The 144,179-nt window shown below is 38.0% G+C and overlaps 4 protein-coding genes across 7 annotated transcripts in view; 3 read left to right on the forward strand and 1 right to left on the reverse strand.

Moving 5' to 3' along the window:
• Positions 1–2,284: 2,284 nt before the first annotated feature.
• PPHLN1 (periphilin 1) lies at positions 2,285–70,307 on the reverse strand. 4 transcript variants are annotated; one of them, XM_027682243.1, is made up of 12 exons: positions 70,172–70,307; positions 69,645–69,852; positions 65,627–65,674; positions 64,513–64,604; positions 62,311–62,490; positions 61,470–61,531; positions 45,947–46,197; positions 41,701–41,771; positions 35,732–35,851; positions 33,063–33,203; positions 4,332–4,446; positions 2,285–4,169 (listed from the first exon to the last, which is right to left on the reverse strand). In XM_027682243.1, coding segments are annotated over exons 3-12 (1,089 nt in total). In that variant the 5' UTR covers positions 65,628–65,674; positions 69,645–69,852; positions 70,172–70,307; the 3' UTR covers positions 2,285–4,113. The 4 variants fall into 4 exon arrangements, with proteins under 4 accessions (XP_027538044.1, XP_027538046.1, XP_027538045.1 ...); XM_027682245.1 differs by having other exon boundaries at positions 2,285–4,446; positions 62,320–62,490; XM_027682244.1 differs by having other exon boundaries at positions 2,285–4,446; positions 45,989–46,197.
• Positions 70,308–70,401: 94 nt separating this feature from the next.
• On the forward strand, positions 70,402–83,366 carry ZCRB1 (zinc finger CCHC-type and RNA binding motif containing 1). The gene is made up of 8 exons (XM_027682215.1): positions 70,402–70,643; positions 74,722–74,809; positions 74,967–74,995; positions 76,192–76,303; positions 76,386–76,493; positions 77,811–77,920; positions 78,024–78,099; positions 79,442–83,366. The coding sequence occupies exons 2-8, from the start codon at positions 74,726–74,728 to the stop codon at positions 79,571–79,573; spliced, it is 651 nt and encodes a 216-aa protein (XP_027538016.1). The 5' UTR covers positions 70,402–70,643; positions 74,722–74,725; the 3' UTR covers positions 79,574–83,366.
• Positions 83,367–111,366: 28,000 nt separating this feature from the next.
• Positions 111,367–136,249, forward strand: YAF2 (YY1 associated factor 2). Its single transcript, XM_027682141.1, has 4 exons — positions 111,367–111,599; positions 111,739–111,864; positions 134,126–134,275; positions 135,851–136,249. The coding sequence occupies exons 1-4, from the start codon at positions 111,574–111,576 to the stop codon at positions 136,086–136,088; spliced, it is 540 nt and encodes a 179-aa protein (XP_027537942.1). The 5' UTR covers positions 111,367–111,573; the 3' UTR covers positions 136,089–136,249.
• Positions 136,250–142,834: 6,585 nt separating this feature from the next.
• GXYLT1 (glucoside xylosyltransferase 1) overlaps positions 142,835–144,179 on the forward strand; it is a 46,678-nt gene continuing 45,333 nt past the window's right edge. The window contains exon 1 of the mRNA XM_027682140.1: positions 142,835–144,179. This exon is cut by the window's right edge and continues 1,671 nt beyond it. The gene's annotated coding sequence lies outside the window, so the exon portion shown is untranslated.

Raw genomic sequence — 144,179 nt, forward strand, 5'->3', positions numbered from 1 at the left:
TGTCTGCAACCAGCACAAGACTCAGATACAGTCACCAAAGCTTTAAAGTGTGGGTTGTGTTATTAGACCTATATTCCAAGTGCCTCTTAGGCATCCATGTCACACAGCTGCTCACTCACTATCCCCAGTGGGATGGGGGAGAGAAGAATAAAAGAAAACTCATGGGCTGAGTTAAAGACAGTTTAATAGGCAAAAAACAAACACAAAAAAAACCCCACCACCCTGAAGTGATACCAAAAAAAACCGTCGCTCACCACTAGCTACATAATACCCAGTCTGTCCCTGAACAGCAGCAGCCCTGGCAAACTCTTCACCCCCGCCCCCAGCTTCAGATGTTGAGCATGACGCCGTATGGTCTGGAATATCCTTGTGGTCACTTGAGGTCAGCTGTGTTCATTCCCACTTCTTGTGCACCCCCAGCCTCCTCACGGTGGGGTGGGGTGAGAGGCAGAAACGGCCTTAACTCTGTGTAAGCTCTGCTCAGCAGTAGCTAAAACATCCCTTTGTTATCAACAGCTTCTGTCAGAAACCCAAAGCACGGCACCACTACACCAGATAATACTTTCATATCCATAGTGGTTTCGTTGCTGATTTTCACCCTTACTGCTTATACTGTCATTCAAAGCTGCCAACTCACTCAAGTGAGGTTACAGAACCATTTAGAACCATTCCAGCCTTGGCAGATAGCACTGAATTTCCATACTCCTTTCCTTCAATTTCCACCTCCTTTTTTACTCTTTTATGGGATCTGCACATTATGAAGTGCTAGGAGTAACTTCCATTTTCAGTAGCTCTTACAGCGACAAAGAAATCAAATTCCTCCATCACAGCATGTTTCCTTTCACCAGTGCTCTTCCTACCACTTTCCAGGGGCCCCACTGAGGCTGTCCTCTAGACCAGAGACAATTTTTTTTATATTGATCTGAAATAAATCTGAACTACATGCTTGTTCTAAAGGAAGCAAGACTAAAAGGCATCTTTCTTCTTTAAGTTAAGGAACTGGCATAGTATATTTTATTCACATCAACAGGAAGCATACATCCCAAAAGGTTAAACGTGAACATTCAACACAATGTCAAGTATTAAATGGAAAATCATTAACCTATCACTTATGAATGCAAATGAAACCTTTCACAGAAATAGCACTTAAAAAAATTAAAGACTCCTTAGTTCATGAGTAAAATTTAATCAATTTTTTCAAAATAGTCAGATTAAGCAAAGGACAATATAACAAACTTTTGAAAGATCTTATTGACCTGTTAGCTAATATAAAATACTCAAGAATACTGGCTGACAGGTCAGGCTCAAAGAATTATAGTAAATGGGGTTACCTCTGGCTGGCAGCGGGTCACTGGTGGGGCTTCATAGGGCTTAACTTTAGTGCCAGTGCTCTTTAATGTTTTTATAAATGGTAAAGAGAGAAGTCAAATGTACATTAAGTAAGTTTGCTAACAATACTAAATTGAGAGGAGCTGTGGACTCCCTCAAGGGTAGAGAAGCCCTGCAGAGAGATCTGGATAAACTAGCGAACTGGGCAATCACCAGCTGCATGACATTTAACAAGAGCAAGTGCCAGATTCTCCACCTGGGACAAGGGTAGTTCTGATTTTACATACAAATTAGAGAATGAGAAGCTGGAGAGCAGCCCTGGAGAAAGGGCCGTGGAGGTCCTGGTCAATGGCAAGTTGAAGATGAGTCAGCAGTGCCCTGGCAGCCAGGAGGGCCAACTGTGTCCTGGGGGGCATCAGGCAAAGCATCACCAGCTGGTTGAGGGAGGGGATTGTCCTGCTCTGCTCTGCACTGGTGTGGCCTCACCTTGAATATTGTGTGCAGTTTTGGGCACCACAATATAAGAAAGAGATTAAGCTATTAGAGGAGGAGCCTGGAGAAGACTGAGGGGAGACCTTGTTACAGTCTACAACTTCAAGATGGGTAGTGGAGGGGGAAGTGCTGATCTCTTCTCTCTGGTGACCAATAACAGGACACAAGGAAACGGAATGAAGCTGCATCAGGGGAAGTTCAGATTGGACATGAGGAAAAGGTTCTTCACTGAGAGGGTGGTCAGTCACCGTCACAGGCTCCCCAGGGAAGTGGTCATGGCCCCAAGCTGCCAGAGTTCAAGGAGCATCTGGATGATGCTCCTAGTCATGTGGTTCAGTTTTAGGTAGTTCTGCGAGGAGCAGAGAGTTGTACTCAATGATCTTTACGGTCCCTTTCCAACTTGAGATATTCTATGACTGTAAGCTTAGGTCTTACTTAATAGAAAAGCACTTGAAAATTCAGATACTTTTATCATGGTAAATTTAATCAGGCTTCTAACAAAGGAAACTCCTAACAAACTGTACAGTAACAATGGAGATTTTTAATCAAAAATATATTACACACAATTTCACTATTTTTTCATTAGCATTTCTAACCCAAAGCAGAAACTCTGATGTAGCACCCCAAAGGTTCTCTGTCCTGTAGACAAGTCGTGAAGTACTGTAGTTATGCTTCTGCGTCAGAGAAAACTTTGCCTGTGGTTCACAACTGATCTTGGTAAAACAGATTGCCAGAAGGGGTGGGTCAGGTCTCGCTACTGTGTCACAACAGGTTGCCTCTCTTCCCCTCTCTCCCTCACCAAATTAGTGTCCTGTAGGGCCCATGAGCTGATTCCCACTCACTGTGCAACTCACACCGTCCCAGGTGCCAACAAGAGTACTTGCAGGTCATCTCCTCTGAGCAATGTGAACTCTTAGAAATCAACAAAAGCCAACTGCAAAACCGCACCCTACTGACATGAGAACTAACCAGGCATCTCAGGAATCTGATGCAATGAATACTTAATACACCATAGTGAGATTTGCGTGTGCAAGATGCTGTGATACATTCAGTACCCTGTACATGCAAAATCAATGCTATTTCATTTATGTTTCTGCACCCCATTCTGATGAAATCTGGAAATCGTGAGTTTGGTCATTAGTCCTTTTAGAGTTTCACATGTTCCTAAATGCAAATGTAGAGAAAACAATCATGCTTATACTTACCTCTTTGTGATTATGACTCAAATTATCCCTTTCCTAAAATGTTCATAAAAAACAGTATCTTAATAAATGCATTCAATAGTCAGGATTCCACAAACAAGTCCTGAATATTTTTCACTGGCAGTCTCTTGACTTTCCTCAATCACTGTTCCCAAAATACAAGTTGCTCTATCACATAAAAAGTGGTCCCAGAATCACCTAGGTTTGAAATGATAGTCAATTTGGGGCCTTAGGGATCAACTTTGTTTTACACCTAATCCAAAGCTACTTGGGGTTACTAAAGAGATGGTACTGCTCGCTTTCCCATCTTTGCCACCCCAATTCCTGCTCCTTCTTGAAGTCAGAAAAAAGGATTACACACAGCCTCATTATTGTTAAAACTGATGGGTGAAAAGTGGTGAGAAGGTCTAAGGGGGGAGAGGGACAGAGTAGGAAAAGGGAACTTTCCCTGCTCAGTGGCTGCCTGCAGTTACATTCTGTATGGTGTAGTCAAAAACACAGCAAATACAAACAGTAAAAAAATTAGAATCCATCCTACATAATACTGCTTACTAGTAATGAGTCCTGATATGGAAAACACCAAAATTTAAAAGGCATTTGCAGAACCCACAATTATAAAAAAATACAGCACTTCTTATATCAAGCAGTTAGAGTTGCTCTAGCAGTCAGAGACTAGAGATAACCCCTTGTGTAATTTTACGGAATTAATCTGAATTTTTAAATTAAACCAAAACAGATTATTTAAATCATAATTGTGACCAATTTTGCAAGTCTTCCTTTCCTATAGTATATATGAAAACCATATATGAAAGACATATTTCTGCATATGTTGAGGAATGAGAGCTGTGTCTTATTATTTTAATAAAAAATACAATGTTTGAAGTTACACTTATAAGCATCAAAACATAAGAGTGCATACATCAGACTGAACATTTTTTTACAAGCTAACAGTGTAAAGGTTTCAAAAATAGTTTGTTGCTTTACAACATTTTTCAAAAGAATGTTCTTTAAAAGGAATATATGTCAACAAGTACAGGTAGGAACAATACAATTGCGGAGACCACAGTGAACAAGGGAACTGCCACCTGAGCTACCTCGAAGGAGCACAGCCTTGGGTTCGTATCTCCAAAAAGATCTCCTCTTTCCCTGCAAAAAGCAGATTTATATACTATGGCATACACAATGAAGAGGATCTAAAAGCATATTTTTGACCTTAGTATGAGCCCTCTTTGAAGGATTCTGATAGATCTTGATTGGCAGCATCGTACTGAGCAATGAAATGTTTGAGTTCTTCAATGCATCGCTCACCTATTTCATGCAAATTCTGCCTCAGGGCAAACTGAATGGACTTCTCTAATGATGGATCTTTATCAATTAGCATCTTCACTACCATGCCAAAGGTTTCACAGTCTTGTCTGTAGACCTAGAAACAACACATTTTACATTAAATGTAAGAATTCACCTTAGCATACCAACAGCCCTCATTGACTTAGATCCAAACCAAACAAGGAATATTGGATTTAGAGTGAGTTTCAACTGTAAAGCTTATTGGCATTTGCCTCTCTTCTGACCTGTACTAATATAAATGTAACTAGCTCAGAACTATCTGGATACCAGAAATAACTGCCTTCGAAGGAGAGATTAAGTTCCTCTTGCAGAAATATTTAATAAATAATGGTAGAGCAAAGTGCAAATGCTAAACCAGATTTTCATTTCAATATATTTAAAATTAAACCGTGGCATGTCTAGCAATCTAATCTTTATACAAAGCATCAATAACTTAGTTTGTAATATTTCCTAATACTTTAAATACAAGGTGTGTTTAAATAATTTCACCAATTTTGTTTGCTTGTTGGATATCTGTTTATTGTAAAAGTCCTTGACAAATATGACTTTGGGTGCACTGGTGATTCAATGACTAGGGAATAGAGAAATCCCGACAGTGGTTTACCTGAACCCATCTGACCTCATCCTGCAGGGAATGAGGAGTTTTCAAGTCAGTTATGCACCACATTTGAGGTGAAGGAACTTCTCATTATCACTGCAACTGTTTTTCTAACAAGCATCTGGCTATGCTCGTAGGTGGTTTTCAAAGCAAGTCAGTGGTATTTCAAATTTGGTTTTTCCCAGATTCCAGCTAAGTTTATTAATCTAAACACCCAGAGAAAAAGGAATTTGTCGAAGTCTTCCAACTGCCAGGTGCAGTTCATTTTAAAACCTCTTTGGCCAATTCCCATTTAGAAAATACACTGGCTTTTTGAATGAAGATAGTAAGTTTTCTATCTCCATATATTTTTTTGAGGAAAATAAGCTAAAATGTTGATACTCTTCAAAGTAGGATTATCTCTTAGTATTCTAGACTTGTCTTAGAACTTGTTTTTCACAGAGATGTGCAACCCTTTCCTCCCACATTTATCTATATTGTGGACGCCAATGATACAACTGTATATAAGCAATTCCCCACTACTAAAAACAAAGAAAACACACCCATCTCACCCCCAACCAAAACCCACCACACTACTGTATTCATAAGAACCAGTTTGAGGTCACCTCAAGCATATTCATGTCAGAGGAGCAGTAAAAAAGCCCAACATTCTGCACACAAACTAAACTGTTATCAGAAAAACAATGATTAACACGATACCTTTAATAAAGACAGTTCTCAAATGTTTGAAACCATATTCTATAAAAACAGTCTAAAACTAGACCCAAACACTGTTGACAAATAAAAGAAAACCTTTCAGACAAAACTGATTTTCAATGGTGATTAACAAATTAAAAAGAAGAGTGCAGCCCAAACCAAACTGGAGCTGAACATCTTCAGTGTGGAAATGTTGTGCATATGGCATTTTTTCAGAGGAGGCTTTGTGTCCTTCTTTGTATGTTTAGTTCTTCAGTAGTAAAATACCAGCACAAAACCCAGACTCCCAGAGCTCATGTTCCACAGCAAATAAAACATGGTACTTGCTGAAAGAACTTCAGAGTAAATTGGGTAACTTTTTTCTCTGACTCTTTCCAAAGAAAAAGCTCAGAAAAAAATTGCTGTCTCTGATTAGTCATGTGACAGACAGATGGGATTTCGCTTTGGGTAACTCAGGCCTTTCAAGTACTTGCAGCATGCTTCCTAACACCTTCACAGGACGATTTCTGAAATGTTTTTTCTCCCCACAGACATTATGCTTTGGGGGACATAGTTTGATTTTTTTTTTCTCATTGCACATCTATTTGTCCTATTTTATCACCTTCAAAGTGGTCAGACCAAGGATGTGTGAATGATCTTCCACAAGTAAACAAACCTGGTAACTGAGTCTTCAGAGGACCCTGGCACTAATAGACAACACAGATGCATTGCCCCATCTTCTGCAAAGGAAGGCACCCAAAGCTACAACTGAAGGAAATGCTCTACTTTTAATTGGTCTTCAAATGAATGGCAAATAGTACTATCTGCTATTTCTCTCACACACCACAAAGAACTAACCCAGATGAAATTCTCTGACCTTTAGCATATAAATATTAGCTCGATCTAAGCATATTTTTCTTCCAAATTTTCACAAAAGAAGACTTGGAGAAGAATCAAGAGAGCCATTGTCACTGCATCTGGAGTCAGAAGTCACTTTGCTGTCACAACAATCTGGAAACTAAACACCTTCATACAGGAGATGAACATTTTCAATACTTTATGACAAAAGACTTAAAAAAAATAGAATTGACCTAAATTAGGGGAAGAGGGCGAAGGTGGAGCAGGAAGGCAGTTCTAACAACAGAAAACAAAGGAAACAGCTCAGCTCCTCTAACAATAATTGAGCAATTTTCCCTCAAGAAGCCTTCTGCCCCAGCTACTAATTCTGATCCTCCTGGTGCAATCTGCCTCCTTCCCAACTGTGCTGATAAACTTATTTGTATAGCTGCAACATAAATTGCATCACTGAGATTATCCCTTTTAAAATTACTTTCCCTCAATTAATGTGATTCAATGATTCAATTCTAAAATCAGATGCATCAGCACAACTGAAAGAACTGTGAACCATGGTCTTAAAGTGAAATAACTTCACAAGCCAGTTTATATCTGAAGTCAGTGCACAACTACCAACCTTCAGACAGAAGTTACTATGCTTTACAGAAGGAAATAGAGATTATCAATTACAAAAATATCAATACAGAAGATGTTAATTACAACTTTATGGTACAATCAACTATTTGAAAAATGTGTGAAAGCACTCAAAGCTCTTGAAAAAAGAGGACAGTGGCATGACATTAAAATCCATCTTTACACAGAATACAAGGAGGCTATTTCTGGAGAATAAGCTGAGAATGTGATGCTTGAGAAAGGAAGAAAACTGCAGAAGAGACTCCAAACAAGCAAAAAAAGCTCTCTGTTGGAGAAAAATACTGGAAGAACTTGTGATCCAACAAGGTACAAAAATAACCCTATCTCTAAAATTCCAGCTGATACTGATTTTGATCTCAGATCATGGAAAGCTCATCTGTAAACATCTGAAACTAAAAGCTGAAAATTATATCATGCGTGGGGAAAGAAGAAATAATGTTTTTAAAATGAAAACCAAGAAAGGGAATGATACCAATGACATGATTATTCTGTTAAACATATGTCAGATAATCCGGACAACAGCTAGAGCCATAGGGTGATCTTTTACTGAGCATACATTTATTCTCTGACCTAAGCTACAGCACCAGCATAATGGAAAGAGCAAGTACAACTTCAGTAAGCAGAGGAAAGAGAAGTATAAACAGGTGTTCTGTTCCACAATACATAAATATATTTATTTTATATACACATACATGGTCTTGATTTTCCTATGAACCAGAGGTATTTAAGCTGAATTGAAGTTCTTTTTGAAGAGTTTTCCAAAATCAACACATCTGACATCTGTGAAGTCAGAGGATCACAAATATGCATATTTTTATATTATTCTCATGGAATTTTAGCTCTTTTTATTGTTACATGATAACAGCTTAGAAGCTCTGGCTGAGATCAACCCTTTGCTGTGCTGGTCTCCATATAAGCACTAGATGCAAATCTAAAGGTGTGATGCACTTGCAACATGTTAGTCAACACTCCTCATTTATTTTAGAAAACTAATTCAAAATTTGCACTTAGAACTGTTTAAATATAGCTAAAAGACATTTATTTCCAGATACAGTTAGAGAAAAGGAAGTGTTAGTCCCCCAGGTGTGAGGTGATCAAGCCCTAGAATTCCCCAGGGAATTCTAATTGAAAACTCCCTGATCTACGTCTATGCTACGTTTTCACAGTTAACCTCAAAATGTCATCATCAGTGTCTTAAATTACAATGTCTGACGCTGACATGAAAGGAATGATGGACACCACGCACTTCTTTCAGCTCAGCTCTTCTCTGAACAGGAAGAAAGAGGGGCAGAAGCAAGCACATGGGGACTGCTCATGTCTTTGACTGCTATATCCCATCTTCAGTGATAATCTAAAAATGGTCTTGGCTTAAACCAAAGAAAAACATGTTGAATGGCTTTGCTGATGAGTGAAATTATACCTAGCTAGGGAATACCTTGATGACATCCCTACTACTCACTGACAAAGTCCACATAATTTCCTTTCTCTGCCTAGCACAGCCCCATGTTTTTGTCCAAAACTGTTCCAGAGCGGCACACACATTTTGTTAAACAGAGCTGTTGGACAACATAACAGTAATGAGAATGAAAACTAGAACTTAAGATGTCCTCCCCTGCAAACGATTACAGGCTGCAGAAGAGTCGTAAGAGTAATATTGACCTCAAGGTCTTGCATACCTGGCCAAAAACCAGCTTCATTTCAACAGCAAGAGTAGACATGATATTCAAAGAGGATGAGGACAACCCTTATTTCAACCCCTGCACCAAGTTTCCCCAGCTTAGTTCTACAGCCTGTGCAAAGAAAGGATTCTTAACCTCTCAAAGTGACTCGGAATAGCTAAAACCACAGCATCTGTTCTAAATAGATTTGAAGAATAGCGAAACAAGGCAGAAGTTCCCTGTTAAATGGAATGATCTCCAGGAAGACTGGTCCCACCAGGATACAAAAGTTAGCCTCTGTATCTCCCTTGTCCACAGCTCATAGAAAGTAGAACTGAGTAGCAAACGAGAGATGAGAATTTCTACCGTCTCAGAAAGGAGTCAACTGAATCTTCACTTCTCATTTGTGGGAGAACTGATCTAATGGATGTGCTTTATTTTATATACAGGCATTAAAACATTAACTTTCTTCTTCAGCTATGGCTTTGAATGAATAGGGCACTGTAGCACCTTTTTTGAATGCTCTTGGCTTTATGCACATGTAAAAGCCTCTTGAATAGGAATCATCAAGAGACTTGCATATGCAAGGCTTGAGCAGCTATATGCAGGAGATGGTCAAACTCACTTCAATGCCAAAGGGGGTACTTCTGCTCACAAACACAAGCAGGACCACCAGACATGACAAGGGCCACATCCATTAAGTGGGTGTGATGATTTAGCAAGTGAAATCTGTGCCCACAATTTAATCTGTAATTTTCAACCCCTTGCTCTTTTTCATCGCAACTTTTCCTGCATTTTTTTCAGTATTTTTATCATTCAATAAATTTACAGATTCATCCAACACTCTCTTGCTCCTTCTTCAAAGCAACACAACATGCGTCTAGGCCTTCTGAGCAGCTCTACACCATATGTATATCGCCTCAGTGCTTGTGAGTCAGTGCTCATCTTCAGAGATGCCTGTTCTTAGCTCCCCATCCAAAAGGCCAAAGACCCTCAAGGCTCAGTTCACAGAGGGGAGGGAGCTAAGGTTGTGGCTCAGAAACCACGTTAAACAGCCTGCAACCCTTAGATACTAACTCACCTTTGAGAAGACCCAACACGCCCAGCGATCACAATCTGGCATCAGTGATTCATGCAAGTACTCATTTAATATATTATCTTTCAGAAGACGGAAACTCTTCAGTTACCAAGGGCACATTTCCCACAAGTATCAAATACCCCATGCAAGGAGGAAAGAAGCAACATGCTTGCTGGTAATTGTCTGATTTCTCACAAAGGCATGGCATGAACTTGCAGAGCACAAGTACAGCACACGTTTGAAAGCCGTAGCACATCCCCTCCAGACACCTCAATAATGAAAGAGCAAACTGCCGGAAATTTTCCTTGCTTCAGTGATGCCCCAGGGCCCCCCTACACCAAGGAGAGGTAACAGCTTTTGTTCCCCCACCTAAATCATGATAGCTGGGTTGGTATAGCCCTCTGGTGGTATAAACCAGTTTCTCATTTCACCTCCTCAGCAGACCTAAAATAAGTTTGACAAAGCACTCTTCTGTTAACCCAGCCGCATCTATGCCAGGTTTTCCCACCATGTGTGAGACTATAAGACAAAATTTTTCTTCTACTCCTAACTAAAAGCAATACTGAAAATTTTTGTAATGTAGACTTAACTCTCAACTGATTGCATGTGCAGTCAAATTTGCATTTTAATTGTGCATGTAAGATCTAGCAAACTGGGAAAGTAGTATACACTAAATGACTTCTGAACCACTAGTATCAGTTTTTTCTTTGCCAAAGACATATTTTAAAAGAAATTATTACCCCACTCCAAATCTCTTCTTTTTAATTTATTTACATGCCATCTTGGATTTTTTTCAACTCTGCAAATTAGACTTCATTAACTTACTCGAAATTTAGTCTCCTCAAGTACAATAAGCTAATCCTCTACTGAAAGAGTACAGAGAAATTTTCATTGCTGCAGTGGCAGTGTAATTGTACTGTTATATTTATGAGTACAATATATAAATTTATAGCTCCACAGTGCAAAGAATGCTCAGAACTGTCATTAAACCACTTGCAGACAATTCTCATGATCAAGACATTTAGAATTCATTTTCAAACTATTTTTTATGGTTACAAAAAGCTAAATTAACATACAAAAAATTTAATGCTTGGTTACAATAGAGGTGTACAATTTTTAGCTATAAAATATCAACAAGTCTATTCTATTCCTTTTTTAAAAACACACTAACAATTTTTTCCTGAATCCATGTAATATTTTCTGCACCCATTAATCAGTGTGTTTATAGATCAACTAGATATTCATTGAAATGCAAATTGGGAGAAATAAGTTAATCTACTATGTAATAATGAACAATTGCATGTTAATCTGCTACTTACTGAAGTTATGCAAAATATTAAAGTTACTTGCACTTAAATGCAATTCTGCCTGCCCTTCCATTGAATGTTTAAAATGGCTGGTTTAATAGGTTTAATCAGCTTTCAGAATGTAAGTCCAACATTTTTGGCATCTAAATACCTGACTGAAAGGTCTGCTGGAAGCCCCCTATGTGGAATAGATGTCAACACAGCCCTCACTTAAGCAGCATGATTTCAGATCTGGACTCCGCTTTGCCCTCAAGGACCAGGACTAGCAATGTGTGGGGGCAACAGGGGAGCACAGCACAGCAGGGTCAGGTGCTGGGAGCCGCAGTGCCTGGGAGGAGGCCGTTGAGAGAGGCAGCTGAGGCTGGCCCTGGACTCCCCAGGAGGTGGGGCCACAGTGTTTCTGTTCAGCTGGTCTACAGCACCTTGCTTCTAGGTCACAGCATCTCCTGTCTACGATTTTCCTTATTCCTTTGCCTCAATTAATTTGATAGAGGAAATGCAGTGTAAAACAATGCCACTACAAGGCTTCTCCTTCATTTAAAAGTAGAATTCTAGAAAGGAAATGAAAAGAGCTCTGTAAAACTGATGGGCGGGTGTCTATGTCTACAGTAACAAATTCTCTGCTGACTTTACACATACATTTTAAGGCTGAAAACCCTGAAGAGTTGGCTTGGGTCCTGAGACACAATCCTGGTCTTTTCCATGCTCTGTAATGCACTGGGAAGAAAACATGCAGGCCAAATTACTTACCTGCATGAATCCATTACCTCCAGTTTAAGGTCAAGACATCATCTGGATACTCCTTTGCTTCATACCATGCCCCCAATGACACCTCTGCTATTCTGGTGAAGCCATGGGGTTTGAATGGGATGGAGCCCATTGCTGCTCAGGAGAAGCTCGTGACTGTCTCAGGCATGCCATGTCTGCAGTTGTGCTCCAACAAAGCCACACTGCCTTGTCTTCCACTCATCAGCCTCCTCTGCCCATGGCTTCTGCTCTTCTCTGCCCCTCGAGAGCGATCACACCTCTAATCATCCCTGCAGAGAAGCACCACCCGTCCTCAACTCCCTTCTTCTTTTCACCATCCAAACAAAAAATTACCTGGTTTTTTGCATTTGCTCAATGCTTATAAAGCAATCTAAAGGTGGAATGTACAGCTTTTGTATGACACTGTTGAGGAGACCCAAAGTAAAATAGTAAAAAATAGTAATAAAAATAAAAAGCAATAAAAAGGTAAGTCCTCAACAAGTGCAGTACATGTTTACAGCTCCAGTTAGACAAGGACAGATCTGTAGAGCAAGGCTGTATAGTTCAGAACAATCATAGCAAAAAACAACCAAGTTGGTACTACTTGGAAAGCTGTTCCTATGAACTATTGAACTGTCTCAGCAATCTTTAAAGTCAAAGGGAACAGGGAAAGCATCACATTCAAAGCAATTAGCACAATGCAAGATTAATATTAAACTGCTGTGACTTGTACTGCCTGGCAATTAAATTTGTACCTGGACAGCTCAGCAACAGAGTTTTCATTTATGAAAATTTACATTTTGCAACTAGTTCCCCATTGCTTTAAAATTAATACACATAAGTTTTCAATAAGAAGCAAAAAATTATTTTAAATATATTGCTAAGAAATCCATGGATTTGCTTTAATATTTTTTAATGCCATGGTGGAGGACTTGACACAAATGTTTAAACGAACAAGAACTGGTACACGAAAGAAATGTGCATGATGATACACTTCATTTAATGTTACATTTTGGCAAGAGCAAGTGTATTATTACTCCTTCAAGAAATGTCTTGCTCAGTCAAGCAGAAGTAGCTCCCATGTGGGAGAGCAAGGACTATTATGTTACATGGTTTTACTGGAGATAATTCTTTGCTAAACCAATCAGACCACATAATAACAGCATTCTAACACCAACTAAAGGCCCTTGGAGACCAGTTTGTGTGTGGCCTAGATTTCATAGGCTTCTTTACAACAGATGTATTGGATGAGGGTAGTGTTACTTCATATATTAACTTGTGTGTTCCTTAGGTAAATTCTGCCTCTTACATATTCTTGTTATAGAAAGTGCGTGCCTTCTGTAAGCAGATCATAAATCTGAATTCAAATAATCCATAGCAATTACAGTTCATCAGTTTCTAAGCCTCACTAGCAGTACTGATAATCTCTTGAAGATATATCAATGACATTTTTTCACCTCATATATAAGAATACCCAGCTATATGTTTAAGAATGCCCAGATACAAACAACTGAGCAGCCAAGTCCAAAAATCGTCTGAAAGAGCAACTATTTATGTATCTAATTATTTCTCTTTGTTGTATAATGATCTTCAAGTCTAGAAACTGTGTTTTCATAGGAACATGAATGAAAACAAATTCCTAAATACTCTCCTCTCTGACTGATGCTAAAAAACTCCCATTACTTGAAATGCACCAGTTCTGGATTAAACAGGAAATAATCAGCTTTATGCCAAAGGAAGGACCTCGCCCTGCAACTTTTTATTTATAAAATACTGAATTGATGGAAAGCTATTTCCTAAATCTGCTCCATGGTAAACTTATTGCTCCATCCAAAACAGGAAGGGTGAAGTTTATCTGCAGAAGACTCTACGTTAATTCTCTTGTTAAAAATGCTTTAATAGCTTTCAGTTATGTCCGCTGACCATAAAGGAACACAGTATTCATTTAAGCTTCATCAGAATGGGCTGCATATTAACAGCAACAATAAAATGACAAACCAATCTTTTTTGTCATAAAATCACACAAATATTTTGTATGAAATGTACAGTAGTTCAAAATCCACACCGATCAGCTGTGTTGCAGTCAAGATCAACAATGATGCACTTGATTTTATCCAAAAGTGACTTGTGGTGATTTAGTTTTCCCTCAACAAAAATTGTCACACTTTCAATTTCAACAAATATTCTCAGCTAGAAATATTCTCAGACTCAATATTGTGTTAAGAGGGCTCATTTTCATTAATGGGCAAGACAGAATTTTATCCTGAGGTGTGGATCACCTGTATTTTCTCCAACTGCAAAATGAAAATAAGCAGAAATAGAAAAAAAAACAACCAAAACCCCCTTTTTCCAATTAAGAGCAACTCCAAGTAGGTTAGTTGCACAATTAACTGGCAGCAGCATTGCTAATATAATTTCAAAGCTGGTGGATCCATGAGTTTAAGAACCAGTCCTTATATGAGAAGACTTCCTCGCCATCACTATAAAAAGAGCAACTTAATTTTTTTTCTTCTTTAATGGTTAAAAAAATGCTAAACCAGGTTTGAAATTACATGCCAAAGGGTAGGTTTTTTCATCACATATGCAGCATAAAGAAAACACTACACAAAATAAGTAAACTACTGTATGTAATGGACAGCTTTTCAGAAAGGAAAAGCAACAGCTGCAAGAAGAAAAACAATTACTTCGATTACCCACATTTTATTGCTTAGTTTGTGTTAAACCTCACTGCTTCTGAAAGTTTAGAATTACTTCACACATTATATTAGCCTCACAAATCAGTTTTATTAGTGCCTCAATAATGGATCAAACTTTTTTCATGTCCAAGTCATTGTCCTGTCTCTACCCTTGAAATAGGCTCTCTCGTCATTTACTTTAAGTACTCATTTCAAATCTAAAATCAAATAAAGGAAAACGACAATTAAGACCATGTTTTTGAAGGCTTCTGTAATCTTTCCTTAGCTTGTGGATGGATATCTTTTTCCACATGCAGCTGTGACAGCTGAAAAGATTCTTCCCCTTTCCCAGCTGTCAGTATCCCTGTGCCAGCAACCATCACCCCACTTGTTTGTGTGAACCAGTAGGGTACAGGACTAAAATGAATTTTTAGGCAAAACCAGCCTCATTAGGTCACATGATAGCACATTGGTTGGGCTGTGGAGAGGAATCACCTATCCTGGGTGAGAAGGTGACAAGCATCTGTGGATGACATCTAAAGAGGACATTTATCTATAGCTTTACAGTAGTGTTTACAGTCTTCTTGAGCTCATCTGGAACTACTCACAGAACTTCCACATAACCCAGAAAGACAAAGCATACAGGATCTGTGTTTAAATGTTTGCATATCTTAGTACAAAACATACACAGAAACAGAACATAAAGCTAGAACAATGGCTGGGGTTGGAGCAGGTCAGGAAAGCTTTATGATGAAGCGTAATTTCTTATTGCAAATATATGCATTCCTTCTGTGTTTTTAGTATTCAACACCCAAATCATCTCTCCTTCTGAATCTGCTCCCACAATTCTAGCTATTTCCACTTCAATTTGGAAGCAGAAATTCAATCCAAAAATTGGTAAAAACAGAAAGCATGTCTCTCCCCAAAGAGAAAGCCACAGTGAGTAGAGACTGTCTGTTATGGTTAGTAAAACATATGTCTTAGGGCAGCGATTACCAACTGTGGTTCCAAGGGAACGTAGTACGAGTTCTGCATTTACTGAGTGGATATACCACTGACTGTATCCCACAGTACTTAGAATTAATTATTTGATAAGTTTGGGTTACAGCTCATAAGTAATACTGAAGAATCACAGAGATTAGCTGGTTCAGAAGAGCTCGAGAATCACTGGTTTTTTTCATTGTGAATTATTTTTCCATGTGAAAAACAAGCCTATTTGTATTTAAAAACATCATCTCAGAACACTAGCTTTCTACATTCTCTTTACAAGCCTTTCTTATTGAGATAGTTAAGCAACACTGCAGCATTTCAGCACAAGAACTGTTACCTATCAAACTCATTAAAGGGATGTCTGCCCTGTTCAATCCAGTGTCACTGAACATTTTCCAGAAGTTGTCTGATGGGGTGAACTGACAGAGAACATATTGGGAACAAACTTGGCAAGATATGTGAACACACTCAGGACTTTTTGAAGTGTTTGCTTGTCTCCAGATTCTGGCATCCACTGAAAAGCTTTGATTCTTTTCAAGTCTGGCTTCAGTCAGTCCTTATAAGAAGTTTTATGACCATAAGAAAAAAACCAGGATCATCAAATACTGTTCTGTGTTGGGTTTTTTCCCTGAGACAGTTTTTGAGAGCTTTAGCTCTGTATTCTTCAGATAGCTTACAGCAGCTTTCTGTGATCTGTGACACCTATAAATTGCGGTAACAGCATGATGTAACAAATCCACTAAATCAAAGAACAACAGAGATATTTCTAGTACTCAAACAACAAAACTCAGAATCACAGAATCATTAAGGTTGATCTCTAATACCTCTGAGTCCAACTGTAAACATAACACTGCCAAGTCCACCACTAAACCATGTCCCTAAATGCCACATCTACACATCTTTTGAATACCACCATGGATAGTGACTCCACCACTACGCTGGGCAGTCTGCTCCAATGTTTGACAACTGTTTCAGTGAAGAAATTTTTCCTAATATCAAATCCAAACCTCCCCTGGTGCAACTTGAGGCCACTGCCTCTTATCGTGTCACTTGTTACTTGGAAGAAAAGGTTGACGCCCCCACCTTGCTACAACTTTCTGTCAGATAGTTGTAGAGACTGATGAAGTCCCCCTGAGCCTCCTTTTCTCCAGACTAAACACCCCCAGCTCCCTCAGCCACTCCTCATAAGACTTGTGCTCCAGACCCTTCCCCAGTTCCATTGCCTTTCACTGGACACACTGTAGCACCTCGGTGTCTTTCTTGCAGTGAGAGGCCCAGAACTGACCACAGGATTTGAGGTGCGGCCTCACCAGTGCCCTGGGCCTGCCAGCCACACTATTTCTTATACAAGGATACTAGCAGTCTGGACTCAGTCCTCTTGGATATACTTCATGAAATATCTTATTTAACTGTAAAACAGGGAGGCTCATTATGGTGCCAGTATTTGTTTACTAGTAACAACAGTAAAGCATCATGTAAATTAACAAGTCAATGAAAAAAAAAATACATAGCTAGAACAAATCAGCGGCTGCCTTGAAACTGTCAGCTTCCTGCAGGTTAAAGATTTGGTGAGTATCACCAGCAGAATTGACCAATTTTGAGATTCAATTCAGAGATACAGCAAATTCTGCCTCTGGCCAAAATTCCAACGTATAGAACTTCACTTTGGCAAATCACACAGACAACTGAAGGTATGGGGGAGTTGACCCTTTAACTAAACACTTCATAAAATTTCAAATTACCACCACCTTGTCAATGATTTGAAGACATCATCAAATAACTAGAAAATCTGCTAATATCTGCAAACATACTTTTCCGTTTTAATCTTACTTTTAGAGATACAAATGATATAGTTCAAACAGTCTAAAATAACTCACTTTACAGCACACACCAAACCAAGTAATTTCACATCAAACAGCCAAAATCCAGGGAAAGAGTACAGTAATAAGGAGGCAATACAAAAGAAGATCTGAACTAGATAATGAAGCTGGAAACCACACAAATATAAATTAAAGTATTTATTGAATAAAATGTACTGTTACAACATAAATAAACTTTTTATGCTGCATCTCTAGGCAGAATAATAGCTGCTGCTCATAAAGTCTACTGATGCTGGATTGATAAAGTGTGTTTTGGATAAGAACAGCATGGAAAGAGAGCAGTGAAGTCTCTTTTGATAAGCAGAACTAAACAGTTTACTGCCTAAGATAAAAACAGGCTGCTAAAGGTCAAACACTTTAATGCGACAGCCAAAAGAAACAATACCATACCATTTACCTTTTAACCTTACTTCATACAAGATTACCATGTGCTCTCAAAGATACAGAGTAGACAGGGCTTATTCGCACAAACATGTCCTGAAAAATAAGGCATTCCTCCCTTCGTGCGGCCTTACAGAACTTTTTGGGGAAAAAAACCAAACAAAACCACAACACCAAATCCAGTTTGTGCTTATAAAGATCTGGCTGAACTACACTCTCTAGAATCAAAACTAAATCAGGAAAAAATATTTAATTATTTAGAACAGAGTAAGCCAAATTAAATAAAAAACCATAATGAAAATTAATGACATTTTCTTATTTAAATTAAAAATTTACGTTTAATTTAAATGGGCTTTCTGCTCTTTAAAATCTCATAAAGGTATAAACATTGCAAGCTTCCTATTTTCAAATCAGCAGGTAAGGAATTTTTCTATTTCAAGGATCAGCATCCACAAAGAATTCATTTATATAGTAAACAAAGGATTATTTCATTTATTTATATATTTATTTAAGAGTACCATGGACTGTGTAGAATAATAACACTAACTGTTTTAAAAAAATGAAAAGTTGCCTTCTCTAGGGTAAGTCAGTAGCTCACACTCTTAATGAAGAGAACACAACTAACACTTCCCGTTTGTTGGCTGCAATGCACCAAAACCTGATCCTAAAATTATTGCTTAGTTGTAACATAATCCATTGACTCACTTCATATTACCTCAACTTAATAATAATCTCTTTTTCATTTGTTCACATCTTCTCTTTGTTCTCCTTAGTTCTCCACCACTCAGCAAACTACGCTGTGGACAAAGCCAAATCACTCTTCCTGCCCCAAAGACCCTGTGATTGGCCAATACATATCTGACAAAGGAACCACTACTACCTCTGACAACCTGCACTTCTGCCACAATTTTATCCGAGTCCTTCCCATTCCCTTGGCAAGTCTTCACTCAAGCTCTCATACAACCTAGCACTCTGAAAAATCAAAAATTCATTGAAAAATATTTCACATCAATTGAATTATCTGAGCATCTTTATATTACTTTGTGATATATGCATTTACATTTTATGCATTTCTGTCAAACAGGAAAACATAAACAAAAGGTATGTTCCTTAGTTGCATGGAAACATCCATGAAAACACTGTCCACTGTATATATTATGTACATATGCACACATGTTTTTTCAGAGATTAAATATAATATATAATACAGCAGCTTTAAGGAATACAGTAAAAAGCTACCTACTTACTAATTACACATACATGCTGAGTGATACATAGTGAAATCAAGTGCAAACATACCAATGAAAATTTGTCTCCTTATACACATAAAACCTTACCCGACACCAGGCATTGAGTATTCATGCTCAGGTAACATGCTAAGTGACCTTGCCTCTTTTAAAATCTTAGTTGATCCACAACAGACAAGAACAAGCTCAGCACTTTATCCCTAAGAGATCTCTGCATATCTTAATATAACTCTTCAGCAATATGCACACGTTTTTTCAAGAATACTTAATACAACCTTAGCAGTAGATAGGATACTTTTCTTTGGGATCACTGCTGGCTGCTTACTGTGACACGAGTAACACCTACACACATTAAAAGGCTCCAGAGCCAACTCATTATAATGATACATGCTTTTCTCAGTAGCGAAAAGCCCATCCTGCTTAAAATAGGAACACTCCTAAACCACAGTTTTCTTGGTGACTTATCTGGGTCATGAGAGACCATATAATTACTTGCTTATCTTTGGTTCTGATTTTAGCAAAAACATAGTTGCAAGAAAACCTCCTTCCATATCAACATAAGAAAAAAGAAAATTGTACAGTAAGCTGTAGTTATGCCTACGAATAAATCTGACAAAAACTATGAAAAGCATTAAAAAAAATAATCAGGGCTTTTTTGAGTTATGGCTAGACCTACACTAGGGTAAACAGATTACTAATTTCATTAAAAACTCATTTTTAAATTAAGAAATTTTTTTTCTAGTTGATGACAAATACAGTAAACTGAACCAAAAGCACTGACTGACATGTTCATCAAATTTTTTAGTAGGCAATTTCAGGTACTCGATGAAGGAACGTTGCATTTCCTGCCTTACAATTGTAGCTTCCTGCAGACACCTCAAGGGCATCCAGAAGGGAAGACACCAAGCTGAAAGCACCTGACTGCTCCCCACTTGTTTCTGGCACCAGAAATAGCAGTAAGTTTTCTTGCATGATGTAGCGTCTCCACCCTCCAGCCAGGGAGTAAACTCCACTGCATTTGCCCATGAGCTTTAGAGCTTCTGTGGAATTAATTCCCATCTCCGCCCATGTTCCCCATCTCATTCTTTCCCCACCCTCTTGGCTGCAGTTCTTGATCTTGGCACAAATCTTTTTTTTTTCAACTGCAAGTCCAGTCCCACCCTGGTTCATTGCTTCCCACACTCAGTTACTAACCCTACCTCTCTCCTGTCACCACAAATCTTTTCATCCCTTCCAGATTTCCTCCACCCTCCAATTCAGAGGTTATCTCGTTCCTCAGCTACACATAGTTCTACACTGCCTCTTCCACAGAAACTCTCGTATCCTTTTGTCCCTGCTTTCCCAAGGACATATTCAGTCCTCCTCTCTTCCTTATGTTATGGTCCACCTCTTGGCATATAAAAGAACTTGGACAGGAAGAGTCCTAACTTGACACTCACCTTCCTAGATTGGTTTCTCTCTTTCAGTTGTGTGAAAAAACAAAATTTTTTTGTTGGGTGTGGAGGGGCCCACCAGTGCCACTGCCAAGAACTGGTGAAGGTACAGTCTCCATCCCCTTTGCTGGGAGAGCTACAGGCGAGACTGCACCACCAACAGAAGTCATCTAATTACACATTTCAAGGAGGTTGCGTCTAGCTCACAGGTCTCCCCAAATGAACAGAGACATCCTTATCTTAAACTGTAACAGAGTCCTTGTCACAACTACCCTGTTCAGTGGCAGGTAACAGACACATGCAAAAGGGCTTTCAGCTTTACTTCACAGCAAGTTGTGCCTTGATGTGGGAACACTTCTCTATAATTGCACACTTCCAGTTCTTCATTGCACTAGCTGAGAGACAATAAATAAAACAAAAATCTCTTGGTATTCATTTTCCTGAAGTGAAAATACTTTAAGGAACTGCAAGCAATTAGAGTTTGATTTAAAAGAGATCATTTAGTTTACAAAACCAAGCTATCTGACTACCAAAAATACTGGTTTATTGTGACTGCTCTTTCTGCTCAAAATCTACTCAAGAACTTAAAGGCTGGAGCCAACAGGTACCAGTTTGGTTCACAACTAAATCAAAGTTTGGCTCCAACAGGACACGTGGAAGAGGTTGTTATGAGGGTGTCTAGTGATGCACTAGTACTTCCAAGTGAGTTAATTCTCGAAAATATGCAGAACCAATGTTATCAAAGTTAGAAGATAGCGAGATGTTTTGAAGAAGAGAGTTCTGGTTATGGCAGCTTTAGATAGAAATTGATCAGAAATATTTTTTAAAGTTTTATCTTTCCTGGCAAAAATAAACAGTTACTCTGCAAATACCACCAAAGACTAGAGCTTTCTATAGATTTCTGCCTGATGATTAAATAACTAAGCAGTGTCTAAGCAGTATACTAAGTGTGTCTGAACAGTACCTTCAAGATAGTGAATGTTCAAAGATGGTAGTGACTCGACATACAACACAGTGAGGGTACTCCCTTGTAGCAGCAGGTACATTTAAGGAGCCACACTGTGAATAAGAGAACTGGGTAAAGGAGTATCTATAAACTTTTCATTCTTTTTCTTGACCTGATTCATGGTCAGGCCCACAAAGACTACTGTGCCAGCACAGGGAACAGTACAGGAACATAATTTCTTAAACTATGGTAGCACCAAACTCTTTGTAATGTGCAGCTGAAGTGTGCAATGGTAAAAGCTGGTTTTGGTCTTTGGTTGTTTTGTTTGTTTGTTTGTTTTTAAACAGCAGCGCTTGCTTAAGGAGACTTTCGGGTGTCTAATGAGATGCAATCATAAGATGGTCTCCACTGGAATGCATGCAGTTTCTGTCACTGCCTATTTTCATAAAGCTTGTAACAATTAATCGTTTTGGTTTATGCCTAAATTGAATTTAATTGCAATCTGACAACAGAGTCGAAAGATTCAGAGCATAGATACTCTGCAACTGCATAAGCTAGTTTCTCCAGAAAGCCAAGTTTTAAAAAGAAACATAATAAAAGGGGCAAATTTCCAGTTGAAGCTTGTGTTAGCATATCCTAATCTACTTATGATTTTCTGTTTAAAAATGCTTATGTGGAGATTTTTGTTTTAGGTAGCACATGACCAAAAAAGTTAATATATAAATTATCTACTATACTGAGGTGGTGAACTGCTTGTGAGGTGTAATTATGGTCAAGTAAGCACACACAGAACCCACATAAGTACAACATTTCATGTTGTAATGAAACTAAGTATTTAAGCTATCTGCAGTCAGGAGAAGGGGAAAGACTGCTACCAAGCGAATTAAACATTGGAGAAACAGTATCAAAAACATGTATTAAAGGTCATTAGTGTCATTGAGAACAATACTTGAAGTTCAGTAGTTTAAAAAATTAATGTATGAACAATCCTTCTCAAGAAGCGTGAAAAGCTAAAGAACCATGAACAACATGACCCACTTGATTGGTCAGTATTCACCTTCTGTGTTTGTTTCAAGTTAGGCTGACACTCAGCCTTTGCAAGTCAAAATACCAAGGAAAACTGGCACACTGTAACCTTTCTCCTGTGTGGAGTCTTGGCCCTTTTTTTTCTGCCATGTTTTGTGAAGCGTGCCCTTGTGACGCACTAATGTACATCCAATCACTGAGGACCCAAAAGCTGCAACATCAATGCAAACAAGAGTCAAACAAAACAGGAAAAGTGATCCTTGTGGGTCAGCAATAAATGATGATGTGCATTAGTCATTTATACCCCAAGATAAAAATCTAATGTTTTCACAGTCTTAACTTACAGAAAAAGCACATGCATAAACAACTTATGCTAAAATAGATTTTTTCCCCCATATCATTTAGGAAAGTTCCCAATTCTGATGCCTTTTGAAACTATAAGATTACCCTGTATTTCAAGGTCAGAGAAAATGAATACTTTGTACGCCAAGGTTTTAAGATAAAAACCTATATAAATATTAAATGTACTCAAAATAATTTGAACAAAAAACTATGTAACAGTCTTCTGTAAATTGTAGCTAATTTTAAATAATCCACCAATATTCACAGAAAAGAACAAGCTATTGCAAAAGGGTGTAGTCTATCCATCTTTAGAACATACTGAGTTTAACCCACTCAGTGAAACAACTGCCAAAAGAAAGAAGACATCAGGCAGTGAGATATAACATATAAACTTAAGAACCAGGTGACAAATACAACCTGTCACCCAAATGTCTTTGGTCACAGATGACCCTATATTTACACATGAATCAGTGTTGTATATAAATCAGATTACAAATGGATCACAGGATTAAACTATATTCACCAGGAAAACTGTCATCTACAAACCAAGTTTCTGTTATGTAAAGATAAGCACCACAGTCTGTAAAAGACACAAAAATCCATAAAACTGTAGATTCACACTTCTGCAAATCTTCCCTCCCTACAAGTAGAGTGACACTACTCTGCCGCTGTCTAGTTCAACCTCCTGAGGCCTGAAAGCTCTTGTCAGTGCAGGAGAAATGGATACCAGTTTCCATGCCAAACATCAAGTCCTTCCTGTCACCACATTTCATTTACCACTTGCAGCGCTTTTTGTATGTTCGCTCAGTTACTGCATTTCCCATCATCACATGGTTTTACGAAACCTTTCCTTTATGACACTGTCCTCCGTTTGCTCTACATACATCTTATTTTAAGCCCCACTTGGACTCCTGTTTCCTCTCTAAGTCTTTCAGAAGATCAATGCTCGGACTGTATTGGGAATACTGATAGAGATGATGTGAAATCAGTGGGGAGGGGGGAGGTACAGATGTTAGACAGCAGTTCTTGGAGCTTGGGCTATTTCTAAGGGAATTTAGATCTCTGGATCTAATTACTAGGTTTATGGGAGTGATCCTATTCTCATTCCGTTTCAATCCAAGAAGCAGCACGTTTCCCTAGTAACAATGCTGAAGAGACATTATGTTATAAGAACAAAAAATACTTAAAACTTTGATCATCAGTGCCTTGAGTCAACTAAAAGAGAATTTGATCTTTAATCTTAAAACAGTCAAAAAATAAAATCAAACACCACTGCTAACCAACTTCTTAAATCCACCAATGCCCTTCTACTAAAGCAAGAATAAGCTGGAGACAAAATTGAAGAGGAAGCTTTGTCTATCCTCTGAATTAAATCCAAGTTATCAAAAGCAACAACAACAAAACTCCACCAACACCACCAAAACCCCCAAAAACACAACAAAACCCCAAACAAACAAAAACACAACAACACCCCCCCAACAAAAAATGCAACACACCACAAAACCAATAACACTCGCTCCTACAGAAATTACTGCCTTTATCAAGGCTCAGACTATTCATCATTTCTGGTTTCATCCTTCAGCATTCTCAGGAGGTTCGCCAGTGTCAGTTCAGCTTATCCTTCCAAGCATCTCAGCTTCTGACAGTTTTTTCAGTAAGCAATTTCTCATAATTAGTTCCTAATTATATAACAATGCCCACACATTTTTAGTGAGTTTCTTCTCTTCCTAACACCTTTTCCAATCCTGTTTGCACTCACCACCTCCTAAAACTAATCTTTTTTCTTTCCAGCCTACTCAGTATTATAGTTTCCAAGTCTTCTTTCATCCTGTTTTTATGTTCTTCTGGTTTCTCACGACAGAACCAGAAATCTTAAATCAAGCAGTCACTGCTAGCTGTTGACTGAAAAAATGCTATTTAATTAATATCTCCTTAAACTTTCACTTTATCTGACCAAGAACTGGATCTTGTCTTTCAGAGTTGAACAACCTTCTTTCATTTCAACTTAGCCCAGCAATTTTATCAAGTACCTAACTACTAACCCTCTCTCATTTAAGTCTTACAGAGATTTGCGACCACATTGTAACACCTGTAAACAATCCCCCTTAAGACTGTGTGTAAGCAAACAGTTCTTTGTGAGATCTTGCAATCTGCAGTAGTGCATGATCACATAATGTAGTGCTTCTACATCAAAAACTCTACATCTGTCAATGGGTTCAGCATTCACCAACTCCAAAATAATGTGATCAGCACAGGCCTAAAACTGTTTACACTAAAAAACATAAGATCTTCAATAGATAGTTAGTGATAGAAAGCTAAAGGTGAATTACATCTAATTCCAACCTCTCTAAGAAATACCCTGCTGTTACCGGATAAATGCATACATTTCTGATATTAAGTTCTCTTAAAAGTATTTCCCTGAGAGTGTTGCATATTAAATAACACTTTCTATCAGTTTTCCAATGAAAAAAGCTGCTGGCAAAAAGCTGAAATGTGGTAATGTATTTCCTTATTAAATCATACCTTCAGGTGCTGAAGTAAAATGAATGAGTTGCACTAATTTTGCATATGCAGCAGTTTGTGATTAAGAACACAGCAGTGCATACCAAATACCCCATTAATGTCCATGGAAAAGGAATAGAACACAGCTGAAAAACTTTAAAGTGAAGGACTACCACTTCTAAAGCATTGTGACTTAAACACAAGAAAAGGAAAGTAGCTAAAGTTTTCACATACTTTTACAAGTACCTTGCTTTAAATAAACGTATTTGTAAGAAGAATAAAAGATACTATGAAGATAGTGACCAAAAGCTTTTATGTGCTCCATCTTGCAGTTTCATAAACATGAAAACACAAATTGCTAACAAACAGCTCATATTTATAACACTGAAAGATCCCAACATAAAAAAAAGAATTAAGGCAAGTGTGAACTACAGAGATCAAATAAACTCAGCAATGTAACTGATTTGATTTTGCAGTGATAAAAAGGAAGTCTAGAGTAAATATTAAAAGATCGTAGAAAAATCAGCAAGTCAGAATTATTACCGAAGAGAAAGTGTCTAAGAATGTGTAAAAAGAAATAAATTATTTGCCTTTTATATATAAAGAGAGGGATACTGATACAAGGAAACTAATAAACCACAAAAGGATGAAACAAGATCATAGGGAGATGACATAATTAAGTAAAGGGATTGTCATCAATTTTTCTGAGAAGCCTAAGGCAAAATACCAAAACCTGAGACAAATGTTTTCTTGATTATGAAAAAATAAATTAACTCTCTTAATTAGAACTTACATTTAAATAAAATAAAATAAGCTCAGAGGAGGCATGATACATACTATGCTACCAACCAAATTAGACTGATGATGATGATTCCATCATTAAGGCCTTGCCACTGTGTATTAAGTACACAAGGTTTGAAGGACAACAGAAAAGCGAGGAGGGAATGAAAATCTACAGCCTCCCCATCTTTACTCTCATCTGGCCTGTTACTCTTGTCTGGTCTATTCCTGTCAGAAACAAAGCATGCCTGACCTCATCCACAATCAGAAACAATCCTTTAATGTGTTTTTTAGCCACTGTTCCAGTTCCTTCAGCTTCACTTAACTCACCTACTTCTTAACTTATATTTTAATTGGGGGATTTTGTTCTAACCTAGATAATTTTGCCTGAAATGAGCAGCAGCACAAGCAGACCAACAAGCTAATCTGAGGAAACGGTAACCTGTTTCCCTGGCTCAGCTAAAGTCAAAAGAAAAGGTGCACCCAAGGCCAGCTTTGAAAGCCTCTTTAATTTTTTCCTGGATTCCAATTACTCCAATTAGTAATTTATTTATTTTACTACAACTGGTAAAACTTAGGTGCTTAATCTATCATATCCAAGCCTTATAAAACTTTTCTGATATATTTACCATTAGCTTATTCCTAGCCAAGATGCAGAAGCTACTTCATATTTACACTCTCTTTCATCTTTAGACTGGTTGAAGCAAAAGAAAACTAGCAATGGACACTGGGGGGGTTGGGGGCAGGGAGGAAAGCATACAGTATACTCCCATACATTACAGAAATTGTAACTATTTTATTACAAAAGAAATGCCTGTAATAATCTTTTTATGTTCTGATATTAGAACCAAAGCTTTCTTAACTAAGTCCTTGCAACGTGAAGTATTGCTTTGTGACTGGTCAGTCTTCGCTCTGAGCAGCACCTCCAGAGAACAGTACCATTAATTGTGTTAAATACACACAAAGACAATTCAGCTATTGCTATATAGATTTTACCAGAATAAGAAATATGACACAGAAGGGGAATAAGAAACAGTTCTTCTGAAACTACACACACTATAATTGCTAAAACCTGTTTTTCTTACTTAACTGTAACTTCTAGGCCAGAGATTTAAGCAATTTACTTAAAAAAAAGGAGTTAGCAGATCTGGAAACAGAATATGGGCAGCCTGTGGACCCAGTCGCACCTATTTTTCCTTCTTTCTATGCATTGCAGCTATGAAGTTTCAAATGCAAGCTTTAGAAAAACCTCTTATTTTCACCATCTTTCAGCAAGAAGGCTGTTAACAAGCAATATTCATTTAGAAATTCAAGTAAAGAAGCAATTAATCCAAATGTTTTGAACATTTTAAAATATTATTCTGCTGAACATTTAAAGACATTAGTGAACTGGAAGCATACAGTCAGACTAATTCCCTTAACAGAAAAAAGCATTCATGAATGTATTAATTCCTGTGCTTCCTTGTTAGATGCCAGAACTCTGTGGTAACAGCCAAATTGAAGTTCTGAGTGTCAAATCTCATTCAGAGACTCAGAGGTTTAATTTCTGCCAAAATCAAGGAAGGTGCTTGGTAAAATTGTCACTTGGTAATATCTGTCTTCAGAAAATAACACTTTTCCAGAGGTAACCGATGTCACTCACATATGCAATGTGTAAGAAACTGGACACATAATAATGGACTAATTAACACAGTATTGCAGACTTGATGTCTAGACAAGATAAGACATTTTAAGAATCCCTGCTACTCCTGCTCATAAAAGAAGAACAAAGAGATAGCCTTTTGTGTAACACTGATGCTGAATAGCTCCAATTGTGAATTTAACACCAGGGACATATTTGTCATCACTTCCAAAAAAATACCACACTTCAGCACATTACATACTGAAAGCATAAGCTGATCCTTAACTATATAAAAACAGAAACTAAACAACTCCAAAACAATACTTTAATGCATACTGCATGTTATTAAATGCAAAAGTATTTAAAAAGTGCATGAAATGGTTGCATTAGCAAACTATAGACATTCATTGATCTTGACGTGACAATGCAAGCTTTTCTGCTACACTGTTTTCATGTACCCAGACCAATCTTTTAAGCATCTCTTCAATGGGGTTCTACCTCACTATGCTCAGACAAATACTCAGACAACAGGTAACACCTTATTTCAAAATTATAAATGTAGAGCAAAGAGGGAAAGCCATGTTCAAAGGTCTAAGGAAACACCTAGCTTCAAAAAAACCCAAACAATCAAAAAACACCTCAACTGAGAAAGCTAATTACTTCCCTATTTTATTTTTTAAAAACTCTCCAAAGCCTCTTATTACAAACCGAACATTAAAGAACACATCATAGATCTAGACCCTACTTAATGGAATATATTAAAATATGAGACACATATTAATGCTGCAGAATTTTCATTCAGTGCAAAGAGGCACAAAGATTGAAAAGACTATGCACCTGGATGGAAGGGAACAGTTTTCCCAGTACCCACTGTGCAAAAATGACAGGAAAAATTCTGTTCTTTCAACCACAAAGTGGCAGAGCCAGAGGATTCTAGGAAATCAACCCTTCCCTGAGAGCAGCTGAGCCCACTCCCAGTGCAGCAGGTCCTAAAAGCAGGGGACCACAGCAAGGAGCTAGGATTCTGCAGTTCAAGAATGGGTACAGGAAGGTGTCAATAGAAGCAGTGAGCAGAAACTGTGTCCTCGTTGGAAAGAAAGCATGTTCTGGACTGTGATGGCAGCTGAGTTCAAGAGACAGAGCAGCGAAACACTGAAATAGGCTGTCCAGAGAAACAGCAGAATCTCCTTCATTGGAAATATGCAGGACTCAATTTGACAAAGCCCTGAACAACCTGATCTAAGGCCCTGTTTCAAGAGGAGACTGGCTCAGGTGAGATCCCATCCAAGCTGGATGTTTCCATGATACTGTCACTATGCCTGTTCTTTCAAAGATGAGATCAGAAATGTCCAGGATCTACAGTCCCAGTTCAGAAATGTTGTCAAGCACCTGTGTATCTTCAGCTATGCTCTTCCTTTCCAAGTAACATTGGCACACTTCAAATCAAATATAAACTTTGGAGTTTTTCTAGTTTGAGAGAGATAATTCTTGGCTCTGTTAAAAGTGTCTGGATTTTTCCAAGCCTTTATCCATGAAACTTCTAGTCTCCTCTCTTTATGTCAGCTTCAGTTAATATTTGCAAAGCAACTGCAGACTCTTAAAAGATAGTCACTATATAGCAAACAGCAACTAGCACTTGGTCTGACACTTTTTCCCCTGTTATCATCAGCACACAAAACTTCGTTTTTCTTCAAATGGCATGATTTTACATCAATGCTTGCAATAAGTCCCCCGTCAAATAAATAATATACAAATATTTTCTTGATGAGTCGAGTGATCATTTACAATCACATTTCCTTTAAAATTCTGAATCTGGAGGTTCTGTTATTGTAGCTTAGAGGAAAGGCAAAGGGAACTTTGCAAAAGAGTGATATGAGTGATACACAAGATACAGAAAAGCACTTATTTAAACAGAACACCTGCATGATTATTTCATTTAATTGCTCAAGGGATTTATTTTTGTTTGCTTTTATTAAGAGAAATAACAGATTATATCACAAGCTGCCACCCCTCCCCTTCAGGGCATCAGGCTGCCTGTTTCTCTCCTGTACAGCAATGAATTTGCTCATTGCGACACTGCATGTTCTGTCAGCACAGTTTTCTGCCTCTGCATTTGCCTGAAACAGTACCATATTATGAAGTAAAAGTACATATTTGGAAAATTTTGCTCTTTTTCCTGGTTGGAGCTTTGGAGACAGGTGGAGAGGACAAAGCAAAGAGGGCTTTATCAGAAGTTTGGAACAGCAAAAATACCTGGCAATCAGGTTAAGAATAAATATGAATGGAAAAGCAAACATCACTAGACTTGGTGCTCCAAGAGAAAGTAGAACAACTTGGGAGACAGAAGTAGAAGAGATCCAATGGGTCAAGCCTTCTAATCAAGCCTCACTTCCTCAAGCACTAGCTGGACCCTCACCAATTCTTTGACACATACCCAGTGGCACAAGCCCTGTCTGACTTCATCACTTATTTTAAATACCTTAATAGCTGTCCAGTGTATACTGAAAAACAACCTTTTGGAAATCTTGCTTTGCAGAGGGATTACAGCTTCACCACTTGTGCAGCATAATTCTTTGCAATAAATAATTTATTTTAGTAATTCTTCCACAAAATTACATTCCAGAAATAATAACTAAAACTAGTTATTCAGAAACTATTTTAAACACCTGAATGAAATTTAACTGAAAAGAAGTCCATGGAGCAAAAATTTTTTTCTGCTATTACTTGAGTCTTCAAGACAAATAATCAGAAACAAATAATGAAAAAACTTTCTTATAAATCTATTACATATTTTATTATCAGGTCACTCTTCCTAAAGTGTATTGTAGTTTACAGTTCACTTTAAAGATTTAAATGTTACATCTGTATAAACAATACAGCATGAATAGCGATAGTATTAAATTTGTATGATAAGGACTAATTTTACTCTGTGAAAAACAGAAACACACTTTCAGTTAAAAAGTAGTAAAATCAGTATAAATTATATTGAGAAATTCATCCAAAGAACCTTTAGTAAGCAGTTCACAACAGCACTGCAAATTTACCTTGCATTCCAGTTTTTGTTCCCTCTCTCATTACTTGTCAAAGGAAGAACTCAAGCCACACAGAACTAAATTAAATTTACTTTTGGATGCTGAGAACTCAAAGTCAACAGAATAGCGTACAAGTTTGTACAGAGAGACTGCTTCAATATACAGTAGGAAGATTCACAGTATTTCATTATGATGATTCATTATGCTATGAATGATGATTATGAAAACCATTAGGTCTACTACAACAATAAAAAAAATTCAGAAAATTTAATTGCTGAAGCAGAATCTCCTTTTAAATATTTATTTGGAAAATATACAGATAATTCTCCAGTCTTGAGTTTCAATGATTAAATAAATATCCTATCTAACTCTTAACAAATTCACAGTACCTCATTTTATAAGAAAATAAGCATCTCCTTCAGTTAAGATGTATTGAAGGTACTTCTAGCATCATTCTAAAATCTTATTTAAATTCTGCAGAAGCTGACAGCTTCGATATTCAAATCAACAACAGGAGAAACTGGTTCTGCAAAATCCAAATCTTTAATTATTCCTCAGACTTTTCTGAGCCAACTTTCTAAAAGTATTCCATTTCACGGATCATAACCTAGATTTCCTTAGAATTAAGTGCAAACTCTACCAAGTACAATAGCATTAGATCATATTGAAAACAACCTTAGAGTTTCATGTCCAAATTTTCATCTGTTTTCATCCTTATAACCCTGTCTTTAGGACCTAGGGGAATTAAACCAATCCACAGATTCACCAGTATCAGCCTAAATAATCACAGCTGCTATTTTTTAAAAAATCTGCTCCTAGTCTTTATATTTTTTTCAGTTCATCATTTTTTAAATAGACATAAGTTTATGCATTTGGTAGTAGTTGATTTAGGCCATGTACGAGCCTGTGATTTGATGCACAGGGATAAACCAGCTGCATTGACAGCATACTCTGGTTAACTCCATCCCAGCCAGGCCCAGCACATGTGGAAAGCCATGATCACTAGGAACATGATTATGCAAAGTCACTATTAAAAGAGGAAAAAACCCCAAATGCAAAAACAATTGAGTAGAAACCGATTTTTCAAGTGTAAATAAAAAAGAACAGTGTTACAGCACAGGAAATGGGCTCACAGGCAACAGAACAAAGGCCACTAGAATTAAGATGAAAAATGAAGACCTAGAATGAGCTTATCCCAAACAAGACATGAAACCTATTTTCTTGAAGATGTTATTATGAGATAAACAAGAGGGGGAAAACTGATTTGTATTTCTATTTCACCCATCCCAGGTATACACTGAAAACATTGTAAATTACAGCAAGTTTGAAGAAAGTAATTTCTTTCTCTCACCCAAATGATAAACTTTAAATGCAATTTACAGAGTTGGACATAGTTGCATTTATATCAGAAAGATCAAGTCAGAAAAATCTCCAAACTCTGCATTTAAAATAACAAAAAACAGAAACAAACCACTTTCAATTGTTTATGACAAATGAAATTGAAGGTCATTGTACATAATTTCCTTACTTTGAGGTGACATAATAAAGACTAATACATGAATAAACTTTCATTGAACTACCTCAAAAACTCTGTTACAAGAGTAATAGAAATCTTGTTTTGTATTAAATCAATCCCCAGTACTCAACACAAAAGAGAAAAAAATACAAATTTTGAATACAGTAACCCTCTCTCATCTGTCTGTAGTCAAAGCAAAATTTGATAGTTCTTAATACTCAGAGAATGACAAAGGCACTGAGATTCAAAGCTGATTTAAAAAAAACCAAAACAAACACAAAACCCCAAAAGCATCCCCCCAATCACAACAACAAAAATAAACCCAGCTAAACAAATACAAACACACAAAACAATAACAGGCAGCTTCTGGTGTTCAATCCCAAACTGCATACATTTAAGTGAAGGAAATTACACTGCAAAATTGATTTTTTGATTATTAGATCTCACATAAAGCCTTACTTTTTAATTACATTTGAAATTATTTGTATTATATTGGATTTTAAAACAATTCTTCAAAGAAGCAGTCATTATCTTAGCTTGAAAAACAGCAGTTGCTGTATGTAAGTCATAGAAAACTACCACTAATTTCCATGTGCAGATAAATGTCATGGTTCTTCAGAATTAAATAGTCAGAGATGTTATCATCACATCATCTCAAGAAATCAAATTACATTCATATTATACTCCAAGAAGGAGGAAAAAATAAATCAGGATAATTCTAGCAGAGCAAGCCATTACTGTATTAGTGACAAAATGCCAAAAGGACTCACCTGTTCAATCTCCTTTGTCTTAGATGCAATTGCTTTTGAGCGACCAAGAAGCTGGCCATCCTCATATAATTCTGTACTATCTGTTATATTTGCTTCTGTTTCCCCTGCTTGTTCGACATATAATGGAGCTGAAGATCCAGCCTAAAAAAACCACAAACAATAAATTCAGCTTTGAGAGTAAAATAAAAACCTCAGTGTGAGGAAAAAAAATAAAATCCCAAATGCAGTCATCAGGTTGATATGGAGTTTGCTCATCAAGACTTTTAGTGAAGTATTATTGCTACAATCTTAACAGATACAGAAATAGAGATTTTAAACATGTAGAAAACATGACATCATAAAAACCCCTGTGACTCAGTCTTAACGGTGTAAAGGCAATGATTTCAGATAATCTTTACCTGCCCATCCACTGAGAAAAGATTTGTATATGTAATATTTGTAACACCAGCTAGCAAGAAAAATCCACAATGAAAGTCTGATTAATTTTCTGGGAAAGGATAAAAGTAACAAAATCAAAGGTAAATAGGCATCAACAAAATAAAAATGCTGTCAGAAAGAACTCTTGCAGCATTCAGGATCAGAGGTCTAATATTAAAGGAAAAGTGATACCTACCATATAGTAAAAGCAAACGTGATTAGAGGATTTCTAACAACATGAAAAATTACACTGAAGTACTGAAATTGTATAAAATTCCCTCTAAAACAGAAATTAAGACAGTAGCCCTATACCAAAGAAAAGAGACTCCAACTCCAAGGAGTTTGTATAGAAGATGCAGTAATTTGCTTTTACAACATTATTTAAATCTGATATTATGGAACAGATTTGTAGAGTAGTAAAATATTTTTTAAAAAATAGGATTTGAGAATTGAAGAAGACGAATAAAACTACTTTCTATTATCCAAAAATAGAGGTGAAGAATCTTAAGACTTAACCAACATGAAAGAGAAAAGCATTAGATAGAAAAAGAAAGACAAAAGCTTACGTGGTCCTGTGAGCACCTGCTCAAATCTTAGTAGCAACAAAAACCATTAAGATTGCATCCAAACCTTGTCACCATAGTAAATATCAAAATGCCTAAGAGCGAGTAAAGGCTACTAAAAAGTTCAGTGCAACACAAAGCTCAACTGTTAAGCACTATGTAAGATAAACTGCACGAAGTTAAAAACTCTTGCAATTCATACATGACAGCCTACTAATCAAGGTGAGAGGTATCCTTTCTTCTAGAACTCAGAATGAGATGCCTCACCTCCTTCATTAGCATTCCTATAGCCCACTTTATTAGTCAATAAATCATCTTAGACTGTGCCATAATCAACTGCAATTGCTTCATTTTGATTCTTTATTTTTAATCTTTTTGCCACTGCAATTTTCTCTGAGGCACAGAGGAAGCTTTAAACAACTCTTCTCCATATGGCCCACTCTTCTTTCCTCCCTTGCATTACCTTCCCCTCATCAAGAACAGGAGTGATACTTCTCTCCACTATTACTCTCCTGAACCTCTCAGAAATGTCCATCCGTATGTTCTCCTCCATATGGCATTCATCCCTGGATCAGTTCTTGCTTTTTCCTTACTCTAACACTTCCTCCCCTTTTTTTTTTCCAATTACATCAACAGAAAAGACTTAAAAGTTCAGATAAATATGGATCCAGTGAGTTTATTTCTCTAACACAGCCTTACCTTCCACAAGTGTGAAACAGAGAAAGAAATGTGATGCTTCCCAAGATGCTTTCATTTTCCCTCAAATTATTTACAAACAAATTAAAAAATATATATCAAACCCATTAATTGTAAAGTTTAAGACACATGACTTTGTAAAGTAGGTCCTATTTTGTTCTTTAAGAGTGTCTCTAAAGTTGAAGCCAAGTGAAAGTCAAAGAGCAAATTACCACAGAATTAAAACAGATAATTTAACATTACATGACTTTTGGGTTGTTTTAAACAATACATCTTCTACTAACATAACCGAATCAAAAAAGTACATCCTACCCAAAAGCAGCATAACAAAACAATGACTGAGAAGGGCTATAATCACACTTAAATATAGCCACCAGTAGAAGACAAGGAGGGGCAAGAACAGATGGGAATAAACTAGCAAATAATTAATATTAATTATTAATGAAATAAGGGTTCCAGGGGAAAACAACACATCTACCCACTGCAGTATCAAGGTGAGAGCTTAGTTTTTAATATAGAGGAGAACTACTTTCTGAAAAAGAATACATGACATGGTAGGCTGACATGGCATGAAACTGAACTCAATAAACCAGAGTTTCTCTTCTAAGTCTTATATTTTACATGTACACTCATGTTTTGACTTGGAAGTCCCTTGGTAATTTTAAGGAGTTCAGTAGGCATACAGACCTACACTGCTACAAGAGTTCCTTGGAGAATCCCTGGGACAGCTGGAGCCTTATTGTGTCAGTTGTAGGTCAACATGAATTCAAATTAGACTAACAAAATGTACTCTGGCTTTGTCTATTTTTTCAAAATAAATAAATAAATGCCAAGACTTTAGTCTCCCTCTCACTCCCTTTCAACAAATATTTCATAGCATAAGCAGAAAAATTCAGCAGTAAGTTACAAAATGTGCTTTTCAGAAGAGTGCAGAAAAACAAGAGGCTATCGCTGTAACATTTTAAAACAAGTGGATTAATAATCATATCTTACATCATACTCTGTCATTTCAGGTAAATTGCTTTCCTCAGCCTTCTCTGACTTTTCAGCTGCCCACTTGCTTGCAGCTTCTGCAAGTTCCTTTTCTGATAGTCTGTTACTCTTCTCCAAGGCCTGTACAAAAACATTATAGTCAAGATTTAACATGAAATACACTTACAGCAAAACATCTTCAAAATTAAATTAAGGAGTTATTCAGATCCCTAAAACATTTTAAAATAGGAAATAAGAAAGTTGAAATTATTTCATTTGCTGATGCATTTCTTTAAAGAAAAGTAGGTGGGGAAAGAGCAAATAATAAAGCAATAAAGGAAGAGGAGAAAAAAAATAAATCAATGAAGCTCAGTAGACTGCTAAGAAACCACCACACTTTCAGAATCAGTTTTAGTAAATTCACAGGTCAGAGACAACAGGACAATTATCTGAGACCAGCTGGAAGCTAAAGGAAGTCAGACACAAGTGTGGAGTGATGTAATAATTCAATGAGATTTTCAGGCATAAAAGCTTGTAACAAATTTAAATTAAACTATTAAATACTAGGTAGGGTATACAACTTAAGCAAATTAGGGACAAAAAGTATTTTATACATACTTTGAGTGATCAGTGCTGGTTCCATTAAAAGCAATTATTTTTTACTGGGGGTAAAGCTAATCATTTATAACAGAGTCAGTCATGGTTTTATGGCCTTTAATTCTACCTTTTCATATGGAAATTCTTGTATAAATAATATTTAAAAATTGATTTCTCTCTAAGAATACTATTTTACTATCAGAGCAGCAAACAGACAATAACAAATACCAGTTTAGGAATAGTTAGCTTTATAGATCTTGTTACCACTATTGTGGGTACTTAATTTGAATTAACTGTATGTATAGAAGCATCCACCCAAGAATCTATACCACTCTAGCTTTAAAAATTGCAACACTAAGATGGATATCTAAAGAAAAAGATACTCCTGAAAGGGCTGTAACAATATCTACTCAATACCTGTTTCATCTCAGCAAACAGGTACACAAAAAACCCCACATGAAAAAAACAACGTCCCCTCTTACCATTAGTTCATTCTAGGTTACATAAATGGCCAGCGGAAGCAAATACTGTGACCTGTATCAAAACTGCTTTGTCTTCAGACGTTTTGTGTTACCTCAAGTAAACCACTATCCAAACATGTCTTTGTGCTTTAGTATGGTATAAGTACACAATTCACAGAACTCTTCCAGAATACAGTGTCATAAATACACAACCTTTATCTGCATCCAGAAGAGAAGCGTAACACAATGTTCCATCAGGAATCCTTGTTTTCTATAACTGCAAATTACAGAATTACAACCAGCAAAGTCATGAAGTTCAATATGCAGGGGTATGAACAGGGCTCTTAAAAGCAAGGAATAGGACAAAAAACATAGAACAGCTAGCCCAGCTCACCTTTCCAAACTATGCAATTATTCTTACACTAGTCTAACTAAAAACTATTTGCTGCCAAGTTTTTTTCCCCCAATGTTCCTATTTCCCACAGTATGTCTGACTTTTATCTTTACCCTGACTTTTCCCTAGCTGCCAAAAAATCTTGTCCTGTGGCCCACACCAAGACCTTAAATCATCTTGTCCGGAAGCTGCTTTATGCTGATGACGCCGCCCTTGTTGCCCACACAGAAGTATCTCTGCAGCGTTTAACATCCTGCTTTGCAGAGGCTGCTGAGCTCTTTGGGCTGGAAGTCAGCTTAAAGAAGACAGAAGTTCTCTATCAACCCGCACCTCAGGAAGTCCCCCATCATCCCCATATCACCATTGGCGAATCAGAGCTCAAATCAGTCCAGCAGTTTAATTACCTAGGCAGCCTCATCTCCTCGGATGGTAAGATTGATGGGGAGATAGACAACAGGTTAGCAAAGGCATATAGTGCTTTCAGAAAGCTCCATAGAAGAGTATGACGTAATAAACACTAGAAGAAAAGTACAAAGATCAGTGTTTACAGAGCCATAGTGCTGTCTACTCTTTTATATGGTTCCGAATTATGGGTCATCTACCGCCACCACCTGCGACTCCCAGAACGCTTCCATCAACGCTGTCTCCGTACAATCCTAAACATCCACTGGTCAGATTATGTGACCAATACATCTGTTCTTGAACAAGCAGCAGTCACAAGTATTGAGGCCATGTTACTGAGAACACAGCTGCGCTGGGCAGGGCACGTCTCCAGGATGAAGGACCACCGCCTCCCTAAGATCTTGCTCTATGGTGAACTTGCCACCGGCTGCCGCAAGAGAGGAGCCCCGAAGAAAAGATACAAGGACTCCCTGAAACAGCATCTCAGCCTTGGCCATATTGATCACCATAACTGGTCTACTCTGGCCTCCAATCGGGAGGTCTGGGGACACACCATCTATAACGCTGCTGATGCCTTTGAGAAAGCACGCAGGTTCACTCTTGAGGAGAAAAGACAACGCAGAAAGATTCGTGCCTTGCAGAATATACAACCCAAGGAGTCTTTCTGCTGTGCCTTTTGCAATCAGACATGTCTATCTCGTATTGGCCTTATTAGCCGCCAGCGTGCTTGCAACAAATGTGGATAGAGCCTTTCCCAAATCTTCGTTCGCGAAGCCTAGCCATGATGATGATGTCTGACTTTTATCTTTACCCTGACTTTTCCCTAGCTGCCAAAAAATCTTGTCCTATGGTTCTATTATGAATCTCTCCCTTTTCTCAAATATAGCTCTGTCCATTACTAACAAAAAGACCAGTATCTTCATAACCAACAGTCAGCTTTGCGTGAAATGAAGATAAATAAAATCTCACACGATCTACTGTATTTCCACAAGCTATAAAAAGAATCTAATTACTCTAATATCTAGTGGAATACAGACAAAAAAACTGTTTGATTTAATCTCACTAAATTTAATTCTATAGGTTGAATGTCGATAAATATGTATTAAATCCCGAGTGAATTTTATGTAATAAAGTAATGGTATTTCCCCAAGTACACTACAACTGAAGGGAAAGAACAGGTCATACTTCTCAGTTGAAAATGTCTGCAGCTACGCAGGCTGCAAACATGCAAGAAATGAACAACCTAGTACATCTTGTAAAAAACCCAAACTGCTCCCCCTCCCCACATTCCCTGCCTCAAAACAGGAGTCTCTTTTTTGGGGGTGGGTTTGTTTGTTTTTTTTTTTTTAACCTCATGGATAACACAGAACAGTAAAAACCTATCACTTTGCTGAGAAGACTTCCCTGTCTCCTATATCTGTCTTTTGCTCTAGCTATGTTGGGCATAGCCTCTGAAGCTTATGGTCCACGCAACTATTAAAGGAAAACACAAACGATTTCATGCCGTAGTCAATTAAACAGGTGGCTAAGATCTGATAACATCAATACGTATTAATTCACAATCATGACTATGTAAAAAATTAATTATAAGATAGATGAGAATACCTCTTCAGATTTGCAAATAGATACTACAGTGAAAAGAAGTATTGCTGGAGAAACATACACCTTTTTAAGTATTTCAAAGCTAAATTATAACTTAGAGCACTGAAAATCATCTCCTTTAATCTCTAATATAAAGTATATAAGTCATTTCTCAAGCCTTAGTATATTGTAAGACTCTGGCTCTAGAGATGTTCCTGTTTTTGCCAACACTTTTTCTGTCACCACTTCTATGTAAGCGAAGCACTTACATAACTTAACCGGTCAGTGTAATCCAGCCAAGAGGCTGATCCCAAACAGACTCCACTGACATAGGATAGTACATTACAAGCAGATTTGGAGACTTCAAGAGAAAAGCAATAAACAGTCACAGAAGTACTTCCATTTCTGCAGCTGATGCATACCCAATAAATATTCGTGTTTTCTGACTTTCATCAAAGTTTCATTTTGTGTAACCTATACCAGATATGCATATACTTGCAAACTGCTCGCAAAAAAACCAATACAGCATAGATCAGACCTGACTGAAGATGAAAGCAGAACATTTACAGAATACTTTATGTTTCAAGCTCACACTACATATTAAAACAAGAGCAAGAGATTTTGCAATTCCTCCTTGTTCTCAAAGTTTTGTATTAAGCAAGGATTTGATATTAAGCTGCAGTATGCTGAGTCTGTAAGCAAAGTAGGTAAACTAATTATGAAGTTTATTTTATGATCTAAATCAGTGTAACTTATGCATAATAGCTTTTATCTTACTTTCCTTATTTACGTCACTGAAAATATATCACTTGCCTCTGCCCTTAAGGACAATGGCATTTAGCTAGCACAGCAGTTCTAAAAGAGCTGCATAAGGGATAAGCACTTAGAATAACATAGCACAACCAAAGCCTGTTTTTTTCCCCACCTAATTATTTTCTTCAGTGTCCCCTTCTCTCAACAAAAAGTACTTTTTTTTTGTTTAAGCACTCCACTGCTTTTATTAAAAAGACCTCAAGAACTGAGCTAGTACACTATGTTACTTAGGCCAAATGCTACTTTTTAATAGGACCTTATTAATTTCAAACAATATCATGCATTGTTTCTTTACTTCTCATTAAAGTATTCCTCAACAATTTACAGAAAATACTCCTGTGGAAGTGTTAATTCTAACCTCAAATATAATTTGCAGGGAAGCAGTCTGTGATGTGAAAATGATTTTGCTGCCACAGAAAAGCCAGAACAATATTGAATGTTGATTGTTCATCACTGTTTATTAGCCTGTCCATTTAACTAATTAGCAAGATTATGTAGTTGGTGCTTGTCAGAGACTGAAATGGTTAATGATTTATGCATTCCAGGAGTTTGCAGGCTTTTGACTTTTACCTTACATCTCTGATGGGCAGTTGGGCCCATCCCCCCCTACCAATCTTGAAAGGCGGGAACCAGGCCAGACTCAGAAGCTCTGCGCAGGCTCAGAGAGAGGTTGGAGGCTTGAGACATGGCCTGTGACACTGACCATGGGTAACTTCTTGGAGTGTGGGGGCTTCCCTCCTTCACCCCCAGCAAATCAAGGCCACCACTTCAGTTGACGGACATGGAAGCGGCAACTGCCAGGTGTCATCGCTGGACCCCGTGGGCGGTGACTATATGCATTTCTCCCCTTCATATTTTCTTTCCCTTACTCTCCCTTATCCTTACCCTGTCTTTCCTTTCTCTCCCTTATGTATTCCCCCCCCCAAAGGTTATCTTTATGTTGCATCGTTATATGACAACACCCAAAACGCTGGCTTACCTGATGATGCAAAATTGTTAAAATAAATTTTGGCAATATATGTTTTCAGACACCGATTATCTAGTGTCGTTTCGCTTTAATCCACCCCAAGGGAAGTATTGATAAAAACCTGAGTTACCCCCCTCCCCTTCTCCCGGGGCGGGTCGTAACAGTGCTCAGTCCACAAGATTTGATGGGAAATAAAACATCATCAGTAAAAACATAAGGTGACATTTACCAAACTATCTTGCAATGCAGCTCCCTTCCCAATTAAATGCCATCATTCTTGCCACATCCTTGAGCACCCTGTTTCTCTGCTATTTACATTATCTTCTCAGTCAGTCAGACACTTTACACACTATTTCCAAATCCCGTCACAGCCTAGGAATCACTAAAGGATGAAGTTCAGTGCAAATACAGGCTTGTCCAACTGATCTGTTGCTCCTAAAAACCACTTGACCATTTTTTAATTTCTTGCCATTCCTTTTCGGGCACAACCTGAACTTTGAAAAATGGCAATTTTAAATCCATACAAAACTCCCTTTTTCCTAAAATGAGACAGTGAATACCAAATAAAAAGGTCTGTCGGTGTCATCTCTAATTAGATACACAGCATTATCAGCACCTTCCTACCAGATAAGGGAAGTCTAACCTCTGGCGGATTGCAGAGCAACTCAAGATGCTCCCTTCCATAACAACTGCACACAGCATCTCCTTCTAACTGAGGAAGAAAATCCAACAATGAGCAATCTAAAAACATGGCAAGAAATACCCAAAAATTCACCTTTGATGAGGGTACTGCTGTGGACCCTGAAGGTGATGCATCTCTCGATGTTCTCAGTGTCCTCTCTTTACCTACAATTAAGGAAAAAATTAATGACTGTGAAATTAAAGATATACATTTCAAATATGCTTACTGGCTTACAAAAATTGCAGTGAAATTTGCTCAAGTCAGACATGAACCTTATCACTCTCTAAAACTGCCTGATGACAGGACGCTGTAGCAAGATAGGAATTGGCCTCTTCTCCCAGGCAAATAAGCAACAGGACAAGAGAAAATGGCCTCAAGCTGCACCGAGGGAGGTTCAGGTTGGAGATAAGGAAAAATTTTTTCACTGAAAGGGTGGTCAAGCATTTCAACAGAATGCCCAGGTGGTGGACTCTATATCTCCGGAAGTGTTCAAGAAACAACTGGACACAGCATTTAGAGCTATGGTTTAGTTAACAAGGTGGTGTTTGGTCAAAGGTTGGGCTCAATGATCTTGTAGGTCTTTTCCAACCTTAGTGATTCAATGATTCTGTGAAATCTACATGCTTCATCATCTGATAAATATTGATAACACTTTCTTCTCTTCACAAGGAGAGAAGACATACAGCTGTGTGTCATTTCACGCATTTAGGAAAACCCATTATCCTTTTCTCCATCATTAACTGAAAGGGTATATCGATATGATTCAGCAAGATGATGTAGTTTCACTTTTTAATATTCATGTAATAATATAAAGGGGTGAAATATTAAACACAGTCAATCATTCCAGGAAACCAGGCAGTGTAGGAACTGGTTTAGCAGGCCACAGTATGTTGAAAAGCCCTGCCATGGGAAACACTCCTGTATTGTATCAGCCACAGGCTAGATGTTCTTTGTATTATCAGTGTTTTTCTTATAAGAGTTACAATTGGCAAAATGTCAAATCAAATTCACTGTGCTAATCACAGTCTGTGCATGGTCTTGCCACAGACCAGTTTCAGGCAGCCCACAGCAGCAGAAATGGTTGCAGTGTAAACTACTAGTTTTCAAGCTGTGGTCCACAGATTACATCTAAGGGATCTGCAAAAGGTAAATATAAAAAGCAAACATGTTGTCAGTAGGCCTAAATTAACTAGACTATTCACACTCAATGGGAAACAGTTGACCGTTCACAAATAAAATACAAACTTACCTTGGCTTCCATTAGATTTTTAACAATACAATTAACAAAGAGATGACTTAAAATGCCTATCAAATACTTACAAAATTATTTTAGTAGAGCTATAAACATGATTGTTCATTATGGCTTTAAATACGGCTTTAATTTAATAAGTCAAAGCAATAAAGAGCAGACATGACATCTCACTCCTATGAGCTGAGCTGTTTTCCTTTTTTTTACTCAATGCCATAAAGTAATAGTGCATATGTATTTTAAAATACCTACACAAAAATGTAAGGAAAAGTCTATGCAAAATGCATATCTTTAACAATAGGAAATGTTTAAGAGGTATTTGAAAAGCTGGTCTTCAAGTCTTTTGCCACATTTTCATACCATATGAATAGCATGGACTTAATACAAAGCAAAGATCACTGTTGGAGGCAAGCAAGTTACTGCTGTAATGTTGAAGGCCTACTAATCCATGCAAAAATCTTCACAGCTACTGATGGGTCTTTCAAAAATGCTAATGAAAATAGGTGGGAAAGTTACTTTGACAAAAGCAAATGTTTTAAATTGCACTTTAAACCTCAGTCTGAAGGGGATGCTAAATGGAGAGCATACTTAAAAAACATAGCAATCAACCTTATTTAAGAATTTCTAAAACAAAAGAAATTGATCTTTAACAGAAAAAAGCTTTTTAAAAATAAATCGTAAATAGAAAAACTATGAAAAATAAAAAGCTCCTATAAATACAAAGTATATGTCAAAACCAAAACCAAGACAACAGAAATAGTCATGTCTTTAATCCGTCATACTCCTCAAAGCACAGAACATCTCCCTTGCCACCCTGAAGTTTTGCTCCTGTGATACTCGTTTTTCAGCTCCATGGCTGGGCCACGTCCTTTAAAATTTACAGACTACTCTAACTCTGCCTCCCACACGCCTCCTCTATCAGACCAGATTCTTTAAAGATTATCTCAGTTGAATGGATTATATGTTTGCACCTAAACAGATGAAAATGAGCTGATACAAGTGGCAGTAAATTATTCAAAGTTAAGCAGAGAGAAAAACCACCATTTAATCTGGAGACATTATAAGGCCATTTTTTCTGAATGTGTGTGGTTATTTTGAACACTACCCTACAGACCCCTTACTTCCTGGCCCACTGAAAGAATACCACTCTGCTTCTCTCTATGCTCTCCCATCACAGATGAATGCCTGTCCTTTCCATTAGCCCTTTCCCTCCCTTTACCAAGCTTATTCACATCCCTCCAGTTTTCTTCATTTAAATCCTGTTTTTATCCTAATGTATGAAGAGCTGTAGAGCGTGGGACATTCCTTCTTCAGTGGAAGTCATGAGGCCAAAACAATTCAGACAGCATGATTTTAAACAGTATTATGATATTCTAAAAAGATGCCATATTGAAAGTGCCACATGAAATAGTATATATTTTGCATGTTGTAAATCCATTTAAGTACCAACTAAAATGTACTGTTGATATATATATGTCCCACTTTATGTTCCTTTTAAATATGTAATATATGAGCTTACGTAAGGCAAATCATATTCAAAAATTATTCTAAAAGTATTATTTAAGCCATTTGTATTTTGTGAATAGGTCATTTTAGTTCAGTCATCTAGATGAACAATTTAGTAGTACTGTTTTCCAGGAACAGGCAGTTATAAAGAAACAGTCCTCCATACAAGCCATCTGGTCTCTTAAAACTGATTTAAAGGTGATTGGAGAGATGTTTAACCATGCAATTTGAAAAAAATAGCAAAAACCACAGACCTAGATGTAAGCTCCTCTCTTGACCAGCATCTTTTCTGCTTTGTGAAGATGTCTGCTTCTACTTCACTACTTCCACTACTGTCTGAGTAATTCTGACAATATTCTACATATCTGTACTTAAATGATCAAAGTCAGCTCAAAATTTTAGGAATATCCTGAAACATGCCAAAATTTTATATGGCTTTCTCACAACATTGTTTTCCTAGTAAGTATGAGCTGCACACCTTACAATACTTCTATAATGTAGTAAAATATATTTTTATTTTCCTCTCCTACACTTAGAGAAATTCATGTTCACTGAGTATTGCTACAAAATGTTAAAAGAATTGTAACGACCAAATAGAAAGATCATCTGTATTCTACAAGGAGTGAAATAATTCCTCAATATTTAAACAATGCTAACTAAACTATGAAGATCTTTTTTGGCAAGAAATGCTACATAACGGTTCAGTGTGTCACTCTGGAAACACAACACGTCTATCAGTGAATAAAAAAAATCTAATTATATTATAAAAGCTGCCAAAATGAACAGTAGGTTTGCATAGTTCACTAGAAAGTATTTGCAGAAAGGGAAATCAAATCAGATTAATTTACATAAGCAGTACAAACAGCAGTGGCTACAACCGTAGTATACTAAAAAAAGCCATTTTATCTTTTCTTTTTTTTGTCCAAATCATTTAAATAGGAAAACCTCAAATATTTTCAGAACAGATGATTCATTAGACTTCTGGAAAACATTAACAGCCAAGTTTTTAAAAGGCAGAACACATAGAGTATAGACTGAACTGAGATACGTTTCACATTTCTTTGAGGAAAGCAAGATTTGAGAGGATCTGACAATAACATGAAATTGCTAAAAAACAATCACTTTCAAAAGCCTTATAATACAGTTCTAAGAACATCTGGAGAAAATGCAACAAGTATGTACTTTAATTTCTCCAATTTTTTAATCCCTCTTTTCCCTTGGTTGCAGGAAGAAATGTCTTGATCTGCTATAGATGACAGCAAAGGTTCTTGTAAGGGAATCCAATGAAGCACATAAAGAAGTAACAGAAGGAGTTGATACTAAAAGGAACATGAAGTACTAGAAAAAGCTGTGCAATTGAAACTCCTACAGTCAGTCTAGAGCCGCTACCAAAATAACAACTACAATCTCCCACATGAAATACATAAGGGAACAGAAAGTACAATGAAAAACCAGAGCAGACAACACATAGATGGTACAAAATGTCTAGTTTTCTCATTGTAAAAGACAGTATGTAAAGAAGGCTTATACAGTGAGTTGCAGTTTCACCTCACTAACCAGTTCTCATCAATAATCCAGCATTACCTTGCTGAGAAGAAATATTTCTTTTATGTAAAGATGACATACTTCTGCTATGCTGGTGGAAAGGATAGGCTTTGCTTCTTTCAGGAGAGTAGCTCCTGCTGCTGACACTAGAGCCAGATCTGCTGTGCGGAGAATCCCTTCGGCTCCCTGGTGATTCCCTGAAGAAAGGAGAGTCCCTCTTATGAGGGGATCGATCTCTCACATAATGAGAAGGATAGAAGCTTTTTCTTCTGAAGCCATCTCTGACGTCCCTTGGAAGACAACACAAAAATTAAAGTTACTTGGTTATCCTTCCAATGTTTCTGGAACAGCACTAGACAATACAATGGTAACATTTTATGCCTGGTAAATACAAATAGATTAGCTGTCTAAAAACTTAAGCATTGTTAAGAGTACTAGGCAATGAGTGAAAAACAAGCGGAAAAATAAAAGGTTGTAATTTTTCCAGATTTCATTGAACTACTTCATTGCCAGAAGCTAATTCCTTTCTATTTCTTGATAATACAGCTAAAATATAAGAAAAAAACATTCAAGAAATGAGAGCTTTCGCAATTTTTTTTTCAGATTCAGTCTACTTCCTCTGGAAATTAAGCCTTCATTTACAATTGCTAAAAATGCATATGCAAATATTGCTTACACTATTTGGTATTTTTCAGCTTTGTTTTTCTCTTATTTCAAGGGACTATATCCCTCCTTTGACTTCACACATATTGCTATGGAAAATATCACTGAGGGATTTCAGCTAATATTGAGCAAAGACAAAAAGAAATCTGCAGAATATCTATTCTCATGCCTATGTATCCACCCAAGATTAAATCTTGAATGAAAATATGAAGACTTATACCTCCTAAAAATGTTTTTCACAGAACACAATATTAATTTTGAACTTTACTGTGAAATGTCCCAGACTCAACTGATTTTAAACCATAATCTAATAACCATGAAAACTTTCTATTAAATTTAGATATTGTTACTCCAGACCATACCACAAATGTGTTGGTTACCTGTAAATTATATTAATGTATATGTACGTGTACAGGTAAAAAAAAACCCAAACAAAACAACAAACCCAGTATCATTTTGAACTTGTCCTAAAGAATCTCAGAGCTAACAAACACACAAGCCAACTAATACAAAACTTGTCACATTTGCTTTGGTCGGAAGATGTATTGCTGAGAGAAGGAAGTACTTCCCAGCTTCTTCACAGCATTGCTTAAAGTGAAAAGAAAGACTTCATAGCATTTCTAGTAAATCAGAATGCATCATATTTCACTGTTCTTCTCTCCTATTTCTCATCATAGTCCAATATTTTAAATAAGTGAATGTCTCACAAAGATGACCAAAAATCTGGTGGTGTTATTTAGCACAATATAGTATAGCTATGAGATGTATCCAAAAATAGGGAACTAATGCTTTATCTACATCGTATGTATGAACATTTTATGTAGCAATAGACTTGAAGCAGAAGTTCACACTTAAAGAAAATGAGATTAGCTCAGTACTGAACTATTTTTTCTAGCTAAGTGAGGGTTATTTATTTATTAAAGAACATATTAATCAAATATTTATCAAGAATGAGTTTGGTACAGCCCACTTTTTCTTCCATTTCTTTCTGAACCTCTCTTTATGTACACAGAGAAGTTTATTATGGAAATGTTTACAGAGCCCAGCTATTGCACACATAAAAGAAATGCTCTAATATCCACATAAGAATTTTAAAAATATCACTGAAACATACTTTTAAACAGGAACATATTTGAAAGCCTCATTCTACAATAATATTATGCACCCTAAAATAGAATCTCACTTTCAATTTTTGAATTTCCATTTCATCACTCCACGTTAATTCTTAACTGGACCACATATCATACAGAACATTCAAACCATTAACTATATTAAATCTGTTTTGGACAGCATAGCAACAGTACAGCATTTCTGATGTTTTCCATTAATGTAACAAACAACACTGAATAGAACAAAGTAAGTATTGTTTTGCTTTTATTTTTTTCCTTAAATACTTAAGCTAGCATACACCTGCAACTTGGTAATGAAGGCCCCAATTCAAGCAAAGCAGTTAAGCACATGCTTCAGATTCCAACACATACTCAAAAGGTTTATTGAGCAGGGGCAATATTTAATAGAGATGCAAGATTTTGTGCTCAGTTGTAACTTTAAAATAGAGCTACTGCCCTTAATAACAAATACAGGATTAATCCCTTTTATACAGCAGCCCTGAAATCTTTTTTTTTTTTGCATTCTTATTTCAAACTTAGTCCTGAAAGCACAATTTTGTTCTCAGCAGCATTGCAACAGAAAGTAGTATCATTGTTAACCTCGATGAAACCTGACCAATAAATTCTCACTAAAGCTGACACTCTTGGATGAGCTCCTAAAATTTTACAAGTAAACAGCCATACTCTGATATACCATTCACCAATGGTGGCTGAGGGAAGAGCACAAGCCTGAGAGCTATTCCAGTTAACCATCAGCTCCAGTTTCCTCAAGGATAAAACACAATTACATAATAGACGAAGGTATGGCTTTCTGCATAGCAGAAGACCAAGAGAATACAACATAGGGAAGGTTTTCAGATGCCAAAGGATCAGAAACACCACCTTCTCTAAGCTATCACTACCACAAAGAGTACTTCTGGTCTCATTCCTCCGTGCAAACCATTCAGCAGCAGTGTTGTGGAAAACTGAGGGCTACAGAAGTCACGTAGTTTACAACAGGGAGTGGTACAGCTTCAGCTACATGAAAAAAAACCTGGTGTGTCAGTTTTATATTTTAAGAGTACATAAAGGTAAAATTAAATCACTTGCTAGAGGTGAAATGCCCAGGAATGGAGGTGTACTTAGGTACATGATAGCACATCATATGCAACACAGGAAAAAGCTTTGTTGTAGGAAGAATCTTAGTGCACTCTCATTGAATTCATGCTCCTGGGCAATTGTGTGCAATATCTTGTCTCTGGGACTTCTACGTCCCAATACAGATGTTCATCTTTTCAGCTAAAATATTTATCTACGATATGGTCCATCCATAAAGGACATAACTCTCAAGTCTGACGCTGAAATGAGGAGACTGGCAACAAAACAGCACATTGCTGTGGAACAAAATCTGAGGTTCCTCCAATAATTTATAGGTGAGTGCTGTTTATGACCTAGATAAAAAAGTCAGAGAAGTTTTTGTGATCCCTTCCATCTGAGAATAATTATTGCTATTGTCAAAGGGGATAAATATTCCATTTATAGGCTTGGGCTTAATTACTAACCTTGCCTAAAAATAACCCACAGAATTTTTTAAATAAATTGAGGAAATTATAGATAGCTTCTACAACACCAGACTTCGGTGCAAAGAGGTAAAACAGACAAGATTTGACCTGAATTCTTTCTGTCTCATAATACACAGGCAAGGGGGAAGGGGAGGGAGGAAAAGTGCAACTAAAATAAAAAATCCTCTTGCCTTGTCAGGACACTGCAAGGGCTAACAGAGCTCATGAGAATATGATTCAGATGACATAGAAAACATTTAATAAAATATACTACACCCCCAATCTCTAAAAGAAGAGTCGAGAACATCTCCACTTTTAACATCTTCAATGCAAATGCAGGTGGTGGAAGATTCCAGCCACCATCCTCTCTCCCAGAAGTCATTCTATTTCTTTCCGAAGTACGTGGTTGTGCAACAAACCAACAACCTACTCAGGTTCTGCTTTGGAGACTTATTATAATCTCATGTTGTTGTCCAAAGATTTTTATGCAGATTTATCGTAATCTAAAATAATACAGGGAATTACACCATCATAGATATAAGTAATTGGACTTGGTTCCAATGGCTTTCATTTGAACATGTGAAATGATGACAAGATTTCTTATGACAACTGGTTTTCAACATTTTATGACTAAGCAAGTAACTGCAGCACTTGTAAGTGATATTTGCATTTGCTTTAAATGAAATTAAGGTAATTAGGACTAGTCAATGTAATCTTATTAACAGCTTTTTTCATGAAGGCAAAAGAAAATAGGCATTGTGAAACACTGCTAAGTCTCATGCAGGGAAGGGTAACTACACATATAAAATGTACCAAAAAACCTCAAAAATATTTAAATGTTTCACAATGTTTATGATGCATGCAATGCTACTGAAGTTATCATATGCAAACACCAAAACTCCACACTGATGCCACTTGTCCACCTCACTCAATATGAAAACTACTCATCTCCCACCACCTCAGGATGTCATGACAGATCAGAGAATAAAAACTAAGACAACTTGAATATTATATCAACATTAGAGAGAAATGCCTCTTTGTCCTTTAATTAAATAGTAAAGCTGTGCACTTCAACTGCACTGGAAATCTCACTACATTCCTCTTTATCCTTAGTAAAGAGTACCTTGCTTCTACCGTCATCTATAATGTACTATTAGACTTGCTGGAAGATAGGTCCACACAATAAAAGCATATTTAAACTAAAACTCTCTTTCTATTATCTGACACAGAGAAATTATGCTCGAGCGTACAGATAAGGACAGAGAAACAAATAACAAAGAGTCCAGAAAAACACAGATTTAAGTACCAAAGAATTAAGAGCAAACAGTCTTATACAACTGTTTGCAGAATAAAGACAAAATACGTTCATTAGACAAATCAAGATCCAATTAGACAAAAGAATTGCATTCAAATGCACATGATCTTAGTTTCTCTTTCAAAAACATGGGCTTAGTAAGTTCCCTGCAATTTCTCTACAACAGAAAATAAACCACAGGTCTGAAGTTCCAGAGGCAGTATTTGTTTTAAGTGATGGACCAACTTACAATTTCTATAAACAGCTACAACATTTACAACTGCACTTTGAGCAGCATATCATGCCAGAAGAGTCAAGCAGTTCAGATAACTAGTTCAAGGAATAAACCTCTTTCATTTATTGTAGTAGCAACTGAATCAATTCCTAAATAGACTTAATTTAAAATGGAAATAATTGAAATCTTCGATCTCAATATAAGCTTAAAATTGGAAAGAAGAAGGCAGCACAACACGGTATACCTTCAAATACATTTTTCCCCTTATACCAGAAAAACTGGTCATCATTACTGCTTCTAGACAAAGTTCCAATGGGATAGACCTTTCTAAGTAGGTCTTTGAACATTTACTGTCATCCTGCCACAAGCACATGGAAAAGAACTTTAAAATATTTCCCTGAGGTACCAAAGACATTGGTACCCCTCAAAAAGGTGTTTTCTTTCGGGTTTTTGACTTTGTTTTTTACTTCACAGTCAGTATCAGTACTTGCAAGTGATTCAATGTAGGCAAGCATTTGTCTTATATACACACTAAGCACTAAAGAGATATTTTTGCACTTTATTTTAGGGACATAAGTGAAGGTTATGTTAGCAAGCTATTACTCTTTGTCCCAAAAGCTATCCTTAAAATCCTTAAATAAAAGAACCCAGAAACTTTGAAATATCTGCTGGAGGAGCTCTTAAGCTTTTCATCGGTGTGCTGCAGAATGCTATTAGTTTATTGACACATAAAAGAAAGCAACAAGCACTGTAGAAGTATATACTAATTTGATCAACCCTTGGGGTTGACTTTCTAAGACCATCAATAAAAAGTTGCAAAAGGAAAGAACAAGTTGTGGAAGAGGTTTGTAAGCAGTAATACCTTTTGTCAGTAATACTGATACACAACACCCTTATTATATTTACTTCTCCTCTATTTTCAAATCCCTTAATGAGATCTATAAATCAGAAAAACACTACATTTTTCTTTATAACAGGAAAATGCTTCACAGAACTCTATGTTTTTATTCTTAAATTGAAGTGAGATTTGAAGCCATTAGGTCAAATAGGTTTCACCTGCTTATGCCCCAAAGTGTTGTAATAGTGGTATGGACTTCTGCATAGCAAATTTTAAAAAAAGTTAGCAAACTACCTCTGCTTTTGGATTTCTCAATATAAAAGACATTATACATATCTGACGAAAAAATTCATTGTACATAATGGCATTTTTCTTTATGTGATCTCATTCCTTCCTGACAAGTATATAGTTTGTTCAAAATCAGAAAGCCTCAAGTTACGAGACATTTCCTGTTATAAATTATTCAGCCATGTAGCTTTATCTTTTTTGTTTTCCAGTTCGCTTTTTCCCTTCATTTTGATTACAGTTTACAGTCTCTGTAATAAACACTAACATCTCTTGCCTCTTTTTGTAGGCCATTTCCTATATATCACAAACAGCACTTACTTGAACATATTTAATGCAGAAGCAAGTTGTGCTGCTTAGGTAAATTCCTTATTAAAAATCCTTTTGCAACTCTTGTATGCCTCCAGTTATTTCAGTGATTTAATAACAGTTAACTTCAGAGCATAGCTCCATGACAAATCATACTGTTTGAAACTGGTGCTGCTACAATCCTGAACTTTGCCACCTTCCTTGGACCCATATTCCCACTCCATGCTTAACACAGATTGATATTTTCTTTCAGAAGACCAAACTGGTAGATAATTATTTAATTCATTATGAAGATTTAGCACTCAGGGCCAACTCATTGAACATTCAAGGCCAGGCTGGATAGGGCTCTGAGCAACCTGATCTAGTTAAAGATGTCTCTCCTTATTGCAGGGGGATTGGGCTAGATGATGTTTAAAGGTACCTTCTATGGTACCACTCTATGATTCCATAAGTCAACACATCAATTCACCTTTTCCATTTTACTTCCAAATTTCATAATCATGCTCTCAAACATAATTTCCAAAAATAATTAGGCATACTAGTCTAGGTAAGATAGGACTTAATTTAACACATTCAACTGTTAAATGTCATATTTCAGAAGAGAAAGACATTCCCACAGCTGCCTGACAAAATCCTGTTGCGTGTAATGGCATCAATATTCAGTTTCACTTAGACAAAAGCATTTATTATCAACTCATAAACAAGTACTACAAACCTTCATATACAAGGGAAAGAACCTTTAAGGTTGAACTAATGTCAAGACTAAAACTGAGAATAATTTGTTACCATGCAAAAACAGTGTCATCTTTCAAAAATAATACCAATGGCATGAGATCATGATGAACTCTTATTGATGAACTCTTCCTCAGTGTAGTTCATAACACCCTAAAACACAGTAGTCAAAAGTCAAAAAATCAAAAATCTTCTCTTTGCAGCAAAATGCTTAGCAAAAGGATGTCTATACTGTCAGTAACACTAAACTTTTTCCTCTGCTCTCCTGTATCCTAATATTCCCACCCTTTCTCAACAGGAATTAAATTCCCTGAAATTTTTAGTATACTCATTATAAAACAAACAAGTCCTTGGAACCCAATAAATGAAAAATTTACCTCCTAAGGGAAATTATGGCAGTCCTTGGAGGCAATACTCCTCAACCTGAGAAAGCCACAACCACATTCATCAATCCAATTCATTGGCTATCACTGAGATGATTTATTTAGATGCCATCTGAACAGAAGCTGTTTGGACTCGAAGGGAGACTCCCTTCTCTTTCCCTCCCCACTGTCTCTCAGTACCTAGCTGTTTTTCCACAAAGTTGTTAGGAAAACTTTCCAGAATAATCAAGTGCTACCCATGGGAGTTTGCCTCATTATTTCCCAATACATCATTAACTTGCTAGTTTGATACCATTTATAGTGCTAGCTGTAAGACTGGACCAGACGAGCTTGCTTTTTAAAGACTTCCTTTAAGTGAGGTGTTAGCCAAGATCTTACAGTGTAAATGTACATAATCTTATCTTTAGGCACGTTACCCTATCATACATGGTAAACAGAGCATCTCCTTACAGTTTATTAGCATTATGTAAACAACATTGACAAGAAGAAAATACTAATTTTACCAAGATGTGACTTAGTTTTAAACAACAAATCAATGTTGTTACAAAATAAAACCGAGTTTGCACAGACTACTGAATTTTTTCTTACATGTATATCATAACACATAAACATCTGTAGTAAAAGTTCTCATGCAATAACCACTGTTAAAAATATGATGGTAGCAATTCCATATGACAATTTAAAACCTTACAAAACTGCCGTGGGAAACAGTTGTACATACAAAAAGCAACAGATCCTTAAAACATAACACAGTCCTGGATCAAAAGCAAGTCAAACCAGATAGCAGTTGAGAAGTGACAAGAGGAGAACTTCTGGGTTTTGGATTTTTTTTACCAAGTTTGGTATGTTTGCTGTAATTGTTGTCAAATACAAGTCTATTTACTACCTAGCCATTTCTTGTTCAACAACAATTTTTAAGAATATAAAAATTTTTTTGGAGAAGTTTAGAACTATCTGTCTCTATCCTTTCTCAATCCTTTGGAGTCACAACATAGAGATCATATTTACATATAACTAAAACATTTCAAAGGACCAAAGTATAAGAAATACCATGCACATAGAATCAGACTGAAAATACCTATTATAATTACACTTTTCAAAAAGAAGCTTACCCAGTTTTCTCTTACAGCTTTTAGAGGAGTTAAACCCAAGATTTTGAACCATTACACATTTCATATAACAGGTAAGCTCTACTACATGAGGCTGTATATTTACAAGCTCAGCAGGAAAAATAAAATCAGGTAGTGGGAAATTCTGCTACTTTGATAATTTCAATACATGAGAAATCCAGAAATATTTTGAGCAGAAAAATAAACCTTCCCTGACATCATTCAGAAATGAAATAGAACAGCCAGAATTCTCTGTAACCAACAACAGCCAAAAGAGTCTCCCACCAGCTAGAAGTGGGAAAAAAAAATGAATCACAGCTCAGACTTGTTTGGGAAGTTCTAGGGTTCTGGTTGAATGGTAGAAATACTGGCACTGCCCTTACAAGCTCATGATAAGAAATGATTACGAGAAAAAGAAATTAAATTATCAATACACCTTATATTATGACTTTAAACTCCTTTCTCTCAACCTGAGATGGAAATTGCATAACCAATTAGAAGAATTCTGCAAGGCCTTCTGAAAGGAACAAAATTATCAGTAAGCAATTTTTGAAAGCAGACATTTTTTTTAGAATTGGATAGATAAATTTCACAGAAATAAGACAGGCCTTTAATAAACATCACTGTCAACTGTCAGACAAAATATTTAAAAATTAAAAGCATTCACTCAGCAATTAAAACTAGCTGCCAGTGAAAGCAACATTCACCTCACAAAATAAGTACACAATCAGCTAAAACATGCAAAAAAAAAAGTTGAAAATAAGAGCAATTTTTACCTCCTCTCCATATTTTTACATTATAGGGTGGGAGCAAAAAAATTCCACAGTTGAAACCCTCTCTACCAGTCAAATTATGAAACATAATCTCAGTTTGCAAACAAATTAGCTCTTTTGTGCTTTGGGACAATTAAAGAGGCAGTGTAGCAGAGAACAGCTCTTAAAGAAAACATAGCAACTACTGAATCAATAAGACCACTGCATAAGACACGAACTGTAATATGAAGTCATTAAATATTTAGTGTAAACCAGAATCAACTTTTAAGTCACATATTACCTATTATCTTGTTCCAAAAAGTGCTAACTTCCCACCACCACCTTCCAAAATATCATAAGCCAAGGTAAACTAATTTAGCTAGCAGCCTAACACAATGGGTTTTCTGAACTAAAGATTTCAACAGACAAGTCCTTGCCTGGAGTTGTAGACAGGTATAATGAATCTACCACAAGGATAAGGAAACTGTAATTTTGTATATGAATAAACAAGCTACTCTCAGTTGGTCGTGTGAATACCTGAGAGGTTCAATGTTCTGGCAGGGATTTTACTTATTTATTAAAAGAAAAAGGCATGCGCTAATGAATATGATTACAACTCTGCTTATCAATTTGTCAAAAGCAAGACCATTTTCTTTGGGTGACTGCCATATTTATTTCCCTCCGCATATGGTTTTTAATAAAGAATGAAGTTTTTGTATGGTGTCCCTTAAGACCTGTCAAATATTGCAACAGAATAGCAGACTTATGTACATTTATAGCATCAACTCATAAATCCCTTTGGCTAAGTTTATCTTTTATAAGCAAGACAAAGATCAGTTTACATTACAAGAAAGTTTAAATCCAAAGCCTAAAGACCTCCCACGATATAATACACTGTTTTAAATGAGTATAACATTTAAACAGGTTCACAATTTCATTAATTAAAGAATACATACAAGGGAGGAGAACAAAAAACAAGAAACAACCTATCCCCTGTAATTCAAAGGTGATTACACAGTGTCAATGTAAAGATAACTGCCTTGGCCTATGACACATCTGAAACCCTCAATATGAAATGCTGGTTTATTGAGAGAGGAGTCAGTGACCCATGTGGAGACTTTCTCATCAATGGTTTTCATTTAAAATAACTATTCTTGCCGAATAAGAATTTTCCTGTCAATGTACAATTTTCAGACCACTCCTCTACAACATCCTGTCATCACATAATCCTGCAAGGAGTTAATCACTAAACGGAAGGGTAGTTCAGGCAGAGATCAGAAAGCCAGGATTGCTGGGCTTCTATCCCCCACTTTGTAACCAATTTTTTACGTGCTCTTCAGTAAACACAGCCTCACTGTGAAGGTGTATGCATCTAAAAAAATCAAGATATATTATGCTGTACCAACCTATAGAGGTAATTGCAAGTTTAAATGTTCAGAAAAACATGTAAAATTGTCAGAAGAAAGGCAATGTGCCATTGATTTAAAAGATTTCTAAAACAACATATTGAACTGACATGAATTTCAGTTGTTCCCAGATCATTAATTGTTTAAAATTAAGGTTCAATATTTTGCCAGACAGTTTTCTCTCATTTCTAGCACCAAAATTACTTTAGTATTTCCATTTCTTACACAATATTTCCTGTGCACTCCACAGATAAGCAGATTTGGTTTATATAGACAAATGGATTAGTATTAAAGACTAGACTAAGACTACTTCCTAATTTCACAGTGAATATAGGAGAAAAACCCAACCAACAACCAATAAACAAAACAACACACATAGTAGCAGCAATTTTCCTTCGTTAACAAAGAAAAAATTATTCATAACAACTAGAGAGGAGATATTAAAAATGTCCTAAGTAAGCCACTTCTCGGGAGTCTATTTCATATAAATAGTATTACTACTGATGCAGAGTACTTAGTCTGCAAATATGGCAATCCTTATTTAACAAAAATCTGGGCCTCGGATAATTCTAAGGATCAAATTTAATGCATGTGTAGCTGGGATTTACAAGTGCGTCATTTTGTAATTTCTCTTTGAAGATGAGTCTTACACATCTTAAGTTGCCAAGTTTCGCATATTTCACATCTTATGAACTTAGTTTGGTTGGGGAAAAAAAAGAATGAAGTAATGCTCTGTGCACTCAAAAGGATTATATTTTGGCATGACTAAAGTGAACAGCAGCTAGCAATCTTCTAAAGCATTTCACACTGAAAAGTTCATCTGACCTCACAAAAATGAACATATATGCAAAATTCATTGCTCTGAGGCCCAGAGAGAACTAGAGTCCTTCAACATATAACAGCATAATTCCCTGCAACTTTTAAAAAAATCTGACATGCATGAGCGCTTCAAATAAATGAGCTTAATACATTGCTAAAGACTAGTAACACAGCTCCAGAAGTGATCAACATCAGTAGAAGATAAATATACAAATAAGTATATCTTAATTGATCTCTACCCCTCTCAGTTGCTAAGTTTCACCATTCTCCTAGCATCAGTGACCAAGAGAGTAAAACTGTCATAACATGTGCAGAAAATTTTCTCCAAACTAAGAGATTGTGCTTTGATGTAGGATTCTTTACATATGCCAACTACACTTGAACCAAGAACCACTTCAAACCAAGCTAAAACTGTAAGGTCACAAAATTCACAACAGTTCCTAGAGTTCAGAAATCCAGCAAGAATTCCTTAGGTGACAACAGGAGAAAAAGAGCTAGGAACTCATTTTGAAATCTATGACCCGCATATCCTCGGAATTACTTTATTTTTTACATATAAAATATGATATTGCCATAAAGAAGTCATAGTCAGTATGACAGCTGTTCACTAAGCATAGTATAAAACAGGGCTAACAACTCCCAAGAACCGTGAGATCCAGAGAATAGCAGAAGGAACAGTAATGCTCCACTCCGTGGTAGACATGATAATGTCTACTATGTAAATGAAAGCTGCTTGGAAAGTGGAGCATAACTCCATAAGAAGGATGGAGGCAAGAAAAAAAGACAGCTAAGCCAAGTAGTAGAACCTCAGCAATCCTCTTGTCACTCATGGAGAAATGTTGCTGGTCAGTAGACACATCACAGTTGGAGCCTCAGCTCTGCAACTGCTAAGTAAGCAAGCACTTCCTATTTTTAGCAAAAAGGCAAGAAGTTAAAAAAAAAAAAGCCACCACAAAAGAAACAACAGCAACCAAAACAGCAACCGAAAATAACACTACAAAAAACCTGACAGCTGGTTTCTTCAACACAGCAAAGTTTCAGAAAACCACAGACTCATAGAATATCCTGAGTTGGAAGGGACTCACAAGGATCATTGAAGTCCAACTCCTGGCCCTGCACAGGACAGTCCCAAGAATCACACCATGGGCCTGAACACATTGTCCAAATGCTTCTTGAACTCTGTCAGGCTTGGTGCTGTGATCGCTTCTCTGGGGAGCCTGTTCCAGTACCCAACCACCCTCTGGGGGAAGAACCTTTTCCTAATATTTAACCTAAATCTATCCTGAAACAATTTCAGGCCCTTCCCTCACATCCTGTCACTGGTCACCACAGAGAAGAGATCAGTGTCTGCCCCTCCTCTTCTCCTCACGAGGAAGTTGTAGACTGCAATGAGATCTCCCCTCAGTCTCCTCTTCTCCAGGCTGAACACAAGTGACCTCAGCTGCTCCTCCTACAACTTCCCCTCAAGGCCTTTCGCCATCTTCGTTGCCCTCCTTGCAACACACTCTAACAACTTTATATCTTTCTTACATTGCAGTGCCCAAAACTGCACACAACATTCAAGGTGAGGCCACACCAGTGCAGAGCAGAGCGGGACAATCCCCTCCCTCGACTGGCTGGCGATGCTTTGCCTGATGCTCCCCAGGACACGCCTGGCCCTCCTGGCTGTCAGGGCACTGCTGACTCATATTCAACTTGCCATTGACGAAAGACCCCCAGGTCCCTTTCCATGGCACTGCTTTCCAGCATCTCATTCCCCAGTCTGTACGTACACCTGGGGTTGCCCCATCCCAGGGTGATTTTTTCACTCCCCAAAATTCTGCATCATTTAAAGATTTTTGATATTACAGATAAGCAGCATTTTACTTCGGGAGAATCTCATAAAATATTTTTTAGCACTCTGAATCAAGATAGGGGGAACAAAAATGGAAATAGCAGGAGTACTTTTTGATAGTTATATCAAAACCCAAAGCACGAAAATCTGAATGATGAATGCTTAAAAGGAAATGCTAACATGATATTGGCAACAATTTCTTATGGCACATTCTTAGCTACAGAATGAGTTTTTAAAAATACTCAATAAAACTGATTATTTCTGTCAATAGAAGTGCTATTATTTTTAGGCTTTATAGTCACTGCACTGCCTATGAAAACCCATTAACTATACAAGTCTCCTGAGTGTCTTTAGCTTCTAACTTTGTACTACGTTTTAGCCATGTTCCACGCAATTTAAGAAAAAAAATCCTTCTTAAAATAATCTTAAATCTCCTTCTACTACCTCAAACAAAAAAAAATTTATATGTACTTCAGAAGAACTTACCCAAAATAACTCAGCATATCCAAAGAGAAAGCATTTTTGCATATAATAACTTTTTAATATCATGTTTTATAGAGCAAATAGAAAGTAATTAGCATTTTCACCACAGGAGACAACATATACCAAGTACTGTACTTTGATTTCCTCTGTTGAGATCCACTACATAGCTCAATAGTGAGCCATATGTAAGAAATCGTAATTAAGTTTATTACAAATATGTAACATTACAAGTCTTTAGCAGTCTGATCACAGGATTTTACTTTCCAGGTTATTTATTATATTTATATAATAAATCAGCAGGGTTTCATTTAATTGTAAATATATTCTCATACTCTCAATTGAACCATGGATCTTTATGAAGTTCTTCCATAGCATTACTGCAGTTGTGTAAGTTACATAGTCTAAAGTATAAAATAAAGACTCAGATGGGACTATCACCTACCACACAACATGCTTTTAAAGACTTCAACAAAATGAGCTGACATTTTATCCTCACATTTTAAAAGGAAGAAATCAGGATGCATTTAAGACAATCTTTTTGACCACTGGGTGCCACTGTTGTTCTGTGTACAATAAACTGCCTGACAGTAAGTCACTCTTCTCAGCCTTTTAACTTCCTGATTGTCCTAAATTGAGAGGAAAAAATGGAAGAATTTTTACATAAGTTTAACCACTACTTCTCAAAAACCTTTACTATTTCTTTTACCCACAGGAATGCAATTTTGAAAGAAGTATAGTACACACAGACCCTTATGGTATATGGATTTATTTCATGGTGAGGTTATAGAATAACTCAGTTATGTTACATCTAAACAATAATCACATTCAAAGGAACAGATGTATCTATTGCAACTATGTAGCCCTGTATTGATATTCCTACTAACAGCTTCATATTCAGTTCCCAACACCACAAGACTAAGGCCTTGAGCAAGCTTGTCAGGCTTGCTCCGTCTGAGCTTTTCCTGACCTCCCTGAAGTGGTTTTTTTAACTTGCTGCAGGTTTAATAGCAATTTTTCTAACTGACCAGGTGTCTATAGCTAACCTGGTTTACTTTAGTTGAATTTTGTATGGTACAACCATAGTTTTTAATACACAGCAGTAAAAAGGAGTTATTCTATGATATTTATGACTAACACCATGACGCAGTATATACAGGCCTGGTATAATACGACATCTTGAGAAGTGGAAACGCAGGATGTGACATATAAAAGCACAGTCATGAGATAACATTCTTAGATTAGACTGTTAATATTTCAGATATACTAACAATCAATTCTTGTCTGAATATTTAAGGTGGGTTTCATCCTTTTCCATAAATTTTGTGTAACGCTATCCTGCGCACTTTATTTGCTAACTGAAATAATCCTATATCAAACATCGTTCCACTGTATTGTGGCCCAAAGACATTGCAATCACAGAATCAAATAACAGACCAAAGAATTCTCTGAAGTCATCTAAAAACTGTGGCTGACCAGAGAGATGCACTAGGTTATTTACAGGCCTAGGTTACCATCCTAAACATGTTATCATTATGCCTCCTATCCTTACTAAACACATACTAAAATAGAGACATTCACGCCATACCATTTATTTTATTTCTATTTCAAACAGTACAACCAAAATCCACTGTCCACTATTGTCTTTTACTTCAGCAGATGTTCTTTCGCTGTCATTGCACTGCTCTGCTCTACCAACTGTTTGGATAACAAAGTAAAATACCCTAAATATTTCCAGCTTATGCATGGCACTACTATAGTCTTACAAAGTACCTGTATTCAGGCTGCCGACTTGTAGGATGATCATCCCTTGCCCATCTGTACCCTGATTCATCCTGCAAAACAGACATGCAAAACAACTGTGTGACATGTATCTCAACATCAGATGTCAGGTACAGTTAGTTGCCAACTAGTTACTTACTGCAAAACCACAGCATTTAATGAGCTAAAAAAAAAAGCATTAATCTCTCACACCAAGTATCCTCTAATTTATTCACTGTACCCCATTTTCTTTCTCTATCAATACTGAAGAGAGCAACTTTGCAATGCTGTACAAAACACAAAAACTACAAAAGTTTCTAAAATAAATACAGATGCTTTGACTTAAAAAAAATTTCCTCTTTGAAATACAAATTACCATCAATAGCTTGAAGTTAGAGAATTCCAAACAGCTGGATCGCAGGAGGCAACAGTAATAACCTTTACAAGGGACCATAAATTTTGTACTTATGTGCCGCTACTGGAAAAAAAAATGCATTCATCATCACGACAGTGTTTAACTGAGTGAACAACTGTGAGAACTAGAAGGATACGTAGATAACATTCAACAACTTGCATGTGCAAGGACTTGTTAAATAGAAAGATTCTGCGATCATTCTTCCATTCATCCAGGTAACTTTGCACTGCATTACAGAGAGGGCTTCTGGCCATTTTTGTTTTCCCAGTTCAGACTCTGGGCTTTCACATCCAAAACCTGGATTTCTTTTCTATTAATTCTATTTCAGTTTGTGATAACAGCAGTAACACCAGTGTTCTGTCTGAAATAGTATTTTAATTGTTTAGTATTCAAGCATTAATGAAAAAATAAATATCATAAACATGTGAGAAGAATCACCTTACGTACACCTCGGTGTGGAGGGCCATTTCTTCGGTCATGGGCAAAACTACGACCCTCTTCATAGTCTCTGTACTCAGTGTGACTGTAATCATCATATCGACTGTAATTCCCATCCCCAGGTCTCTCAAGCAGTGGTGGTTTCTTGGGCACAACGTTTACTATTCTATGGTAATCACCCTAAACCACAAAACAAAAGAATCACATTGCTTTTAAAAGCCAAAAATCTGTAGTAAATAAACAGAACTACAGTCTATACACCCAGTGTAGATTAGGACACGGCTCTTGCTCTCTCAAACAAAAGATACTTCATTCTGTATCATTGGCACATCTCAGTTCCAATGTACTAACCTATCAGCAAGCACTAAGCACATTCATAGATTGAATAAATTAATGCCATTTCACTTGCCTAGTCAAAATTAAGTCAGACTTCGACATGTGGACACAGATACAATGGCACGGGCTTACAAGGACAGAAACTGCCTTCTAATGGTCTTGAATCTGCAGAGCTCTGTGAGAAGGAACTTCATCTTTCAGTATGGCAGAGACACACCACACTTTGGTTTGCCCAGCTACTGGAGTGTTGTTTGGGTAGAGGTGGATAGTATTAATTGTGATGAGTGTATTCTGCTAGTCCATTCATCCCCAGTTCCAAACGCATGTAATATAAAGCTAGCTTTGAACCATCTAGTTAATTCTTGCATCAAACTGAATGGATCACATCTTTTAAACTGTAAAGAAAATTTTCATAATGCATATGTCATGATTTGTTCTCTGAACAGCCTGAAAGACTACAAGGATTTAGAAATGTCATTGATGCAACGGTAAAATTAAATCAGCAACATGTTAGTCAAGTCAAACTATTAAAAAAAAAAAAAAATCTGTGAAAATACATTCTGTCTTTCCTCCTGTCCTACTGTTGATAAGTATTTTGGAGAAGGAAGTAGCTAAATACCCTGTCCAAATGAATCTGATTTCCAGGTTGCTGAAAACACAGAAATTTTGTTGTTCCCTGTAAAGAGAGTTAAAAGTGGCACAGAACAGCCAAAGACTGATCCACTACTCAATAGAGAAGCCTATGTAACTGGTTACCAAGTTACTGACATTGGTATGCTTCCAAAATGATGAGCTGAAAATCTAACAAAGGGAACCCAGAAGGTATGCTAAATCAGCTATGCTATTATTTCACCATTCAAGGTAATTAAAAGGAAAGTCAGATAACAGGCACTGGTATCTGAAATTTTATTTTGCCTAAAGCACATTGCACAGCATGCGAAATATAAATATCAAACAGTATTCTTTAAGTTCTATTTATGGTGTAATGCCTCAAAAGACAAAGCCACAACCTTTGTTAGAGACTTCAGACAAAGAAAAAAATTACCCAAGTCTTTGGCACAGAAATGTTCTGAAAGCATTCTGAAGTTATTCTACAGCAGAGCAAGCATAGCTTCTGTGTTTCCTTTTACAAGCACAACATACATATGTAACACACCATGGAATACTCCATGCCTACAAAGTAGATTTCCATTGACACTTCTTGAAAAGCATTTCCCTTACAAGGCTTCAAAGCACAATTTCTTTAGTAAAGATGTATTTTCAACATTTGTTATAAACATTTCCTCCTACACTTTAAGCATCATAATAAAAAACTGTATCGGTGACAAGAACAATTTTGAAAGTAGTTACTTTATGACCTCAAATTACTTAAAAGAATCACAGATCACAGAATATGCTGAGTTGGAAGGGATCCACAAGGATCATCAAGTCCAACTCTTAGCCCTGCACAGGATCATCCCCAAGAGTCACATCATGTGCCTGAGAGTTACCGTCCATACTATTAACATAGAAAGAAAAGACTGTGGAAAAATACAACGCAGTATGGCCTTTTGTTCTTTAGAAGTTATTAAAAACCCTATGTTTAATAACACAAAGAATTACACCAAAAAAAAAAATCAATTTATCAGAACACAAATATTCATAAATAGTTCCAATAGACTTGAAAATAAAAAAAAAGTACCCAAGACTTAATTTTGTAGGCATCCTATGACTTCTATGCAAATGCATTTACTAGCTCGTTGGCTTCAAAGAATGAGAAAAGAAAAGAACTTGGGGTATATTAGGAACATAAATCCAGCCCTTATGGTACAAGCCATTGTATAAAGTGTAACACTATAATGCTATAGAAACTTACTGTACACTTACATCACCATGAATCCTTGGAGGGAGACGTTCTCTTGGAACTCTTTCATAGTCATATCGCCCTTCAGACCACATTTCATCTCTTCGATATGCCACTAAAGACAATAAAAATACAATTAGTGAAAACCAATTCGTTATGAATAGGCAAAAGGATAGTGAGCATAGAAATAAAGGTTCACGGACTTCTTTCAATATAATGCATTATGCACAAGCCCTGTACATACACTTCCTATCGTCAGCCCTTTAAAATAAGTACTTCTAGTTATACTAGAAATTACTACAGAAAGTAATTAATGTACTTTAAGCAAAAATAACTCACAGTATGTGCAAGAACAACTGAACAATTGGAAATTAGTGTAGCATAATCAGCAAAATTACAGGACTTACAGATACTATAAACAGCTCTATTGAAATATATGCATATTGCAAATACTAGCTGTACATATAAATGCATACACATACAGAAATTTTGATACTGCTCTGCTGAAAATACTGGACTTTTAAAAAATATTTAAACTATTTATTAAATAATTTCTAATTTTTAATATAATATAATAACTTTTAATTATTTCATTAATTCAACTATCAAGCAGTTAAAACACAGCACATCATTCATTTACTACAAAGCTCTGCACTTTGATTACATGAATAAAACACATTCTTCATATGCAGATACTTCCTGTTTTAAATTGGAAGCCAGCAGAACACAAAAATTCCTCTTTCCGAAGAAGGGTGACTTTCAAAGTCAAAATTAGTAATTAAAGGCAGGTAGCAATAAACCGTCACCCTAAGAGATTCTAGTCATGCTATGTTGGGCAACACAGACTTGAGGAGTTCAAACAACTGCTAGAATTACATTTTTCAAAGCTTCCCTTCACAATGGTAGCTCTACTATTAAAAATAGTCATTAAGGAAAAGTAACAGCAGGTCATATTCAGAAGAAGAAATACATAACATTACCTACTTGCACAAAGTAAAAACATTTTATTGGAAATAAGACTTATGAGGCTATATAGAAATATTGATTAATACAGATGTTAAGAATCAACATGACAAAGGGATTAATAACTGTAAACAGGGGTAGCACTAAGATATGTACGAACATTCACATACTCACTTTTCTGTCAGTTTTAGCAACTCTGCTCCTGAAGATCCATTCACTTTCCTACAAAAAAAGAAACTGAAGTTAGCAAAAAAATGCATATATATTCATCATAAGTACATTTTTTTCTTTTAAGTAAACCAGACAGCTAAAATCTAAATGTTTTACCCCCTGTCTGAATTAGCACAGTTACTTACTACACTCAATTAAGAAAGAATCTGAATTACTCAGCTAAATAAACAGTATCAAAAAACTTCCTGTGACAAATTATTACAGATAAAACACCTTCCTAATAAATTCCAGAATTTTCTTTCCCTTTTGTCATCTTTTACTCACTATCTCAAATCCCAGTTTTAATTCCATTCATTAGCAAAAGCTTTTGGAAACTACTGTAACTGCTTTCTTAAAAGCACTCAGAAAAATATTTAACATATTCATTTAATGTGTATTTATTTAATTGTCTTTCAATATCATTAAGTAAAGAGAAATAAAACTCATGTTTTTTGCATGTGATGAGAGGTTACAATTTAACAAAGGCTTTTCCTTTAAAAATACACAGTAAATCCTGACAAAGCAGCTCTTTCCTCAGCTGTAAGATGCATTTATGTGCAGAGATTTTTACCCTACCATTGGTTCAAATAAACCAGAGTATCTTCTTAAAATATTGTTCCATTTTATAAGAGACTTGACCTTAAGTTTATTCCATAACCAAGACACAGGACTAGCCCAATGTAGCCACAGATTACAAATCAAAAGCTGACTAAGCCAACCAGCTGATCCTGGTTTTAGTAAGGGCAAAAGCTAGAGGATCCGCTGTCCCTGCCCTCTAAGGGACAGAAGAGTTACTAATTCTGAAACCACTTGTCATATTGCTGTATTGGACGGTCAGGTGTATCATCAGAAGTACTGTCCTGGCACTTTCACAGTAACTGTCTCAACTTTTCTTTATTCTCTACTCCAGGGACTTTTGCTAAAGCCTTAAAAATTCCCACCAGGTGTTACATGTACATGAACAGTTCTTTGGCCAACTTCATGCCCCCCTTCCCACGTTACAGAGAGGGTGCTTCATCTGCTCTCACACTGTCCCCACAGTCCTCTTTTCTTTGCACCTAGTACCTGAATACCCCTGTGTTTTTAAGTACTAGGAGGGAGAGAATTAGATGAAGCAAGACATGAAGCATCACATGGTCTTCCTCAATACACTTCACTGCTGGCCCCTCATGCCCAGCCCTTGCCCCAGAGTGGATCATTCCTTCTGCCAGACCTGCCCAAAGCTGGGGAGCACCTGAGCCACCCAACAGTGCCTACTCCCACCCCTGCTTGTCCACAGCTCACCCACCTCTCACATGTGCAGAGATTTAGGTACTTGACAGTAAGCCTCAGTTTTTTAGACCAACAACAAATACCAGAAGCTGGATTCAAATAAGGTTTTCAAGTGGGCTTTTTTTTTTCCATTTGATAAATACAGTAGTGTCCCTGCCCTGGTGCCTGCATAAGTTATGAAACTGTTAACTGAACACAACATTCAAAAAGCAACACATTTCAGATAAGTGCCACTGAAGATGAGTGCAAACTTACACATGTGCTACTCTGTCAGTCAAACCACCTCCAACATCCCAACACACATCACTGGCAGCAGGCACCACCACTCATGTACAAGCTCCATTATATTATCAGGCAGCTAGGCTGATAAAAACACTCCCTTTTTATCACTGTTGGACCTCACTGAAACTAGCAAGAATTATCATCAGCATTTTGACAAAGCAAAACACAAGCTGGAAAGAAGGTAGAGATACACTATCACAAAAGTCAATAGATGGACATAAAAAAAATATACACCAGAAAACAAGCAACTATGGAGGTGGAAAAGAAAACCTCATTCTCATTTAGAGGAATTAAATGAAGGAGTTAATTAGACAGAATCAACCATCAAGTACATTGCTCAAAATGCTAGTAAGGTGAACAAGTAGAAAACTAATTTTACATAGAAGACTAAACAGACAAATTTTAGCTGAGATCAATGAGATAAAGTTAGGATGTATTTGAAAACAGTAGAAGAAAAAAAGATGTTTAAAGGGAGGAAAATGCATTTCCCAGCATCTTGAGTACATTTCATCTGTTTCTATAGAAAAAGAAAAAAATCCATTACTTAAATCATGTGACCTAACACAGCTTTAATAACAACCATGAAGAATCGAAACTCTTACGGTCAATATGAGAATATTCCATTAACAAAGATTCAAGAGATCAAATCTCAAGTTTATTATGCTGTATTCAAATTCATCTGTTCTCTCAATAAGTACAAAGTTGTTGTAAAACAAATAAAAAAAAATCTGCTTCTGTTTCACAGCTATCAACATTGCCACTCATACTGAATGACTATTTTCTATTAGCAAGTACAGCAAAAGTAGTTGATATGTCTTTAAAACAATGAGACATAACCACTTGCTATATTAAACAATCTCTTCCTAATTTTGGTCAGAGGTGACTGTTCTACCTAAAGCAAGGTCTTTATTTTCTCAAATAAATACACTCTGTGAATGCAGAAGCCATTCTATTAATGCAATACAAGCTGCTCTACTGTGGCCAGCCACCAAGAACAGTTTTGCTCCGATTATCACAGCACTTAGTATGTATATATGTATAACTGATGTAATACAACAAGGGTTTCTTCATCAAGCAGACTACATAGGTCACTTCAGATTTTTTTTCACAACTGGGTTTTCTTTATAAATCATTATTTTTTTATTCCTTTTTGCTTTCTAAATAATGTGCTAAAAATCCTTCATGCATTTGTAAAAGCACTCCAGTATTCTGAAATATTTTGTACACAATTCTTGTCTGTTTACACTTACTTGAGACATCAATCTTCATCAAGGCTAGAAATACCTACTTCTCCAGGATTTGCAATTTTCTAGTGTGTGCTATCATCCTTCTGCAGAATCTACATTTTTGTTTCCAAAACACACAGCTCTCTAATCCAGGTGGCTATATCTTGCCATATGTGAACAAAGCATAAAACCAATGCTGTGTTGTAAATGCAGAGACAGGCAGCTGCAGTGTCTCCCATGCTACAGGGATATATCTAGGTTCATAATGTTACTTTGACAAACAGCAGATTGACAAATGTGGGCCAGTTCTGTCTCTCCTCTGCTTTGGAAAGCTCTCAAAAAAAGCTCAGATGCTTTGGTGCAAGTAAGATCTGGGACAGATGTAACTTATTAGAAATATCACTATTAACTTCGTAATGATTCCTGCAGTGAGGACATAAAGACAGAGAGAAAACACTGCTTTTTCTTCCAACAATTAGACTCCATTTTTGATAGTGCTTCAAAAATATCCTAGTATCTCTTACCTAGACAGGAGACAAGATGGATAAAACTGAGTTTGGGAGGGAAAAAACCCAAAAAACTTTCTCAACCTCCCCTCATATCTGGGACAGGCAGAAAACACTGAATAGACACAGTCCTACTCATAGGATGAAAAAGCAGAAGTGTAAGAGTAGAGGGAAAAATCCAACACATCAGGAAATAAAATAATGTGAGGGGGGCATTAAGAAAAAATGGAGATTCAAAGACAGTCCATCTCTCCCTAATAACAAATATTAGGCTGTAAGATTTTCAAAAGCAAAAAAAAGTATGATTGCAACAAGTCTAGGCATATTCACCTAGATACCAAATAACCTGAGGGAAGTAGCTTTCTTCCAATCTTTCCCAACCTGTTCACAATGACTTTGACTTAAAATAAGCAAAAAAAAAAGAAAATAAAAAATTATTTTCAAAAAATCACTGACCACAAAAGTCAAATTAACTTGCATCTCAAAAGGAAAAATAGGCAGACATGCGTAAGCTGAATAAAATTATTCACAGCAGCAGCATTCCAACGAGAATTTACATCAATTCTGTTTTCTTACCACATCATTCCAATACATCCCTGGGAGCAAGACAAATGGAGGCAATGCGTTGGGGGTTATATTAATACAGTGACTGATGTATTAGCGCTTCTCTTTGCCTGACCACCTGCAGTTACCAACCTGTCCTTCACCAGTGCCAATGCCACGAAAAGAATATTCTATCAGGCTGCGATGGGGCTGCTGCGCCGGCACCGTCAACGCAAACAAGTGCATGGACCTCCGCCTCCTCCGCGGCTTAGTCTTGCGGCACACTTGGACAACAAAATATGTCAGCTCTCCATACTGCTGTCATAACAGGTCAAAACTGCAACGCTCTCAACAATTACTCCTGACAGTACCAACCAATCCTGCGTACTTCAACCAGGGCAAATCACTGCATCAAACCGTCCTCACTGCTTGCACTGACTGCGTGAGTTTCCACGTCTCTTTGTGTATTTCTGACAGTCTTGGTTCCCCTGAAGTCCCAGATACCCCAGACAAGAATTTACAGTCTACCCTTGAAAAGGGGCAGGCGGCCCTGAGGCGCCCCGCAAGGACAGAACGCGCACCGGCGGGGCCGCGCCATCGGCTGAGGCAGCTCGCGGTACCCTGCTCGCCCCGCGGCGCCCGGCCGGACAGTCGGCCCAGCTCCGCGCCCCGCCGCTCACCCGCGTCCAGCTCCCGCGGCGCGGCGGCCCTGGGACGACCCCGCACCTGCGGGACGGCCCCGAACCCCGGAGACAGCTTCGCACCTCCCGGACGACCACGTACCACCCGGACAGCACCACACCTCCGCCGCCGCTTCCGGCGCTGCCGGCGCGTCAGCGGAACCTCCGCCCTCCTGGTGCCGCCGTCCATTGGCAGCAGCAGCGCCGGGCGCTTCGCGTTGGCGGAAGCGCGACGGGATCGGGGCGGTGGGAGCTGGAAGCAGCGAGAAGGGGTCGAGCCGAGAGTCCGGACTGATCCCGTCGGGACCTGCGCGTCCTCCGGTGCCGCGTCGCAGGATGGGCTCCCGCGCGGGCTGAGCCCTCCGGGGCGGGGGCACCGCGCGTGTAGGAGTGCTTGTTTACAGCTCCCTCGCTTCGGGCTTTTGCGGCGTAGGAAGGGACGAAATAAGCAGCTGGTCAGGACTGTGCTGTGGTAAGGGAACCGCAGCGTGATGCTACGGCCAAAAGCTTTAGTAAGCGTGTGGAGGTTCCTGAGCAGTCTGTGGCTCTGTTGCCTTAATGGGGGTTTGCACGTACCGAGCTCTGAAATGGACTCAAGTCTCTTGGCTGGGGTTTGAGGAGGAAGGGCCATCACCAGCTAAGCTACCCAGATCTGCCCCTCTTGGGTGAGGATCTGGGCGAGACCAGACGCGATTGAACCAAGCAGCTCTTCTCCCATCTTGGCTATGCTGGAAATCGCTTTAAAAAGACTGTTAAGAAAGCGCTTAAGGTAGTCCCTGCTTGTGGTCTGGTGCTCTCTTACTTAATGTCCCTAAGTTTTTGTAGTTAGATTAGTGCGTAAAAGTGGTTCAATTCAAACAAATCCTTTTTACATTCCTCTTTGGCTTGGGCAGACTGTATTCTTTCTTTGCTGATAGCATTAACCTTGTTTACCAAACTCTGATCCTGTTTAATATTTGCTTTGTACTGTTTAAGTGACTATGAGATAAAACAGATTATATTCTGACAGTTTATTCCATGACCCCCCTGTAGGACAGAATTGTAGCAAGTAGTTAATACCCTTGACAGGAACCAAGGAGAACATGAGTTAGGTTTCCTCCTTTACCATAGGCATTTGATTATAAGCCTGAGCTAAGCTCCTCTGAAACTAATGGTTTGTTGATTTGGGTCTAAACTCTGTTGATGCTATTAAATCAGGAATAAAATACTGTGTTTTAAGGATCAAGATAGAAGAGCTCAAATTAGTTGGCCTGAGCAAGCAAGCCTTGAGAAACTTGTTCACAAATCATTTATGCTACTTTAATTGATTAAATTATAAATCTGACCTTGCTGCTCTGCACTTAAACACACAAATTTGTGCTTAAGTGGAAACACTGATGTTAAGTCATGGAAGTGTGAGTAAATTTAGACTCCACTTGGTGCTTCAGAGGCATCTGAACAGTTTTGCTGGTGTCCCTATGTGTTCTGGGACAGAGTAGAAAAGCCAATTACTGAAATTAATCATTGTCTTTTCTTGTGATATCCTCAGCGCTAGTGACAGATGCTGCATTAAGCATATTGGATTCAAGCAAAACATATTCATGTACCTGATCTATTTTTCAGGAGACTTAATCATTGCTGACAGATGGCTCTTGTCAAAGAATGGCTTCTTTTAGTTCAAGTTGTTAGAAAAGACAAAAAAGATTGAATTCAAGAAGTCATTGTAATGAGAGACAACTCTATCCTCAAAGTTAATATATAAAAATTATGAAGGCAACATTAATATTACACAGAGGCTGTTACATTAATGAGAATTTTGCTCAGTGCCATGAGGATAATGTCCTCGCTTTCAGCTGATGCTTTAAAGTTGAGTAATCAGGTAATACCTTGAAGATCAGGGAAACCTCATAAAAGCATCCAGGATAAAACAGAAATGTTTTGATTTGTTGGAGAGCTCTAGCAGGATATAGAAGTCAGGCTGTACATGACTCTAAGAGGAGTCTCCTGCAGCAAGTAGAAAGCTCAGATGTTGTTTTTTGGTTGCTTTGTTTGGGGTTTTTTTCTTGGGGAAAGGGGATATTTACTTTTTTTTTGCCAGCTGAGCAGAGTGACTGGTGATCAAGGAGAAAGAATGTGATGAAAATGTTAAATTTTTATTGGACAGTCTCATGAAGTCAGAAACTTCCTGAAATAGAAGGCTTCTCAGCCTTGTAATGATGAGCCTCCAGATGACATGTCTCATCTAGAGATCTGGCTTAAAGCTGGAAGTGACCTTTTTTTTCTCCTCCCGCTAAAAATCATCAGATAGTAAATGATGATAGCCCTACAGTTACAGTACTCTGTCTTGTATTAAAGTTGTGCCTGTCCAGTGAGTCAGACATTAAAAATAAGAAATCCTTGCACAACAGTCCTAAACAATACAAATTGCTAAAAATATTTGGGCAGTTTGAGCAGCAAAACTGTTACACTTAAATTTGTTCAGGGGACTAGAAACAAAGTTCAACCTCAGCTGTCTGGCAGCCATCACTCCTGGGTGCAACTCTTCCAGCTTGCTTCTGGAAAAAGTAGTGTGCAGCTGAAAATGGTGGTTCTGTAGGCTACCTTCATTAATAATTTCCTAACAACTGAGCTATTAGGCCTGTAGTAATCTCTGCATGACGTGTCACCTCCTCTTTGGAGGTTTGCACTGTGGTGCTGTGCAATGCAAGCTGACTGCTCTCCAGCGATGCCATTCTCCTCGGCGCCTGCCCATTACAATGAGGGCTGCTTGATCTCCTGTTACAGGGTGCTCCAGCTTCTCTTGTCGTTTAGGCAGTGAAATTGCTGTCTTCGGACACTTGAGGTTCACCTCCGCTGTTTTCTCCTCCACTGTTGCAATATATTAGCACTGGCAATGTACTATAGTGCAGCATTAAGGTCAATCTTACCAAGTCCTTCTATCCACTGTACATCCGGATAACTCCGCCTCAGGCCATTTATTCACGTGGAATGTTGCCAAGTCAGTTTGGTTAGGCTTGTCAAGGATACTAATGCCAAGCAGAAAGGAATTTGGGATAATGAATCCAGCCTGCGTAACACCAGATGCAATGTGTGGCCTTTATTGAAAATTTATTCTGTTTTCATTTGATTAACCTTTATGTTTCTGTTTTTGCTCATGCCAAAAAAACTGTCTCTGAACATGGAGAACCTCAAAATTCAATCACTTGGAAACTGCCACTCAAATGAATTGTGATATAATAAGCATGTCAGGAAAAAGAAGCAAAACACTTGGATAATCAGTGCCTATTGGGAATATCAAGTCTTCCGATGACTGAATCATGAAATGCCTGAAAACGTCAGCCAGATTAGAATATGATATTAGTTACTTTGTTGATACTTGGCCAAGCAATCTGTTCAGACTAGCTACCCAAAAAGTCCCATAAGAAACTATGTGCTATGGCAGATGTTGCTTTTAATACTTCAGGTTTTTTATCCCTTGATCAGCTTTTGTCTGCATTTTAAAAATGAGTTGGTCTTGCTGAAGAAGTGGCTTGATCCTCAGTTAGAAATTGGCTAGAAGTGCCAAGAAGCAGTAATAAGGCTGTAGGAAACTGGACAAGGAGGTAGCAATTGGACTGTGTAGGTAGTGAATTTGCTGTACTATTTGGTGTGCTCTTTCAAAAGGGCTGTGTTTTGATCCTAAATTTTACTCACTTAGCTCTTGGTCTGAACCGTGGCTACAGAATGGATCAAAGAGAATGTTTTACACAGACTTTACATCACTTAAAATTTTGGGAAATGTCCAAATGGGAAGAAAAACATTGGCTGTTCTTTTTCTAGTTAGTTCAGTTACTCTTCACCTAGTATTAGAAGATATGTATATGGTTATAACAGTATTTTTTAATTGAGTCATTGTTTCCAGACGTACTCAGTTTCAAGACCATAGAAAAGATTGGAATTTAAAATGGCTTTGAAATTGCCCTGTTTCTTGCCAGGATAGAGCTGCTTAATTAGGAGGAGGAAGGGAAGTGCTTCTAGGGGAGAATGCTGTCTTATGGTCAGCTCTGGAATACACTTGCAGTTCTAGAGGAGTGTAGAAACCTGAGCAGTAGCTACAAGAGGAAATGCATGCTGCTCTAGCATCTTACTACATTGACTTTAAAATGTATCTCTCTATCTCTCTACAATGATTAGGGCTCTGCTTTAGGGAAGCTTTTTTTCACTTAACTGATTGTGTTTTATTTTGTGTTGAATGCAGCTGAACTGATACTTGTATAAAGAATCAGATCATGCAGGTACTTGAACGAAGGTCAATAATTTCACATACATATGGCTCACATACAAGAAAAATATGTTTGGATCCAGGAGAGGAGGAAGGAATGTATGTCTTCTGTAGCCCATGAAGGCAAACACTAATTTCCATGTAAAATGATGTAAGGGAGATAAAGGGAAATAAGAGTTATGCTTTTCTGCAACTACATCGTGGCTGTCTGGGCTAGGTTTGAAATACAACTGAAAGTCTTGTAACTGTTTTTTTAATTGATTTCTCTGTTGAATACAGTTTAACTCTTTTCTCTTTCTCCTGTTATCAGAAAAATGAGTGGTGGGTTGGCACCAAGCAAAAGCACAGTATATGTGTCCAATTTACCCTTTGCTTTGACAAACAATGATCTGTACAGGGTAAGTTTTAAGAGCTGCATTGTTTAGATTTAATTTGCTGACAACAATTTTGAGTGTAAAATTAATACTGATATATATCAGTTTGTTGTGATAAATTTATTACTAATGAAATGCAATTGTCTGTTGCTAAATCTTTTTATTTTGTTTTATATTTCAGATATTTTCAAAGTATGGGAAAGTTGTCAAGTAAGTGACCTGATATGGCCTTCTATTTTTGTACCTCTCATTTTAAATATTTAATGTCTTTCCTTCACTTGAAAGTCTTGAGCTTTTTATCATGAAAGCATGAATGTGGAACTGTATTGAAGTTCTGTTCATTTTAATAAAGTATAAATTTAATTTAACAACAGGAAGTTCTTGCAGTTACATACATAATACAAGAATATTTGTGCTAGGGACAGGTTTTGCTAACCATTTCCTAAGAGCAAGTAGAATGCTGTTACATACCATCAATCTTTTCTCTGAAATAGTTGAAATAGTATTCTTCTAGTAAGTATTGTTCTCTTTCCCTTGAACGTGTGTGGGGCACAATGGATAAGTGTAAAAGTGAGAGCTTTTACTTATGTCAATCAAATATCACAGTTCCCACAATTGCAATGTACAATTCTCTACTTGTGATTCTAGAGGGACTTGTTATTGTGACTGCTTAGTATTTTACCTAAAATTAGATGTAAGGATGCATTTGAAATCAATAAGAGTTGAAGTTCTGTGGGTTCCCACCGCCCTGCCCTGTCTTGTAATTTTTTCTTTTTTTTTTTTTTTACTGTGTCTAGATCCTTCTTGAATTTCTCAATGTACTATTGATGCTATTGATATCAATGTTAGACTGAAGATTTAACTTCGTATGTCATGTGAAACAACACATGTATCCATAATCCTTGGATTTCAGTTGGAGATATTTGTAGAACAATACTGCACATACTTAGCATTTCCTACTGTGAACCTGTTTAGCTGATTAGTTCTACACAAACATAGATTTCTCAGTTTGGATGCAGTTCAATGCACTGTGTTTTTCAGCAATAATAGCAGTGATTAGATTATTCCTGAATTTTTCTTTCACCTCCAGTGTGCGTATTTCCCTCCAGTTAGGTTGCCTGCAGATCTAAAGAGTATGTTCTCTGTTCAAGTCATCCAAGGAAATTAAGAGTGACACTGTCCCCAGAAATACCCCACATTCTTTTTTAAAATCATCTCCACTCTACCTGTAAGCACATGGCCAGGTTAGCTGTTCCTTTGAATTTCTGTTTATTGAGCATTTTTATTGTTAGATATACTTTAACCTTTTTGCTATATAACAAAGCTAAGATCCCACTGAGATCTTTAAGGAAAAAATGTCTCTGAAGTCATTTTAGTGTATCAATAATGCAGTTATATGTTTCCAGAGTTACTATTATGAAAGACAAAGACACCAGGAAGAGCAAAGGAGTTGCCTTTATTTTGTTTTTGGATAAAGAGTCTGCACAAAACTGTTCTCGGGCACTTAATAACAAACAGGTAAATTGTGGAAAGTCATTATGACAGGAGGGTTGGGTTTGCAGTCCCAAAACGTTTACCTTTTCTTTCCAACTTTCTGCAGTTGTTTGGAAGAGTAATAAAAGCAAGTATTGCCATTGATAATGGAAGAGCAGCAGAATTCATTCGCAGGCGTAACTACTTTGATAAGTCTAAGTGTTACGAATGTGGGGTGAGTAAAACCAAAAATGTAGAGAAATGGAGAAAAGTTGTGGGATAAGAACAGCTTAATAGTTGAAATAATATAAAATAGTAGTAATAGTAATAAATGGTAATGAAAATGAAAATAACAAAGAGAAATAAAACCCAAGAAAGGCAAGTGATGCAAATGAAAACAATTGGTCACCACCAACCAATCAATGCCTAATCAATCCCTGAGCAACAGCCCCCCTGCCAAACTTCCCACTAGTGTTATGGCTGAGCATGACATCATCTGGTCTGGAAATATGCCTTGGGTCATTTTAGGTCAGTCGTCCTGGTTCTGTGCACCCCTAGCCCACTCAGTGGTGAGGGAGGTGAGCGGCAGAAGGGGCCTTGACTCTGTGTAAACTCTGCTCAGCAATAGCTAAAACATTCCCGTGTAATCAACACTGTTTCCAGGACAAATCCAAAACTATAGCTAGCCCCATACCAGCTAGTGTGAAGAACATCAACTATCCCAGCCAAAACGAGCACAGAATCTTAGCTGGTGTCTTCAGTTTGGCCATTGCTAATCCTGCGTATGCTGTTAAATTTTTTTCAGTTGATATTATCAACTTGCATAGCACGTTGTATCATTTTCAGGAATGATAGTACCCCTTCTGTCTTTTATTCGATATTCTGGGGGTGGGGGAAAACTATGTGCATGTTACGGCTGCTTAACATGCTGATGAGCAGACAAATCTGAGTGTCAATATAATGCTGCTTGCCAATGAAAATCTCCTAATCTTTGCTTCAAAATGCCTGCTTTTGCTATATCTTTAGAAGTTCACAACATAGTTGGCAGTAAAATAAGCAGTAGAAACAACTGTTTTATCTAGAAGTGAGTTTTAAGTTTTAGGCAATTTCTGACTTTTCCCGAATGTAATAATGTAGGACATTGAGATTCAGATGGTATTTAATGTCCAATACAAACTTGATTTATATTCATAACAGCAAAAATGTTGTCTCACTTCTGTGTCTTAACTTGTTAATTCTGAGATTTCTATCTTGACTATAAACCGTGTGTAGTATATTCAGCTATTGCAGCAACTAAAGAAATCTTTTGTGTTCATGGCTTGTTCTTAGTATGCAGTTAAACATGCATATCACCACCAATCTCTTAATTTCCATGGCAAGCTTATAGAGGGGAGTTTGTCTTCTGTGTGCTAATTCAGCATTCCATTTATCTTACTAATTGTTTCCATTTTTTTTCTCCATGAACTATCTTACATTAACTTCCCTCATGATATGTTTTAACATTTAGTTGTTTGTAATGGTTTGTGTTAAGCAATATTTCTTTTTCTCCAAGGAAGCAGGACACTTAAGTTATGCTTGTCCTAAGAATATGCTAGGAGAGCGGGAGCCACCAAAGAAAAAAGAAAAGAAGAAGAAAAAGAAAATAGTTGAGCCAGAAGAAATGTACGTATATTTAGTTACATGTTACTACTTCTTTTAGGAAGTTTTTTCGTACTAAACACTTACATTAAAGAACTTTAATTCTTTTTCTCTCTGCACAATGAAGTGAGGAGGAAGGAGAAAGCGAAGAAGAAGGAGAAGACCCTGCTCTGGATAGCCTCAGCCAAGCCATAGCTTTTCAGGTACAAAATTGAAGCATTGCATAGTTATTATTATTTTTTAAATGCAAGTCTACTTCCTTCTTCAGATGCTTTTCAGAAGCTCTGAGATACATGCATAGGTCTGTCCACTCTATAGCACTCGGGGGCTCTTGTTTGGCAGCAGAAGTTGGTACCTGTAGTTGCGTCTTCACATTGCAGTCATGTTCAGTGGGATTTTGTTTGGGGTTTTTGCACTTTCATTATTGCTGGTTTGTGTGTATTTATTTTGTATTATGTGTTGCAGCTTTTTATTTCCTTCAAGCTCCTTTGCTGCTTAGTTTTCTGTCATCTCTGCTGCAGTGCCCTGCTAGATTTTTGTTCACAAATCCCTCTTCACTTTGTTAACTGAGCAGATGGGAAAACACAGTTATGTATGAATGACTGGACACGTCCTCTGCCCTCACTGGACTATCCTTGAACAACATGTATTTCTGGGGCACTTCCTTTGCCTAGTACAGCCCATCGCAGTCTCTAATAGATTCATCTCTCGAAACATACTGAATGCATATTTTGTTATATAGATAGATTGTCTGACATCTGTATTACTGCCTTTATTACTTGTTTACACACTTCTGCTTCACTACTCAGAGCAAGCCTGACCTGGTATTCAAATTTCTTTGCTCCCTGGTCAACAGGTGTCCCCTGTGTGCCTGTCCCCAAAAAAACCCTCAAGAGTTATTAACACAACTTTGTTCTGAATCTGACTGTAATGAGTGCAGAATTTTTACATTATATGGTCCAAAAAAATAATTCAAATATGCACAATTATTCCCCCTTTCCCCAAAAACTCCACAAGTGAAAATAAAACCTATGAAACCAAGAAACATTCCCATACCTCTCACCGTCCAAAAATTTTATCTGGTAAAAATAGGAAGCTTCTGTTTAAATCTTTAGCTGAATAACCTTCAATAATAATCCCCAAAGGCATTCATTATGTGAATGAATGATTGCAAAAGACAACTGTTAGAAGACTTGTTAGTGGAACAAAGCTGATTCAATAACGTCAGTTTAAAACATGAGGCATTCTTTGCTTCAGATCTCAGCTGCTCTATGGTTTTTTTGCCATGGGCAAAATTCCACTTTTTGAAAATACAGGATAGACCATGTGGCCTGCATTGGTGTAGAAGACTGCTTGTGTGTGAGAAGTACTTTCAGAAATGTTTCCTAGTGCATTGATCACACAGTTTACTGGAAATGGAGATAAACCCTTGCAATTCTCTAACTTATTTAATAATTCAATGCGAATGAATAATTAGCATTATTATTTGTAATGCATCTTAGTTTTTCTTAGTCCTAGGTAATACTTTTCCTTCTTTCATTGTAGCAAGCCAAAATTGAGGAAGAACAACAGCGATGGACGCAGACTGCAGGGGAATCTTCAATTTCAGATGATTCAAAACGTCCACGGATTAAGAAAAGTGCTTATTTCAGTGATGAGGAAGAACTTAGCGATTGAAATAATACTATTCTATATGTATATATAATATATGTAGTGTACCTTTTGTAAAGTGCTACAAAGTGATCTGTAATATAAGTTTGTTTTGGTGTTGGAGACACTGAGAGTCATGTTGTATTTTTATTCTGTCCTCTCACCTTCCTGTCTTTTTATACCTGTGTCTCAAAACTTCACCTTTCAAGGCAGCTTCTTAAGGAAATGGTGTGTTCCTACAATTACATCCAGAGGAGTATCTATGAGAATACTTACAGTTAGTATCTAGACCCAAACCCTGGGAGCGAAATCTTTCCTAAGGGAATTTCCCACAACTTTTTTCCCCAGAAGATTCCTCTTAGGATGACTGTTAGCACCACTGATTCTTTAAGTATTGGTCTGTTTATTGCCTTTTTGGAAGCAGGAGGCTTTAGCGGTACTTTAGTGGAATGTGAATCTTGCACTAGTTCCTCTTCATAGGGTTGAATTTCAGCTTTAAGCATTGTACTAGTCTTTTAACTCCTCGTACAGTAGATGACAAATTACTGTCACATCAGCACTGTTTCTCCTGACTGCAGTTTGGGTGCCTAACATGGTAATTACAGTTATCCATGGGGTTTTGAATATACTTGTATCTAACCTGGGTCACAGTTCTATGTTCACAGCCATCTGAACCTGTTGGCAAAATCCAAAAGACACAAAGTTTCCTACATGCTTAAAAATTAGCTTTCATGTATACTTGGAACCATCGTGATCTCTAAGCAAAGTGTGTTGGCACTTATTTTGCAAATAAAGCTGTCACGACCTTTTAAATAGGATCTCCATCCTTACATCTCTAGGGTTCTAGTCATGTTCTCCTGTACCAGTGATCATTCCCAAAACCACAGACACTTGATGTCTTACTGTTCTTACTGTTCTTACAATTCTTACTGTTTAACCATCAGGACTTAATTTTCTTCCAAATATTCCATTATCTATATTTAATACCAATTTACTTTCAAATACATAAGATGCAAGGCAAAGAAACACACACACCCACCCCATCGAAGCTAGTGTATAGTCTGAAGGTCATTCTTGTGCTTGTGTTGCTCCATAAACACAAGAATTCAGAAACAAGAATAAGGTAATAAAAGTTTTTTCTCTGCAAGCTACTCAAGCCATCGGAATAAGGAGGAATATTAGGTTTTAGACATAGGAAGGTCTTGAACTCAGTAATCAAAGGAATGTTTATAAGACTGACTTTTTGCTAAAAGTACTATATATTAAATCTGAAGCTTCCTTTACTGAATTTTGGGAAGATCTCGATACTGAATAGCAGAGTGCTAAAGTGCCAGGCTTAGTGATAATAAATGCAAATCAGTCTACATCGTGTATGTAATAATAAAGCCTGAGGAGTTCTAAACTCTGCTAAGGAAGAAAGTCTTGCTGCCAGCATGCTTCTCTGCAAATGCTAGGTTAGGAGTCAAAAAAAAAAGAAAGCAAAACAAACAAAAATATTAGACCACTACTTAAAATTGGGGTTTGTCTTTTTTTCAAGTACCATATTCAATGCTGTTTTTTAAAAAAGATAGAAAACTAAAATGTGACAGAGGACCAGTTTGACATTGTCCATGACTTTGGTTTGGGAATATTTGATAGCTTGTAAGAGTTAAGATTTCAATGAAGTGATTAGGGAGCAAGTTTCAAACTTGTATTTCATTACACTGTGTAATGTAGTAGTGGAACTCACTGCTAGGAGTCTTCAGGGTCATGCAGTCAAAAGGATTAGGCTTATATGTGAAACAGATTTTCAAATGTTAGTTTAAATAAAGTCTCCACTAAGAAGTATCCTCAGTTGCTGGCTACCTCTAACAGTTAAAATATACAAAGATATTAACAGTCTAGGAATGTATTGTTCTTAACACACTTTACTGTTTCATATTTGCTACTGGTGTCTTGTCAGAAAGCATAAAACCCAAAACTGACCCTTATTCTGACCTAATAAAGTACTTTTTCAAGAGCTGCAGTAGCTGAAGCATGTTGATATATCTTCCTAGTCTGCTGCTTCTGCCTCACTGCTTTCCTCGTAGGATTTGTTCTTGTCAGCATGAAGCAGTAGCTCAGTCCAGACTATTACAATTGACCCAGTGTTATTCCTCCATGCTCTTTTGTACCAAGCATAAACAGTTGAGGTAGGTGACATTGGAAGAGAAAAATAAAAATGAGCCTGCTTCTGTGCATAATTGGCATCCAGAATTCCTTACCTTAAATCATCTTGCTGTAACGATTTTCTTAACTCTGAACTTCTATTGTTTAGTGGTGCTTCTAGTTTTTGCCTTAGAGTCAGAGTAAAGGAGAATACACCTAATGCCTAAACCATGATCTAGAGGGACTTGGGAGGAGTCAGATTTTTGCACTTGATCTTCCGAATAATTTTAAATTTCTATTCTTTGTTGGCAAGTAACAAAGCATTTCTAGGTGAGGAATTCAGAGCACTAGCATTAGATAACCACTGTTAGATAGTGTGAGTACCTGTTCTGCTTACTTAAATCCAAAATTGTTTCTGGCAGCAGCCCCTGATGCAGCTTTCTCATCCTGAAAAAGAAGGCCAGAACTTGTCAATGAAGTCTCTTTCTGATCTTTGAACGTGGAGGGGTTTGCTCCTATTCATGTCCACCATCACCTACTCTAAGCAGCATGGCTTCAGGTTGCCATCTGAGTCCCATCAGTGCTGAGGAGCAAGGGGGGAATGTTAACTAGGCTCCTGATTTAGGTCAGGCCAATAGGGTGCAATTATTTTGCAAAGCTTCAGCAACAGAGTGGTGCTTTTGTCAGTGTGATATCATGAAGCACCAACTCCAGAAAGAGAAAACAGCTTTGGTGGTTGTATGGCTCTGGGCCAGACGAGGTGAGACTCTGTAGCCTTGTTATCAAAAGAGAGAAGAATAAAAATCACCTTGTAGAACACCTTATTGTTGCTGTTAGAAAAACCACAGGATTGTCTTCTGAGGGGGCCGTGTGCAGGAGGTGTGTTGGTTTGGGGTTATTTTTAGTACTTTGGGGACTTACCTTAGGCTAGCAAGCTGACTGCTAATTTTAGAGTATAGATAGTTTGGCTCTCATAAGTAGCAGATCTTTTTTTTTTAATAATGTCAAAAACTTGGATCTTTCTGCAAACATCCACTTATTAAATTTTATCTTTCGTGCTTTCCAAACAGCTTGAAAATTGTCAAAATATGTTCTGGGTCATAGAACCTCTTGTCTGTTGAAATGGCTAACAGAGTAGTGTCTCAAAAGCCACGAGGAGATGCCTTTTATCTGTCCTTGTGGAAGAAGGGGCTATGGAAGTGAGATAAGGACAATTAGCTTAACTGAACATAAATGGTATTACTCACACTGTGCCTCTGCAGCACTTGTTAAAACCGTTGCAGCTATGAGACACAGGAGTAATTTTAGTCCATGTGTAACAGGCTCCCACTATGCTCTTGGCATATTCAGGTTACTACTCTCAACAGAGCAATAGAAGGGACTGTAAATACAAAGAACTGTGTGTAGCTAAATATGTGATGTCTGGAACAAATTGTAAACACTTTGGCTTCTGGGTCACTGTGTTCTCTGGGATAGCCCTTTAATCTGCAGAGATGACTTACTGTAGCATGGGAAGGTGAGCTGTGCAGGCTGTCTAGCTGTAGTCTTCTGAGGCAAAAAATATTAAATTGCTTAGAAAAGCTGGATGTAAAATGTGATATTTTAAAATGGCATTTATGAAGTGCTACTATAAGCGTTTCTATTCTATTTCGCATCTGCAGTGTCAATACAATTATATATTCTGTCACTATTCCATCATTGCTCTTCTATAAAAATATTTCAAATAATATTCTTCCAAGTGTGCTATTTTAAAATAACTGGTATTGGATATTGCTTCTTTTTAGTATAAATTACAAACCCATTTTTAGATGTCCTTTACTCAGCAGCTTTGTTTATCTTACGGGTCTTAACAGGGTGAGGGGTTTTTTTTCTGTAGCGGTTGAAGGTAACATTAAAAATTGCTACACTGTTCCTTCTTTAGAGAAAAAGGTGTAAAATGGAGGGTTTAGTCATTTTTAACATACATGACCTTGTTTTTCATATCTATCCTGATATCTGTAAAACATATCCTAGAAGGAATAAGCTGAGACTCTCCATGTAAAAGAAAGCAATATTTCTTAAGTTGAAGAACTGTACAGGTTTGAGAAGCAACCCTCCATCACTGTCAGGCTAACCCTGACCCTGTTGTGCATTCAGACAGACAAGGTGTGTGTTTATGCATGTATTTAATGGATGTGATAAGTAATACAGCAGGCAGAGAGTAACAGAACTTGTGGCAGTAGAATGTGATAAAAGGGTGTGAAACATTTAACCAACCCAGGGAGGCAATGTAGGTCACAGTGGCTTGAAGAAATACCACAGTTACTAATATGAGAAGTTTTCTGTCTGATGAATAGGATGCTTCAGAGAATCAAAAGCAACTCTGAGGTTTTAAGTTCATCAAGTGCAACAGCCACAAGCCTACATCAAGATGAGCTAATCCATGAAAATTCAGTTTTATCAATGTGCAGTCAAAGAGAATTAGAAGGCATCCAAATTTAGATACTGCAGCAAGCTCAGTGCAGTGTAGCAAAACATGTCACTTGGTTGCAAGAGTAAAAATGCATTATTTTAACTGTGTATGTAGAGGCAGAGCATGTAAATGTGTTCTGCTTAAAGAACAGATGTGGCTACAGAAGAAGGAGAGACACAAAATAGAACCAAAAGGGCTATTAAGGACTCTGTGGCTATGCTGTGAAGTTCTAAGGCACTGAACTGTATTTTTAGAGTGGGATAGAACTGAATGTACTATGTTTGCCTAATTGAAGAATGAGTGTCTTATATCTGAAAATTATGAACCTTTTGATTGTACAAGTTTGTACTGATGTTCAAATGCTCAAGAAAATGAGACAAACTAAAGGAGGATACAGTTCTACAAAGAACCTTACTTGGGATGTCTTTGATGTATGAATTTGATTAGGTGGCAAACTGCCATCTGCCCATGAAGCCTGGAGCCATGAGAGTGCATATAAAATTAAATGGCTGAGCAGCATATGGCAGTTAGGAAAGATGAGAACATGCAGTACTTAGATGTGATGATTTTGAGTTCATGAACTATGTATCTGGAATGAGTGATTGTAGTTCTTGATATTATGTTCTTTCAAAAAAAGTTTTTGAAAATTCATCAGCTAGATTTATTTTCATTGCTGCAGCATAGCATTTTTAAGGAGTGTTTTTACTGTAGGAGGCTTTCATAGGAAAAGCTTAACAGAGGAAACTCAATTAATTAAAATCTGTAACACAGTTCTGCAGCAAGGGTGGATTCTCTGTGAGCCCCATGCTTGTGGCATCCTGGAGAATGCAGGGCCCCAGGGCCTTATTCATGTTTATATTTAATTTAGCTGAAGCTGCTGGAGAATGTCCAGAATCCTCTCTTCATTTGCTGCACAATTTAGGTCAAGCCCATAACAAAGTACTTGAGTTCAGGACAAAGTAGCCCTTGCAAAACTTTCACCTTTTTTTCACTCTTATGTTATTTGTTCTGGGATAGTGGATTTTTTGCTGTATTGCACACCTTTGAAATGGCAAACTGGTTGACAGGAAGTTACTGAACTCCCTTGATTTGAATGTGGTAGTAACAGCGTACACACATTACTCTGCTGCTTTAAAGAAGGGGCAAGGAGTAATTATTGTACCAGCATTCTCTGGATGTGATTTCACTGCTTCCAGCGGCTGGGAGCCAGAGAAGGAGGGAAGGAGGCAGGCAGGGCAAAGAATGAATAAGCCAAATGTGCATCCAGAATAAGTGTACATGACTTACATTAAACATTTCCAGGTTTCTTTCTACAGATTCTCCTTTAACTGTACTTTAGATCAGAGTTTATGTAGATAAAATTCATGTGGCTGTCTGGATTACATAGGTATAATAGGTCTAACTGCAAAGACTATTTCAGTCATATAGAAGTATAACTTGGATTATATTAATTCAAATGAGAGTTGCTACATTTTCATGTTAAGTTATCATCATGTTTTAACTGGCTTCTCCTGGGGCACAATGACACCTATCTGATGGAAGAACTATTTATTGTAAACTATTTTTATGTAGGTGTTATATTTAAATAGATTCTGATATGAGCGGCTTGAATGCAGACAGCACAGTAGCTTTGTGGAAATTAACAGGATGTATTCTTGGTAGGAGAGGAAGAAGAGCTTCACAAGTGAGAAAAAAACAAATAAGGCAAATAGGAGGTGAGACTGAAAATATTGGTAGCGCACAGTTCAGCTTTAGAATAAGGGACAAAAGTGGAGCAAAATAGGTTGACTAAAAATCAACACACACAATCACCTGTAGCTTTAATTCTCTTCTATTTAAAGAAAGCTCTTTTAGGAAATGAGTGATATTGCATGTTGCAGTGAAGGCTTGTTTTTCACACTGAACTCAGTTATCTGATTTTCTCCGGTGCTAGACTTCACAGCAATACGGCAAAGGTGGATGCGGCTCAGCTTTTTTTGAAAACTAAAGCCACAAATTACTTCCCAGTCCACCTTTTGTGTCTTTTGTTGTTTAAGAGCCAATAACTAACTTGTAAGAGCTAATGGTGCTTCTGAAAGCTAATGTCTCTTAAACTCACTTCCCTTCTCTCCTGTCCCTCCTTTCCCCATGGGATTGTCATTGTTCAGAACTTTCTCCAATTTTTCCAACTTTTTGGATGACAAAGTCGTCTTGTCTCTATTCATTTCTCCTTTGATATGATTTATGCTGAGGGTTTTTTCCTTATTCATATGCTGTTTGTTCTTCTGCTTATGATGATTTCCTCCCTAGATTCTTGACTCTCAGATGGAGAGATTTCTGTTCTGGGTTTCTTACGTGTTGATATCCAGTCTACAGACCAACTTCGGGATGTCTCATTGTAACTGTACTTTACCTGCAAGACGTTTTTAAAAAAACCCCATTGCTTTCCAGCTATGCCATTTATTGAATTATTTTGTCCAATTACTTTTCCACTTTTATTATCATTGACTAAATGTAATATTTAAATAAAGGCCTAGGTTTCCAACTGAAGGAGACTTTACTCATTCAGGTTCTTTTTTCTTCAGTAAACTGCTAATAATGTGAGTGGTTAGGTTATCTTCTTTCTTAGCCCATCTATTTTTAATTAACCAAAAAAAATGTAAAATGTTTAAAAACAACCCTAGTGAGCCAAAGTGAACAACTAATAATAAGTTTGTCTTATGTTTTGTTCTAAAATTACTTGTATTAATTATGAATAAGGCACAAGAAATTAATTTCAAAATTTGCTGACTGGAAACTTTTCTCTGCCATCTCTATTTTTTCTCGTATTTGTTGCAGTTCCTTCGCATAATATGAATAAGTTAAATTTAATTCACCGAGATTATTAAAATATATGTGATCATCATTAAATGAATTATAGCAAAAACAGCAATGAAGTACACAGGCTAATGTTTGCTGCCGTGTTTGTTGACAGATGTATCATGCTTAGGCTTCAGCTGATGAGAGAGGCCAACAAACTATATTTCAAATGTCTAGACATATCCCTTTGGAGAATATTCAAGTATGAGTTTCATACATGCCTCCATTCTGAGTGATAAGAGCATTATTCATTGATAACTGGTTTAAAAATATGTATTTTGTGCCATAGTATTGTGATAGGCAGCATTTTTTATGTCGCTATCTTAAAAGGCTTATTAGCTGTTCCATTATATTTTTTCTTTCCTTTTTTCCCCTCCTTTTTAAGGGTTTCAGAGTTCACTGTGGAAATCTGCTGATGTCTGGCAGAAAATATCCACTTAGAATCATATCTTTCTTTCTAAAATATAAAATACTGTGGTGGAGAATCTCTGTAATATTTGTACATTATTTCAAAGATACTGTCTTAAGGTTATGCACTTCATTTGTTGTACTGCTATTGACTTAGAAATAAAAATAAGCTGATTGTCACTTTTAAAAAGAACAAGCCAACCAGCAGATGGTTATTTCGTATTTTGATTTATATTTCTATAGAGTCGTAGTCAGGCTGTTTCCCAATGTTCATGTTTCATACTAGCACCACTACAGCTGAATACTGGTTTAGGGAAACTGCCTTTCAACTGAAATTTCAATCACAAGAGGGAACTGAGAGAGCGGAAGGAGCCTTAGTAGACTCCTATCATTCACATGGCATGAATAGTTTGTTAAGAAACAGGAAAGTCATATGAAGTAAAGAAGCCATCTTGCTAAGAATAAATGCCACACAACTGGTCATTCACTCTTACTGGTTTCCCAACCCATCCAGAGAAAGTGGCTCAAGTTTCACTTTGTAAAATCATCATTAATCCCATTAATTTTCAAATAGAGTCACAACAGAACTGAAGCAGAGAGAGGTGAGAACTTGGAGCTCATGGGAAGTAGGCAAAAGCAAAAAGGCAATTCCTTAAAAAAGCTGTAATAAAGACACTACTGCAAAATACTTCAAAGTGAAATAAAATACAAGTGAGATAAGAGCCCAACTTAAGTAAACCATGAAATCTTCAACAGTGGTTTAAAAAAAAAAAAAAAAACAAACAACAAAAAAACCTAGAGCAGTTTTCTAAGTGTAACTAGCACAAGGATACAGAGTCAAAATCAAAAGATCAGCCAATCAAATGAGAAACAGTGGTGTGTGCCATACAAATATCAAAAAACAAGGAAGGGTAAAACGGGAGCAAATTGATCCACCCTTCACAGGGAGGAATCTTCAATGTATCAACTGGAAAGGCAGAGGTGTTTCATCCTTGGTGGGATCAGCCCTCACTAAGGAAGTCAACTATAATGCTGGCAACAATCTATCAGAGTGCAAGCTACAGCTGGGACAGAAAGGAGCAGGGAATGCTTCAGTTGGTTAGAGGTTGTTAAAGAGGTTGGGCCTTCCAGAGTATGTAATTTTAGTTGTCGTCTTTGGCAATTTGCATTTATAAGTGTACAGTCGGATTCTGGTTTTAAAAAGTGGGAGCTGAGGAATTTTTGGACCCATGGTTAAAAAAAAAAAAGTCCTGGAACAAAATTATCAAGCAAAGAGATGAGATGTAAAAAAATCAGTATAGACTCTAATCATTCTGATGTCTTTCTGTACAACAGTGTAGTTTTTATGCGTTCGAGAGAGGTGGTAAATGTCATTTATCTTGACTTCATTAAGATTTGTGCTATTGTAACATAGTAACAACACGGTAAAAATGCTACTACTGTAATCCGAGTGAAAATTTTGTGGGAACAGTGCTCTCAGCATTTCACAGACAAAGCGATGAGATGAGAACTGAGGGGGGTTCTGCAGAGATCTGTGATGAAGATACTGTTTTATACTCTCTTTAAACCTTGGGTGTGGAATGGAAAATATGCTTGTGAAAACTTGTGAATAATGAGCATCACACATAGGACACCAGCTGTCTTGGCTTTTCATCTGATACTACTGAATATTGAATGGACATAAGAATAGCTCTTCCTTTCCTGATTGCTTCTGAGCTAATCAGTTACCTCCGATGACCTCTGTGAACACCTTCTGCTCAGCCCTTGCGTCTCCCCATGGTTTTTCCATGCTGGCATGGGCTGCTGCCCTCTGCTTATTGCACCAGCTGAACTGATCTGTGCTCAAGGCTTGTCTTTGTGTCTTTTTCCTATGGAGACAATGGCAAGATGATTGCTAACTTAGGCAGAATATTTTATTAAAGGTTTTCTGGACAAAAATGAGACTGAAACCCCTAAATCTGGTTTCACACACCTGACCATTTTTTTCCTGTCTGATCTAAGTTTTCAGTAGATTCTGTATCTCTCTTCCAGAGAGTGGTAGGTCTGCTGATGTTTGGTTCATGAGCACATTAACGTTTCAGAAAGGGAGCTTTTAAAAGTGGGTAGAGTGTGTTGCTTTGGTTTGGGGAGGGGTCTGTTTGCTTTGAGGGTTGTGTTTTTTGGGGGGTTGTTTGGTTTTTTTTCAAATCTTCAAAGCTCCTGTCTAGCAAAACAAGACTCTCTTTTCCTTGGAGGCAAGTTATAAAATCTTCAAAGCTAATAACTGTTCTCTGTCTTTCAAGACTATGTGAAAGCCTGGGGCCATAGACTGTATTTCCCACAACCCCCAACAAGTTCCATTATGCCTCTAGCTGTGATACCCTCTAAGTATCAATAACCTGCCATCACTAACAAGGTCAAATACCATGTTTATAACATACTTCAGTATTTTAGATTGAGGGCAATCCTATCTTTACCTGGGTTTATACACCTTTACAGCAGGACGCTGGTGTGGAGTGGTCAGGGGAGACATCCATTGCAACGTGGTAGATGTCAAAGCTGAAATCCACACTTTCAGGCCTTGTTTGTGTTCAACCCCTTCAGTTTGTCAGCATGGAGTTTATCAACCTGTGGGAGAAAGAAAGAATGAGAAACAGATTCTTGAGCACAAATAAGTGACAAAACTGAAAAAAAAGGACTCTTTAAGTATGTTCTTACATTTCAAGACTTTTCATTAATTGAAAAGAGAGCCTTGTGTGGTATCATCATTTAAAGTGGAGGCAACTGCAAGCAATGGGACAGAGCTGTGGGTCTGCCTGCCATCCCTGGCTCCTGCACTGCACTGACAGATGTGGTGGTGCTGGGGGCTGAAGGGCTGTGGGTTGTGGCCTGGCAAAGCACTGGGCCTGGCTTCTGAATGCCTTGCACCCCACCAAAATATTGCACCTACATACTACATAATACCGATAGCCTATAAAGTTACTTCAAAAGGTGAAGTGTTCCCAAAATGGGTTAAGTGCTTGTTGGTCAGTCTCATGATGTATCAAATATTTTCTTTTCTCACCAGGATTTTACTGAACCTGCCATATCTCTCCTCACCTTTTCTTGGTCAGTTCTTTGCACACTTATAACTGTTTTGGCCAAGAGCAAAGCTGATTTCTCAAAGCACCCATTCTCAACCCTGCTCTTCCTTTTCCTGCAGGTACTGCAGATGGATCTCTACAGCCTTTACCTTGGATGTTGCCTTGCACCATAAGTTTCTGTTGCCATAGTAGCTGCCAATGACACTATCATCTGTGTAGACCCCACCAAAGTGGGTGACATAGAAGTGCCATTTGTTTTGATTTAAATGATACCAGAAATTTGGTGACTTCTTTAGTTATGTGTTTAATTCCACCAAGAACACAGTTTAGTTACGTAATAGGTTTATTTATTTAGGTCTAGACCTTATTATTAATTTAAAAGTAAGAACTGCACAGTTTACTTCTTACGGAGTAATAGTTCCTTTTAATTTTACAGTAGAATACATTCTCTTTTCCAAATGTTGAACTCAGTTTTATATCCATCAGGCCTTTTCCAGATGCTAAGCAAATGCACCTAACAATGCAGATACAATAATTGCCCCCAAAAAGATCCACTGAAATGCTGTCTCCCAAGTAATGTTGCTTTTATCCCTTACCTCCTAGGAGACAGTGAGAGAGATTAAAAGATACTGCAATTTCACCCGTGTGTTCTACTCCATACCTGATATTACCCATGACAACAAGAAATACAGGGGGGGAAATACTAAATATGCACTTCTGAGAGATGAATGCTCTGGAACAATAGAAACACAAGACAGCTCCGTCAGGAGAAGAGTAGGATTAATAATCTTGATTGTTTTATAATGATCTCTGGTATGTTTTTCCTGGTAAAAGGGGGAAAAAAGGCTATTTGCTACACAAAAAATATATAATAGAGCCTACCTAGTGCTAAAAGGCAAGGGTGTGAAGTATAAATAACTTACTGAGAGAATGAGTGCAGAAAGAGTCCTCCATGGTTTCATCAAAAATGTGTTTGTGATAGTTTAAGGGAAAAAAAAAACAAACAGAAAACAAACCATTTAATTTGAAGGAGTTTTCACATGTATTTCATTTCTGAACTGCATAAACTGTGTCTCCAGCTGAGTGATTAAAGGAAAACTAAAGAACTCAAAAAGAATGGGAAGTAGCTTATGTTACTTTATAATATTGTATTTTCCCTGAGTAGAGAAATTGTTGTCAACACATTCCTCTCCAAGAGTGATTCACACTACACTTAATCTGGTATAACTGTGGGCTGCCACCAAAGATGGCAGCCTTTCTGTCTTCAGGTCCCCACTCCCACGTATGTCCCTGTTCTCTTATTTGCATCACATCAAAGAATTGTGCTACTTCAGGACAAATGAGATCCCCTGATCCAACAGAAAATAGACAGGGTTTTTTTGTGAGGTAGTTTGCTTTGGGGTGACCCAAGAAAACTGAGCTGGAGGTAGATGGGGAGGATGGGGAAGAAACTGGAGAGTGTATGGGGCAGTGACCTTATTACTTACATCAGTTTTAGCCAGAGCAGCATTTCTGACTGCAGTCTTAGGCATCTTCAAAACTGGAAAAGCACACTGTTCTCTATCAATATGCTGCTAGACCACCAGCAAAGATGTGGGGGGGAAGGAGGTGACAATAAATGTGATGGAAGAGGCAGAATTCTGAGAGGTTTGAATGCTAAAGCATATGGGATTTTTGGAAAATGGGAAACTACCATCTCAGCTCTTTTTGAAGAACAGAAGGAACTAGACTTATGTGTCTTCCATTACCTAGTGACTGAGGAGACTTTTTACTGAGGAAATTAAAATCTCACTTAGCTTCAACCAAGAAATATTAATTGTTTTCTCATTTGCTCCTGTTCAGATATTTGCCACTGATCACAATCTAGTGGATCATGTGCTATGAAAGGTGGAGGCAGCATAAAATGTCTTATTGAATAATTGATCACCACCCCTGCAGGCTATGTCCATGGATGAATGCATATGCCAGTTGAGATGAGTGTGTCCCCAGTTAATGCCCTTAACTGACAAACACTTGATCTAAATTAAAATAGTGTCTTTAAAGACAGAAGGTTTCTCATATTTTACAGTGTTTCTTTTTTTGTGTGTGTTTTTCTGATTAAATGCAGACACCTTTTGGCCCTTTAATTGTATAAACATTTAGAAATTAATTATGTATTTTTAAAAAGCAGTAGTGTTATCTTGATCACACCAAATCAATGGGAAACCTCCTGTTTACCTTCCTGCTGTACTTCTTCATCCAATATCTGTTGCTACCAAGTGGTTATAATTTCCTCATCTCTTTAGCAGGAATTAGGGGACCAAATAAAAGCCAATATATTATGTCCCTGTATCTCATTCACAAAGGTAATGCAAAGCAGTAAAGGGACAGAAGGCTAGACAACAGGGTTGCTGAACTCAGTATGTGGCAGAGATTTCCCACCTTTAAGTCCATTCTACACATTTCTTGTCTTTTCGTAAGAATCACAGGAGGATAAGAAATTTTACCTATAAATAGCTCTGATTCCTAAAAACTAAAATTTTTAATGCAGCTGATATTATGCATATGTTGCCTTCTGGAATTTACTTCAGACTCTGGAAGAAGGAAAAATATACGAAGTAAAATTAAAAAAAAAAAAAGCTGAAGGAATGAAAAGAGTTGGAAAAAAGGCAGGATTAGTACCAAAAGGTGCCCCTGTATGTGAGCTCTACTCTCAGCTTTCTGCCTCATCTCAGCTTTCTCAGTGTTGTGTCTTTTGAAATGTAGAGAGTCTGGCTCTTAGTGGCCTTAGGCCATTCTCGTCTGTTCGCCTTTGAGACAAATAATGGTTATTTGGAGGCAGCTGCCAAGATTTTCTACTCATGTGACGGTTCATGCAGTCACATCCAAGCTTGATCATGTTTGTTTTACATTTGCTATGATAAATTGATTTGCTATTTCCTATAGAAATTGTTTAACATGACCTGGTAAATCCAAAGTTAACATGAATTATAGAGGGAGATAAAATCAAATCTCATAATTAATAATTTTTTCTATCTTTTTCAAGACATTTTTACTTTTCTTTCAGGTAAGAACTTTCTCCAAAGCACATACAGGTGTGTCCACACATCATGCATACTGCATGTAACTCTCTGCATTACATGAATATTGATTAGAATATAGGTGAAGCTTTTGAATGTTAGAAAGCAGCAAGTTTAAAATCCCCTTATTAGTCCTTCTTCATCTGTATTCTGCAGTGAACCAGACAGAGATCCCATGGAGGAACAATACGTGCTGATACTGCATAATGCACTTTGCGCAAGGTACTGCATCAAGGTTGTGCAGTCACCTGGCATCTTATAACTTTTGTGTAGCTGACTTTGTTACCCAAATAACTTTCTTTACAAGTAGCTTCCTTGGCTCTTTTTACAAAAAAAATCATTTTAAAGAAGAAGATACAATCGTGTATGTGCATCCCAGGTTATGGACAGATGCCCTTTTCCAGATCCAGCTATGCTGGGATGAAGAGTTGTTCTCCCTGCACTTCATAGTTACCCATCCCTTCCTCTGTTCCCTGATACCCACCAGCTGAGCCCATCCACCTCCAAGGTCAGAATGAAACTACTCCAGGTTAGACAGGGTGAGCAGGAGGCTTCACTCACCTGCCTCATGCGGACTGGAAAGTAAAGGTTCCCAGGGTGAGATTTCATAAGTCTCTCAGCAGACCCTAAGAAATGATACCCAAGAATTGATGCCTCCTGACAGGGAAGGGTACAAGTGTGCCAGTGCCAGTGTGCTGTTTGCATAGGGACATTTGCAGAGTGCTTTTCTGCCTACACCTGAGCAGCCCTAAGAGAAGGACAGCGGTCATTTTTTTCTCTGTTACAGTTATGTTAGATGTTCTTGTGACAGAGAAAAGCCATTTAGCTGGAAAATATAACAAACTTTGTATAAATTGTGCAACTTCTCAAATAAAGAGAATGATTTTTGAAGGCAAGAAAGGACAAAAACCTGACCAAACCAGTCTGACTTCAAAGGTGACCCTGCTTTGAGCAGGGGACTGGACCAGAGACCTCCTGAGATCCTTCCAACCTGAATTATCCTGTGATTTTTTTTTAAATAAAAAATAACCAGCTGTAGCTGATTATAGCTGTCACTAGTGCTATAAACTGAATGCAAATCATTAGCACTTTGGAGAGCTTTTGGGAGGATTCCCATTATAGCTGAGACAATTGGATGCCTGGCTGCCCACAGAAGGATAATTTCCACTCTGCCAGACTTTTTGGTTTCTTCAAACTGCTCATATGGTCCCACAGTTTTTGAGATCTGCTGGCTGAGCTGGCAGAAAACTACTTAGTGAGCTGACCTGGATCACCCATGGGTTAGACAGTAATAGATGCAAAAAAATTGGAAAAGGTGGGGGCACATGGCCAGGATAAACCGTGGGAAAGTAGGGCCTTAGCTTCTAGCATCAGCAGACTGTGAGATAGTACAGTTTTGTTCTTGAAAGTTAATGTAGATGTGTCTAGTCAGTGTCTGGGTCAGTTGTCCCACTATCATGTTTAATTATTTAATATAGTATCTGATCCCTCAGGTCTGCAACCCCATGATGTAGGCTGGTCTCTGTGCCTCTGTGCTGCAATGTACGGAGTGAGAGCTTACACGTGAGTGCCAAGAATCAGGTCCCATCTCTATGAAGTGCCACTGCTATTAAATAGGTGATAAACTACAAAGAGCTTTTTGCTTCCCAATAAGTTGCCTGTATGGAGGCTTTTCTGTCTTTTGGTCATAGGTCAGATTCATATCCTTTTTGATGTTAGAACAATTTGGGATTTTTGATACATTTTTCAGTGCAATCTCCAATGCTGTCCTATTGCTGAGGTTACCTATTTTTGTGTTGCCGACTTGTGATGTGTGCAATGAAGGCTGATCCTCTGCAACCTAGAAAGAATGGTCCAGCTCTCTCCTCCTTGACTCTGGTTGCAAGCTCCCACTGCTTCCAATCAAACAGCTGTGGGCTGAGCCAGACTAGCTCACAGATCAGAGCAGAGAAAACGAACTCTGGAAAACACAGCAGACCAGTTACAGTCAGCCTGGCAAGCTGATCCCGCTCACATGCCCTGCCCTTTCCCTAAGGCAGCCAATGCAGGGGGGAGACAGGAACAGACCAATAGTCAGGGAAGAGGAAAGCTTCCTTGGGGGACAGTCTGCAATTAGCTTGTATAAAGTGATTGTGAAGCTGCCAGATCAGTCACCTTTTGCTCTTCAGAAGTACTTGCATTAAAATTTTTTTCCAGGTTATTTTACACGTAAAAAAGATTCCATGGGAAATTCCCCATGAAGCTGCAGAGCCAGTAAAAGACACCCTACCATAACTTTTTCCTCAAACAAATGTAACAGGAAAGAATGATTATTTAAAAGATATTATTTTTTCTGACATGGAACAAGCCCAAAGCCAGAGAATATTTTGTACTTCAGTTCACTAAATATTTACAATAGTAAAGTGAAGTGCTGAGGTTTTTTTAGCTTTCAGAAACAAATGCAAAACCGTGCAATGATTAGCTATACATGAAGTCAGTGTAAATGAATAACAGTATTTTTATGAAGTTGTTAGGGCCTTATCTCACAGCTGGCACTAGTAACACAGTAAGTAATTTCCACAAACCTAGATAGACTCCAATATTAACACAATTCATTAAGAAAGACCATGGAGTGTTATAATTATGTCAGAATACTTTGACTGTCAATAAACAAATCATTCTTAATACATGTATTTATATCCATTAACACAGGTTTCTAAACAAAAAAGCTGTAAATTTATTTATTTTTGATACAACTTAATCCATATTTAGTTTAACATAATCCAGAAAAATAGCAATTTTTCTAAAATTTCCACATCAGCAATATTTGTGGGAACTGACAGGTTTGACATTGCCCTGTTTTCCAGTAACATTTCCATGTTAATGTGTGCTTTCCCCCAGCCTCCTCAGGCTGCTCAGAAGTCACACAATTACTTCAGACTCAGCAGTGCACCAATAAATTACAGATTGTCCTCTAGCTTGTTTTTGCGCACCATTGGAAAACTTGTTTCCCGTGCTTATTCTCAAAAGACTTGAGATTCCATCTGCTTACTTTATTTCAGGTGGAAAAGGAAGGGGAAAACAAAAACAAATAACCCCCAAGATAAAACTGACAAGTCCACATCCATTTAAACTTCAAAATCTAGAGTGAATACTTGGATTTAAGCAGAGTCACAGAAGATTTACAGAGGCAGGCAGACAAGAACTCAAAATCTTAGTCCAGGGAACACATGTAAACCACCTCTAAGCAAGTTTAAAAAAGAGTGAACTTGTGTCCACTGTTTATTTCAGTGTAAACACATAAATGCTATCTTGAAACAAAGTCTGTGAATCAATTCAGGCAGTAAATTTGTCAACTACCAAAAGAAGAGTTCTCATCTATCTCACTGAAGGAGTATAGCAGACTAAGCGCCAGTGATCAGCTCCTAGTTGAGCGGCAAGCCCGACTCGAGTAAAGGAGAATATTGCCATGATTCTGGAAATTTATGTGTTGCGAGAACAGCCTACAAAAAACCCCAAACAACCTAGTGTATTACTAGTTTTTACAGCTGCTCTGACTCTTTCCACCTCTATTGGATTTCAAATACAAAGAATGACTGTGAAGTCACATTTGCCTGTACAAAATATTTAATATGCAACGGGAAAAAAGATACAGTTGTTACCTTTTGTATAACATTCTTTTGTTTGTTTGTTTGTTTTAAATGTATCTACTAAAGGAATTTAGAAGCTCATAGTTTTTCCAAGCAAATAAAAAACTAAACTGATGTCCTTTGTACCTAAAATACCTTGAATTAGGGAAGACTCATGTAATCCATAAATGGCATAGGAGGTCTGAAACTGAGGTCTCGAGCGCTACAAGTGGCCAAGATTACAAAGATGTGAAATAAGCAATGTTGGTGCAGTCCTGTGCTCTACTTGGCATGCCTTTCCCATTCCCACTGTCCCTGGAGGTTTGTGGTTCTCTGAACCCTAACCATAACCCTAAACCTAATGGAGACTTGGGGTTGAGACTAAGGTCCCCAGCACCATGTGTGGCCCAGATAAGAAAGTTGCGGAGAGACAGTGTTGGTGCATTGCTGTGCTCCCCTTGCCATGCCTTTTCCAGCCCCAGTGTCCGTAGAGCTGTACACATTGTGGTTCCCTGAACTCAAACCCTACCCCTTGACCCTAGTGGCAGCCTGGGGTTGAGGCTGATGTACGAGGTACTATGAGTGCCCAGATTAGAAAAATGTGGAAGGAGCAGCATAGGTGCAGTTTTGAGCTCTCTGTGGTATCCCTTTTCAAGTCCCAGTGTCTGTCGAGATGTATGCTTGGTGGTTCTCTGAACCCCAACTCTAAACCTAATTGTCACCTTGGAGCTTTGGCTCAAGGTTCCAAGTTCCATGGCACCCCAGATAAGAGTGATGTGGAGGAAGGAATATTGGTGTAAGGTTGTGCTGTCCTTAGCATGCCTTTTCCAGGCCCAATGTCCCTGGAGCTGTAGGCTTTATGGTTCTCTGAAACCTCTTCCTTGACAATTAAAAATGAAACATAACAGCACACAGTAAAGGAAAAGTTTCACCCAGACCATCTTCTGGAGCTTATTGTCTCTTGCTTTTAATTCCCTGACTTTCCCACTGTCTAGGTACAGCCGTGACGTGCTCATATGATCGCTGATGTTCCTGCTGTTATCTTTCTCTGGGCAACATTAGTTTTACAATACTTCCTATCTTTGATAGCACTGGAAACAGACATTTTAAGGTTGCTTTTGAACTTGGAGCTTTTGTGTAGCAACACCATTGATCAGCACATCTAAGACACTATGATTCAACTGGCCAGAAATAATTCTTCCAAGCACTTTACTGAGGACCTCATACTGAAGTGGCAGCATGCTGTTAGAGATCATCCTGACTAAGCCTACTTTGACAACCTTTTTTACACCTTCTGAACATAAAAGAAAGCTTATATAATCTCTAAAATCATCACCACAGGTGATTTTTTTTTTCTCCCAGTTCCAGACCTTCAATGTACTGTAAGGAACATAGAGTACTGGTGTGTTTCTGGTATGTTTCTCTTCATATAGAGATCTGAGAGAATCTCAGATTCTTTGCTTTGTACACATCAAAGTTGAAGATCCTTTTGTATGGATTGTAGGACGCATCACCAAGGATATGTCATAGGATGCATCACCTGTGCTTTAGATACAGCAGTTTTTGTGACAATTTACAGATAAAATGTTTTAACTAATTTTTAACTTAAAACATAAAAGCCTAAACCAGTCACTTTAAAAATTTTCCATTTGACGGTCTTTTATCCCACATCTCTGTTTGAATCACAGAATCGGAGAATCATTAAGGTTGGGAAAGACCACTAAGATCATCAAGTCCAACTATCACCTGAGCACCACAACAAGTTCACCACTAAATCATGTCCTCAAGAGCCACGTCCACACGTGTTTTGTGAACTCTTCCAGGGATAGTGATTCTATGACTTCCCTGGGCAACCTCTTCCAATGCTTGGCAACCATCTCCATGAAGAAATTTTTCCTAATATGTAATCTAGACCTTCCCTGCTGCAACTTGAGGTCATTTCCTCTTGTCCTATTGCCTCTTACCTGGAAGAAGAGACTGACCCCCACCTCCTATAACCTCCTTTCAAGTAGCTGTAGAGAATGATAAGGTCTCCCCTGAGCCTCCTTTTCTCCAGGCTAAATAACCATAGCTCTCTCAGCTGTTCCTCAAAAGATTTGAGATCCAGACCCTTCACCAACTTTGCTGCCTTTCTTTGGACACACTCCGATGTCCTTGTAGTGAGGGGCCCAAAACTGAACACAGGATTCGAGGTGTGGCCTCAGCAGGGCCGAGTACAGGGGGACAGTCACTGCCCTAGTCCTGCTGGCCACACTATTTGGGATACAAGCCAGGATGCCGTTGGCCTTCTTGGCCACCTGGGCACACTGCTGGCTTGTGTTCAGCTGGCTGTTGACCAGCACCCCCAGGTCCTTTTCCACTGAGAAGCTTTCCAGCCACTCTTTCCCCAGCCTGTAGCACTGGCTGGGGTTGGTGTGACCCAAGTGCAGGACCCAGCACTTTGCCTTGTTGAACCTCATACAGTTGTCGTCAGCCCATCAATGCAGCCTGTCCAGACCCCCCTGCAGAGGCTTCCTACCCTCCAGCAGATCAACACTCCCACCCAGCTTGGTGTCGCCTACAAACTGACTGAGGGTGCACTCGATGCCCTCATACAGATCATCAATGAAGATATTAAACAGGACAGGCCCTAATACTAAGCCTTGGGAAAACCACTAGTGACTGAATCCAGCTGCCGACTGGATGTAACTCCCTTCACCACCACTCTCTAGATGTGACCATCCAGCTGTTTTTTTATTTATCACCTGTCCACACCATGGGAAGCCAGTTTCTCCAGGAGAATGCTGTGGGAAATGGTGTCAAAGGCTTTACTACAACTTTAGGTAGAAGACATCTGCAGCCTGAGACCTGCATGGCTGCATGTTTTTGTGGGAGCTCTGTCTGGGTTGCCACATCCTTTCTGGTGCGTGCAGAGGATGCAACTTTTGGACGTTATTTTGCTCAATAATGTGAGAACACAGGAGCTTTCAAACTTTCCTTAGTGCTACATCTCCTAAAGCTTCACATGAAGACATACATTGATAGTATGTTTTTAACAACTGCTATAGAAACTACTGTAGGTGATAAGCAGAGGGAGATCTTTATCTTGATATATAGATACATATATAGAGAGATGTATCTGGAGATAACAAAGTCAAGCGTCATCCTTCCTCACTCACTGATTTGCATGATTCAGCTCAGTTGGGCAAAAGCAGTCAGGGATGGCCTCATTTTTTAATAGCACTCCCTGACAGTGCACAGAATTATCCTTGGTTCTCAATACCACTCTTGTAAAGTATGTCTGTGCCTGACTGCTAGTCAATTAATGATCAGTCTCTTTGGCTGGTGTTCACCCAGCAATGCAAAGTGGCTGATCAGTAGATCAGGCCTAACTTATGACTATATTTCACTTGCTTTACATTGACATGTAGCAGCACAAAGCAACCAGTGCCTACTAATGAATCTGGCTCAAAATTTCAGATGGTTTTCAGCTGAGCCAAGATTCCTCATATATATATCTTTATGTTTTGGGGAACTATTACACTACCTTTCTTATGTCTTCTCATTGGGTTTCTTCACAGGCTTTCTGGTTAAATACACATAGGTGAAAACTTTTTGAAGAAATTCTCACACAAAAATCAGTGTTGAATTGGAGTCGATATTAAGAATGTTTATCACCAATTTAACTGAAAATAATCCCAGAAAAGGTATCAGCTACATCTAGTGATGGCTACTCTCATCAAAATCAGGCTTCCCTTTTTCACAGATTTGGTCATATCTGCAACTGATGAACTGAATGTCAGGTCCTTAATGGGCACTATCAAAGAGACTAAAAGTAAATACGTATTCTTGCACTGAAGTCTGTTAGATGTTTTATTTTTCTGAGTTGATATTTCAAATGCAAGAATGTTTTGAATTATAAGATGAAGTCTGTTTTGTTTCTATACTATCCCTTGATCTATGGATTACAAAACTCATTAAGAAATACAAATCTAGGTACAGGGACAAAAACTCTTGGATTGCATTAGTCTTTTTTACTAGTCTTAATAAAGCAGGTAATTTGTTGGCAATTACCAAGTGTTTAGTTTAATTAGGCCTATATTCAGTCATGCATATCAAGGCAATCTGATGATTGAAGATTTCTGTTTGTCCATTCCTTCATCCAGTCAAGCCAATTGAAAATTCCAGTGCTTGGCCCGTTACGAGCATGCTAAATTGAACCTAAAACTACGTCATATTACTCCTTGAAGCTATATTACCCTTTGATTGCTACAGTGTCTAAAATGAAAATTGTAAGGATGATACCTACTGTGGTACTCAACCAATTCTATAGCTTCAAAGATTACAGATTAAGTTGATTTGTTTTGGAAGATTAGCCTATCAATAATGCTAGCATTAATGAAAACAATATCCTTCTGCCCTATAAAGGGCTTTCTTCCATGTCTAGTCTGCCTGCCTCCTTCCTCATATCCAAGAAATGCTTTCAAACATCAAGAATTCCATATTCCAAATTCCATTTAAATAATTTATTATCAATGCAATTTTGAATGCTTGCTTTTGAAGCATTCCACATTTTCTCTTCCTTGAGTGTTACAGTGCCCTTTATTCCTTTAGACTAATACAGAGAGCTCACTCAATATGCTTGAGTGTTTTGCTCTATCAGAATGACATCTTATCCTGGCAAATGTCCAGCTGGTACTTCATTTAAATTTACACAAACCATTAGGACTTTGAACTCCCTTCATTCAATTCTCATCACACAAACCCATGTTTGTACCCCAGCGCCAATACACAACCTGCCTACAACACTTTGAAATTAAGGATAGTTAGCTTCAGAACATGCCATCAAATTATAAACTGTAATTTATCTTAAAGGTGCAACTTGAATAAAGCTCAGTTTGGCAGACCAGAGACACTATGATTCATGCTTTAATTTTACCTGTTAGGTGCTGTTGCAGTGTTGTTCTGGCTAGTGTCCCAGGCAGACTCCTAAGAAGACAGAACACAGCTCTTAGACTGTGTGCACCTTTTAGACTTTGAAGCTCCACAAGTTTCTCTTGTATTTGACATCCTGAGGTTACCAAATGAAGAAAAAGTCAATCCGTCTTTTCCTGGCACTTTCTTGTTGAGCTGCTTCTTTCCTACGTCTGCAGTACAGTTTGTTATCTTCTAGTTACACAGGGACAGAGTCTTATCCAGAGTTAAGTGTACAGTTCAGACAGCTTGCATAAAGCTATGATGGTCAACCCAAGCAGAGCATCTAGTATATTTTACTGCATATTAATGAGAAACATGACTAAAGAGTTTCAGATATCTCTCTCTTCTTAACTGTGAAATAGCTTTTTTCCAACAAATAAATTCAATCATAGGATTTTTTTTTTTCCAAAGAATTGAACTATAGCTAGAACTACCGAATTTGTTTAAAGTCTTCTTACATGTGCAACTAACAAATATTCTGTTGTTAATATATAAGCTAGCAACTCACATTATTATTTTCTTTCTCTACTTAAGTACTTCCTCAAGGATAAGGGAAATGCCTTTACTGTATATTCTACTGATATAATAAAAAATACATTCAATACTTCATTCTTAGCAATATTTGTGAATATTTATATGAAAATGGTAGTAGTTAAATGGACTTAGTGAGAAAAAATTTGGACATTAAAATTTTCTGGAATGCTACATAATTTTCAATTAATTAAATATAGAACCTTCTAAATAGTCTTTTCATAACCCCAGTCTTCAGGAAAGTGCAATTCTTTTCTGAACTATCTAATTTAATAGAATATGTATAAAAACTTTATTCTGGGAGAGGTACATGAAGGCACTGCATGTCCTTATGTGTTTTTTGCAAGTGGTAACGAACAAACTGAGACAGAGATCTGGTTTGTATGTTTGAAAGCATAAATCAGAAGCTGTCACACAAAGCTGGCTTAAAGCTTGTGCTTACACTGCCTTGATCCTGGGGTTTCTTTGAAGATTTCTTTGCAGGGCTGTAAAAGAGCATTCTGAGGGTTAGTCAAATGTATGTAACAGCTACAGATGATGATAACTCCAATGCAGAATTAATCATAGAATCATAGAATACATTGAGTTGGAATGGACCCATCAGGATCATCGAGTCCGACTCCTGGCCCTGCACAGGACACTGCAAGAATCACACCCTGTGCCTGAGACTGTTGTCCAAATACTTCTTGAATTCAGAGAGGTTTGGTGCTGTGATCACTTCCCTGGGGAGCCTGTTCCAGTGCTCAACCACCCATTGGGTTAAAAACCTTTTCCTGATACCTAACCTAAACCTCCTGTGACTCAGCTTCATGCCATTTACTCAAGTCCTGTCACTGGTCTCAAGAGTGAGGAGATTGGTACTTGCCTCTCCACTTCCCCTCACAAGGAAGACTGCAATGAGGTCTCCCCTCAGTCTCCTCTTCTCCAGGCTGAACACACTGACTGACCTCAGCCACTCCTCATATGGCTTCCCCTCAAAGCCCTTCACCGTTTTTGTTGCCCTCCTTTGGATGCTCTCTAAGAGCTTAATATCTTTCTTATATTGCAGTGCCCAAAATACTGCACACAATATTCAAGGTGAGGCTGCCCCAGTGCAGAGCAGAATGGGACAATCCCCTCCCTCAACAGGCTCGTGATGCTTTGCCTGATGCACCCCAGGACATGGTTGGTCCTCCCGGCTGTGAAAAATTTGAGATTTTTCAATTTCTGTTTTGTATAACTACATTGCCTTTTTGTTTTGTTTTGTTTGGGTTTTTTTGGTTTTTGTTTTGTTTTCAGCAGCCAGAGAGCCGCAGTTTAGCTTGGCAGTGGAGATTTTGCATCATTGGTGTGCCTTTGCACCATTAGCCCTGCGGCCTCATGGTCATTTGCAGGCTAGACAGTCCCAGACAAACGCTGAGGAGAAGGTGCTTTTTAGCCATGTCATCTGACTTCAGTGTTCAGCCTCCAGTGATGGTGATCTGTGATGATCATTGCAGTATTTTTTTTCCACAGCACTTTTTTTTACGTTTAAATCATCTTAAAAATAGCAGCACTGCAAGGTTCAATAGTCTTTTATTTGAACAGTTTTTCTTGAATCCTGTCTTCTACTTCAGCAATTACCTAACAGGAGGAATCAATAACAATCCATGTTGACTGACAGGTTCCTCTGGGAGATTTCTACTTCTCCCAGACCTAGACCACCTGTCAGTGCATGGGCTTGCTACAGACAGTGCTCTGAACCTACAGGCAAAGCCTAAGGGTACACTCCACATTAATTAAAGAACTTCATTATTCTTTCTCTCACTTATATATTGATTTTGAAATTAATATTTCAAATTTATTTTGAAAAAGAAGCTCTGTAAAACACTTTTACTCAATATTGAGTCTACACAGACCAGCTCTGTACTTGGCAGCAGTATAAGACCAAGCAGAAGGGTGGGGAGAGAGACAAATGGGTGGTAAGGTGCAATGCATGGTTATTTAGGGGTGCTGGCATTGCAATAACCTTGACATGGTGGCAAGGAAATTGTCTTCTCCTCAAGGAAGAAGCTTCCTCATCTGGCCTTGATTCTGAGCCCACACAGAAATGTGTTCTAGTAGCTGAATCTGATCCCTGTGCTTTATTTTTTCCTTTTTGTTGTTTGGATTTTATATTTTGTATTCAATTTAATGAAAATGAGCAAGGAAAAAAAACCCAAATGAAAAATGGAAAATGTAATACTGGAGCTGGAGGCAGAGGATACTGACATGGCTTATGTCATGAAGGGTATAATCTTTTGCCAAACTGAAACAACACCAATAATTCTAAGCCAAAAAAAAGGTGAGATCTCTTACCAGCACCCCTGCATGCTGCACCTTCATTAAATTTATCATTCTCTTCCTTACCTAGAATATTGTGGAAACTGGGAAAAAAAGGGACTCATGGTGTTTCTCATGGAGATCTCTTACCTCAGAATATTTCATAGTGAAAATATAGTGAGCTGATATGGAATGCCTTTTAAGAAAAATTTGAAATTGTTTTGAATATTTAAGTACCCATGTCTTTGTGTAACTATAAGCAGAGAAATATGTTTTTTACTACAGATGCAAAAGGCATTCTTCTCAAGGACTTATCATCTCTGTGTGTTCTTTTCTGATAGAAGGTTGGTTTGCTCCTTCACTACTTCTATTACATCTGAAAAAATCAGTACATCTTCAATATCGTTTTTTCCTACTGATCCCACAATGCAGACACATCCACCCTTTCCCCATCATTAGTCAAAGATAATGCCTGTAAGTCAAATTCTGATCTCAGAGTAAATCTGAAGGAATTCATAAAAGAGATTTACAGTGAGAAAAATTGAACAGCACTTTTGATCCAAAGGCAGCTTATGGAATCCAGCCATTGCAGTAGGTGTGCTGACTTGACATGATGTTGGAGCACTGAACTAAGCATGAAACTTGCTTAGGGGCTTTAATTCCAGTATTTCATTTTTCACTCTGACAGCCTTAAAAAAATGCTATGTAGGAGCAGGAAGCTGTGTGACTTTCAGCCATATTCCCTAATCAGATTCTGAATGCTTTATATATTGCTGTAAAGTGTGAAATCTCTGCTATTCTTTCTTTGGCACTAATTCCACTGGAAGCCTGCCACGTGCATGACACAAAAACAGGAAACTCAACCTCTTGTCAGATTTTAACACTTGAAAACAACTACAAGAGAAAGCATCAGTGAAAGTGAAAATCAAGCAGGAAAAGAGTGAGACATGACAGAAAAGAAAGTTGGAGGACAGAGCAGGCAGAATTAGCAGTATGGAAGACCAGGTAGAAAGACAAATCTCAGACACAAAGACAAGGAGGAAAAGAAAACAGGAGGGAGAAAGAAGGAACACATAGAGAGGTGAAGGAAAAGAAACAACCAGGAAGATGACAAAGAGCAGAGAAGGAATGAGGGAGTAAATTAGGTGGCATAAAGGCACAAAATGAAATCAGGGAGCAGATGAACAAATAGCATAGAAAGTGAGATACTTGTTTTCTCTCCTATAGCCCCAAGGGAGCTTGGCTTGCTAAATGAGGTATGTATGTGTTCAACCCTGTAACCAGCCAGATCTTATGCTGATGTCAGCAAGAACTGGCAGCTGAAGACAGAGATTGTTTCTGTTTAAAGGAGCCTCAGCAATACATACCTGTTCCCCCTCAGGGGGCTCTGGCTTTGCCCAGACAAGTCCCTCCTTGGCAGAGGATGTGCTGGACATCTACCTCAATTCACCTTGATGGGAGCAGACAGGGAAAGATTTAGCCTCAGATTTACATAGTTGACAAGGGCAGCTTCTCTCCAGTTCCTTTGACCCTGGAGATCCACATTCACAGATGCTAGTGAGCCTTGTCTCCCTCTGCTTCCTTTATAGATGGTTCAAAGAAAAACTCTGGCTTTACCACTTTGAACCATTTGGCCTGGAGGAACCAATCTTTCACCATTTGTTAGGCTGGAAACTTCCACTGGTCCCTCAAGTCCAGTCGCAGGGTGCGAACACCTTTCCAGTGTCTGAAGCAATCACCTGGCATACCTTCAATTTAGCATTCACAAACAGTTTTAAGCACACCACTCCTGTGAGATGTAGAATAGAATTAAGTATTGGTATTGTTTACTAACAATCTGATCCATCTGAAATTAGTTATTCTCTTCAGTCTTAAAGATTGTCACATGTGCCACCATGCTTGGAAATCTCAGTAAAAGGAACAGAAATATTTAATGAGTGTTGAGAATGTTCTTTTAGTCCTACCAATGATCCTTCACACCTCGGATTACTTCAGAGAGAGGCTGAATAGAAAAAGCAGGGAAACTTATACCTTAAGGGTTTTCTTTGATAAAGCAGAGGACTTAAAGAAACTAGAGAACAACTTTTAAATTTACTACAAAATCTGAAAGGATAAAGGCTGGGCCCAAACCATGAGAGTGAATGATAAGTAAGAAGTTACTGAAATAATTATTTGATAATTGCCAAGCATCTGAAAGTAAGTGGTTTGATAATTTCATTTCAGCTCATAGGGGGCAAATATAAAAAATAACCCACTCTGGTCAAATTTTTCTTGATCTTGATCTTACACACACAGCTGCTGTGTTCTGTGCACAATCCTCTGTCTTATGTTTTTGGAGCCAAATTTGTACAAATAGGCAAATTATGGCCCCAGAAAGACCCCTGGACTTAGTCACCACCATGTTACTCGAGACTCATGACAGTATATCCATGCTGATGTCAGGGCCATTCTAGCTGTGTGAAACCTGAAGGATATGGTGATAAACCAACTCTCATAAGTGCCATAGTTTCCTAAAAGGTATACAATATGTTTAGGTCAGGCTTGTACATGCAAGGAAATGCAAACTCTTTAAAATGGTTTTTAGGCTGTCTGATATTAGAAAATAATACAAATCTCTAGATGTGGTCCCTCTCTGTCCCAGCCCTTTCTAAATCAGAATTTCACTCTCCTACCTCCACACACTAGTAAGAGAAGCATAGATTATCAGGAGCCACTGATAGTTTTTTGATAGCTTGGGCTGCCCCTGAGGCTGAGTAAACACAGGCTGGAGAGGCAGTTCCTACTATCACCAATCTTACTGTCTTTATTATAGGGTCTGAAAGCAGCTTTCACTTTTCACTAGCTCAGGTTTGGGGTTTTTTTGTTTGTTTGTTTTGTTTGTTTGTTTTGTTTGGTTGGTTGGTTTGGGGTTTTTTGTTGTTGTTTTTGTTTGTTTTGTTTTGTGGGGTTTTTTGTGTGGGTGGGTTTTTTTGTTTGGTTTGGTTTGGTTGGTTTTCATTTTGGTGGGGTTTTTTTTTGATTTTTTTGCAGTGCAGCATCACATAGAAACCCAGGCAGGATTTGGGCCTCGTTATACCATGTCAAAAAACCTCACCAGTCAAATTCCCATGAATTGATTTAACTGTGTTAATTTTATTATATCAGTGCAACCCAAAGAGATACACCATGCTGGAATAACATACATTTGTTCTAGTGCAATTTTATACTTATGTAGTTTTCCTTTTCATGAGTAAGAATTTAAAGGTGGCTTATCTACAATATAATGACAATCATTTTTATGGAGAGTTTTTTGAACTCAAGCAGTGACAAAGTGATTACTTAATTGCTCAAGATGCTGATAATGCAGCAACCGGCTTAGGTTTGATGTGTACAACAATGGTTCAAGTATTGACTAAATGGCAAGTCTTCATAGGGATTTACACAGCATCAGCCTATTCTTAAATAACCTTGTGTGTGAATACCTTTTTTCAGGAACAACTGTGATTTTTCCCTGCAGCAAGAATTTTCACACAAAAAGATACTTAAAAATTGCTACCATCCCCTTTCACATCCTCTTTATTATGAATAAACTTTTAACTGAGAAGTCATGAATGCTGGAACATTTATACCGCATATTGAAATATATTACTTCCACAAAGCTATCAGCATAATATCATCTTCAATATCATAATCATATTGTTAGCACTTCTCTTGTACAATGCTACAAAAAAAGTCAATTTTAAGATAATAAGAGACCAAACACTAGCTAGAGAGTGAATACGTGATGTACAAAGATACAATTATATTGCCCATCTCTTCTGTCTCAAAAATGTGTTTACATTAGCTCACCTGAATTAAAACAGGGTGCAAATAACCATTCTGGAACAACTGTAATTCTAGATGAAATTAAACCTAGAACTAGGAGAATTCAAAATGATGGTTCATTAATTCTTTCCCTTTCTTTCCCTGAAACACTTTTTAAAAGACTGCTAATACTGATGCCATTAAAATGTTGTCATTCAAAGTTTCTAGGTCATGTGCCATACAGTGAGAGTCTAAGTCATGTGCCATTGCAAAGAGAGATGAGTTTTCTGAGTTCACATGGGTACCACTGGATGACAAAATATCTGGCTATGGAATACTCAACTTTGTCAGTTTGTATCAAAGTCTTCCCAAATCTCTTCAGCATTTGACTAATGCACGCACCTCTTCCATGTGCTTTCCTGCATTGCCATTAAATAATGCCTTCTATCACCATTTCATTTGCAAAGATGACATGGGATGGCTTGATGGTTTCAGTGGTGTTCTCTTGTGCCCCTATTTGAGGACAGAACAAGGTGCGAGGAAAAGAGCCTTTCTTTCCTCTTCGGTGTTATTCAAGAATGAGACCCACCCTTGCACAAACCCATGGGCCCTGGGAGTAACACCATGATCCATCCACCTGAACTTTTGAATGCACCATCTGAATCACATTTCAGCTCCCAAAATAAGGATGTGTTGGGAGCTTGGTGGGAAACAGGTCCAATGCTGCTGGGAAAACATGTTGATTTTTGAGCACTGTGTGACGGCCTTGAAGTGGGAGATCTGGAACACAACAACCAGAAAGATTACTTGGCTGTTAGGGATAACATTTGTGGCTGGCAGTTGCGATTCGTCTGACTGATTAGAAATGGTTCTCTCCAAGAATGGTTCCTGAGGTATTACAACATATCCCAGCCTTTGTAACCATCACTGGAAGTTCCGTTTCTCACAATCCGTATGGAAAAAGTAGGCTGTGACAGAGGAAAGGTTAAGAGAAAATAGTTGTTTCAAAATAATTGCTTTCCAAAAGTGGGGAAATAACATGTTTATTTATACAGTAGAAAGAGTGCACTGTGGAAAAGGGCACAAGGAGACAGGTTTCTCCACTGCTTCCTGTCAAGAGATTTCTATGTAGGTTCAAGCACAGGTGAGATACCTCATATAATACTGTAATTTTAAAGGGTAGACGTCCTGTTCTGGACTACTTGTGCAAAGTGCTCTTTATAGTCAAAGGAAAGAAATGGTCCCCGTAAAATTACGGAGAACATTATAGATGCCTGTCTTAGCATCAGATCAATCACCTTCAGCATGAGCTTATTCTCCCCGCTGGGGGCTGGTCAGGGCACGTAGTTTACATAGACGTCTAACTAAATGCAAACAAACCCAGGCCAGCTGTCTGTGCATGGCGTGGCCCACCCTTAGATGTGCAATGTATACATTTTATTCATAATTTACAAAAGACTCTATGACAAGCATAAAGAGAGAAGAAAGAAAGAAATTGCAATAGAGGAAGAAAGGAAAAGCTAAGGCAAAAACAGAAAAAATACCCATAAGGTGAGGAAAATTGCAATGCTGGAAGCTGGATGTGAATGCAGAAGGAAATTAGGATGAATTTCCAGCCACAAGTAGGAAATCCTACACAGTTTTCCACTTGCTAATGCACAGGATTGCTAGAGAGACACAGAAAACGATGAATCTTGTAGAAGTGTTAGTGCTTGTACATAAATGTAATGTCCCAACGAATGGGTCTTTAATTGCTTTCCTAAGATGTCAAGCACTTTACCTACGTTTTTTCTCTCTCCATCATATCTCAGTATTTCTAGCTGAAACTTGTTTTGACAACTTTGCCTTCAGAATCAGGAAGTTTCTCCATTGTCCACTTGCTTACAAAAACATCTGTCTTCACATATTTGTGTAAAGCTATCCTTGTGCATATTTTGTTCTTGAAATCCTATCATTTCCTGACAAAGACAATGCAGCAACAATAGCTTTGGCCACTGACATGGTGACCAGTATCATCTCGTTGTCTGCTTGCACTCTGCTGTCTACCTGTGTCTAATGCTGTCTTTGTTACGCACTTAGGACATATGCTTGCTCTTTGTTCTGTTTGCACAGCATCCTGCAAAATGGCATCCTAGTCTGTGACTGGGCTCCGGTGCTCTAAGATAACAGAGGTGATAAACCCCCGTATCCTGCCTGATGTTGCTATGATGCCTGTGAACCACGTTGTACTTGCAAGTTTTCAAGTGCAAAAGCACCGCGCTGCACACGGGTGCCAGGTAACATCGCTGTCTCCTGGTCCTGTATTGGTACGCACGGCGTTCTCCACTGGCCTCAGGCCAACGGGATGCTTCAAGACCAAGACTGCTAAGCAGAACTTCGTGTTCAGTTTATTCCCGTTTCTTTCTTGCTGTAAAGCATGGCCTGGAGCAATTTCTGTGGGAAGGAGCACAAGGTGCTAGTGCGATCAACCTTACGCGACAACAGACCAGCCGCGCAGGCCGGCTGCAGTCCCTCACACTCCCGCTCTGCCCGTTCAGCCCAGCACCGCCTCCCGTCCCCCCGTCGGGGCCGCCCCCCGGCGCCGGCACCGCCCCCGCTCCGCCCGTCGCCCCCAGCAGCCCCCGCGTTGCCCGGGCCCCGCCGCCGCCGCTCGCAGCGCCCGAGCCGCCGGCGGAGCGAAGCTGCCGCCGAGCGCGGCCCGCGGGGCGCCGCGGCCTGCGGGCGCCGCTGGTTGGCAGCGGGCGGACACGTGAGCGGGGAGGCGGTGGCGGCAGCGGGAGTTTCCCCGACAGCTGGAGGTCGCGGCGGCGGCTCCTCCTCCCCGGGTCCCCGCTAGAGCCCGGAGACCCCCCGCGCTCCTTCTTATTGACAAGCGCACAAAGGGCCGCGCCGGGGCCGGGTCGGGGACGCGTCTGGAGCCGGCATGGGAGACAAGAAGAGCCCGACCAGGTAGGGGCAGCGGCGGCGCCTTCTGGTTCCCCCGGGCCCTCCGGGAGCGCGGGGCCGGCGGCGATGGCGGCGGGGTTGCCCCGGGGGCGGCGGGGGCGGCGCGGCCGGCGTTGCCCCTGGCGCGCGTGTGTCTCCGCAGGCCGAAGCGGCAGCCGAAACCCTCCTCGGACGAGGGGTATTGGGACTGCAGCGTCTGCACCTTCCGCAACAGCGCCGAGGCCTTCAAGTGCTTGATGTGCGACGTGAGGAAAGGCACTTCCACACGGTGGGTCGCCGGCGGAGGGGGGAGCGAGGGCGGCGGGGCAGCGGCTGTGCGGCCGTGGCAGGAATGGGGGCCGGGGAAGCCGCCGAACATCCCCAGGGTGTGCGGGAGGGCGGCCGTAATAGGAATCAGGTCACGTTTACCGGGGGGTGTGCGGGGGGGCGGAGGGGGAGCACCCAGCCCCCCGGGGCTCCTCGGTAAACCTGACCCAGCGGTGCGCCGGCGAGTATGGAAACAGAAATTATAAATACCAGAAAGGGCATAATTGCCTGCATAGCCTAACCCTGGAGAGGCTGTGCCCCTTGCATGAAGAAGAACCATCACCTGGGGTGTGCCTGCTAAGACACTCATCCTTTAATATTTTTTTCTTTTAAATTTATGTTTTCTATGAGTTTAACTTTACCACGTACATAACCCGTTTGTATAATTATTATTATTATTAGTAGTAGTAGTAGTATTAATTTTAATTCACTTTTCATCACAGAGTATCATCATCCAGGTTTCTGGGGGCTTTAGGAGGTGGATTATAACCCTTCAGTGTTTAGAAAGGAATTGTTAGTTGAATTGCGCCATATGGAATTGCCTCCCCATGAAACAGTGACTTCCCAGGAGGACCTTTTCTCTGTATACCAGTCAGAAAGCTTGCAATGGATTACCTTGCAGTGGTTCCTGTGCCTGCCGGTGTTTTTCAGTATTGTGGCCTAAGCGTGTGTGTTTGGGGAATGGGGGCTTTTTATAAATGAACAGGAGTGCACTTGTAGCCATGCATGCTAACGGAAGAGAGTGTTGCTCAAGAATCCTTTCTTACAGTTATCATACCTAGAGGTTAATCCTGTCGGCAGGAGAAGTTTAAATAGCAATCAAAGTTGCAATTCTATCAAAAGCCACAATTACATTGTAGATATTGGTTAAAGCAGTGATGAATATGACTTGCAACAAATGTTAGATTTTAAATTGTTACTACAAGGTTGGATCCCATTACATGAGAAAAAAAATTACTCCTTTTCTGGAGTTGGTTTCTTAGACTTTTGAAAACCAGAATGAGTGTTGAAAGGACTTCTTCTAACTTGAGATTTCGATACTAGTTGCTTTTTTTTTTTAAACAAAGGAAATCAGTGAGGTAAATGCACTGAGAGGGAATTGCATCTGTCACAAATAGTGTGGTTTGCAGTTATAACAATGGCATTGTGTTTATATCACGGAGAAATGTGTACAGATTGTAATATTCAGCAAAATAAGACTACTGAATTAATGCAAAGCCTTTAAAAAAGGCTCTTTAACATCCAGTCAATTTGATAGGCAAAGTCAGTGTAAAATTATGTTTTGTTGCATTGGAAACTGGATAAAAGCTGGATAAAGGCATTGTAACTTAAAAACCAACAAAACAAAAAAACCCCATGCCAAATCAAAGAGTGTGGAGTTCCTGAGAAACAAATATTTTCATTGCATTCTAGTTTCCACCCTTGAATATTTCATATTTTATATAATTTAGCAAGAAAACATTTGGGTTGGTTTTTTTTTTGTTTTTTTTTTTTTTAATTTCCAATTTCTCCTTGATAGTGCCCTGCTATGGAAGAACTGTAGTTGATAGGTAGATTTTTGTTTCTCTACTTAAACACTGTAACAATGTGTACCTGAGTAGGTTTATGGATTTCTTTTTCCCAGAGGGTTTAAATGAATTGCATTTTCATATGTTTCCAAAGTCCAGGTTTTACACATGGTATGAGATAAAATACAGGTTGAGGTTTTAGGCCAAGCAGTTTTTGTCTCCAATTCTGATATTTGATTTGAGCTAGTAAGTAGACCCTTGTGTCCATGGAGAGGATCATTAGGGTGCCAAAGAGACACAAAAGGCCATTTGGGTGGGTTTGTTTTTTTTTTTTTTTTTAAGCATCTGTAATCCAAGTGACAAAATTAGTGCCTTGTTAAAGCATTTGTTGGTATTGCCTATAGGACAAAATGGTTTTCATCAGCATTGGGCAGAATAACAAAACTACCATGTTTTGATGACAGTGAGAATGCATTATTTATTTATTTCAGTCTTCCATTTTGAAGCTTGATGTTAGATTAAATTGATGCCTCAGCATGGTTCTTAGTGTGCAGTGGTTCTTAAAATTTTTGACTGTTTTTTTAGTGAGGAGAGCTATGTCTAGAAGGCAATGTAAAACACTACTTTTTTTTTTAATTCAGAGAAATGTGTTTCTTTGTGGTGGAATGTTTAAATATCTGCTTCTGCATGTTAAAATTCTCTAAATATGACCAGATTTTCAGGTGGAAAAACAGGCAATCATATTCAAGTTTAGTGAGTTTGAAGGCCACTGGAAATCAGGTGCAAAGTTGATTAAAACTTCTTTTTTTTAGTACTGATTATGTACATTTAACTTTACAGAAATATTCTCAGGTGGGGGTAGGGTTTATGGGTGTTTTCATTGTTGAATAATTTCTTCTTTCCAAAAGAGTTATCTTTTGTGCCAGGGGCTAGACACGGTTATGTTCTTTAACAACTGGTGGAATTGTTAAGATTAGTGCAAATAATTCTTATGACTTCTTGATTCTATCTTATTTCTAGACTGAATTTTGAAAGCAGATTAGATCATGGAGTTCAGTTAACTTTGTCTATGGCAGTATTACTTTGACTGATTAAGCTGGGCTGTGCTTGGAGGGGGGATGTCCAAGAGCAATCCTGGATGCTGTAGAAAGTGGTGTAACTGATTCCCAAGGTGGCACTCTTTTCCTTGGGTTAGTACTAAAGGAGTGCCCCAACATGGTGCCAGTTAGATGTGCCATGAGTCAGATTTAGAACTAAGCTCCCATCTGCCAGATGAAAGTCCCTGTACCTTTTACTCTAGAACCGCTGCCAGATGTTAATTTGGTAATGTCACTGAGGATCTAAACTCTCTCTGTAGGCGTGGCTTTCATATTTACTTTCTAACCTAAATTGTTCTGTTTTGTTGCTTGAGTACTGAAATTGCTATGTTCCTCTTGATAGGAGACTGCACTGAATATAGTAATTTTCTACGTGTGACCTTTAAAACATTTTGAAATCGTCTGGATGAAAGACATTATATAAACATAAGGAACATAGGACTGTAATAATAATTTCTTACTTGGATAAATCTCCTGCTGAAGTTCATTAGAAGCATGAATAAGGAATACTGAAGAGAACCCTAGCGTACTATGTTATAGAGGGAACTGGTAGCACACTCTATATTTAGGTTGCCTAATAGTTTCCATAACAAAGAAATTGTGTGACCTCTTTGAGAAGTTTTATTGTTTGCAGAAGTCATCGAAGTTTGGCAAGAGGCAAAGTCCTTAGGCTAAATAAGTGGTTTGATTTCCTTGCCCCATGAAATTGTTTGAGTTTTGCTGAGACTAAATCACTTGAAAAATCATCATTCCCCATCTGTCACCCATGTTGTACAGAAAAGTCATTGCTAGAACACTGAAAAAGCCCAGACTGGAATAATGTAAAAGCAACAGTGGCAATGATGCTGTGCTGAAAACACATAAGGGAATTATTTTGCTCCTGGGGAGGTTGTAATGGGATTGCTGAATTTGGTCTGACTCTCACAATTACCACTTTGTCAAAAGAAAGTTGCCTCCATTAGCAGGCTACCATTTCTTTTCTTTCTTTCCTTCTGCTCTTCGTGGCACTATCTGAATCAGGAGTATATTCATACTGGTTGACCTTCAAGAATTGAGCTGGATCCTTGGACAGACCTTATTGCAGCAACTGTTTGCTCCTGGTTTGTCTGTCCTTCAGTAGATGTTTGGATTTTGCTATTCTTGCCAGCTAACACCATTAGTCACTGTAATTTAGATGTGTTGTAAAGCTGAAGATTAAGAGTTTCAGTGTTGCTGGGAAGAAGTACACAAGAGGACTGGAATTCCCTCTACAGGAATGTACGCTTCCTAGTCTCCTCTGCCTTCTGGGAGGCTGCATTACTGCTCTGTTGTCATCTCTCTGCTTGGACTTCCTTAGAAGCATTATTAACACTCTTGTTATTCAGTGAGCTATAGCATGGAGATTTAAAATTACCTGTCACTTTGCTTTCCTTCATGTGGTTTTTATGTATGTGGTCTGATCTCTATTTGCAGGATCCTATTCTTTTTTCAGTGCTATGATAAGCCACTTCTCCTTTCAGTGTGAATGATGAGCATACAGGGAAGTGTAGTGAGAACTACAGGAGGAACTGCAAACACTGGCTTTTTAAAATTTGAAATGCTTGGAATGATACTCTGCTATGTAAATAAAGGAAAAAAGAGGGGTAGGGACACATGATCAGTTTCTGTTTTTCAGAAGTGATAGCATTCTGTGATTTTTAAATTAGGTAAAAGGGATATTTTCACTAAAATTATTGTCTTAGCTGGTTAACAGGGGAAGATTTGTTGTACAAAGTGTATTTTGTGCTTGTTATGGTTTTATTTTTTACAGCCTCCTTCATTAGTTTCTTTGAATTCAGTAAAAACTTAATCTTGCCTATAAATTTGGGTCTTAGTGCACACTATTCAGATCCGTAATAATTTTCTTTTGGCGGGGGAAAGGAGGCAGAATAAAGAAATGAGACGGGTACAAGTGACTTCTGTGAAGTTTTGTGGGGTTTTTTTTGTTTGCTTGCATGTAGTGTTTTTGTTGTTTTTTTTTTTTTAGAGATTCCTATTTGATACACATGTTGAGTGAGCTGCTATATGCAATATCATTTATAAAATAGCCCCTGAAATTTGTAGCCAGAATGAGAAAGTTATCTTAAGTCAGGATGAGTTTTTGTGGATTTGGGATCTATGCCTCTTAACATCCTGTACTGCCAAAGTAGAGACGTATAACTAGCTGAATGGGGGCATGGCTTCCTTGTCCTGTGATGTATTGATCTTCATTACTGAATTGCTCCTTTTCTCCCAGCCGAAGGTATGAAAAGCCAACTTTAAATCATACCAGTCTGAGGTATAAGGAACTGGGATGCAATCTTTGTATGTTTCCTTGGTATTTGGTCTGTGCTCCTTGACTGTGCCTGAGAGGCTGACGAGCTAATATGTCCATGATTTTATAAGCATGTCTGATAATCTCCTAGATGTGAGATATAGGTCTCTATTTGGAACTGTCACGAGTTTGTTTTATGCTTTGAGAAGCATAAATAAAGTGCTTAATTTTTTAACTTGGATATCAAGGTCATTTTTCTTCAGAAAACATGTGCAATTTGTTTAGTCATGTACCATCTGGATGTTTATAAGCACAAATCAGTTACATTTAATCAAATCTGGTATTTGTATTTCTGTTGAAATGCTGTACTGCTGAGGACAGAGTTGGTACTTCTGTATATCTGGTTTAATGTGTCTGTTTCACAACAGCTTGTTAAGGACTCACTCTTCTGCCTTCCACTATGTATCCTCTGTGTGTGCACATATGTGTATGTGTCGGGGGGAAGGTTGTAAAGGAGAAAAAGAGGAAGAATTGCTTGTTGTGCTGATTTTACAAATACATGACTGAATCAAGCTTAACAGACTGAAGAGCTGTTCGTTACTTGTGGTAGTTTGGAGAAGGAAATATTTGCAGGAGTTAAATGAGTGGAAAAGTCATATGTAATCCATATTTTACCAACCTCTATATTAGAAGTTTTATGTTTTAGCGTCAATATTAAATTATAAACAAAAGTAAGAATAAATAGTTTTCTTTTGCTCTGTAGATAGCCATGGGGTAATCCAGTCATTCTGGACTTCCAGTCTGATTTTTAAGAAGAGTTTTTAGAATTGTTAGGAAACTTATTTAGGAATTATTTTCCCTGAAAAAATATAGTGAAACTTAAGAATTCTGTGCACATCGACTTGAATGAGTTTTTGTTTTCTTTATTAAACAATGAATGAGTTTTTATTGAGTGACCTGGCTCTGTTAGATGCTTCTGATGGGTGTAGCTTATATGGGCAATAGAGAATGCAATTCACAGCCATTCAAAAGAAGATCAATTCTGGAAAAGAAAGAAGTTTTTCCATTTTAGAAAGAAGTGTGGAGGGGGTGTTGATTTTTTTTTTTTTTTAAGATGGACTTGACAGATACTTTAATCTGTTACTCTAAACAGCTCATAAAAAATGTGTTGGGTTATTTTTTTTCTCTCCAGCATGAACTTGATATTTTTGGTTTGATGCTTGCTTGTTTTCTTTTTTTCTGTAGCTCCTTCATGGTGTCTGGTATACCTCAGTAATTTTATTTTCCTTCACTTTATTAATGCAATCTTCCCAGAACAAAACAAAGAGTATTTAATACTGGACTAAAACTCCATAGGGTCTGTTTGATCCAACTTTGATAGTTGATTTAAACCTAGTTTAGTTGTTCCTTTTTGCATCATGTTGAAAATAGAACCATAAAATTGTAGAATCGTTAAGGTTGGAAAAAACCTCTAAGATCATCAAGTCTGACCATTAACACAGCACTGCTGTGTTTACCACCAGACCATGTCCCCGGGTGCCACATCCATACATCGTTTGAACGCTTCCAGGGATCCTGACTCCCAGCACTTCCCCAGGCAACCTGTTCCAATGCCTGACCACCCTTTCAGTGAAAAAAATTCTCCTAATATCCAAACTAAACCTCCCCTGGTGCAACTTGAGGCCATTTCCTCTTGTCCTGTCACTTGTTACCTGGGAGAAGAGACCAACACCCACCTCCTACAACTTCCTTTCAGGTAGTTGTAGAGAGTGATAAGGTCTCCCCTGAGCCTTCTTTTCTTCAGGCTAAATAACCCCTGCTGCCTCAGTTGCTCCTCATAAGACTTTTGCTCCAGTCCCTTCACCAGCTTTGTTGCCCTTCTTTGGACACGCTCCAGCACCTCAATATCTTTCTTGTTGTGAGGGGCCCAAAACTGAACACAGGATTCGAGGTGTGGCCTCAGCAGGGCCGAGTACAGGGGGACAATCACTGCCCTGGGCCTGCTGGCCACACTATTTGGGATACAAGCCAGGATGCCATTGGCCTTCTTGGCCACCTGGGCACACTGCTGGCTTGTGTTCAGCTGGCTGTTGAGTAGCACCCCCAGGTCCTTTTCCACTGAGAAGCTTTCCAGCCACTCTTTCCCCAACCTGTAGCACTGACTGGGGTTGGTGTGACCCAAGTGCAGGACCCAGCACTTTGCCTTGTTGAACCTCATACAGTTGTCCTCAGCCCATCAATGCAGCCTGTCCAGACCCCCCTGCAGAGGCTTCCTACCCTCCAGCAGATCAACACTCCCACCCAGCTTGGTGTCACCTACAAACTGACTGAAGGTGCACTTGATCCTCTGGTCCAGGTAATCAATGAAGATATTAAGCAGGACAGGCTCCAGTACTGAGTCCTTGGAAACACCACTAGTGATCACCCCCATCTGGGTGTAACTCCATTCACCACCACTCTCAGGGCCCAGCCATCCAGCCAGTTTTTTTTACTTATTACCTGTCCACACCATGGGAAGCCAGTTTTTCCAGGAGAATGCTGTGAGAGACAGTGTCAAAAGCTTTACTATAGTCCAGGCAGACAACATCCACAACCTTTCCCTCTTCCACTAAGCAGGTCACTTTGTCATAGAATGAAATCAGTTGGTCAGGCAGGACCAGCCTTTCCTAAAGCCTTGCTGGCTGGGCCTGATCCCCTGGTTTTCCTGTAACCTGGTGTGTGATGACACTCGATGATCTGCTCTATGACCTTCCCTGGCACTGAAGTCAGGCTGACAGGCCTGTAGTTCCCTGGTGTTATATCAGTAGTTATATCGGCCAGAAATTTAGTTACTTGGCCTTCTCTGTGTGTATACACCTTATGTAATTAAAAGAAACAAACATGGAGCAGAAAGAAATCTATCGCTTTCTATAAACATTCTTTTTTCCCCTTCTATGATAACTAATGATATCAGAGCTGCTGAACAAGAAGAACTACTTAGCCCTCTGATTCCAAGATCTCAGATCTGATCATGGATTTAGGAGATACACTCTCTAGAAGGCCAACTTTATTAGTAGTACTGCAGGATCAGAGAGGTTCTGTCAGCAAAATAGATTAGCATTTGTTTTCCACAGTTAGAAAGCAGTGAAAGCTCTGAATTCTTTTGTGTTTATTATAGGTTTGGGTGTAAAGGCTGTTACGTCTCATTTGTCTTGTCCTAGGAGCTCAGGATGGAAAAGGTCTTCCAGTGATTTAGACCCTCTTCTACTTTGAAAGAGGATCAGTAAACCTGGGCAACTTCTAACATTATCTTTATTCTAACAAGTCTCCAGTGAAGCAGACTATAACCTCTTTAGACAGGTTATTTATACTGCTTTTTACCCTTGCTGTTTTTCCAGATATCTAACCTGTGTGTTCAGTGAGATAGGTTGATTTATACTCCCCCTTACCCCTTTAGTGCATTACCCACTACATTTGTAGTTCTTTGGTTATTGGCTTTTGGTTTTCATATTCACTCATTTTCCCTCTCTAAGTCTTCATATAAAGAAGAAAATTTCAGCAGTCTTTTCTTAAAGGTAATGATTTTCTTAAATCATAATTCTTTATATCATGATTCTTTATTCCTGAGTGTTCAGTTGACACATTTGTTCCTTACAGTAGTAGCCCAGAATGAGGACATACCTTCAGCTGAGTAATTCCTAGTGTATGGTTTAGAAGGACTGTGGCTTTCTAGAATTCTGCTAAATTATGATGTCTGATGTTCACACTTCCCTGAATGAGAATTTTCCTTTGTGCAGTAGTACCACGATGTTGACTTATCCATGCCTTGTAATCTGCTTGATCCAGTACAGTCTGGTGTCCTTTTGTATCCCATTGTTACTTAAGTAGGGCTTTTTTTTCATGCTGTCATAAGGCTCGCAGTGCTTTGTGCTGTTCATAATTTTGATTTTTGAGTCATCTTCACTCAGGATGGTCTTATCAAATAGTTGTCACCACATTTCAGCTTGATGCTTGTTCTGTTCCTTATTCCTGTGTCCAAAGCATGATTAAGAATATTAAATAGTATACCTGTAGAACCTCACTATAAAAATTATGCTGTACATGCTGCTGTCTCTGCAGCTGGTTGCTGAGAACTATTAAACAAACAAACCCAAATTTTGAACTTCATTCTGAAATTTTGTCCTCATCATAGTTTAGCTTGAGTGGGAGGATGTATTTTTGACTGTACTGCAAGTAAGACTTGGAATGTGTATTCCTTTTCTCCTAGTCAGTAGGACTATCAGTCCATAAAAGAAAGGAACTAGACTGTGACAAGCCAATTGGCTTTATCCTTTAATGCTCCCAATTCTTAAATAATTTCACTCTGGTATCTTTCTGAAATTTGAGTTAGGCTGAGTCATCTACTCCTACCTGCGTTTTTATTTGCCTATCTTGGGAGTTCTCTTTTTTTTTTTTCTTTTCCCTTTTGCAGTACTTGATGACTTTTTCCATCTTCATGTAGTTCTCTAAACACTTGATTCTGAGGGTGAATTTCATTAGAGACTGTTGACTGCCATCATTAACATTCAGTAGCCCAGTCTGTTTCTTATTCTCACTTGAACTCATACTGCCTTGTTTAATTTGGTTACATGGAATTAAACTTTTGTGTGGGTACTGAAGCAAGGAAGCCTTTATACCATCTGGTACTTGCTTCCTTTCCATATTTGATAGTGGATATACTTCTCTCTATTTTCATGGTTAAGTACTTTCCTTTGGGGCATAAGTAGTGTGTGTTGTGATGTGTTTAGCTTTGGGGGTTTCTTGGAGAGCTTTTGTTTTTGGTTGGTTAGGTTTGGTTTTCGATTTTTTTAATGGGTTTTTTGTTGTTGTTTTTGTTTGAGTGTTTTTGTGGAAATGTCCTCTTTGTTTTTAGTGGCACCAATGGTATTCTTGCTCCATGTGTCTTTTCTAGGGAAAATTATGTGTCCTAGACTAAAAGCTATGGGATTTGAATAAACACCTACAATAAGATGAACGATATTAAAAGAGAAGTCTAGCTAGTGGGAAGAAAGCTCCTGTATCACCTGTAGAGTGATGAGAAGTTGCATTTTCTGCCCCATGACTTTTTATAGCAATTTTTCTTTGATAGTTGTGACAGCCCACTACGCCTGTTCCTATTTAAAACTTGAAAAAGTGTCTGTACTTTTCATCTTGAAAGTCAGGTTAGGACAGTATGCTTTGCAGAAAATTTTCTTAAAGTATCAAATCATGTCTTGTTGGCTTATACAGTGAGCTACAAAATACTTTTAAAGTAGGTTAGAACAAAATATTAGGTGTTCAGTTTTTACACTTTCGTACAGTAGCTTATCCTGATTTAAGTAGGACAGAGAGATCTTGAGAATTGTCTGTTCCCTCTGACGTGCATTCCACTGGTATGTGGTACACTGATGTGGAGCAGGCTTGAACTTGGAGAGTTCAGCTGCAGAATGTTGTTGGTAGGCTGGCAAATTTTTCATCAGAAGTCTGGGAGAAGACTACAAGACCCTGATGTCTGCTACAAGTTTTTTCTTGTTTTCTTAGAAGTTGAGGGGTGGGGAGGAAATGAGCAATTGAAAGTTTTCCCATTCTAATTTACTGGAAATTTGGTACATATCTTCAAACTTTTCCATAATGCTTGAATATACTTTCTCTGAACTGTACAGTTCAAATGACAGTCCCTAGCAGAAAAAAATGTGTGAATGAGTGGGGGTTTGAAAATTCACAATGAAAATAAAGTTCCTAACTCTAAAAGCTGAAAAAAGTTGGTTGGCACATGGAGTGAAATGAAAGTTGTTTCTTACAGATATCACTGAAGTCTGTGATTACGATCATGCACTATAAGTTCTATAATTGAATAAGAAGGGTAAAAGAGAAGGTCAGGACTGATTCTGTGGCATCTTTTTAGATTAATATACATTTTACTGAAGAATCTTATGGAGACTTGACTTTTTAGTCGAAAGTCTTTTCCCCTGCTTAAGGTGGACATCTTTGTGGGGCTGGCTCTGAATGCAAGAAGTTTCTAGATTGCTGCAACCTTCTGGGAAGATGACGCGTGCAGTGCAGAACAGATAAGTGAGAAGCAAGTTCTTTCCTATTTGGTCACAAAACCAACTGTGCCAAGTATTGACCCTGTTCAGTGCAACAATGACTGTGCTGCTGCATCAGTGTGAACCTTGTGTTCTGCGTTTGTTTTTTTGCATAGGTGCAAGAGGCATCACAGTTTCTGCGGAAAGGGGACAGAGGAGCAGCCTGGAGGATCCAATCCTTTGTGGGATTGGCAGTTGGAAGAGGTCACTTCCCCATGAATCCCAAGGATCTAGGGGCCTAAAACAATGTAACCACTGCTTTCTCTGTAGAGTCCCAAATACTGCCTCCTCAGGGGAAGTTGTTAGGGAAACTGAGCTTCGTAACCGCTGCTCATATGGAGCACATTGTCTTCTAGGAAACGTAAATTGGTTTTATGTTTGTTTAACAGGGTATTTTCAATATATCTGCCATGCTGAGCATTGATGAGCCATAGTCTGTGGCACATGGGAAAGAATTCTAACAACGTTCAGAGGGTTGGAGACTTAACTGGTTGTTGGAGAAGTAACATTTCATCGCTGCTTTGAAAAGTATCCATGAAGATGAACTTTGCCTTTCTAAAGGTCTTGGTACATATATTTCTTCTTAGGGTAGGCTGTTGTGCATTGTACCAGTTGTCTTCAGGAGACTTGCTGGCCTCATCTGTTAAATGTCATCTGGAAAATAGGGCATTCCCTTTAAGGGAATGATTAAATAGGAACACTGCCTCAAGGGGTAGTTTTCTGCACATTTTTACCGTGACTGATAAAACCATATGGGTCTTGTGAGTCTATTCTAATTGAATCAGCTTTTATTGAAAGACAGAATTGCTAGAAATGCACTGAATGGATGAATTCCAAGTAAATGATTCACGCTGTAAAACAGGAATATGAAAGCACAAATCAGAGCTGGCTGAAAGTTAGAATTCAAATATGCATAGGATGTGTAGAAATTGCATTGTTACTCTGCAATATGCAGATGGAACTGTATTATGTTTTCCCATACAGACTACTAGCTCCATTGTTTGCACTGTCATCATTACATAGTTGTATAATTTGTGAAGGCAGTGTAATGTACTGTTAACATTCTAGGATATGACAGAAATAATGGTAATGAGAAAAAATAATTTTGGATAGCAGTGTAAATTGTTGAAGATGCATTTAATCATGACCTGCTTTTAATCATGTAGAAATAAAGACTAGTTTCTCACAAGATGGCTTTGTGTGGTGATTAGTGTGAGCATATTCATGTGACATGGCAACCTAAATGTAGTTTAATCTGATAGTTTTTATTCTATGAATAGCTTAATACAGTAGTGATGACTGGGGGAGGGTGAGCTGATCTGTGTCAGAACCCAAAGACTGCTTCTCCTGGTAGTGATTTAATTTAATTGCTAGCAACTTATACTTGCATTACAAGAACTGCTAAAAGGAAATATCTTTTACTTTTCATAACGGGACTTCAACTGCTAAAAATCAGGAGTGGCATTGTTACATAAGCTGCTTGCTTCTGTGTAGAACACAGTTTGGAAGATCTAACTGACCACAGCATTTCCAATACTACTTAGCATACACCGTGTTCCTGATGGTTTCCCATTTGCTTTAAATAATATTGATGTGGTTTTGCAGAAAGGAATCTTTTTTTTCTTACTAGGAGGTAAGTTGTGGCCTACTTGCACTTGATTACAAAACCCAGCAATAGTAAATGGAACAAATGTTTGTGCTGGGTTTATAGCGAAGTTAAAAAAAGCACCTTCTTTGTTCTGGAATATTGTTTGGCAGAACCTAGAAGTTCTTGTTGCACAAGATGCTGCAGAAAGACATTGTGGAGTAGGTATGATAGTCAGTAAAAAGATAAATGTAATTTTAGAAAGCAAATTTTGCTTATGTATCAAATCTAGAAAAATATGTTGTTAGTTGAAAAATTGCCTGATAGAAGAAAATAAAGTCTGAAAACATTGTAGCTATTAGTCTGGAAATATGTGGAAGGATATATTAAAACCCGTGCATTTTGTGTGTAGAAATGCTCAATAATTCTGTCAAGTTATTTGGGAATGAGTGTTTTACATTAGACAAAAATAGTCCTCTGCTATTGAAATTTGAAAAATATTTCATGCTTTTAAATTTTTACTGTCAAACTAGCATTGAAAACTTCATTGTCTTGAAGCACAAAGTTCAGTAAAAAAAGATATTGATGGGGTAAAGATAGGGAACTTTTTTCTTGGTTTCTGTGCAGCCAGATTGCACATACACCTTAACAGTACAGATTTGTGCATAAACTGGAATGAATGGCCTAAAATGTAACAGTTAAAGTTTTGCCTTCTCACTTGAAGTTTCGTAAGACTTTGTCACTCCTTATGTGTCAAATTGGCTTTTGACTGTCAGCATTATTACATGAGGACAATCACTGCAATGACATAATGCATGTATGTGTGTCTTGGTTCTAGTGATTTCATTCTGTATTATGAGGAATTCAAGTGAGAGTCCTGCATGCTAACCACTAGGCCACCAGGGGTCTGAGGCCATCCATCTATGAGAAGGTCACTCTAAACAAACCTACGTCCTGAGGACCTCACTGCCATTGTCCAAGCTTGCTTGGCCCCGGCAGATGAACCTTAGGATTAAAGGGTGGGCTCAGTTCAGCGCAGGCTGTGTCTCACCTAAAAAAATCCGTTGCGCAGGCTGGAAAGGTAAAAAGACCTTTCCCCAAATCTTCGTTCACGAAGACTGGCCATTATATATATATATATGAGGAATTCAAGTATCAATTTCTTGACTTAGGAAATTCTTTTGCATTTGTAAGCCATGATAATAAGGTTATGATGTGAAATTAAATTTGGTTCCATTTCTTTTATTTAAAGCTGTGAATACCATTGCAATATCTATATAAATATAGGTCTCAGCCTTCCAACATTTTTCATGAATTCCTAGTCTTGAAGAAAAGAGCAGTCTCTTTGAAGTTAAGCTCTTTGGAAGCCAAAGTTAGCTCAAAGCAAGGAAGACTCTGGTAGCTGTGTCTGTTTAAATTTTAGGTGAATGTTTAGGTGAGGTTGCTTATGTTTGTTATCATTAAAAGCAATTATGGTGAGAGAGGAAAGATACTCTGGAGGGGCATAGATGCAAAAATTATTAGGGTCATTGTTACCTTTTTTGCAGAAAGACCTCTGAAAAAGAGAGAAAACATGCCTGAGGAAGAGGGAAAGTTAATTACTCGATATTTATATAGTAACTCTTTATCAGTACATGAGGGTGGGGGAAGGGAGATAACTATATATAAAGACCTGGCTAGTGAGTGGGAGGAAAGTTTATTTACTTCTTACTAACTTCTACTTCAAGGTACTGTGTTACTTGTTACAGAAACTGAATTTGAAGTATCTTGGTTTTTTCCTGGAGCCATTTAGATCTTCTGGTGTCTAAATCTACATCATCAGTCCATCATGGAAAAGTCACATTCCAAAGCTGCTGGTTGTAACCTGTCCTGGGATCTGCTGAGTGGAAAGCTATCTAAGCTCTATTACAAAGTTACAGTTAGAATTTTGCATAATTAATGTCTTTTTACAAATGCACAGGAAGTGTATCACTCTATAATATTACTACAATACTTAACTATAACTGTGCCCTGTAAAAGTTACTGAAATAGATGCCATAAGAATTGCTGAAAACATTCATACCTAGGTGATGGTGTTCTCCTAATAATATGTGTTACAGGAGTAGTCATTTCTTAGAAAATCTTCTGCCTTAAACCACTTTTTCACATCCTTCACTTTGTTTAAAAAGCTGTTTACTATAATATCATGTGTCTTTGTATTTGACTCCCTGTAAATATCTGCTTGCTTTGGGGATTAGGAACTACCTTTTATTTTTAAATTAAGTGCTCTAGTTACTCTGTTAAGACATATTTGAGAATGTGGACTGTAGTAGTTAGAGAAATGAGGACACGGTGAAGGATATTTGAGTAGAGACTAGCTAGAATACGATAATAAAGTAAAAAGTATGCAAAGATAAGCTTTTCTTGAGATTTCACTAATGACTGTGAACTAGAAAAATGAAGATTAGAGTATTACTGTGGATATCAGATTTCTATTAGCTTCTTGAGACATTAATATTTAGGATAGATGTGAGTAGAAAATGATCTTCAAATAAATTATAAGATATTTAAAGCCTGTACATTTGTGCTGCAAAATGATCCAGTCTAGTAATGAGAGAACAGAGTAGGATTTGAATGATTCAGCTTTGTTCTCAACAAGATTTTAATGCACTTACCTGTATTCTGTTTAGACTTTTAAAAGACACATATGAAACAAACATCAGCAAGACAGGATTTTTATTAGGATTTGGAGTGTTAACAAGGCATTTCTGAAAGCATCACTAGATGAGGGAATAACAAAGGCTGGTGGAGGAGGAATACTAGTATATGATTGAAATTAGAATTCCATTTCAAAAAAAATATCAAGTACCTTAACTGAGTCATCTCAGTCAGAAATACACAGAAGCCACACAGTAGCAGATGGAAAGGAGATAGGCAAGTCTGCAGGGCATGAGAGAGAGAGGAATGCTCTCTCTTCTGTTTGCAGAATAGAAGATATTACAGGGATCTCTTCTATTTACAGAAGATTGCTTTTTAAGCAGTTGTCCCTCATAAGCAGTAAACGAAGAGAGAGGTGGGATTCAGGAAAACTTGAGTGGTTATTTGAAGGAGCTGACTGACTTTCTCTGAAGCCTAGTGAATAGTTCTGGGTATTTTTTCCTACAGACTGACTGACTTATGCTTTGCACAAAGATACTTATTTGGGAATGCCTGAATTTGATTTTAGAGTTTCTACTGTGTTATTCAGAACTGTGACAAGTGTTCTGGGTTTAATCCATAATGCATCAGCATACCCTGTGTTTATAATTCAGCTTTTGGAATAAACTCCAGGACTTTCCCAAGGAGATACTGTATAAAACCCTCTATGTGGAATCTGTAAAGGCAATCACATTTCTTTTTTGTGCTGATTCTATTCTTTAGCAATCAGCTTCACAAGTTTGACCAAAGATCACATACATAAATGGATTATTTACTGCTTGTAAGACGTTTTGGTGATAGCAATTTTGATAATTCTTGTAAAACCCTGGACAGTAAAATTCAGGGGGCTAATTGACTAAACTACTGTTTCCAAAGAATAAGTTCTGCCATGCGGTGCTGGTAGGATAGAACATATTGCAGAAGTGTGAAAGAAGTTGATGTTCAAACACATGATGAACTCATTACCTAAGTCCTGTGTAGTGAGGGCCTTAAAGCAACAAGGAGTAGAAGATTTGGGAACTTGAATTAACTTGGAAGGTTTTATTCTGTTCACCTGAATTGCCTGGAAGGAAATTCTTTGTATTTAAAGAATAATGTGGATTTTTTGTTTTTGAGGAGCTGGCGGAAGAGCTTGCCAAGCCACTTTCCATCATCTACCAACAGTCCTGGCTCACTGGGGAGGTCCTAGATGATTGGAAGTTGGCGAATGTCACGCCGATCCACAAAAAGGGCTGCAAGGAGGACCCGGGAAACTACAGGCCTGTCAGCCTGACCTCAGTGCCTGGCAAGGTTATGGAGCAGATCATCCTGAGTGCAATCACACAGCACCTACAGGATGGACAAGGGATCAGACCCAGCCAGCACGGGTTTAGGAGGGGCAGGTCCTGTCTGACCAACCTGATCTCCTTTTATGATCAGGCGACCCACCTGGTGGATGAGGGGAAGGCTGTGGATGTGGTCTATCTGGACTTGAGCAAAGCCTTTGACACCATCTCCCATAGCATGCTCCTGAAAAAGCTGGCAGCCCAAGGCTTGGACAGGGGCACTCTCTGCTGGGTTAGGAACTGGCTGGAGGGCCGGGCCCAGAGAGTGGTGGTGAATGGTGCTGCATCCAGTTGGCGACGGGTCACTAGTGATGTCCACCAGGGATCAGTGTTGGGCCTAGTTCTGTTTAATATCTTTATTGATGATTTAGATGAGGGGATTGAGTCCACCATCAGCAAATTTGCAGATGACACTAAGTTGGGGGGGAGTGTCAATCAACTGGAAGACAGGAGGGCTCTGCAGAGGGGCCTGTTCAGGCTGGAGAGTTGGGCTGATTCCAACGGGATGAAGTTCAACAAGGCCAAGTGCCAGATCCTCCACTTTGGCCACAACAACCCCATGCAGCGCTACAGGCTGGGCACAGAGTGGTTGGAGAGCAGCCAGGCAGAAAGGGACCTGGGAGTTTGGATTGACAGGAAGCTGAACATGAGCCAGCAGTGTGCCCAGGTGGCCAAGAAGGCCAATGGCATCCTGGCCTGGATCAGGAACAGTGTGGCCAGCAGGTCCAGGGAAGTGATTCTTCCCCTGTACTCAGTGCTGGTGAGGCCACACCTGGAGTACTGTGTCCAGTTCTGGGCCCCTCAGTTCAGGAAGGATATTGAGGTGCTGGAGCAGGTCCAGAGGAGAGCAGCAAGGCTGGTGAAGGGACTTGAGCCCAAGTCCTATGAGGAGAGGCTGAGGGAGCTGGGGTTGTTCAGCCTGGAGAAGAGGAGGCTCAGGGGAGACCTCATCACTCTCTACAACTCCCTGAAAGGAGGTTGTAGCCAGGTGGGTGTTGGTCTCTTCTCCAACAGGCAGCTATCAGCAAGACAAGAGGGCATGGTCTTAAACTGTGCCAGGGGACGTTTAGGTTAGATATTAGGAAGAAATTCTTTCCAGAGAGGGTAATCAGGCATTGGAATGTATCGGCGGAGGGGATTGAGACAGATTGCTCACAGGCCAATATGGTCGGCAAAATGTCCGTTTATTACAAGAAGGATACTCGTTGTATACTGCTACTACATCCCAACGCATGATCACCTCTTCTACAGTATTGGATACATAAAAGAAACATACTCTGTCCAGTGCTAATTGGAGTATCACAGGTGTCCATATGAGCTGAGGGCACACGTTTACCTTCTTGAGACTCCACCTTAACCTTGGCACTGATCCTCCTTTGTTCTAACTTCAGGGGTTGAAGCCATGTTAGCTACGCAGTTCTTTTTACTGTCTGTGCCCAGCTATGCCAAGGCAAGGCCCACAGAAATGCAGAGGAAATTGTTCACACACAATCTTTGTTCTCCCAACAGGAATGGGCTGCCCAGGGAAGTGGTGCGTTCTCTGTCCCTGGAGGTTTTTCAGATGAGACTGGATGTGGCACTTAGTGCCATGGTCTAGTAACCACAGTGGTAGGATCAAGGGTTGGACTTGATGATCTCAGAGGTCCCTTCCAACCCAGCTGATTCTATGATTCTGTTGTACATAGGTTTTTTTAATTTCCATTCTCAAAATGGACCTGCATTCTTGTAATGAAACCAAGTTATTCACTGTATCAAATTAGTAAAAATTCTATTAACATAGTTTATTGGTGAGTACCAAATGAGGGAAATTAAGGAAGCATGTACTTCTGTGAGATGTCCAAAATGACTTATGAGAAGGTATTGAGTTGAGCTGTGCAACATGGAATGACTCGGGGCAAAAATTCCAGGTATCATTTGTTCTAGTGCGCAACTATTTTTCATCTTTAGGCATGTAAGTTGCTGTGTTACAAAGAATTTTTTTTTTTAAGAATGCCAGCAATGAAAAGTAGTCCATGCTTTGCAGTATTAAATACTTGTTTCATTTGAGAGCATCAGCACTGAATGAGTTTCTGCACGCAAAACCTAAAGACAAGTTGCTGCAATCTCTGTAAGTGTACCTTGTAAACCAGCAGCTAGATCAAATCCTGCAACAAGACTAGAACTAAAATGGTGACATCCTTATCATTTAGTATTTATGGGAATTGTAGAGAAGACAAAAAATTTTATCCTTGTATGTTTGTGTTAGTGTCTGTTGGCTTTTTAAAAACAAAAAATGTTAGTTTTCCTAATTTTTTTAAGGAGACTATGAAGTATGTGCGTATTTGTGTGCAGCACCTTGAAAACAACATTGGAATTAGAGAATTAATAAAACTCTGGAATAGAAGTTGGAATAGAAGTGTAGGTAGAAGTATGGCTGATGTTAACTTAGAAGAAAGATAACACTGTCTGAAAAGGAAAACTAGGTGGTAGAGGTGTAATATTTGGAACTGGAATGTTCTTCAGTGCTTAAACCGTAAAGTTCACTTCTGTTGGAAGGAACTGATAGCTCTTATCTTCTGTAATAGTGTATGCCTTTCTTTATTAGGGTTCCCCTTCAAATTAGTGAAGTGGCATTACTAGATAAGAATGCAAAGCTTTTAGGGGCTGGCTAAATGATATGTATTGTTTTTATGAACATTTTTGCTTGTAGTTCTGAATTGTTCAGTTGAGGTGGTCCAATAGTGGCCCAGTGGTAGAGGCAATAGTGCTTGTAATCTTAATGGAAAAGATTATAGAACTTCTTTCTAAACACCAGAAAACTCAGGTACTCTTAAATGTGCTTAAAAAGCAAATTACCGTAAGTATATTGATGAAATAAAAGGTAGTATTAACACTGTCTGTATATACTTAATCTGTAGCAACCTTATGCAAGGAGTCTTTAACTGGTTTTGAAAACCAATAATTTAAAATGTATTTTGACAAATCATCAAAATCAATTTTCTATTACAGGATAGTTTCTCTTACTTTTATCTTCTCTGAGAAAGCCTTTTCTCTATGAATTGCTTCATGCTTGAATGACATGATTCAGCTACTGCTAAGTCAGGAACAATTCTATCAGGTTAAAGCTTCATGAGTGGTAAAGATATTTCCTAACTCCTGCATGGCTTGCAAAGTGCCTGGCTGCAATTTAGTAGCCCCTTTTGAGTACCTAAAGAAAAAAAATGGAATGCTTGAAAGACATTCCTAATGTTGAGAGATATGAATTACTTTTTTTCTCATTTTTGAATATAAGACATTGAATGCGTCATTTAATAAATCTGGAAGTGACAAATCACATAATAAAATTTAGAACATCAATATAACTGATAGACAGTTATAGAAATAATTGACAACCAAAAGCTGGCTGTTTCAATGGAAGGAATAAAATAACTGAGTAGAATCCCTTGTTACAGCAAAACCACATAGAACTTCTTGATTAATTTTTAATGCATCTTCCAAAACATGATTTCTCTGTGCCTTTTTTGTCTTAACTGACTTCTGTACCTTGTTGCAAAGATTTTTATTTTTCAGTCTCACTTGTTTTGTGTTATTAAGAAAAGAAGTTCTAAACGTAGGACTTAGAACTAAGCTTAGTTTCCCAATTATCTAGTTTGCCCTCAAGAACTGAAATTGTTACAAATTGACAACTTCTAAAATTATTTGGCTAAGATTTTTTTTCCCTCCATTTAACAAGTTTCCATAATCATGGTGTTGTCCACAGTTCTGGGAAACAATTCATTCTATGTCCAGAAGTTCACTACTGTCTTAATTCATAAGTAACACGTCAGATTATTCTCTCAGGTCACTGTGTAGTAATAATGGGATTGTCACTTGACTGTCATGAGAAACTGTATCCCTATCTCCTGGAACAATCTTCAATTCAAGACAGGTCATTAGTTTTGTTTATATATGACAGATATTTTCTGCCTGAAATTGTAAGCTCATGCATCAATTACACCTTGATGGTTCTTGCTCTGTTATGAACTGCTATGACAAAAGGTCAAAACAATTCTGAGACAAGTTTTCTTAAAAATGTCCTATGGACTCTGTTAACCTACACATCTGTAGTCCATCAAGTTGTTTCAGTGGTTATGGACTCAGTACAATGTGTGCTTTGCAAGGTCCTAGTGCTCTCCTGAAGAGCCTGTAGTCATATAGTTGCCAATTGATATACCTAGTTGCCAGTTGTGATTTGTTCCTGTTCTTTCTCTCTCAATGAGTCAGTGTTGGCTTAGTTCTAGAGTGTAAAAATGGTACTCTAGTTTTTACTTCAAAGTTCTATTGTGTTGACAATTTTAATAGTCTTTGCTTTAATTTACTTTAATTCATTAAGAACTTGCTGTGAAGACTCACGAAATCTCAGCTAGTTTATATTAACTGCCTTTCCCACACTCCATGGATTCTTGTAGTTTGACTTTCACTCTGTAATATGAACTGTTGCAATGGTTACTGAAAATATAACTTGTTAATGGGAGCTGTGTTGATTTCCTCCTTTTGTTATTTTTCTCATCTCTTCATCTAAGCAAGAAGTGCCAGTAGCGTAATCCTGTGGGTTGGGATAAATAAATATGTATATAAGCTGATAGCTTCTTTTGCTTTAATAACTGCTTTGTATTCTGAATGTCACAGTGCATATAATTTGTAAAATTGCAAAACTCAACATCACAACCCAACTAACAAAACTCAAGAGCTTGGCAGGGTAAACATTGTTTTGGAGAAGAAATTTACATCTTCAGAGTATTAGTAGGACCTTCTTTTTTATATGCCATGACTTGAAATTTCTTAATTCCAAAATTAGAGAATAAATAAATACATTTGTGTTGGAAAGAGGAAAACATTTCCTTTCAAACTAGAATAATTATATTACAATACAAAACAGAATAAAAATTAAGCCATTTCAAAATAATATTTTGGAAAATGTAAAAATAATGAACTGCTGAAATTCTTTTGCCTGCTTTACTCTTCCCACACTTAATTTGGATGAAAACTTGGAAATGAAACCTGCACTGTGTATACTGGTGGAATGTGTCTGTATGTTTCCGTTGCCAGCTCTCAAACTATATGTCTTCTGACAGTTATATCCTACTAATATTAGTGCAGTATATTTTTTTCCAGTGAACGTGATAAAAATGATACACAACAGGATTTATTATTGCCTTCAATGAATTTCCTTGAGCTGAAAACACTTAAGTTTTATTCTATAAGGCCAACAGTGGGTTTAGCTCTTAAAGGTCAGCTTTTTCCTTTTTGGGATACAGATTATCTATGTCTGTATTGGAGTACACTCAAAACAGACTCCTTCAGCATTTGAGGGGGCTGGGAGTGGGTGGTAAAGTATTGTCTCTGGGAGCTTTATCTTTTGGAGTTTGCTCTATGAGGTCTCTGTCTGGATACGACAACTGGGAGAAGAGGGCAAATCACAAAATATTGTCTCTAAATCCTGTAGAATAAAAAAAATCTGCTGATAATGCAAGTAGGTGAAACAAAAGGCTGTAATACATTTAAATTTTATATGCTATCTTAACGAAGTATTAGCAGCAAGATATGTTTTAACACTATTTCTTTTTATAGTAATTGTTAATGTTAATTACTGAACAGTAGACAGTTTGAGACTTGTGAAGTCTAAGCGTTATGCGTGTCTATATATATGTGCACACAGGAAACCTCGACCTGTCTCTCAGCTGGTTGCACAGCAGGTTCCTCAGCAATTCGTGCCCCCTACACAATCAAAGAAAGAGAAAAAAGACAAAGTAGAAAAGGAAAAAAGTGAAAAGGAAGCAAGCAAAAAGAACAGTCATAAGAAAACCAGGTAAAAAAATCTAGAAACCTTTGCAGTATTGGTAAAATGTAATTTACAAACAAAAATAAGAGATGTTCTTTGATTGTATTGTTTTTTAAGTGCTGTGGCAAACAATAAGGCTAAATATTGGTCTGTAAAGTTTCATTGGTTTAGGATGTCTATAAAACGTGAAGGCCTGCAGTATGTAATTGTGGTCAGAAGATGGAGATCAGCTGAATAGTGAAAGAAAGACTTTTTAAGGGTTATTAAGGGTATTCTTTTAAGGGTTACAAAGTATTTCTCACACCATACAAAACTGTTGATAGGCAAATTGATGATGTTACTCTCATCAGGAAAAGAGAGAGGATGGGAGTGACTAATTTTCATACAGAATAGTTGTGGGGGAGAGAGAGAACCAGTACCAGACTGCAGATGAGTGGGAAAGTAAGTTGGTTATTGATAGCCTTGCAGAACCCTTTAGGTTTGAAGGGCTGAACTAGGGTATAAATTAATGTGACAGAATAAGGCATGTATATTATCTAGTGTTAAAAATATCTGTGCTGCATCTGGGATGCTGAAAGAAACCTTGGACTCTTAGAACTGAAAGCATGAATTATTACAGTACAGATAAACTGTTGTAAAAGCCTTGATCTTGCTGTAAGACCAGGTGGAAGGAAGGTTCAAACTGCTAAACAAAAGCAGCAGGTTTAACTCCTAATTCATCACAAACTAAGCATAAAGTTATTGTGGCAATAGTGCTGTGCCAAAAATCTGAGAAGCTGAGAAGTATATAAGACAGAAATATTCATTGGGATTAGTTATGCAGAGAAGTAGCAGATGCCTTTCCTGTGCCTGAAATAAGATCATTAGGGTCAGAACCAGGTAGAGACTGAGAGTCAAGAGAGAGCAGTCATTTAGAAAGTCATGTTTAGGATTAAGGACACTGAGATGTTGGGAAACATCAAACAATTGAAAGATTAGATGAAGATACCCTATCAACACTGTGTGTAATACTCATCTCTGTGCATAATTTAAATCACAGCATATGCCAGAAGTACCAGAGTTAAACTGTGAACACCAAGTCCAGTTCAAATAGTATAGTGGTGGTCCTAGTGAGGTTTTCAAATGAGGTAACACCTGCTGCAAGTTAACACTATCTGTGCTGTTGAATTCAAAAGACAGATACCAACATCATCGTTATTGAACATAATTTTCTACACAGAATTGTTGCTTAAGGCTGCTGCAGAGATAGAGGTTTCACTGCATCAAATTTGTAACTTCCTATAGTCACAATAAAGACTTGATCTTTAAAAGTAAAAACCTTCACATGTGCAGTACATCCATATTGCTGCACAGTGACATTATTCATAATGTCAACTTCTAAATGATTTTAGGTAGTAATGTGTTATATTCAACTATTTCAACGTAAAACATAGTAGGAAACACTCCACCGTTAACACTTGTGGTACATTGTTTTCCTATGTATTGAATGTTGCACAAGGCAGTCTTATATACGTTTGCTCTCCAGAGCTCCTAAAAAGTAGGAGGGAGATGAGATAATAAGGTGGTGTGTGTGCTTTTAATATGATTATTTGCTTTATTTAGGCCAAGGTTGAAAAATGTGGATCGAAGTAGCGCTCAGCATTTGGAAGTTACCGTTGGAGATCTGACAGTCATAATTACAGACTTTAAGGAGAAAACTAAGTCACCACCTGCTTCCAGTGCTGCTTCTGCAGATCAACACAGTCAGAGTGGTTCTAGCTCTGACAACACAGAGAGGGGAATGTCCAGGTCATCTTCACCCCGAGGAGAAGCATCATCACTGAATGGGGAATCTCATTAAAGTTTATTTCCTCCAGTTTTAGTCTCTTCTCTTCAAAACATAACTTCTGTCACCTGTTACCACATTTTCATGACAGATTATTCATACATAATTGGTATATTGACTGGAACATAATTTATGCAGCTAAAAAAAAAAGAAAGAAGTGCAGTGGTAGAAACAATGACATGAAGCTGAGTGAGAGGAGGTTTAGGTTAGATGTCAGGAAAAGGTTTATCACCCAAAGTGTGCACTGAAACAGGCTCCCCAGGGAAGTGGCCACTGCACCAAGCGTGTGTGAGTTCAAGAAGCATTTGGACAATGCTCTCAGGCACATGATGTGATTCTTGGGGTATCCTGTGCAGGGCCAGAGTTGGACTAGATGATCCTTGTGGGTCCCTTCCAACTCAGCATATTCTATCATTCTATAATAATTTAAATGCAATCTGCAAGTGCTTACAAAGCATGTTCATACCAACTTTTTAATCTTCATGTGTAAGGGTGCCATGAAAATGTGGTTTGAATGTTCATTATTGAATTTTATTATTGAATTTTCACTTTTAGTTTAGTGAATTCTAACACAACTCTTGGAGTCTCCTCTATTGGCATGTACTGAATTTAAATTTTTATAACATACTTCAAGCTGCCTAAATATGTATTATTTGGGAATTGTGAAACATAGTTATATGTATGCAAGTCAAAGATCAACTTAATCAACTATTGCTGCGACAGAATTTTCATAATAATTATCTTCTTAAAAACACCTGCTGGTACTTGGTGTGGTTAAATAGGAAAAATGTTATTAAAGAAAACATTTGTATGGATTTTTGCCAATGTTTGACACATTTTACTAGATTACTGTTACTGAATTATGTTGATGGTTTTACCAATATTTTTTGACACTTAAAACACTTATTGTAATGTTTACAAGCAAAATAGAAAACATGTTCTAAGCATTGATTAGTCAACCTTGCAATTCAGGTGAAGTACTGCACTGTCGCTGTACACTGGTATTCTGTGTTGTGTAACAAATACTGAACTACAGATGATGATGCATTTGGCAAAAACTAACATTTGGAAATATGAAAGTTTGGAAAAGCTTTAAAAATAACAGAACTGCAGTTCTTGTTTCTGCTTAGTGCTGTTTCCTTGCCCCAAATTTTTCTAGTGTCACTTAGTTACTTATTTCATTACAGGAATATCAGATGTTGCACAAGAATAAGAAATTTCTTTAATATTGATTTGGCCTATTGGAATATATTATGTCATAAATCATATGGAAAAAAGCTCAGTATCCATCCTGCTTTATGGCATAAACTGTCAACATTTACGCACTTAGCAATATGCTGATACAGAGCGGAATTATTTACAATCCCTTCTGGTATTATGTAAAGTTACCAATAAAATATTTTTGTGAATACAGATTTTGCATTTTTGTTTACAACCAATAAGTGTTTTGATACATACATACAATTCATGTATAGTTTTTAAATTATAGATTCTGGTTCAGTACAAAAGTCCATTTAGCTCCTTTTAGGGAGATAGTGCACTCACATTCCTATGAGCCTTTTCTTTTTCATTTAAAGTAAATATATTTTAAAGCCCATGTAAAAGTTGGATGGACCTTCTTGGTAGTGAATCCAGCCCCAAATTATTACCAACATATGATATGTCTTCTTAACAGCTTAAAACAATGGATTTTTGTAGCCCCTGACAATTGTGATGTTTGGTGGTTTCTTGTAGTAATGTATTTTTCTGTTTTTAATGCAGTACTTCAGGCACAATGGTACTGTTCTATTTTGTAAGATGCTAGTTGTGAAATACAGTTAGTTGCATAAAATGAGAGTCTGATGTGATATCTGAGAACATACATACCTCATTCCTTGGTGTTGCTGTTTAAACTTTTTAGACATCAAATGTTAATTATAGGCTATTTCAGATGGATAACTACTGACCTGTTTATTATGTATTCTGCTTTATCTTACTAAATAGGTTGTCTGTTCATTGCTGTTACCTGGCCAACTCTTAGTATCTGTAAAACAAAGCTTTTTAAGGTTCTTAAATGTTTTTGGGGCTGGGCTGGTGTTCAGAATAACATACACTAGTTTTCAAAAGAGAAATACATGCTTCTCAACTTTATTTTTTTATTTTTAGGTGGGACTATATTGATATAATGGATTACAAAAGAGCTGAAACTCTTTAAAGTAAGCAGTGTTAGGATAGCAAATCTCATTGGAAGAAGTTTTATGAAATGTGTTTCTAATTTAAAATGTAATGAATGCTATCACATTTCAGAATTCCTTGCAAACAAATAATGATCTATTACCAGGAATTCACTAAATAGGAAGTGTATTTTCATTTAAGTTTATGTGAACACACCACCCAGCACTGCCCACAAGAGGACTCTATCTTGAGAAATAAGTAGCCATCTAGTTTGGAAGGAAGGAAGGATGGAGTGGATTTTACTATGATTCAACTGTCTCTAGAGAATAATCTCAAAAATGTGGTACAAGTATGTGTAATTAAAAAGAATGCAGAAAGATCTCACTGTTCTTTATGGAACAAGACATTGAAAAGCAATTTCTAACTACAGATACAACACAACTCAGCTAGGATCTAAAAAGCTGTAGTGGTTTTAACTGAACTATTAGGTTGCCAGCATTTCATTGAAATGATGCTTGTTTTAGCGTTAAGCAAAGTTAAGATAATTTTTGCCTGTTGGTGATTAAAGGGATATGACAATACAGACAGCAGAGTAGACAAATTCTAAGTAAAATATGGCGTATGACTCTGCTCATAGTGTTATAATTTAAATGAACTTCACTTTCATAATTTTAAAATAATTTTGACGTGTAGTAATCCTAAGTCCTTTTTCTAACTGTAAATATATTTAAAAGCATCTTTACTCCATTTATAAAAAGTGAAAATTTAATGTTGTAATGTGTTTTGATTAGCTATTTTTCTCTGTGATTGCTCTCTGCATAAGAACTGTTATTTGTTAAATCTATATATGCACCAGTCTTCAACAGCCATAAATTCCGGATTGTTCATGAAATGGTGGCCCAACAAAGACAAGTGCGATAGTGTTCCATGTAAATGAGTTCCTTCATGTGTTGATTGATTGTCTGGTTTCAGAAAGGAAAAGGGGGGGGGAATGGGGGAAAATGGAGTATAAATAGTTCATTGATAAAGTGTACAGTAATTCAGTCTCTTATCTTCCTAACTTTGCCATTAATATAATTATATTAATTATAAGGAAAAGAACAAATACAGTTGAGACTAATTTTTTTTTTCATGAATTTAAATCTACATATTTGAGATAAACAAAAGTTCTACTCAGTAGCAGGTTAAATTATACCATATAAATCTTGATTCCAACAGAGGTGATAGTAATAAATAAATTAAATTTAAAAATTTAAAATTCTTGATATTAATAGTCTTGATATTAATACCATGACTGATGTTTTAACCTATTATATGTTTATCTAGATATTTGATGTTTTGGAGCATAGATTGTAAAATCTCTAAAAGGGTTTGATTTTATAATTTGTGCACTTTACTTTTTTTTAATATTATGAATAGCACATTTTCAAGTAGCCATGTGAGAGAGAGTACTTTCTAGAATTTGTTTCTACCGGTTCACTATAGTGTTTAGGCGGGTCTTCTAAACTTCACGTCTTGCATCTTAGATTCTTTACTTTTTCCTGTCTCAAAAGCCTGACAGTTTCCCACATTATGCTGATTGATTTTACTTTGTTATACCGGATGGATTTGTTATGGAACTGTCTATTGTGTACTTTTTATGTACATTGGGGTTCTTTAACTGTATCTGTTTGTTTTCTTTCTGTCATATGCCTTTATTTGATTCTTCTCCCTACTAGGGAGTCTGTTCAAACATCCGGAACTGTATGGAAATAAAAAGGCATCTAAATTTAATTTCTCTGAAGGCAACAGCAAGTGCTATATTTGTAGTAAATATGGCCTGTGTTTACTCAGGAATGAGATAGGTAAGATAAAAGTTAGTGCTGGTTTTGGCTAGTGGACCAGTCAGTCAAATATGGCATTTTGCAAATGCGTACTTCTATCTTAACGTTAAGATTTGGGTGTGCTGGAAATACAGTTTGAGATTTGAAAGGTTTTGCTAACCTGAAATTGTGCCCCAACTTATGCCAAAGCAGTCTAAGTTTGAAAGATTGTAACTTCACAAGCTAGCAAAAGCTGTACGGTAAAATCAGTCAAACTGAGGAAGCTCAGATGGATTTCTTTTGGGCTGTCAAAGTTTTAACAAGATGAGAAACTGTTAAAAAAGACATAAAAGATTTGTCTAAGACAACAATCTTAGACTGAGCTTAGTTTGACATCTAAAGAACCCATGTTTTAACAGGAATTAACAGGATTTAACCACTAAATTAAACTTGAAAAAGTACTTCACAAGTTAATTAGAAGTCAGTGCTTTACAGAAATTATTGTAACTTCCTGTCTGGAATGGAGTAAATGTTGCATCAGCAATGGATAGCTGCACACTTGCTAGAAAATGCTATTATCCAACAGCAAGTGATGTTTACATTACTTTCCCAAGAATTTTTCTGTGAATGAGGCCTAGGAGTCCAGGTGTGTCCACCTGCCTAAACTATATCATTGGATTCAAACAGTGAAATAAAATGCAGCAAACAAATAAATTAGTTTCAGATCCTGTAGACTTAATAATACAGGAGCTGTTTACACCCTCCATTTAACTGTGTTGGTGAAAATTCATTAAAAGAAACCACCACTGTATATTATGTAATCATTCAGATGTATTTGGTCCTGATCTTGCCCCTTTTATTGTGGGAGACAGATAAAAGTTATCAGAATGAACTTGCTCTGTCTACTGGCACAGGAGATTTTAAGAGCAGTTTAATGGGCACAGGAAGTTTTAGGTGTACTTTTAAGGAGTTAAACATGGAAGATGAAGAGCAAAAGCATATTCCATAGCTCCTGGTTAATATTACTTAGAATGATCACAAGAGATTGCTGTCCCACTTGGGATTTTGTAAAAGACAAAATGGTGATATTGTCTAATCACTCCTTGTCTCATATGTCTAAAAGGAAAATTACCACCAGAAAAATGTTGCTCAGTAACAATAGTTAAAAAAATAGTTCCAAAATGTTAATTATTTTGTAGAAATTGTGGCATATCTTGGCAGAGGGAAGAATATTTGAGCAAGAAACCCTTCAGGACTACATTTTCAGGGCCTAGGCCACCTGGAAAAGTGTAGTAGTTGATTACACTGTTCTCTGTTGTTTAACAAAGTCATGCATTAACTCCAGCTGGCAAATAAGTACCACACAACCATTTGCTTACTCTCCCCTGGTGCAAGGGGGGAGAGAATTGGAAGAGTAAAAGTGCGAAAACTCACAAGTTGAGATAAAGACAGTTTAACAGGTAAAATAGAAGCTGCAAACACAAGTAGAACAAAAGTAATTCATTTACCACTTCCCATGGGCAGGCAGGTGTTCAACCATCCCCAGGAAAGCAGGGCTCTGTCACACATGACAGTGATGGCAGAAGACAAATGCCATCACTCCGAATGTCACTTGCTTCCTTCTTCTATCCCCAGCTTTATATGTTGAGCATGACACCATATGGTCTGGGATCCCTATGGTCACTTGGTGTCAGCTGTCCTGGCTGTGTCCCCTCCCAACTCCCTGTGCACCCCCAGCCTTCTTACTGGTGCATTGGTATGAGAAGCAGAAAAGAACTCTGTGTAAGCTCTACTGAGCAATAGCCAAAGCATCACTGTGTTATCAACACTGGTTCCAGCACAAATCCAAAACACAGCCTCATACCAGCTACTGTGATGAAAATTAACTGTATCCCAGCCCAAACCAGCACATCTGTTTATAAATATAGATCTTGGTCAAAGCAAAGTGAACATACCCCCTTAAACTTTTAAGATTTTAAGAAACGTGGCTGTAGACCAATGTAGCACTGATTTACAACAGAGTTACTGAGGAGACAGCTGAGGAAAAGAGACTATTAATGTAGTTTTTGATAACCTGCTACCCTTGCACACCCAATTTTCCTCTTCTGTATGAAGAAGCAAAAGTATACAGAAGAAGGAAATAAGTGTAACCTGGGCTAATGAAATGTGGCTCTTTACCTCCTTCCCAATCTCACTAGGTTCTACAAAATACAAATTGAATTTGGTTCAAAGATATTCCCAGGTATTTGTCGCTAAAAAAAGATGGAGTTGTTCAATCACTTTGCATCTGTTAGTTAAGACAGGTGAGTGAATACCCACTTTGGGAACGCAGATCTAATTTGCTGTTTATATGCATCTAATATATACTTGCCATGCATGAATAATCTATTTCAAACTGATCCTTCTTTGCACAGAATAAATAAAAATGCTTCAATGTCAAGCCCAGTTCCTGATGGCACAGATCTCAGAAAGAAAATTTGCTATCTGACTGGTCATGTCTTATTGTAACAGCCTTCAGCTATGAATTAATCTAGGCAAGGGAAATCTCCTCAGGTTATGTGTATTTATTGAGTATCACCACTTCCAGCTCTGAAGGAAACACATTCTGATTCCTTCCTCTCCTTTTTTTTTTTTCTTCTAAGTACTTCTATAGCATAAGTGGATGCAGTGAGTTTGAAATAATTTATAATGCCTGCTTTTGTAAGTGGGGAATTTGATGACTGTTCCCAGTTCTTCAACTGTATTCTGGTTTCTGTAAGACTAACAATGGTATGTGAAGCTTAGAGGTCATTATCAATTTTGTCACCATTTCTGCAAATGATCTGATTCTGTGCTGGGAGGCTTCCAGACATGGAAAAATAAGTAAAATGCTTTCCAACTGATGCAGGCATAATGTTGCCAAGTAACTTACAGTACCTGGAGGCTTTTTGAAAGGTCTAAGAAAATGCTCTCAGTCCCTGCTAGAGAAGGTCTGAGGAGCATGCACAGATACTGTGCGCTTTCTCAGTTTTCCTGCAGAAATTCCAACCAACCAGCTTCTGTTTCTAAAATGTCAAACACCTTCAAAAACCCTCAGTCCAACACAAAGACAGAGGATAAGGAGGGGGGGAGGAAGAACAAAGAAAATGTATTTTCAGAATAATCCCTAGAAGAGCCATATATAATGGCTTCTTTGTCTATTAGTATTCTTTTTTTCTGTGTACTGTATTAGAATTAGGCAGCATTACACACTTCTTAGAGATGTGTCTTGCTTTATAATTCTTGATACCTGTTGGTTCAGTGACTTTTGGTCTAAAGATAGATGTAGGGGTTTGTGAATTGAATAGTAAATACTATGAACATTTCACTCTTGGATGCAGGTAATTTATTGAAAGAGCAGAAGTTTTGATTAAAGAGCTAGTCAGGAACAAAATAAATTCCTCTTGTACAATTAGCCAGTATACAATTTTAAAGGGTCTAATTCCTGGACTACTAGAAAAAAAAGGTAGCTTTATGTTGCGAGGGTAGTAGTAACCCAAAATAGAATGGATGTGGCTTCTAAAGAGTTTTGTGACCAGTAGTTCATATGGCTGTTTTCAGCGATTATTCCACACCTTACCCTGTTAATCTTGCATCTTATTAGACCATCCTCACAAACAAATCAAGACTACCAACAGTACTGTCAGATGCTCTTAAAATTTGCTAAGTGCCTTATATAGAGCATCGCTGAGGCAATGGTTCAATTGCAAGAGAGTTTGACAAAAGATTTACTCCTCTGTAAAGGTTATCAGTTGTAACCAAGGTGATGTTCCTGGTTATAATACACTGCAGTCTTACATTTTATTGCTAATACAAGTATTTAATAAGAAAAAGTCCAGAAATTTCAATTTGTAAAACATACATTTTCTGGAGGAGATTTTTTTTCCTCTAGTCAGCTATGATGGTCTACTGGAATATCACAGAAGCGAATAAAACTTGTGAGTATTTTTGGATGCTTTCATATTTCTCAGTTTCTCAATCAAAGACAATATTACCGTTCTTGGGAAGGGGTACATAACTTGGTTTTGTTCATAGGGTTTATGTTAATCCAGTGGTAATTTTTTAAGGATTTTGTTGTTAGAAAAAGGGCTTGTTATTTTGAAAATAAAAATCTTACCTTCCAGGTGTCTTC

The sequence above is a fragment of the Neopelma chrysocephalum genome, unplaced genomic scaffold, assembly GCF_003984885.1.
Source record: "Neopelma chrysocephalum unplaced genomic scaffold, ASM398488v2 Primary Assembly neopelma1_62, whole genome shotgun sequence".
Taxonomy (NCBI): domain Eukaryota; kingdom Metazoa; phylum Chordata; class Aves; order Passeriformes; family Pipridae; genus Neopelma; species Neopelma chrysocephalum.

What these genes read in the sequence shown, in the direction of transcription:
- PPHLN1 (XM_027682242.1), bottom strand. An exon ending in CTCCAAGGATTCATGGTGAT is followed by an intron (nt 62,491 to 64,512) that starts GTAAGTGTACAG and finishes TTTGTGGTTTAG; the next exon opens with GGTGATTACCATAGAATAGT. An exon ending in CTGAAATGACAGAGTATGAT is followed by an intron (nt 33,204 to 35,731) that starts GTAAGATATGAT and finishes TGGTTTTTTTAG; the next exon opens with GCTGGATCTTCAGCTCCATT.
- ZCRB1 (XM_027682215.1), top strand. Translation starts at nt 74,726, where the DNA reads ATGAGTGGTGGGTTGGCACCAAGCAAAAGCACAGTATATGTGTCCAAT. An exon ending in ATAGTTGAGCCAGAAGAAAT is followed by an intron (nt 77,921 to 78,023) that starts GTACGTATATTT and finishes TGCACAATGAAG; the next exon opens with TGAGGAGGAAGGAGAAAGCG. An exon ending in GCCAAGCCATAGCTTTTCAG is followed by an intron (nt 78,100 to 79,441) that starts GTACAAAATTGA and finishes CTTTCATTGTAG; the next exon opens with CAAGCCAAAATTGAGGAAGA.
- YAF2 (XM_027682141.1), top strand. Translation starts at nt 111,574, where the DNA reads ATGGGAGACAAGAAGAGCCCGACCAG. An exon ending in GACAAGAAGAGCCCGACCAG is followed by an intron (nt 111,600 to 111,738) that starts GTAGGGGCAGCG and finishes GTGTCTCCGCAG; the next exon opens with GCCGAAGCGGCAGCCGAAAC. An exon ending in AGGAAAGGCACTTCCACACG is followed by an intron (nt 111,865 to 134,125) that starts GTGGGTCGCCGG and finishes ATGTGCACACAG; the next exon opens with GAAACCTCGACCTGTCTCTC.